A 144,179-nucleotide genomic window follows, 5' to 3' on the forward strand; every position below is an offset into this window, starting at 1 on the left:
ACTACTACTACTACTACTACTAACCACGCCCTCACTAAGGTCGAGCGAGTTTGTCCCTGTACAGTATTGGTGTAGAGCATGGTAATAGTAAATGCTCAATAAGTGCTATTGTTATTATAAGGTCACACTGGAAGTTTCAAGGAAAGCATGCTCATTAATGCACAATGTAACATTAATGAAGTAATGAGTCAATTACTTCTTCCTTCAGTTACTATTAGTGCCCTAAGCTGAAAGGACCAAGCCACCCAGCCACATTTTGGTAGTTACAATTCATTTATTAATATCTGAAAAATTTCCCTATCACCGAGACTATTTTACACATATATTGGAGAAAAAGTACTATTGCAGTCATAACTCTAGTGAGTGTCAAAACAAGTATTTCTTCCATAGGGGGAAAAACCCTTTAGGGAACCTAGTTAATAGAAAAAAAATACAAGAAATTTGCAGAGGCCCATAATTTCCTACGTCATTCTTTTCTACCTAGTTCCACATTTGCTTCCCCTTTGAAAATACTCTTTCCTCAAACCTTGTCAGCTCAAAGTAATATTTCTAGAGAAAACAAATCTTTACAAAGCAAATACAGACTCCTCTTCATATTAGAATTAGTTGTAAATTTTTTTAAGTTTTTTTTCTGGTTGCATAAATATTGTTCACCCCAAACCACAGAGAAAACTCTTAATGAGACCACACGTTTACATATGGTTAAAAATTTTAAATTCCCTGGAAATTCCGAAGTATATATATAACTGTGTTTCTGCTGTAAGTATCTAGATATAACACAACATACTTTGACATGCTTATATATAAGATGTCATTATATATCTAGCAATATTATTGAAATTATTCTTGAATAATAAAAAAGGAAAATAGCTAAACAAAAACAAAAATGACGGTTATGGGTGATTAATACACTCATATGGGGCCAAAGAAAATTGCAGCACAGTAAAATCGTGATCAGGAAAGAAAACACACCCATCCTAGGAGACCCGCTGTAATGCAGAACATCACGGTGGAGATCTTCTTTTAATTACTGGTGGTGCCGTGAGCCAAAAGATTCCAAGTTTGTTTGAACAAAGCCACAGAGGAACTGCTGTTGGGAATTAATTTCAGGCCCTTCAAAAGCCAGGAATTCTGTCTCACGCAGGGTGTGGGATTTTGAAGGCATATTTTGTAGTGTGGGAATGGCTGTACACCGAGAAAGGAAATGGGAATAAGTAAAGTGCTGTTGCCTGTCCCGTGCACGGACGGCAACTCAGCACCCGCTGCTCTTACACATCAGTCACACACAGCATCCTGTTCTTTACATACCTGTCTCTATTAGAAGATTAGCCCTCCTCACCAAATGGATTTGAGTTTTAAAATGCAGTAAGTCTTAAGTCAACTCGGTGGCAGCAACCAGGCTTTTTATGTCATCCCAGCCTTGCAGGCAGCCTTGGTTCCTCATTCATCTTGTTGCAGCCAAGCTCTTCTCATTGTGAAAGACGAGCAATTTGAGAGAGGGACGCGCAAACAGTATTGCTTTTGCTAGATGGTTATCCTTTGAAAAAGTCAGTCTCATTTCCAAGAATAGCCATTTCCCTCTTCCTGCAGGGAAGCCTGAGACCCTCCTGGCGCCCTTTAAGTTTTGGCAGACATCCTGGTTTGCTTTGAATCCCCAGTACACTTAGGAAATAGAGAAAAGAGAGTTGAAAGTGTTTCTGTTAAGGCTTCAGCAGACAAAAGCCATAGACTCCCAAGACCTTGTCCTGCAGCCCTCCGGTGGGTGTGACGTGCAAATCTCAGTGTGAATGATTGATTTGCAACGGTTATAATTTGAAATCCTGAAAATGCATAGCATGTGTATGACAGATAAAAAACTATTTTTAAATGGAGTGAAAACTAATTGAGATATTCTAAATGATCATGCATTAGTATACTAGTGACTTTATTTTTTTCCTCTATAGAAATTCTTAGACATTGCAAGTATCTAGGAGAGAATTCGTGGTGTTTCCCCCAAACCAACGTCCTTTTCATGTGGAGTATCATGAAGGATTAATGCCCAAGGAATATTCTTTGGGAAACACTGTTATCAGAACTCATAACCTTAAACACAAATGAATACCAATGCAGAAATGCACCTCTAAGTTAATCTTTCAAGAAATTAGATATCTCCAGGAGAAGCAGTCAAAGCAAGACGTATAACAGAGCATTGGGTTAACTGTGCAAAAAACTCACTTAAAATATCTCTTTCCCTTATGATTCTCTAGAGAACTCAACCCACATGTCTGCCAATTTTATGTTAAATCCTTCCTCTAAAATCACAAACTTTGTATCTTTTTATCCTGAGTTAAGGTGAAAAGTAAAATATTATTGGATGATGGAAGATTGCGCTTCTCAAGGTGTCTCCACCACACTAAGTCCATTAAAATGCTAAGTAAAATATTTGAAGGCACATCTTCAATGATAACATAAAAGCACAAAATAGAAATATCAACATGAAGAAGCAAAATCAAGAATTCAGAAAACGCCATTGTGAACCAGGCTCCTCTTCCCGTCACCTCGTGTCTATACAGACGTCCTTAAATTTATTCTTGTTATCTCTTGGAGTATTAATTTATAAACTTGAAGTACTAATGATTTTTATTTTGTTTTCCCCACTTTTGTTTTATTTCAGTTGTTTCAATGAGCATGCATTTTGTGTAATTGTATGTAGATTGTATTTCTAAGCAACATCATATAAAATGTATATCATAACAATTTTATATATCTCAGTTAGATACCATGTAATATAACAAAAGGTAAATAGTAGCTCTCTGTGTGGTGGGGATATGATTCCATTAAAAATTTTTTTTGCCATTTTTTTCATATTTTATACATTTGCTTATATTAAATTTTTAACAGGAAAACATATTTTAACTTTTAAATATGTCACAATCATTGTGTGCATGGGCTGTGAAGCCCAGATCACTGGGGTTTGAATCTTGGCTTCTCCACTTCCTTCCTGTGTGATCCTGGGTAAGTTACTTAACCCTTCTGTATCTCAGTTTTAACATCTGTAAAATGAGGGAAAATAATAGAATCTATTTCCATAGGCTAGTGTTTGGGATAGATGAATCAATGTGTTGAAAGTATCCAGAACATGGTATGTAGTATGAAAATGTTAGCTATGACAGAATTATTATTATTATTTTAAAAATTTTATTGAAGTATAGTTGATATACAATATTATATGTTATAGTGATTCACAATTTTTAAAGGTTACACTCCATTTATATTTATTATAAAATATTGGCTATATTCCCTGTGTTGTACAATACATCCTTATTTTATACATAATAGTTTGTACTATATTGCCCCTCTCTGCTTCTTCTCCCCAGTGGTAACCACTAGTTTGTTCTCTGTATCTGTGAGTCTGCTTCTTTTTTGTCATATTCACTAGTTTGTTGTATTTTTCAGATTCCTCATATAAATGATATCATACACTATTTGTCTTTCTCTGTCTGACTTATTTCACTTAGCATAATACCCTCCAAGGTTATCCATGCTGTTGCAAATGGCAACATTTTATTATTTTTTATGGCTGAGTAGTATTCCATTGTATATATATACCACTTCTTCTTTATCCATTCATCTGTTGAAGGACAGTCAGGTTGCTTCCATATCTTGGCAATTATGAATAATGCTGATATGAACATTGGAGGGCATGTATCTTTTTGAGTTAGTGCTTTTGTTTCTTTTGGATATATACCCAGGAGTGGAATTGCTGGGTCATATGGTAGTTCTATTTTTATTTTTTTGAGAAACCACCACACTTTTTTCCACAGTGGCTATACCAATTTACATTCCCACCGATAATGTGCAAGTGTTCCCTTTTCTCCACATTCTTGCCAATATTTGTTATTTGTTGTCTTTTTGCTGATAGCCATTCTGACAGGGGTGAGGGGATATCTCATTGTGGTTTTGATTTCCATTTCCCTGATGATTAGCAATGTTGAGCATCTTTTCATGTGCCAGTTGGCCATATGCATTTCCTCTTTGGAAAAATGTCTATTCAGGTCTTCTACCCATTTTTGGATCAGGTTGTTTGTTTCTTTGATGTTGAGTTGTATGAGATGTTTATATATGTTGGATATTAACCCCTTATCAGAGATGTCATTTGCAAATATTTTCTCCCATTCTGTAGGTTGTCTTTTCATTTCATTGATGGTTTCCTTTGCTGTGCAAAAGTTTTTAGGTTTTATTAGGTCCCATTTGTTTTGTTTCTTTTTCTTAAATCTCCTTTACTTTAAGAGACAGATCCAAAAAAATATTGTCAGAAAGTGTGCTGCCTATGTTTTTCTCTAGGAGGTTTATGGTTTCTGGTCTTACATTTAGGTCTTTAATCCATTTTGAGTTTAGTTTTGTATGTGGTGTTAGAGAATGCTCTAGTTTCATTCTTTTACTAGAATGTAGCTGTCCAGTTTTCCCAGCACCACTTGTTCAAGAGACTGCCTTTTCTCCATTTTATATTCTTGCCTCCTGTGTTGTAGATTAATTGACCATAAGTGTGTGGGTTTATTTCTGGGCTCTCTATTCTGTTTTATTGATCTATGTGTCTGTCTGTCTTTGTGCCATACTATACAGTTTGTTTTATGTGTGGGTGTGGTACGCAGGCCTCTCACTGCTGCGGCCTCTCCCGCTGCAGAGCACAGGCTCTGGACATGCAGGCTCAGTGGCCATGGCCCACGGGCCCAGCCACTCCACGGCATGTGGGATCTTCCCATATGGGGGCACGAGCCCTTGTCCCCTACATCGGCAGGCAGCCTCTCAACCACTGCACCACCAGGGAAGCCCTATACTGTTTTGATTACTGTAGATTTGTAATATAGTCTGAAGCCAGGGAGCATGATTCCTCCAGCTCTGTTCTTCTTTCTCAAGATTGTTTTGGCTATTCAGGATCTTTTGTGTTTCCAAACAAATTTTAATTGTTTTTTTTTTTTTTTTTTTTTGCGGTATGTGGGCCTCTCACTGTTGTGGCCTCTCCCATTGCGGAGCACAGGCTCCGGACGCACAGGCCCAGCGGCCATGGCTCACGGGCCCAGCCGCTCCGCGGCATGTGGGATCCTCCCGGACCGGGGCATGAACCCGTGTCCCCTGCAACGGCAGGCGGACTCTCAACCACTGCACCACCAGGGAAGCCCTCCAAACAAATTTTAAAATTATTTGTTCTAGTTCTAAGAAAAATGCTATTGGTATTTTGATAGGGATTGCATTGAATCTGTAGTTATAAGGAATCTGCAGTTACATATAATATCAAATTTTAGAGTTACCACAATTTCAAGCTCATGAAGCACTTGGAAAATTCCTTGCTTCACCTCCTAATTTAGAAATTACTTCCTGCAGAAAACTGTCCAGACTCCCTGAGTTTGGATCAGGTATCCTCTCTTCCCTGTGGTCCTACAGCTTCCTGATGGGGCACAAATCAATTCATTGCAGTTGCCTACTCGATGGCCTGTGACACTCTGTGACTGTAAGGTCCAAGAGCCCTGGTCATGATTCTTGGTCCCCACTTGGTTGCACCTAGTATTGTGTACATAATAAATATTTGTTAAATAAAGGGATACCTTTAACTTCACCTTTAGAAATGAGTTTTCTGTCTCTGCCTTAGTAGTTCTTAAACACTCCCTCACTGAAGCACCTTTCTGTTAACTGGTGGGTCTAGAGCTGTGGTTTGCCGATGGGGTCCCTGCCTGCAGCCTCAGCAGCACCTGTGAACATGTTAGGAACACAGATGCCCAGACTCTGCCACACATGGACTGAATCAAAGCCTCTGTGGGTGAGACGTGACAAGCTGCATTCTAAGAAGCTCCTCAGGTGACTGTGACCCAGCTGTGGCCCCAAGGACTCTGATTCAGAAGGTCTGCTTGGGTCCTGACTGAGTCAAGCTAACAGGGGTGGATCACTGTGCCACCAGAGGGAAGCAAAGGGCAGCAGAGCAGAGGTGGACCGAGTGGGAAAGGGGAACACCCAGCAGGCTCTGGCCAAGGATGTCCCCGGCCAAGTGCAGATCAGATTCGAGAGGGAGTTGATCCCCAGGGTGGAGCCTGGATTACTCAGATGCCAGGTCAAGCTGGGGACACAGAGTGTGGGTGGATCAGTGGAAGCAGAGGGTGAGGAGTTGAAGAGGAGACCAAATTACACATAGATGTCAGCTAATCAGGCAAAGCACAGTCATGATTGAAGGATGCATTTGGGACCCAAGCCAGACCTGCTACAGCTGTCTCTTCAGGGATCAGCTTATGAGGCTCCTAAGACCAGCTGTAGGACCTGTATTTCTTTCTATCTTTTTTTTTTAAGTTTGAATCATTTCCAACATTTTATTCTTAGAACTTTCTTTTTTTAAATTTAATTAATTAAGGTTTTTTTCCTTATTAGTCATCCATTTTACACACATCAGTGTATACATGTCAATCCCAGTATCCCAGTTCATTACACCAGAACCCCCACCCCTTGCCGCTTTCCCCTCTTGGTGTCCATACATTTTTTCTCTACTTCTGTGTCTCAATTTCTGCTCTGCAAACCAGTTCATCTGTACCATTTTCTAGTTTCCACATACATGTGTTAATATACGATATTTGTTTTTCTCTTTCTGACTTACTTCACTCTGTATGACAGTCTCTAGATGCATCCACGTCTCTACAAAAGACCCAATTTCGGTCCTTTTTATGGCTGAGTAATATTCCATTGTATATATGTACCACATCTTCTTTATCCATTCATCTGTCGATGGACATTTAGGTTGCTTCCATGACCTGGCTATTGTAAATAGTGCTGCAATGAACATTGGGGTGCATGTGTCTTTTTGAATTATGGTTTTCTCTGGGTATATGCCCAGTAGTGGGATTGCTGGGCCATGTGGTACTTCTATTTTTTGTTATTTAAGGAACCTCCATAATGTTCTCCATAGTGGCTGTATCAATTTACATTCCCATCAACAGTGTAAGAGGGTTCCCCTCTCTCCACACCCTCTCCAGCATTTGTTGTTTGTAGATTTTCTGATGATGCCCATTCTAACTGATGTGAGGTGATACCTCATTATAGTTCTGATTTGCATTTCTCAAATAATTAGCGATGTTGAGCAGCTTTTCATGTGCTTCTTGGCCATCTGTATGTCTTTGGAGAATGTCTATTTAGGTCTTCTGCCCATTTTTGGATTGGGTCCCTTGTTTTTTTAATATTGAGCTGCATGAGCTGTTTATATATTTTGGAGATTAATCCTTTGTCCGTTGATTCATTTGCAAATATTTTCTCCCATCCCGAGGGTTGTCTTTTCATCTAGTTTATGATTTCCTTTGCTGTGCAAAAGCTTTTAAGTTTCATTAGGTCCCATTTGTTTATTTTTGTTTTTATTTCCATTACTCTAGGAGGTGGATCAAAAAAGATATTGCTGTGATTTATGTCAAAGAGTGTTCTGCCTCTGTTTTCCTCTAAGAGTTTTATAGAGTCCGGTCTTACATTTCGGTCTCTAATCCATTTTAAGTTTATGTCTGTGTATGGTGTTAGGGAGTGTTCTAATTTCATTCTTTTACATGTAGCTGTCCAGTTTTCCCAGCACCACTTATTGAAGAGACTGTCTTTTCTCCATTGTATATCCTTGCCTCCTTTCTCATAGATTAGTCGACCATTGGTGCATGGGTTTATCTCTGGGCTTTCTATCCTGTTCCACTGATCTATATTTCTGTTTTTGTGCCAGTACCATATAGTCTTGATGACTGTAGCTTTGTAGTATAGTCTGAAGTCAGGGAGTCTGACTCCTCCAGCTCTGTTTTTTTCCCTCAAAACTGCTTTGGCTATTCGGGGTCTTTTGTGTCTCCATACAAATTTTAAGATTTTTTGTTCTAGTTCTGTAAAAAAATGCCATTGGTAATTTGATAGGGATTGCATTGAATCTGCAGATTGCTTTGGGTAGTATAGTCATTTTCACAATATTGATTCTTCCAATCCAAGAACATGGTATATCTCTCCATCTGTTTGTATCATCTTTAATTTCTTTCATCAGTGTCTTATAGGTTTCTGCATACAGGTCTTTTGTCCCCCTAGGTAGGTTTATTCCTAGGTATTTTATTCTTTTTGTTGCAATGGTAAATGGGAGTGTTTCCTTAATTTCTCTTTCAGATTTTTCATCATTAGTTTATAGGAATGCAAGAGATTTCTGTGCATTAATTTTGTATCCTGCTACTTTACCAAATTCATTGATTAGCTCTAGTAGTTTTCTGATAGCATCTTTAGGATTTTCTATGTATAGTATCATGTCATATGTAAACAGTGACAGTTTTACTTCTTCTTTTCCAATTTGTATTCCTTTTCTGTCTTTTTCTTCTCTGATTGCTGTGGCCAGGACTTCCAAAACTATGTTGAATAATAGTGGTGAGAGTGGACATCCTTGTCTTCTTCCTGATCTTAGAGGAAATGCTTTCAGTTTTTCACCATTGAGAAAGATGTTTGCTGTGAGTTTGTCATTTATGGCCTTTATTATGTTGAGGTAGCTTCCCTCTATGCCCACTTTCTGGAGAGTTTTTAACATAAATGGGTGTTGAATTTTGTCAAAAGCTTTTTCTGCATCTATTGAGATGATCATATCATTTTTCTCCCTCAGTTTGTTAATATGGTGTACCATATTGATTGATTTGTGTATACTGAAGAATCCTTTCATTCCTGGGATAAAACCCACTTGATCATGGTGTATGATCCTTTTAATGTGTTGATGGATTCTGTTTGCTAGTATTTTGTTGAGGACTTCTGCATCTATATTCCTCAGTGATATTGGTCTGTAATTTTCTTTTTTTGTAGTATCTTTGTCTGGTTTTGGTATCAGGGTGATGGTTGCCTCATGGAATGAGTTTGGGAGTTTTCCTCCCTCTGCAATTTTTTGGACGAGTTTAAGAAGGATGGGTGTTAGCTCTCCTCTAAATGTTTGATAGAGTTCACCTGTAAAGCCATCTGGTTCTGGAATTTTGTTTGTTGGAAGATTTTTAATCACAGTTTCGATTTCATTACTTGTGATTGGTCTATTCATATTTCCTATTTCTTCTTGGTTCAGTCTTGGAAGGTTATACCTTTCTAAGAATTTGTCCATTTCTTCCAGGTTGTCCATTTTATTGGCATAGAGTTGCTTGTAATAGTCTCTTAGGATGCTTTGTATTCCTGTGGGGTCTGTTATAACTTCACCTTTTTCATTTGTAATTTTATTGATTTGAGTCCTCTCCCTCTTTTTCTTGATGCTTCTGGCGAATGGTTTATCAATTTTGTTTATCTTCTCAAAGAACCCGCTTTTAGTTTTATTGATCTTTGCTATTGTTTTCTTTGTTTCTATTTCATTTATTTCTGCTCTGATCTTTATGATTTCTTTCCTTCTACTAACTTTGGGTTTTGTTTGTTCTTCTTTCTCTAGTTCCTTTATGTGTAACGTTAGATTGTTTATTTGAGATTTTTCTTGTTTCTTGAGGTAGCCTTGTATAGCTATAAACTTCCCTCTTAGAACTGCTTTTGCTGCATCCCATAGGTTTTGGATCATTGCGTTTTCACTGTCATTTGTCTCTAGGTATTTTTTGATTTCCTCTTTGATTTCTTCAGTGATCTCTTGATAACGTATTGTTTAGCCTCTATGTGTTTGTGTTTTTTACATTTTTCCCCTGTAATTGATTTCTAATCTCATAGCGTTGTAGCCAGAAAGATGCTTGATATGATTTCAAGTTTTTAAAATTTAATGAGGTTTGATTTGTGACCCAAGATGTGATCTATCCTGGAGAATGTTCCGTGTGCCCTTGAGAAGAAAGTGTAATCTGCTGGTTTTTGATAGAATGTCCTATAAATATCAATTCAATCTATCTGGTCTATTTTTTTTTTTGCGGTACACGGGCCTCTCATTGTTGTGGCCTCTCCTGTTGTGGAGCACAGACTCTGGACGTGCAGGCTCAGCGGCCATGGCTCACAGGCCCAGCCGCTCCACGGCATGTGGGATCTTCCCAGACCGGGGCACGAACCCACTTCCCCTGCATCGGCAGGTGGACTCTCAACCACTCTGCCACCAGGGAAGCCCCTATCTGGTCTATTGTGCCATTTAAAGCTTGTGTTTCCTTATTAATTTTCTGTTTGGATGATCTGTCCATTGGTGTAAGTGAGGTGTTAAAGTCCTCCACTATTATTGTGTTACTGTCGATTTCCTCTTTTAGAGCTGTTAGCAGTTGCCTTATGTATTGAGGTGCTCCTATTTTGGGTGGATATATATTTATAATTGTTATATTTTCTTCTTGGATTGATCCCTTGATCATAATGTAGTGTCCTTCCTTGTCTCTTGTAACATTATTTTAAAGTCTATTTTATCTGATATGAGTATTGCTACTCCAGCTTTCTTTTGATTTCCATTTGCATGGAATATCTTTTTCCATCCCCTTACTTTCAGTCTGTATGTGTCCCTAGATCTGAAGTGGGTCTCTTGTAGACAGCATATATATGGGTCTTGTTTTTGTATCCATTCAGCGAGCCTGTGTCTTTTGGTTGGAGCATTTAATCCATTCACGTTTAAGGTAATTATCGATATGTATGTTCCTATTACCATTTTCTTAATTGTTTTGGCTTTGTTTTTGTAGGTCCTTTTCTTCTCTTGTGTTTCCCACTTAGAGAAATTCCTTTAGCATTTGTTGTAGAGATGGTTTGGTGGTGCTGAATTCTCATAGCTTTTGCTTGTCTGTAAAGCTTTTGATTTCTCCATCGAATCTGAATGAGATCCTTGCTGGGTAGAGTAATCTTTGTTGTAGGTTCTTCTCTTTCATCACTTTAAGTATATCATGCCACTCCCTTCTGGCTTGTAGAGTTTCTGCTGAAAGAAAAGCTGTTAACCTTATGGGGCTTCCGTTGTATGTTATTTGTTGTTTTCCCCTTGCTGTTTTCAATAATTTTTCTCTGTCTTTAATTTTTGCCAGTTTGATTACTATGTGTCTCAGCGTGTTTCTCCCTGGGTTTATCCTGTATGGGACTCTCTGCACTTCCTGCACTTGGGTGGCTATTTCCTTTCCCATGTTAGGGAAGTTTTCGACTATAACCTCTTCAAATATTTTCTCGGGTCCTTTCTCTCTCTCTTCTCCTTCTGGGACCCCTATAATGCAAATGTTCTTGTGTTTAATGTTGTCCCAGAGGTCTCTTAGGCTGTCTTCATTTCTTTTAATTCTTTTTTCTTTATCCTGTTCTGCAGCAGTGAATTCCACCATTCTGTCTTCCAGGTCACTTATCCATTCTTCTGCCTCAGTTATTCTGCTATTGATTCCTTCTAGTGTAGTTTTATTTCAGTTATTGTATTGTTCATCTCTGTTTGTTTGTTCTTTAATTCTTCTAGGTCTTTGTTAAACATTTCTTGCATCTCCTCTATCTTTGCCTCCATTCTTTTCCTGAGGCCCTGGATCATCTTCACTATCAGTATTCTGAAATCTTTTTCTGGAATATTGCCTATCTCCATTTCATTTAGTTGTTTTTCTGGAGTTTTATCTTGTTCCTTCATCTGGTACATAGCCCTCTGCCTTTTCATCTTGTCTATCTTTCTGTGAATGTGGTTTTTGTTCCACAGGCTGCAGGACTGTAGCTCTTCTTGCTTCTGCTGTCTTCCTTTTGGTGGATGAGGCTTGGGACCTTTACTTCTAATTCTTAAATTTACAGGTTATATTGGGGCAGGGTTTTGCCATAACGTTCTGCCCCTGATCTCTGTCACTGGGTCCTTTATTTGGCCATTAGTTTTTCAGCACTAAGAATTGTAAAGCTTGTGAAGAATAAAGAGTACTGGTAATTTGAAATTCTGCATTCTGTACTTTAACAAGTCACCTCTCAAAGTTAAGGTACTACTGCTTTTATTACTGCTTTGCTTTTTTTAAAAAATAAATTTATTTATTTATTTATTTATGGCTGTGCTGGGTCTTCATTGCTGTGCACAGGCTTTCTCTAGTCGTGGCGAGCGGGGGCTACTCTTCATTGCAGTGCACGGGCTTCTCATTGTGGTGGCTTCTCTTGTTGTGGAGCACGGGCTCTAGGCGTGTGGGCTTCAGTAGTTGGGGTGCACAGCCTTAGTTCCTCCATGGCATTTGAGATCTACCAGGACCAGGGATCAAACCCATGTTCCCTTGGCAGGTGGATTCTTTACCACTGCACCACCAGAGAAGTCCTGCTGTGCTTATAATATGATATAATGGATGTGAAAATCCTTTGCAAACTGTACACTATACAGATGTAGTCTACTATTCTTTACTAGGGCTTCAGTGACTAGATTTTGTGTACCTATGCCCCCACAATCAGATGATCAGTCTTCTAAAAGATCCATCTGTTTTGTGAAAGGCAGTGTGGTTATTAGATTGTGCCTGGCCTTTGGACTATAATAGGCTGGTTTAATCCTAGGCCAGTTAATTACTTTCTACATGACCCTGGGATGGTCATTTACTCTTGTTAGACTCTAGAATAAAACTGAGATAATAAAATCCATCAGTAGGATTAAATGGTATCATGTACTTGGTAGGTCTGGCACATGACAGGCACACAACTATATCACTTTTTCTTTTAAAGACAAGACAGCTTAGACCAAGAAAGGGTTCAAAACAGTGGACAATGTGATAAAGTTAAAATACTGCCAATCCTCTGTTCAGAATCCTCTGGTGACTCCCCATCTTAGAGTAAAAGCCAAATCCTTGAAAAGGCCCTTTAAACCATGTCCTTACAGAATCTGGCCCCTGTTATCCCTGCCCTCCTGCTTCTTTCTCCTCACTTAGATGCTGCAGCTACGCTGGCCTCTCAACCTTACTCAAATGGCACATCAGGGGAAGGCCTTCCCTGTCACCTCACTGAAAATTCCAACCCTCCCCCTGCTGTCTACCCCTCCTTCTTGTTTTAATTTTCTCTTTGAACTTCTAATTATCTAACATGAAATTTATTTTTCTTATTCATTTTCCTTATTTTCCTGCTGCCTCATTAGAAGGTCCAGGAGGTTAGGAATTTTGTCTCTTTTGCTCACTGTTCTATATCAGGGGCCCACAATGCTGCTTGGCATGTGGTAGGCACTTATTTTGTTGAATGAAAGAATGAAATACAGTTCTTATGACTCAAGACTAGAACTCTGCTGATTGTAATAACAACTAAGATGTATGTAGCTCTTTGCATTGACAAGTGTTTTACATGCATTATCTTGCTTTATCCAAGGGCAGATGTTCAATTCTTTTTGTACAATTTTGGACTAATTTGGTCTGCAATTTTCTCCAAGACATTTTCTGGTGATGCATGACATTACACTGGTCTTTTTGATGGGAGAAACATGTTTGAATTTCAGGAATAATTTGCAATGGCTGCTGGTGTCTCACCTTGTACTGTAGAGCAGGGTGGGATGTTGACCAAGGACAGGCCCCCAGAACTGATTTGGGAATTGGCATTCACTTGGGGGCGGGTTCAGTTAGCCCTATTTCAAATCCCTGACTCTGTCGTAACTTCCATGTAACACCCAGGACACACTGAAGTGAGGTAGCTCAGAAGCACCCTCACCTAAGATCCTTCTTATAAGTCATGAAACTCTACTCCATACCAACCATTGAATTGGTGGTTGGAAACTTCAACTCCAGCTTGGCCTGGATGCCTAATCCATTTGTTCAGGATCTGTGACACCCACCACATGCATGGAAGGGAGGGCAGTGCAGGGCGGTTCTGCAGAGAAGCACTGTCTTTGGGAAACAAGGATGGACGAGCATCCTTCAAGTGGTAAAAAATAAGTATATATTGTTTCTATTTTGAAACATAGAGATTTATTTCAGTGGAAAATCCCCACACATTTAGCTGGCTTTAATCTTTAGCATTATAAAAAGGCAAAGAAACAACTAAAGCAAGACAGACCTCATCACTCTGAACCTGCTGGCACATAGATTATTAGAAACTCAAAATTCATCATGTGCCTGAAAAAACTTCCCAACCCAAGGCAGGTTGGGAAGTCAGCGGCCCCTAGTGAACAGGTGTGAGTCTGGGCGTGTCAATGCTGTGAGCCACTGGGGTTTCATCAGTGAACAAAAGAGGTGAAGATCCTTACCCTCACAGAAGCTGGGTTCTATCTGTAGAAATTCTGTGACTTTTAAAAAATATTTTTAGGCAAATGGTCCTGCTTAGTGCTTTGTGCAAGTTTCATTCAACATCTATTTTTGAGGACTTACTTTGTGCCAGACAAGGTGTTAGATGCTGGGTACTGGAGTTGGCCCCTTGGAACTTCTAGTCTAGTAGAAAGGCAACCAAAGAGATCTCACAAGTGCAATGTCAACGTCTGTAACTTCCATCTGTGATAAACGTTATGAAGAATTGCCGCGTGGCATTATGAGACTGTATGATGAAAGGATTTGACTTAGAGAGGGGAGGAGGTGGGAATTGAAATAGGATGTGAAGGTAGAGGCGGTGATGAGGGCAGATGCAGAGGTGTGGATGCAGAGCCTCTGTGTCTGAGGGCAGCATGGCAAGCCTGTGGATGGAGAGAAAGTCCCCTGAGTGGAGCACACAGGGGAGGCAGGAGCCGGGGCAGATGTGGGGCTGAGGGGAGGAGCTCTGAACTTCATCCAAACGTCAGCGTGGGAGCAGGCTGTGTGAAGTGGATTACGAGATTTGGGTTCTGAAATGACTAAAGGGCGTATAGGTAAATCAGTTATGAGACTCTGCCTGCTATTAAAACATTGTCTTTTGCCTCCAAACCCACCTGTCTACACCTTGCTTTTGTGACTTTTGGGGACATGTGCAAACTTTCTCCTTTGCCAGTTGGTCCTCCTAGGTTCTGCCACTGGGGGTCCTAGAAGGGGACCTGGGAAGCAGGAGGGAGCAGAAGGGACTCACTGCTGTGGCTCACAGGTGACACCCTGGTAATGACACGGCACCCAGGAAGCAGTAGTTGGTGTCGAGTTTCATCTGCTTCCAGCCTTCCCTGAAGCAGCCTCACTTCTGTCCCCCAGAAATCCCAGCCCCGCAGGGAGCCAGCCTTGTTAAAGTGGCCTCAACCACAAAGGGCCACACTGGAGAGGCTGACAGGCCATGAGTCTGACCTGGGGTCTCAGCTTTAGCTGCTGCCTGAGTCCTGGGGAGCTTTGGAAAATCCCAGTGCCCGGACCACCTGGGGCCCAGAACCGGACACAGGTGTGAGAACCCCTGCAGCCCCAGGATCCCTCTGCAGCCCAGGCTGAGACGCTCCCCGGGGGTCGCTGGGTCAGGATCCAGGTCAGCCGCCCCTCGGGCCACGGTGAAAGGCACTGTCGGGAGTTTCCCTGGGCGTGTTCTGTGCTGATTCCACCTTGTCTAGACCTGTGGGTGCAGAAACCCAGTTTGAGGAGCCATCAGAGTGAAAGATTTTAGGGCCAGCCAGCATCACCGCAGCAGGAGCTTCCAGAAGCATCCATCACTGCTGCCCTCGTGGCTGGTGATGGTCTCCTCAAAGACGCAAGGGCTGAAGCCAGTGGGCCGCGTGGCGGGGGAAGCTCACTGCCACTGGGGCCAGGCCTCCTGGCAGCCAACTGGCGAGGTCTTAGCCGCGCTGTGCTGGCTCCAAGCGAGATGCACGTTGTTTTTGGAAAAGAAACACACCCCTCACTCATCCAGGCAGGCACCCTGGCACCCCAGCTTCGGCTTGTGTTCAGCTGGGAGCCCCCACCTGCATCCCTGCCCGTGGTCCACCTGCATCACAACAGGGTCCTCCCCACCCCAAGGGTCATGGGAACCACTGGGCACCAGTGGGCTGTGACAGGTCACAGCCGTGATCTCTCTGCTTCACTGTGGATGGTCAGCCCACCTCGCTGCCCTTGATTGTACACCTACAGCCCCGCCAGGTGCCGCGAGAAGGGCCCGGGATGCTCCCTGAGCGCTTCCAAGGGGACAGCTCTAAGGAGCAGCTCCTCGATTGTGTTCCCAGGAAGACACTGGACCAGAAGTGGGGATCTGTGTCTATTTCGTTTGAAATAGCACTACAGCTTTTCCTATTGTAGAAGTAAGACATTCTCATTGCTAGAAACTCAATACATAGAGAGGAAAATAATTTGTCATCTCAAATCCTAAAGATAATTTCTGATAATACTTTGTTGTATGTCCTTTCAGATACACACATACACAGAGAGAGAGAGATTTTTAAAACAATAATGATTTAATCCTTTTTTCATGGCGTTTAATTACTATAAGTGATTCCATCTGCTATAATCTTTTAAATACTGTTTTGCAAAAATACTCATGATAGTTCCTAACATCTTTTTTCCTTTATACCTTCTATTGAATTGAGTCTTTGATGGTTGTGTCCTGTACTTTGACAGATGTGGAGTGTATATATATTTTTAAAAAATAAGTTTTTAATCAAATAGCTTCCAGAAATCATTTACTTGTTTTTCCTCTTGGATTGTTTGCTGGTCAAGTGTTTTCCTTATTTTCTCCTCTTAAATGCATACTGCCTTCCCCATAAATCAATTAAGTTGAGACTATTGAGGAAATCTTTTCTCCAAATTAGTAATGAGTGGTTTCCTTTTTTTCTCCCCCTCTTCCCCCTTTCCTGAGAGCTCATTTAGTTTCCTGAGTTGTCTGTGACTTTTATTCCCCTCTATCAGAAGAACAAAGAGCAAAGAGACTTAGAATTGGCATGAGACATTTCAGCATTTTAAACAGGCTCTAGGCTCCCTCTTCCTCACTTTTTTCATTGTGGCAAAATATACATAACATAAAATTTACCGTCTTAACCATCTTTAAGTGTAGAGTTGAGTGGCATTAAGTACATTCACATTGTTGTGCAACCATCGCCACATCCAGCTCCAGAACTTTTCTCATCCTGCAAAAGTGAAACTCTGCCCCAATTAAACAATAACTCCTGGTTCCCCCTTCCCAGCCCCTGCACCCACCATTCTATTTCTGGTTCTATGAATTTGACTCCCCTAGGGACCTCGTACAAGTGGAGTCATACAGTATCTGTCCTTTTGTGACTGGATAGTTTCATTTAGCATAATGTATCCGAGGTCCATCCACATCGTAGCATGTGTCAGAATATCCTTCCTTTTTAAGGCTGAATAATATTCCATTGCATGGATATACCACATTTTGTTTATCCATTCATCTATCGACGGACACTTGGCTGCTTGCATCTTTTGGCTGTTGTGAATAATGCTGCTGTGAGCATGGGTGTATAAATATCTGTTTGAGTACCTGCTGTCAATTTTTGGGGTATATACTCAGAAATGAAATTGCTGGATCATTTGATATTCCTATGTTTATTTTTTTTGAGGAAACTCCATACTGTTTTCCACAGTGGCCATACCATTTTACATTCCCACCAGTGGTGTACAACTGTGTTCCAATGTCTCCACATCTCACCAACACTCGTTATTTTCTGTTTTGTTTTTGTTTTTTGACAGTTGCCATCCTAATGGGTATGAGGTGGTTATAAGATGTTTTTGAGCTAGACTAGTCTCATCTGTTGAAGTGGGCAGAACATAGATAGCTGTCTAGAGGCTGATGTTAGTTTAAGTCCCCAATCTTGCCGTGTTTTCCTCCTGACCCCTCCAGGTGTCAACTTGGCTCAACAGAAACTGTCTTTGCAGCATCCCCTTCTCTGTTTTACTCCAGGTTAGAATTGGTCAAAAGAGAAATTTGAGTGAAATCCGGAAGGCAAAGTGAGTAGTTTAGCTGTCTGAGAGATGCAGGCAGAGGGGTGGTGGTTCCAGCGTGGCCGCCCTCGCCTTGGCGCTCAGCACCTCCCCTCCTGGCTGTGGTCCCTCTGAGCAGCAGCCACCAGACCCAGCAGCAGGTGCAGCCTGCTCCAGCCTCTGCCCTTCCAGCCTGGCTCTGCAGCCGGGGGTGGGGGGGTGGGGCGGGGGAGGGATGGCTTCCCAGGTGTCCCTGCAACCTCCAACTTGACCACTCACACCAGGGCTTCTGGAGGCTAGTAGTTATTTTCCTCTGACCCCACAACTTTCATTTTTGAACTTCCCCAGCTCCTCCCACAATATGTAAAGTCTAATAGCGAATAATAAATCTCTTTCCTGTAATATGCAGTGGATCTATTTCCCTTTCCTCCAGTGACCTTGACAGAAACAGTATCTCCTTTTTTTAAATTACTTATCTCTCTTCATAAGAGACAAAGGATTAGAGCTAGGCTTTAGGTTGGTGACTCTCAATCCTGTACATGAAAATCACACAGAATGTTTTTAAAAATACTGATGCTGGGCACCATCCCAGACAAACCAAATCAAAATATTTAGGTGTGGGGGGCTCAGGTATAGGTAGATTTTAAATGATCCTTATATGATTTCAATAAGCAGTCAGAATTGAGACCTACATCTTTGAGTTAAATATGTTTAGAACCAAGACACCATGGATTTAAATTCATACAGAAGTAGAAATGATTGACATAAAAATCTTGCTTTGAATGTGGGCTGTGCTGGTAAGTTGGAAGAGTAAAGCATGATTCTAGGGGACTGGGAGGAAGTAGGTTGGGGACCAGGGAATGTAAAGCAAAGGCTTGTCTCTCTTTTTGGAGATGCTGAATATAGCAAGCCCAGAAATGGATGAAAAAGAAACTTCAATTATTTCTTTATTTCAGGTTTGGACTTGGGCAAGTTCTATTCCAGGCATAAGAGATTATGTGAGGGAAAAATAGTAAGTCAGAGGACAAGAAATACATAAAGTAAAATGAAAGGGGAGAGATTCAGTGGAGGCAGTATTCAAAAGGTTTCAGATTGCTGTTTAGCAGTTCATCCAATGGCTAGCTGCTGGCACCAGACACAAGATCTAAGTTCATTCCACAGGTTGATCTCTTTTGTATGACAAACAAGACTTTGCTAAGGACTTCAAGGCATGTCACTTCACCAGCAATGGGACTCTGTCACAAAAAGCTATAATTTGGAAAGAAATTTGGCTTTTGGGGGAGAAAATTTATGATGAGAGAGTAAAATTGTCCTTAGAAGCAGGCCCCAAATATGTCTCACTGGATTTGACTCTCAAAGAGTCTCTTCTCTTTCCCAGAAGCTTAGCATCTAAAATAAGTTCTGGGGCTTCCCTGGTGGCACAGTGGTTAAGAATCTGCCTGCCAATGCAGGGGACATGGGTTTGAGTGCTGGTTCGGGAAGATCCCACATGCCATGGAGCAACTAAGCCCGTGAGCCACAACTACTGAGCCTGCGCTCTAGAGCCCGTGAACTGCAGGTACTGAGCCTGCATGCCACAACTACTGAAGCCCGCATGCCTAGAGCCCATGTTCCACAACAAGAGAAGCCACCGCAATAAGAAGCCCACGCACCTCAATGAAGAGTAGCCCCCACTTGCGGCAACTAGAGAAAGCCTGTGCACAGCAACTAAGACTCAATGCAGCCAAAAATAAATAAATAAAATAAATTAAAAAATAAAATAAATTCTGATCTTTCCCATATTCAGCAGGTTTCAACTAGATTGAAAATGTATTGCTTATGAATATGAGAAGTTCAAACATGTAAAAAATGTAATACTCTCTCAAATGACATATTGAAAGTTACTTTTCTACCTAACATATTACTTCCTAAAATTAATAACTTTCTGACTTACCTAGAAGAATGTAATTTCTTAATTTTTAACTTTATATTTTTCCTTATCTTATCCAATTTTTTACCTTATCCATCAGATTCATGTCTATCATGGCTAATACCTCCCAAACTTTCTTCTGCTTCTCCTCTCGGCTCTGTTTTGTCTGGGTTTTGATCATTATTTGAATCATTTTCTCATTTGTACAACTTTCACAACATAGGGTGCCTACATGCTACAAAACCTTGTCCCTAATTTCATGGAGGAGGGAGAGACTGTGAATAATAAACAATGAAATTAACAAGGTGATTTCAAACCATGGTTGGTATCAGGAGGTGGATAAGCAAGGTGATGTGATGAAGAACAACTTGGCAAGGGATGAAGTTTAGATAGAATGGTCTGGAAAGATCTCTGCAGAGGTGGTATTTGAACCAAGAGCTGAAGATAAGAAAGATTCAACCATTGAAGAGGCTTAAAAGTTTACAGGAATGGAAAGGGGGCCGAGTGGGCTGGAGTGAATGAAGTAAGTGTGTGTGTGTGTGTGTGTGTGTGTGTGTGTGTGTGTGGTGTGTGTGGTGTGTGTGTGTGAGGGAGAGAGAGAGAGAGAGAGAGAGAAGCTGTAGAGACAAGGGCTAGAGAGAGCCTATTATTTTAGGTAAGATAAATGTTTGAAAAGTTTTAAGCTTAAGAATGATAGAACAGAGGGGGTGCCTTCAAGATGGCAGAGGAGTAAGATGTGGAGATCACCTTCCTCCCCACAAATACATCAAAACTACATCTACATGTGGAACAACTCCTACAGAACACCTACTGAACTCTGGCAGAAGACCTCAGGCTTCCCAAAAGGCAAGAAACTCCCCACGTACCTGGGTAGGGCAAAAGAAAAGAGGAAAAACAGAGACAAAAGAATAGGGAAAGGACCTGCACCTCGGGGAGGGAGCCGAGAAGGAGGAAACGTTTCCACACACTAGGAAGCCCCTTCACTGGCAGAGATGGCAGGTGGGTGAGCAGGGAAGCTTTGGAGCCATGGAGGAGAGCACAGCAGCAGGGGTGCAGAGGGCAAAGCGGAGAGATTCCTGCACAGAGGATCGGTGCCGACTGGCACTCACCAGCCCGAGAGGCTTGTCTGCTCCCCCACCGGGGCGGGTGGGGCTGCGAGCTGAGGCTCAGGCTTCGGAGGTCAGATCCCAGGGAGAGGACTGGGGTTGGCGGCATGAACACAGCCTGAAGGGGCTAGTGCGCCACAGCTAGCCAGGAGGGAGTCTGGGGAAAAGTCCGGAACTGCCTAAGAGGCAAGAGACCATTGTTTCAGGGTGTGCGAGGAGAGGGGATTCAGTGCACTGCCTAAATGAGCTCCAGAGACAGGCGCAAGCTGCAGCTATCAGCATGGACACCAGAGATGGTCATGAAATGCTAAGGCTGCTGCTGCCGCCGCTAAGAAACCTGTGTGCAAGTACAGGTCACTATCCACACCTCCCCTCCCGGGAGCCTCTGCAGCCTGCCACTGCCAGGGTCCCGTGATCCAGGGACAACTTCCCCAGGAGAACACACGGTGTGCCTCAGGCTGGTGCAACGTCACACCAGCCTCTGCCAATGCAGGCTCTCCCTGCATTCCATACCCCTCCCTCCCCCCTGCCTGAGTGAGCCAGAGCCCCCTAATCAGCCGTTCCTTTAACCCCATCCTGTCTGGGTGGGGAACAGATGCCCTCAGGCAAACTACATGCAGAGACGGGTCCAAATCCAAAGCTGAACCCCAGCAGCTGTGCAAAGAAAGAAGAGAAAGGGAAATGTCTCCCAGCAGCCTCAGGAGCAGTGGATTAAATCTCCACAATCAACTTGATGTACCCTGCATCTCTGGAATACCTGAATAGACAACGAATCATCCCAAAATTGAGGTGGTGGACTTTGGGAGCAACTATAGACTTGGGGTTTGCTTTCTGCATCTAATTTGTTTCTGGTTTTATGTTTATCTTAGTTTAGTATTTAGAGCTTATTATCATTGGTAGATTTGTTTATTGATTTGGTTCTCTCTTTTTATATATATATATATATTTTTTTCCTTTTTCTCTTTTTGTAAGTGTGTATGTGTATGCTTCTTTGTGTGATTTTGTCTGTATAACTTTGCTTTTGCCATTTGTCCTAGGGTTCAGACTGTCCTTTGGTTTTATTTTCATTTAATAGTTTTTAGCTCTTGATATCATTGGTGGATTTGTTTTTTTGGCTTGCTTGCTCTCTACCTTCTTTCTCTCTTTTTTTTATTACTTTTTTATTTTTAACAAGTTTTTTCCATTTTAATAAGTTTAATTAATTAATTTATTATTATTATTATTTTTCTCCCTTTCCTTCTGAGCCGTGTGGCTGACAGGGTCTTGGTGCTCCGGCCAGGTGTCAGGCCTGAGCCTCTGAGGCGGGAGAGTCAAATTAAGGACATTGGTCCACCAGAGACCTCCTGGCTCCATGTAATATCAAATGGTGAAAGCTCTCCCAGAGATCTCCATCTCAACACTAAGACCCATCTCCACTCAACGACCAGCAAGCTACAGTGCTGGACACCCTATGCCACACAACTAGCAAGACAGGAACACAACCCCACCCATTAGCAGAGAGGCTGCCTAAAATCATAATAAGGTCACAGACACCCCCAAAACATACCACCAGATGCGGTCCTGTCCACTGGAAAGACAAGATCCAGCCTCACCCACCAGAACACAGGCACCAGTCTTCTCCACCAGGAAGCCTACACAACCCACTGAACCAACCTTATCCACCAGGAGCAGACACCAAAAACAACAGGAACTACGAACCTGCAGGCTGAGAAGAGGAGATCCCAAACACAGTAAGTTAAGCAAAATTAGAAGACAGAGAAACACACAGCGGATGAAGGAGCAAGGAAAAAACCCACCAGACCAACAAATGAAGAGGAAATAGGCAGTCTACCTGATAAAGAATTCAGAGTAATGATAGTAAAGATGATCCAAAATCTTGGAAATAGAATGGAGAAAATACAAGAAGCGTTTAACAAGGACCTAGAAGAATGAAAAAGCAATGATGAACAACACAAAAAATGAAATAAAATATTCTCTAGAAGGATTCAATAGCAGAATAACTGAGGCAGAAGAACGGATAAGTGACCTGGAAGATAAAATAGTGGAAATAACTACCACAGAGCAGAATAAAGAAAAAAGAATGAAAAGAATTGAGGACAGTCTCAGAGACCTCTGGGACAACATTAAATGCACAAACATTCGAATTATAGGGGTCCCAGAAGAAGAAGAGAAAAAGAAAGGGACTGAGAAAATATTTGAAGAGATTATAGTTGAAAACTTCCCTAATATGGGAAAGGAAATAGTCAATCAAGTCCAGGAAGCGCAGAGAGTCCCATACAGGATAAATCCAAGGAGAAACACACCAAGACACATATTAATAAAACTATCAAAAATTAAATACAAAGAAAAAATATTAAAAGCAGCAAGGAGAAACAACAATTAACATACAAGGGAATCCCCATAAGGTTAACAGCTGTTCTTTCAGCAGAAACTCTGCAAACCAGAAGGGAGTGGCAGGACATATTTAAAGTGATGAAAGGGAAAAACCTACAACCAAGATTACCCAGCAAAATCTCATTCAGATTCAACGGAGAAATTAAAACATTTACACACAAGCAAAAGCTAAGAGAATTCAGCACACCAAACCCGCTCTACAACAAATGCTAAAGGAATTTCTCTAAGTGGGAAACACAAGAGAAGAAAAGGACCTACAAAAACAAAGCCAAAATAATTAAGAAAATGGTAATAGGAACACACATATCGATAATTACCTTAAATGTGAATGGATTAAATGCTCCAACCAAAAGACACAGGCTTGCTGAATGGATAAAAAAACAAGACCCATGTATATGCTGCCTACAAGAGACCCACTTCAAACCTAGGGACACATACAGACTGAAAGTGAGGGGATGGAAAAAGATATTCCATGCAAATGGAAATCAAAAGAAAGCTGAAGTAGCCATTCTCATATCAGACAAAACAGACTTTAAAATAAAGACTATTACAAGAGACAAAGAAGGACACTACATAATGATCAAGGGATCAATCCAAGAAGAAGATATAACAATTGTAAATATTTATGCACCCAACATAGGAGCACCTCAATACATAAAGGCAAATGCTAACAGATATAAAAGAAGAAATCGACAGTAACACATTCATAGTAGGGGACTTTAACACCTCACTTTCACCAATGCACAGGTCACCCAAAATGAAAATAAATAAGGAAACACAAGCTTTAAATGATACATTAAACAAGATAGACTTAATTGATATTTATAGGACATTCCATCCAAAAACAGCAGATTACACTTTCTTCTCAAGTGCTCATGGAACATTCTCCAGGATAGATCATATCTTGGGTCACAAATCAAGCCTTGGTAAATTTAAGAAAATTGAAATCATATCAAGTATCTTTTCTGACCACAATGCTATGAGACTAGATATCAATTACAGGAAAAAATCTGGAAAAAATACAAACACATGGAGGCTAAGCAATATAGTACTAAATAACCAAGAGATCACTGAAGAAATAAAAAAATACCTAAAAACAAGTGACAATGAAAACAGGACAACACAAAACCTATGGGATTTTGCACAGCAAAGGAAACCATAAACAAGAAGAAAAGACAACCTCAGAATGGGAGAAAATATTTGCAAATGAAGCAACTAACAAAGGATTAATCTCCAAAATATACAAGCAGCTCATGTAGCTCAATATCAAAAAAACAAACAACCCAATTCAAAAATGGGCAGAAGACCTAATTAGACCTTTCTCCAAAGAAGATATACAGATTGCCAACAAACACATGAAAGGATGCTCAACATCACTAATCATTAGAGAAATGCAAGTCAAAACTACAATGAGGTATCACCTCACACCAGTCAGAATGGCCATCATCAAAAAATCTACAAATAGTAAATGCTGGAGAGTGTGTGGAGAAGAGGGAACCTTCTTGCACTGTTGGTGGGAATGTAAATTGATACAGCCACTATGGAGAACAGTATGGAGGTTCCTCAAAAAAGTAAAAATAGAACTACCATATGACCCAGCAATCCCACTACTGGGCATATACCCTGAGAAAACCATAAATCAAAAAGAGTCATGTACCACAATGTTCATTGCAGCTCTATTTACAATAGCCAGGATATGGAAGCAACCTAAGTGTCCATTGACAGATGAATGGATAAAGCAGATGTGACACATATATACAATGGAATATTACTCAGCTGTAAAAAGAAACAAAATCAAGTTTTTTGTAGTGAGGTGGATGGACCTAGAGACTGTCATACAGAGTGAAACAAGTCAGAAAGAGAAAACAAATACCGTATGCCAACAGAAAACTATATATGCACATATATATGGAATCTAAAGAAAAAAAAAAAGGTTCTGAAGAACCTAGGGGCAGGACAGGAATAAAGATGCAGACATAGAGAATGGACTTGAGGACACGGGGAAGGGTAAAGGTAAGCTGTGACAAAGTGAGAGAGTGGCATTGACATATATACACTACCAAACATAAAATAGATAGCTAGCGGGAAGCAGCCGCATAGCACAGGGAGAGCAGCTCGGTGCTTTGTGTCCAACTAGAGGGGTGGGATAGGGAGGGTGGGAGGGAGGGAGACGCAAGAGGGAGGGGATATGTGGGTATATGTATACGTATAGCTGATTCACTTTGTTATACAGCAGAAACTAACACACCATTGTAAAGCAATTATACTCCAATAAAGATGTTAAAAAAGAAAAAAAAAGAATGGTACAACAGGATCATTATATTTGAAAAAATGGTCCTGGCTCTCTTGTGGATTATCATTTGTGTGAAGATTCACGGTTTACCAAGCATTTTCACATCCATTTTTGATGTGGTCCTCACTGATGGTCCTCATCCTTCCCTCTGAGGTGTTGGGAAACTGAGAGTGTGGCTGACTCAGCAAAGCTCACGGGGGTGGACCTGAACCCAGTCTTTTGATCAGAGCGCTACACCTCCAGATGCTCTTGTGTTGATCATTACTTTCTTGCACACACTTACGTTTTTTCTTTCCATTGAAATTTTAGTTGTTGAAGTGAATGGACCGAAAATGCAGATCAAATGTCTGCTGCGTCCGTGTTAAATACTAGATCGGTACTTGGGTGTGAGATGTATTCCTCCTACTCAGTCTCCCAGTTGTCTAGCTGAGGGACCAGATATATTCCCAAACATAATTAACAATGTGGGGCTAAAACAAAGAGATTAAAGAAGTTACTAAAGGTTTTTTTTTTTTTTTACTACTAAAGGTTTTTGAGAGTAACTGTAGGAAGTGAGGGCTTGAGATCAGCTCTGTAAGATGGGCAGACACAGACAGGTGATGACTTGGAACACATTTGGGGAAATACAGATTCAGTAGCCACACCATGGGATGGAGTGGGAGGGACTCTGGCCTCCCCATCCCTGTACTGCATAATCATAACAACCGTATGTTACCCTCTACCATGCCTCGAAGCCCCAACAAGTGAAGCTGCAACCTAAATAAAACCAATGTGCTACCTTTTCAACTGTAGCTTCAGAATAACTCCTCTGAGAGCAGCCCTCAGTTCTTACAATCAGATGGCTGTCCCAGAGTTCCCCCTTTTAGGAAATTTGGAACTGCTATTGAACAAGCGGGAATACTCGAAAACAGAGGCACCGAGGCTGGACTTTGAAACGTGCATTTGGAAGATGGTGAAGCTGACGATGCTCGTAAACTCAGACAAGAGACTTAAACTTTCAGAAGGACGTGAGCAGGGCTGTGCTTTAGAAGGGTTAGGGTTACAGTTGGGAAAGTTTGGGGTGTGATAGAGACTGAAATCGCTTGAAGGTGTAAAAATTTTCTAGAAGAATCTGGGTAGTTACAATATGAACAAGGGTGGGAAAGAAAGTACAGATCAGAGGCCTGTTATGGTCATGTAGGGAAGGCCCAGCAGTGACCTGTGCTACCACGGCACTCCGTTTTTCTTTAAGAAACAGCCATGTTAACTGTAGTCTACGGGTGGCAACAGCATGTACAGACCCATTTTTATAAGGATTTTCTTTTAGACTTTAAAGGATCATTTTGCCCAGTAATGAGATCCTTTAGAACGTCTCTTAAGCAGGATGATGGTAGAAACAATTCAGTTTGCTTCAGGAAAACTGTGAATTCATTGCTTAGATTATAACTGTTCTAAGTTTTGAGCTTCTTGCCAAGATTTAAGACCAAATCCTAACTTTGAATTCAATGATAGACTGCTATTTGTTTTTCAAGGACCAAGACTGACAGAGCCCTCAACCAAACACTATTAGTATTTTTTTTTTAATAAACATACAGTGTGTTTTTCTTTTATTTTAAAACTGTGCATCATCATGCACATCCTGACCTTCATCCTCATATGAAGAGAAATGTGTAGTTTCGGGGGGTGTGATGTGAGGGGAGGGGAGCAGCAGTGGAGACTGTTGGCGGGGTATACCCTAGAGAGAATCTTGAACATGCCGGCTTTTTGGCAACTAGCTGTGCTACCATCACCCAGAGAGTTTAAAAATAGAAATTCAGAGGCCCTGGCTCGGTAGGTCCTGGGTGGATTCTCGGAATCTGTACTCATAAAAGCTTTGTGGGCAGTTCTGGTGGGCAGACCTTCTAGAGGGGGCCTGCCCAGCCACCCAGAGTCCCATGGTGATAATACCCTGCCAAAGAAGCCATCCTAAAGGCTTTTTGAGTTTGTTGATCATTTGAGTTTGTTGATCAAGAAACTCTCCTTTCCTATGTTTCTTTAGGTTTGTTGAAACCATTTATTAGTCTAGAATCAAAGCTGGCTTTCTCCCTAGGCAAAATTCTGCTTTTTATTCGTGTATTTATTCATTCAGCAAATGTTTATTTAGCGAGGTAGATTTTTTTGTTTGTTTGTTTTTGCCGTACGCGGGCCTCTAACTGCTGTGGCCTCTCCCGTTGCAGAGCACAGGCTCCGGACACGCAGCCTTAGCGGCCATGGCTCACGGGCCCAGCCGCTCCACGGCATGTGGGATCTTCGCGTACCGGGGCACGAACCCGTGTCGTCTGCATTGGCAGGAGGATTCTCAACCACTGCGCCACCAGGGAAGCCCCCAGCGAGGTAGTTTTTTAAAGATACAATGGCAAGTAAGACACACTGATCATGTCTTTCATGGAGTTTGTATTCTAGTGGGAGAAGATAATCAGAAAGATAGAGAGAGAAAGATGAGAGAGAAAACAAACGGCCCTAAAGGAGATATATGGCTCAAGGAGAAGTTATTTTCAAAGGAAACGTTCACAGAAGCATGTGTTAGTGCAGTATCCCAGCTGGGGGCAGCCCCGCTCTCACCATATGAACCTATAAGGATGTAGGGAGAGCATGATTACTTGAATCCAGAAAGAAACAGTGTTCTGTACAGTTGGCCATTTTCAAAAGAACAGTGCCCTTAGGTAGAGGGACACATCCAGATACAAACTGGGAGGCATATTCTCAGTGCATACATCTGACAAAGGATGTGTATCTAGAATATATGAAGAATTCATACAACTAAATAAGAGGAAGACAAATAACCTAATGAAAATGGGCAAAATGTGTAGCTAATAAATACAGGAAGAGATGCTCAACATCATTACTCACCATATAAATGCAAGTTAAAATCACTATTTGCCAACTAGAATGGCTAAAATTAAAAGAAAAATCTGACAATGACAACGGACAGTGAGGATGTAGAGCCAAAGGAACCTCCCACCGGGCTGCTGGGAACGCAAAAATGGCACAACTACTTTGGAAAGTCGTTTGTCAGTTTCTTATAAAGTTAAACATATATTTACCAAAAGACTCAGCCAAAGTATTTACCACCCACACCCCCAAAATGAAAACTCTGTCCACATAAAGACTTAACTTGAATGTTCATGGTAACTTTATTTATAATAGCCCCAAACTGAACACAACCCAAATGTCCACCCATAGGTGGATAAATAAATAAATACCAGCAATAAAAATGAAAAAGAAAACCCTATCAATACATGCAATTCCATGGATGAATGTCAGAAATAGTTTGCTGAGTAAAAGAAGTCAGACATAAAAAAAGCCTTTAGTCCACAGGACAGGATCAAGCCTTGAAGGGAGATTACGTGGACAGAGAAGAGAGTGAGCCCGATATTAGGTGCAGAGTCTAGAGTCCCCCAGTGCTTTCAAACCAAGGAGAAAAGGATCCAAAAAAGGAGTCTGAGAGGGAGCAGCCGCTGCCGTGGGAACCTGGGCAGAGGAGGAAGTGGAAACGCCAGTTCTCTTGGATGCGAGCAAGGCGTTTGCTTTGAAGTATTGCAGAAAATGGAGTAGAAGGTGATATGGAATCAAGGGAGGTGAACTTCTTTGTTATTTGCTATGTTTTCTTTGTTTGTTTGTTCATTCTAGGATTGGAGATACCATTCTGTAGATTGGGATGAGGTGGTAAAGAGAGAGAGAAAAAGAAGTAGATTACTCAGGAGAGAGAACAATTGCAGAAGAAAATGGAATGGAATTGCAACAATTTGAGGTTATTGAAAAGTACTTATTTTTCCCTTTGATTTATTGATTGCCAACCATTTACTTGTAAATAAAAGTATCGCACCAAGAATCCCTTCATCGCTCATCTATCAGAAAACTGGAATCCCAGGTCCTCCTGGGGTATTCATTCTATAAACACCACTTTGATTTTACTTGTTGGGACAGTCATAGTTTATATTCTGGCATACTCATTCTGGTATATATGGTATATACATATATTACATATATGACTATCATATGAGTATCAGACACCAAATAACACATCCTCACAAAATTAAAATTACAGTGTCCTCAACTGGAAAGACCATGACATTCTAGGTCACTACAATGTCTTATTATTCTGTAAGAGACTGAATATTGCATGAAGAAACATCAAACTGTCATCAAACTATTTACTTGAGAACAGGTAAGAGAGCAAGAGAGTCAGAAAATTAATTAAATGTGAGGGCTCTTATAGAAGTAACAAGGAACAGAGAAGAATATTACCAGAGAAGTAAGCAGAGAATGCCTTTCTCAAGGCAATGGGGAGATAACCACACAAAGATAAGATGTATTAAAACTAGGAGACAGTCATACTCATGTGTACAACAATATTAGCAATTATCACTTGTATAATATTTTATGCAATGATCAAAATGCAACAAAATTGGAAATTAATAGTTAAACATTTAAAATAGGAAAAGCAAGCAAAAACAAATTTAAATGACAAACTAGAAAAAACATATGGTCCACAAAGGGATAACAAACTTATAAAAGCTATAATAAATAAACAAAAAGAAATGGAACCAACAAGTTTTAATGAATAAAAATGTGAAGTTATTCATTAAAAAAGAAATACAAATAGGTATCAAAGTACAAAAAAAATGGTAGTAGAAACATTATAAAATGAAAAATAAAATGGACAGCTGTTTAAATAATCTTAATTGAGGACATGAATAGAGGGAAAAAGCATTCTTGTCTCTCACTAATGAGAGTATAATTTTGTGTGACTTTTTTGTAGGACTAGTTGCTAATACGAATCAAAAGCTTTAGAATGCCCTTAAAAATTGATCCAATAATTCAACTTACAGAATTTTCCTAGACAAATAATCAGAGAAATCCATAATGATTTTATGTAGAGGAAAAAAGGGAGTAAATACTCCAAACATTCAATAAAATGGTGTCAGTTACATAAATTATCTTGTATTAATACAGTGCAAATCTACAGGTCACTGTGGTAAAATATTCATGTTTATTATGAAGTGGAAGAAGGTATTTCATAAAGCAGTATTTACAATATTACCTTAGTTTAATGTATTCTGCCTATGCTTAGAATAAAAATAAAAAGGATATACAACTAAAGGTTAATAATTGTTATCTCTGAATCGTGGAATAAAGTTATCTTCAGTTAATTGTGCTTTTCATATTTTTCTCTAATGTGTGGCAATCACACAAAATGCTATTTTTAAAATAAATCAATTTGTATATCTATTTTTTAAATCAATCTCTCAAATAACTATTGAGTTAAGGAGGAAAAATAAAAAACAAGAATATACATTTAGAAAATAACAAGAAAATCATACACTTCAGCCTAAATTTTACCATAATCATAATTCCAAATAAAGAGGAGAAAATAAATAAAACAATCAAGAAAAGAGTGGCAACAAAGAAGTTCTCTTAAGAGAACAGGCATAATAAACCTAAACTAGAAATAATTAAAAATATATAATTAAGAAAAAGCTGTTATTTTATTTTTTTAATTTATTTTTATACATTTTTAAAGGTTACGTTCCATTTACTGTCATTACAAAATATTGGCTATATTCCCCATGTTGTACAACACATCCTTGGGCCTGTCTTATACCCAATAGTTTGTACCTCCCCCTCCTCCACCCATATAGTGTCCCTCCTCCCCCTGCTGGTAACCACTAGTTTGTCCTCTGTATCTGTGAGTTTGCTTCTTTTTTATTATATTCACTAGTTTGTTGTATTTTTTAGGTTCCACATATAAGTGATATCATATAGTATTTGTCTTTCTCTGTTTGACTTATTTCACTACACATAATGCCCTCCAAATCCACCCATGTTGCTGCAAATGGCAGATTTTTTTTTTATGGCTGAATAATATTCCATTGTGTGTGTGTGTGTATATATATATATATATATATACACACACACACACATATTTATACCACATCTTCTTTATCTATTCGTCTGTTGATGGACACTTAGGTTGTTTCCATGTCTTGGCTCTTGTAAATAACACTGCTATGAACACTGAGGTGCATGTATCTTTCTGAATTAGCGTTTTTGCTTTTTTCAGATTTATACCCAGGAGTGGAATTGCAGGGTCATATGGTAGTTTTATTTTTAGTTTTTTGAGAAACCTCCAATACTGGTTTCCACAGTGGATGCACCAAGAAAAAAATATTTTAGAAGATAACTGAAATAGATAAATTTGAGACAAATTTATTCAGTGAAAAAGAAAATAAATGAGAATTTTTAAATTTATAAATTATAAAACAATATACATAAAATTGAAATTTGCCTGTGTATGCTTGTGTATACACACGAAGATTTGAAAGGGAAAAAACACCAAAATGTTAAAAGTTGTGTGATGGTTTTTATTGTATTATTTATATTTTAGTATGTTTCCCAAATCCTTTAAAATGAGCAAGTATTAAAATAATAAAAAGAATAACATTATAAAATATTTTAAAATAAAATTATAAGTAAATACTACACAATTATAATGAATTTAAACATTTAAAAGAAATGGAAAATAAAGTTGACTAAAATGTAAAGTATTATATATTAAGAATTATAGATAAATAGACACCAATTTCTTAACAGTATTTTTTCTCTGAGTAGTGAAATTATGGATAATTTGTCTTCCCTTTGCTTGACTTGAATTTTTTAAATCGTACACAAATGGATACATCACTTTTTAACAAAGGGAAATGTATTTTAATATACTGACACAGCAAGAGGGAAGAGTAAATAATTTCACTTCTTCAAAAAACAACCACTGTCAAAAATGTCAAAATTTTTTCCATTTCCACAAAAGCTACATTTGTATGTGTACAGCTAGGATTGATGGTGGAGGCTCTCAAACTTTCAAGAAATAAATGAACCCAAGCCCATATAAAAAGTTCCCCAGCACAGAAAAAGTTACAGTTGCATGCAGTTCAGTTTTAGTAAGTAAATGTTGCAGATATATCAGTTTACAACCTCAGTCATTGCAGAAATGTAAATTTTCTTTGTTTTTGTTTTCCTTTTCCAATTCAGGATGGAAGAATTTTAACCTAAAATTTCACCAGGATTGTGTCTAAATTCTAGGGAGTTTACCAACTGCCACAGTGTCACTCATTCATTCATTCATCTGTGCACCTTCTGCTGCATTCCAGGCATCTGCTGGCGTGTCCATCCCCCCATCTAACCCGTGATACAGGCAGTTGATTGCGTGTGGGGTCGTTTGTCTTCCCCATCTTCATGAACTCTTGGGTTCGGTGGCTGTCTGCCACTCCATGCTGCTCCTACGTGCTTGGGAATTATTCCTTTCTTCTGCGGGTCTCACTGTCTCTCCAGGAACCCCTGAGTGTCTCAGCTCCACAAATCAGGCGGGGATTCTGTCATCCGCCTGGGGCTTGGTCTGGGGAGCAGCATGCCGGCTCACTCTTGCTGAGATCTAATGGTATTTTCATTCTCACAGTTTCCCTTCTAACGTTACCCTTCCCCAAGTCAGGGAATAATCTTGGTAGAGAAGGCTTGCGTTAATAATTTCCTTACCATCTCATAAGAACACTCCTTCTAAAATAATCCAATTTTTCTCTTTTTAGCTATCACATGCCTTTGCTTAGAGTACAGATGTCCTGGATGCACAAATGTGGGAGATGGCCAAGGGAAATGCTGAGAGAACATTTCATATTTCGATAGTTTTGATACAAAAGATGTAACCAAGATAGCCCACATAGGAAACTGGAGTAGACACCACTTAAAGAGGCTGACCTGCTGCAAGTCTGCCTGCTCTGAACACTGTCCAACAGTCATGTCTGTGTTAAGTGACCCTACCCCCATGCCACAGTCAAACTGGGACATCAGATTTCGTGCCAGGAATGTGTAATTTGGGGCTGAGAATCTGGAGACTTACACAGCAGATGTTGCTGTCCCCATGCTGCCTTGGACCCCTGCTGCCAGGACCTCAGTGCTTCCCTGTTCCCTTTCCTCAAGCCTTGGTTATTGAGCTCATTCCTGGGTTCTGCGAGATATTCCAGTATCTTTCCAATAAATTCTCCTTTTCTCAGTCCAGTATCAGTTTCTATTACTTGCCATGTAAACAGTATTAATAAAAAATCATAGAACCATCTCGCATCTGAAGACAGAATAAAACATCTTAAATGGAAATATTTAAGGACATAACTCAACCAGGTATTAATTGAATTGGGAATTTGGAGTTAACTTGTCAATTTATTGGTGCCTGATTTATTCTCTACTAAAGTCCCATGGAGAGATGTATGGCCATGAACACACACAAGAGAAAAATCAGCAACATTATTTAGAAAATGGAGATTATCATATGCTAAAGTTAGAAAAATTTTAATAACTGCATCATCAATGAGGATATATAGAAAAATACATTTTGGAATTATATACTGGACTCTGTGAACCGATATAATGCAGAGAGAGGGTGGCAAAGCTGGTAGGGAAAAATGTTAGTATTTCCCTGCAGGCCCAAATATCCAGGATTCACTGAACAGAAAACTAAGCAGGCACCCCCTACTGCTCAGAGCAGTCCCCAGAGTTGGCCATAACCATGACTTCTTCCACCCATGCCAGCCCCATTGGCTTAGATCTGCCGAAGGGAATACAACTGCCATATTCAAGAAGATGGGTTGGCACAGAATGGGGTGTGGCATATTCCCATCCAAGGATGCCCTTAGGGCCAGCCTTCCGCTTCCAACCCCTGTCAAAGAACTACAGGCTGCCTTGAAATCAGTAGCAGAGTTAGGGACCCTGGCAAAGTGGGGACTGGCCAAGACCCCACTGCACTGCAGCCTACCCAGCCGGGGAGACACACAGCCAGGGAGAGGCACACCGACCTCCTCTTCCCAGTCTCCGTCAGAAGGAAAGAGGCTAAAGCAGCAGTGCAAACGCTGTGCCCACACTGTCTGAGACTCGGGACTGAGACTCCTACAACTTATTTCTAAACCGGGTCACTTTGCAAGTGAAAGGGAGCAGTCGTATTAATTACGGGAACAAGCGGTGTAGCCCGGCACACCAGGACAAGTGGTCAGCCGCTGAGACTGCGCCTGACGGATCCCCCTCAGTTCAAAGTCCGTAACAGAAATAAGCCAGTCTGGACCCATTGAAAAGAAGCCAGGAACCAAAGGAAAGGGAAGGGTTACCAACGACGATCTGATCTAGGAGAATGCATCTCTGAGGAGGAGGGACATTCTGGGACATACCCCCAGAAATGTCATACATCTTACCCCCAGAAAGATGCAGGGAAACGTGCACACAGCGCACACCCGCCCCGCTGAAGGCAGACAGGAGAGCGGAGCTAGACGCTTGGGCCCCTCTGGCAGGAAGAGCTGCTTCCTGCTTGACATCAGAGCTGAAAGTGGATACTGTGTTGTCAGCACCATTTACTTCCTATAAACACTGCTACGCATTCCCTGGCAACGGAGTTTCAGGGTGCGAGCTTTCCAATTTCATATCCATTATTCTGTGGTTTACACACGCGCTGGAACTGGTAAAGTTTAGGGCCGTGGACACATGGACAAAAACCAGAGCAAGGCTGCAAGAAAGCTCTATTCAGCTGCTCCCTGAAGGCTCCGTGCTTAGCAGGGGTCACAGACTGACTTCTGCCTGCTACACAGGAAGAAACAAATCTTCTCCCTACACGAAGTTCTCTGATAAAAATGATCCATAAACAAAAAAGAAAGAGTATGTTCTTAAGATAATTAAGGTGACGATGACATTTCAAAAGTGACTGAATCAAGATATCGCTTAAGAAAGGAATACTGGCTTTGCTTTTTTTCTGTAAGTCATTCTCATTCAAGGAGCTCTGCTTTAGAATCCCACAGCAGATATTCAAGATGGCATATAGTTGGTCAGAACCATAATAGAAATAATTACAATTTTATATATATATATAAAGTAGATACATAGCACTTATTCTGTGACAAATACTGAATTAAGTACTCTACTTTCGGAGCCTCGTCACTCACAATGGTTGTGGTAAGAGTATCTCCATTTTAAAACTGAGTGGACACAAAGCTACCTTCCCTAGTTCACATGGTTAGTGAACGAGAGCTGGCTTGAATCCATGGCCGGCCAATTTGAAGGCCATGGTGTTAATCACCATGGCGAAGTGCCAGAAGAGTTCTCAGCTCAGACAAGCATCGAAACAGAAGCTCTAGCCCGCAATCGGAAGAATTCCCACACACCCCCCACACACTGAATACGCAAGTCTGCAGGGAGAAATCTTGTGATCTGTGCAGTAGGCACTGCAGGGCGCTGTGAAGACGACCACTCATTGGGACAGAACTCCAAAAGCAGTGCGCACTGTAAGTTAATAAATGAGAACTCCACTTACAAGAGTTGACCCAGCACGTGTCCATTGCTAGCTGTCTTCCTGCCGAGAAGGATCATTTCATGAAGTTTTATTTTTTCATAAATACGTGCTTTTTCTAAGAGCCTACATCTAATGTTAAAATATTCTGAAGCAGCTGCCAAGCAGGAGGTTCAATAAATCTCTAATTTAAAGGGAGGGTAGAACTTGCTCTGTATTCAGTGTAAGTAAACAAAATACAATTTTCCAATTCTGCACAGAAAATGACTTTTCCCTGCTTCCATGGACCAAGTAGACAATTGATAAACACACAACTTACAGCCACTTTGTGTCTTAGCAAGAGCCGAGATTTAAACTCCAGTGCACGGAATGCACACGTGCTCTCATTCTGCCCTTGGAAGACAGGAAAGGTACACCGCTCTGAGTGCGCTGTTCATCCCCAGAAACGTGTTTACACAGAGAATGGTACGGAATGACAGGGGTCACTCAGCCGTTTGGCCTCTTCCTTTCTTTGGTAATGGGAGGCAGCAGGAGCCCAGGTTCTCACGAGCAGCTGCAGCAGCAGCGGGGCAATCCTCACTGGGGCTGGACAGACTAGAAGCAGATGTGGCACCAGCCCCCCCACGCAGTCCTGCGAGCTGGTCTCAGCGCATGTGCAGTGGGGGTTTCCTGAGCTAAGACGGCAGTGAGTCAAAACAAATAGGCATCTTTATTTCAACACATTAAACAAGAGTGCAGGACTTGACGGGGTAGCTGAGAGTCACGGTCAGTCACTTGAAAATGTGGCTTTTTGAAGGTGAATTCAAACATCTGGAAATACTTTTAAAAATAAATCACTTCTGCACTGAAGCACTAAACGGCAATTTTTTGGCAAGTGGTGCATCAGGGTTACTGAGAAATGAACTCCTGGCAAACGACGAGCTTAATGCTCCCCTCATGAGATCAGCACATAATTCACTATATTCTTAGAATGATTTTGCTTGAACTGTTTCAAGAGTTCTGCCTGGCAGGAAATGAGTTTAGGGTGAAGTGGAGACACAGGCCCTGCAGCTTCTCAGAGCAGACATGTCAATTGGTACTCATATGTGTATCTGCGTGGAGTCATGAAGCTTTACAGGAAATTGTTTTCACATACGTGGTTACGAATCTTATTCCCACAGACCCCCAGTGTCCAAATCTGTGAAAAACCATATCTGATGAGAGTAGAGAAACTCCACAAAAAGAAACAGGAAAACACTGAAATGGAATTAAACACAAACTTTTTTTATCTGAAAGAAAATAGAATAATTGTGTCAAGACCTCACAGGATGGAAACCTCCTCTTTGCAGTAAAAACAAAAAAAAAACTTCCTGTTTCGAACCTTCATTATGCTTCTTGTACTTCATTACGTTTCTGTATATATAGTCAATTCTGCAGTCATAATAGAAGGCACAATTTCTGCATGTGTATACAAAGAGGAAAAAACAATGAGAAATCATAAACGTAATTATAATTACACTAACAGTGACAAAAGTGAAATATATTAACCTCAGTACACAAGTGAAAAGGTACGAATGAACAAATGAACTAGGGCCCTGTAAGAGGTACTGAAACACATTAAGTTTATTTGTTTGTCTTTCATTTTGTGTATATATATTATTTTATTAATAGCTCTTTAGAAGACCTGAGAGAACCCTTTAGACTAACGTGTATTCTGGGACTTCCTCTGATCAACAAGAATTATAGGCGTTTTCCTGTCTGTGTAGGAGCGTTCCTCCAGGGATTCATGCTGTTGTTTTGGTAGCCTCACTTTGAATTGGTAAGAAAATATTTAAGATGGATAAGAACTCATTTTTTTAGGAAGAAGGAAACATTTCCCCAAACTTGGAAATAGCCATTGGGGATGTGTAAGGAAGTGAAATAATCTTTTACCACATGTGTATACCTGTAAGAGACAAAAATCACAGTCTGTTCTTAGCAAAAGGCAGCAGGTGGGACCCCTCCATCACCTCTGAAGAAAAACCTCACGCTCCAAATCATGTGTCCTCCGTGGTACCATATTCAACAGTAAGAACATTAATTGGTATCAACCATAGACATGGTAATCTAACTTTAGAGAACACTGTATACTAATTTGTGTCCTTAAGAACATCTTTATTCTAAAATTCAGATATTATAGCAAGGATGTGAATAGGTTTGCTCCTCAGAATGGCTGGAATTTGAGATTTCACCCATAAGTTCAGAGAATATTTGTCAAGCGGTGATTTTACTCCATGAAGTTTGCTCATCTACCCCTGGCCTTTCAGCAAAGACCACTAAAACTGAGTCAAAAATCTATTTTAAGACATAAGAGAAAAAATGAGTTTGATATAGTCTCTTTCATTAAAATCTGAGTGTGTTATCTAATTTTATGGCTCTCAAACTTAGGTGTGCATCAGAATTACCTGGAAGGTTTGGTAAAACACAGGGTGCTGGGCCCCCTCAATGAGTAGAAGTTCTGATTCAGTGGCTATGGAGTGGAGCCCAAAAATCTGCATTTCTAACAAATTCCCAGGGCATCCTGAAGGGGCTTATCTGGGAACCAGGCTGTGAGAACCACTGAGCTAACTTAATCCTTTTTTTTAGCCTCTCTGAAAGGTAATGGAATAGTAAGTACATATCAGTGATCACAATGTTGTCTGTTTCATTTGGGTTGACTGAGTTCTTCTCTGTTGAGTTAACAGCTAATTCCTTGAAAATCTTCATCCATAGAAATATTAACTAGCACGTATCGAATGCTGAAACAAAGGATATCAAAGTTACTCGAATTGAGTATTAAATTTAGCCAAGGCAAAAGAGATACCACAATACATTTATAATGCTCATTGCAAGATTAAAAACATCTTGAAGGGAAAAAGCATTTTCCTGGCCATATTCTTTAGAAAACCACTGCCATATGAATTTCGTGTTCAACAAATATTTGAGTGCCTATTTTTTCTTTTTTTTTTTTTTTGAGTGCCTATTTGTACCAAGTGCTGTTGTGGGTGAAGAAGGCCCAGGTCAATGTACAAAACAGGTGAAACTCCAGTCCTCTTGGATTTTTGTAAAGGGCGAGAGATGACAAACAAACAGTAAAATATAAAGAATGTCAGATGAGGGTTAGTGCCATGGAGAAAAGTCACAAGAGAAGCAAAGGCACAGGTGAGGGTATTAGTTTCCAGGATGGTCGACACGTTGTCAGCAGGGAGGTGACATTTGAACAGGATCGTGAGGATTTGAGGGAGTGAAGCAAGTCACATCTAGAGGAACGGCATTTAGGACAGAGGAAGCAGCAACTGCAGGCGCTTAAGGTAAGTACTGCAACACGAGGTATTTTCACTTGATGACCTTCCACACTAGGTACATGGCAAATCCTTACAGGGAGTGAAGAGTAGAACTCCCTATAAGGATTTGAATGGTACCGAGGTCACAGGAGTGAGGTGGCTGGAAAAGCCAGACAGAGAAGGGAGACAAGTGAGCACAGTGAGCGATACTGAGCTAGTCCCTGGGGCTCGGTCCCGCTGGTGACCCATCCGCACAGAGCCTGTCTCCCTAGACCAGGGCTGGGCCTCCGCCCCCTGACCCCTGTCCCCAGGGGTTGGGGACCCTCCATGTCTGGGTTCTGTGAACAGACCTCCTCAGCTTCAGAGAGACACTGGTGTCAACAGGAGGTGGGACCGTGACGCAGGTGTCCACCTCCAAAGGGAAGAGTCATTTGGAATTTCTGGTCCTTGAGATTTTCAACAAACAAACAAACAAATGACAGACAACGTGAATGCATAGTTGACGGTGTATTAGGACAATTCAGGAACATGGACGATCAGCCAATTACAGCTAAGTCAAAGGGTCATAAGGACACTCACAGGCAAGGCCATTTTAACTTTATACAAAGAAATTTGGAGTTTGTTTAAAAACCAAGAATGCTTTCTTGAAGTCAAACTTCTATGTTGCTGAACGTAGAGGAAACAATTTCACTTAAGAAGTTTTCCAAGAATCTCAGTAGGCTGTTCGTGTTGGATAGCATTATATTTTCTCCAACATCTCAGTACAAGACCCTTAAAAAAATATACCTATTGGATTCTGTTTGTTAGTATTTTGTTGAGGATTTTTGCAACTATGTTCGTCAGTGATATTGGCCTGTAGTTTCCTTTCTTTCTGACATCTTTGTCTGGTTTTGGTATCAGGGTGATGGTGGCCTTGTAGAATGAGTCTGGGAGTGTTCCTTCCTCTGCTATATTTTAGAAGAGTTTGAGAAGGATAGGTGTTAGCTCTTCTCTAAATGTTTGATAGAATTCGCCTGTGAAGCCATTTGGTCCTGGGCTTTTGTTTGTTGGAAGATTTTTAATCACAGTTTCAATTTCAGTGCTTGTGATTGGTCTGTTCATATTTTCTATTTCTTCCTGGTTCAGTCTCGGCAGGTTGTGAATTTCTAAGAATTTGTCCATTTCTTCCAGGTTGTCCATTTTATTGGCATAGAGTAGCTTGTAGTAATCTCTCATGATCTTTTGCATTTCTGCAGTGTCAGTTGTTACTTCTTCTTTTTCATTTCTAATTCTATTGATTTGAGTCTTCTCCCTTTTTTTCTTGATGAGTCTGGCTAATGGTTTATCAATTTTGTTTATCTTCTCAAAGAACCAGCTTTTAGTTTTATTGATCTTTGCTATCATTTCCTTCATTTCTTTTTCATTTCTTTCTGATCTGATCTTTACGATTTCTTTCCTTCTGCTAACTTTGGGTTTTTTTTGTTCTTCTTTCCCTAATTGCTTTAGGTGCAAGGTTAGGTTGTTTATTTGAGATGTTTCCTGTTTCTTAAGGTAGGATTGTATTGCTATAAACTTCCCTCTTAGAACTGCTTTTGCTGCATCCCATAGGTTTTGGATTGTCATGTCTCCATTGTCATTTGCTTCTAGGTATTTTTTTATTTCCTCTTTGATTTCTTCAGTGATCACTTCATTATTAAGTAGTGTATTGTTTAACCTCCATGTGTTTGTATTTTTTACAGATCTTTTCCAGTAATTGATATCTAGTCTCATAGCATTAAGATCATACACCATGATCAAGTGGGGTTTATTCCAGGAATGCCAGGATTCTTCAATATATGCAAATCAATCAACGTGATACATCATAATAACAAATTGAAGGAGAAAACCCATATGATCATCTCAATAGATGCAGAGAAAGCTTTCAACAAAATTCAACACCCATTTATGATAAAAACCCTGCAGAAAGTAGGCATAGAGGGAACTTTCCTCAACATAATAAAGGCCATATATGACAGACCCACAGCCAACATCATCCTCAATGGTGAAAAACTGAAAGCATTTCCACTAAGATCAGGAACAAGACAAGGTTGCCCACTCTCACCACTCTTATTCAACATAGTTTTGGAAGTTTTAGCCACAGCAATCATAGAAGAAAAAGAAATAAAAGGAATCCAAATCGGAAAAGAAGAAGTAAAGCTGTCACTGTTTGCAGATGACATGATACTACTATACATAGAGAATCCCAAAGATGCTACCAGAAAACTACTAGATCTAATCAATGAATTTGGTAAAGTAGCAGGATACAAAATTAATGCACAGAAATCTCTGGCATTCCTATACACTAATGATGAAAAATCTGAAAGTGAAATTAAGAAAACACTCCCATTTACCGTTGCAACAAAAAGAATAAAATATCTAGGAATAATCCTACCTAAGGAGAAAAAAGACCTGTATGCAGAAAATTATAAGACACTGATGAAAGAAATTAAAGATGATACAAATAGATGGAGAGATAAACCATGTTCTTGGATTGGAAGAATCAACATTGTGAAAATGACTCTACTACCCAAAGCAATCTACAGGTTCAATGCAATCCCTATCAAACTACCACTGGCATTTTTCACAGAACTAGAACAAAAAATTTCACAATTTGTATGGAAACACAAAAGACCCCGAATAGCCAAAGCAATCTTGAGAACGAGAAACGGAGCTGGAGGAATCAGGCTCCCTGACTTCAGACTATACTACAAAGCTACAGTAATCAAGACAGTATGATACTGGCACAAAAACAGAAATATAGATCAATGGAACAGGATAGAAAGCCCAGAGATAAACCCATGCACAAATGGTCACCTTATCTTTGATAAAGGAGACAAGAATATATAGTGGAGAAAAGACAGCCTCTTCAATAAGTGGTGCTGGGAAAACTGGACAGGTACATGTAAAAGTATGAGTTAGAACACTCCCTAACACCATACACAAAAATAAGCTCAAAATGGATTAAAGACCTAAATGTAAGGCCAGAAACTATCAAACTCTTAGAGGAAAACATAGGCAGAACACTCTGTGACATAAATCACAGCAAGATCCTTTTTGACCCACCTCCTAGAGAAATGGAAATAAAAACAAAAATGAACAAATGGGACCTAATGAAACTTAAAAGCTTTTGCACAGCAAAGGAAACCATAAAAAAGACCAAAAGACAACCCTCAGAATGGGAGAAAATATTTGCAAATGAAGCAACTGACAAAGGATTAATTTCCAAAATTTACAAGCAGCTCATGCATCTCAATAACAAAAAAGCAACCAACCCAATCCAAAGATGGGCAGAAGATCTAAATAGACATTTCTCCAAAGAAGATATACAGATTGCCAACAAACACATGAAAGAATGCTCAACATCATTAATCATTAGATAAATGCAAATCAAAACTACAATGAGGTATCTCCTCACACCGGTCAGAATGGCCATCATCAAAAAATCTAGAAACAATAAATGCTGGAGAGGGTGTGGAGAAAAGGGAACACTCTTGCACTGCTGGTGGGAATATAAATTGATACAGCCACTATGGAGAATAGTATGGAGGTTCCTTAAAAAACTACAAATAGAACTACCATATGACCCAGCAATCCCACTACTGGGCGTATACCCTGAGAAAACCATAATTCAAAAAGAGTCATGTACCAAAATATTCATTGCAGCTCTATTTACAATAGCCAGGAGATGGAAGCAACCTAAGTGTCCAACATTGGATGAATGGATAAAGAAGATGTGGCACATATATACAATGGAATATTACTCAGCCATAAGAAGAAACGAAATTGAGTTATTTGTAGTGAGGTGGATGGACCTAGAGACTGTCATACAGAGTGAAGTGAGTCAGAAACAGAAAAACAAATACCATATGCTAACACATATATATGGAATCTAAGAAAAAAAAAAGACGGGAATAAAGACACAGACCTACTAGAGAATGGACTTGAGGATATGGGGAGACGGAAGGGTAAGCTGTGACAAAGTGAGAGAGAGGCATGGACATATATATACACTACCGAACGTAAAATAGATAGCTAGTGGGAAGCAGCCGCATAGCACAGGGAGAGCAGCTCGGTGCTTTGTGACCACCTAGAGGGGTGGGATGGGGAGGGTGGGAGGGAGGGAGACGCAAGAGGGAGGGGATGTGTGGATATATGTATATGTATAGCTGATTCACTTTGTTATAAAGCAGAAACTAACACACCATTGTAAAGCAGTTATACTCCAATAGAGATGTTAAAAAAAAAACAACAAACCTAAAGTAGTGGTCTGTGCCACCGTGCAGGACGAGTTAGCTGCTGCTTTAGATTAGAAGACCCGACCCTGGGGCTCTGTCCTCACCCCTCTTCTGGTCTCTGTCTATAGTCACACGGTTGGTGACGTCTCTCCTGTGGAGCCACATGACTACCTATTTGACAGCTCCATGTGGGCGTCTAATGATCAGTATCTCCAAAACTGAGACTCTGAACACCCCTCCCCAAGCCCACCCCACCCCCAGCCTTCCCAGTCTCGGATGCTGGCAAGCCCATCCCTTGCATGGTCCGGGGACCCCTCTCGTTCTGTCACAGCCCACATCCAACCCACCAGCAAGGCCTGCTGGCCCTGCTTCCAATAACCCAGAATCTGCTCCCTTCTCAACACCCCTACAACTGCCAGGCCTACCCACAACGTTCAAAGAGAGGCTCACAAACATATTTCTCAATATTTTAAAGGTATAAAGCAAACCATTAAACTTAAGAAGTCTTCTTCCTTGAGAAATACATCTTCCAAAGGATGTGGAGGCCCAGAGTTTATAGAAGTCCGAGACTCCTTGGATGTCTGTGATAGAATGCCATTAGCTGAGGGTGGCAGCGGTAGCCCCAGCCCTGACCAGCTCCCCTCCCCACCCTGGTCCCGTGTGTACATGCATGCACACACGCAGACACAGGTGGACATACACAGGCTCCACCCACACGCGGTCCCAACAGCTGCCCTGGCCACTAGCAGGCTCCCGGCGTGCACGCCGCCTGCATGCGCTTCCTGTGTTATGGTTGCTATGGAAAAGTTTGTTTCTTTCATCTTATTTCACGTGTTCGGTTTGCTACACTTTATTGCTCTTTTCCTCCTCTTTTTAATCTTTGAATAGATCAAAAGTTCTCTGCTATCCCTGAAAGTTATACATTCTTCTCTTATTCTTCTTACATTTACATCTGACTTTTTCAGAGTTTCGCTTATGCTTTTATTACCCTATCACTGTTTCAAGGTTATGATTATGTCTTTTCTCGGGATAACTGAAGAACTTCAGCATTCTCTCATGTGGTGGGTAAGAATCCAGGGATTTGGGTTTGGGGTGATAGATTTGTGCTTCTAGTCTTTGGAATGTGTGCATGTGTGTGTACCAAGTATTCTACACTGGGGGGTGTGAGCACCCCAAGTTCCATGCCAGCCTATAAGCCCACGGAAGATTTTGTCAGTGCATAGGATGGGGTGCTGTCCAGCTTTGCCTGGGCCCCAGCTCTCTGTACCCAGGGAGCAGCTCCTGCAAGAGGCCTGCTGCAGGTGGAGTGAGGGTCTGCAGGGGACACGGAAAAAACTCAAGTCCACTCCCTGCAGGACCTCTGCCTCTTCTACTCAGGGACCCCTTCTCTTCCCAAATTGGGATCCAACCACTTCTAGTTCCCACCTTATTTTATTGGCTTATTTTAGGAAAAGAGCAATGCTCTGAATTTATGAAGTGTTGTCTCTCTCTCCTGGGATCTCCAGAGTTGGGTCGTAGGGAAAGAGGTGGCTATATTACTTTCATATCTCTTCCACATGAACACTTTATAAAACAAATGTATGTGACCCACAGGGTACTGGGGATGAAACCATTAAGTAGCAATACCTTCAAACTACTCTGTCAGTGAGGGAGAATTTAATGTCACTATCCAAGAAGTATTACGACAATCTTGTCCTGAGAAATCTATTCCAAAATCAGACTTACTCAAACGACATTAAAACGTCCACCCCCGCACCCCATCAGTCTGATGGAGAAGATGCAGGAAGGGGCGCCCTGAGATGACAGACTGGACCTCAGCACAGCAAAATACGGATCCACTCGACCAGCAAATGCGTGGACTCATTTTGCGGGAACACAACGCCTTCCTGGAGGTATTATTGATAACGGTACTGATAAGGGCTACCCTAAATGGATCTCTGGGGAAGTATGTAGATATGCAAAGACTAAGGACTTTCTACAGATACTTCCCAAATGTTTCACTTTTCCTCACTAAGTCAAGAGTTAAAACAAGCAAACCTCCCAGGTCATACATCTGGTCTGGATGGGCAAGATCCTCCCACCTCTTGGAATCCTAACTTGGGAGGTCCAAGCAGCCCATCTTCAAGAAGGTTGTCTTCACAAAGCCATTCAGCCCGGGTGTGTCACGCACCCTAATGCAGGGCCCAGCAGCGAGCATTTTGATTAAAGTGCAGAATTCCATGCAGCAGTGAAAGGAATGGTGTTGAGATGAACAAAGTAGTTCTTTACTGTGGACGCTGGAGAAAGGTGTGGACTCGTCTCTGCCAATTATAAGAGTGCAGAAAAATAGTACAGGAAACATAAAGTCTGTTGCATAAATGAGAAAGCCTGTTTCTGTTGTGATTTGCTGTCATATTCAAATCACAGAGAGGAGTTTGTTGGAAGCGCTCCCAGCTGAGACTGGTTTGTCTCAGGAGTGACCGTGTGTGTTGGGAGGCCCTCAGCTGGACACCGTGAGTGGGCATCTCGGGTGGGACACCACGCACAGGGTCATGGAGCCCAGTCACACTGGCTCCCAAGCACCAACTGGTAAATACACAGGAATTCTGTGACTGGATTGTTAAACTGTTTGTAGCTTGACATTGGCCATGATTGGAATATTTACACCACAGAAATCAGCAAATGCTACAAATCAGAGCTTCTTTTTTTTTTTTTTACTCCCGAAAGCCCATGTTTTCACGTGAACCAATATCTTAGCAATAATGCCACGACATTTCTCCCTTAGAAAGAAATGAGCTGCAATGAATTTAAGTGAACAATAAGAAAAGTTTAGATATGGAAAGACAGCTTGCCTTTCGTCCTGCTGCTTCAAGAACTAAAAGTACACAGTTTAATATATTTTGTACTTACTGTACAAGATTAGATTCATTGACATATTGTAGTGAATTCTACTAATTCCACATTACTAAAGTCCATGATGTTTTATTATGAAACAGATCTACCCATTATCATATTTTAAATAGCATATTTTCATTTGATGATTCTCAACCCCTTATTTAAAAAATGTTCATTTATACTACAGCAACAAACTCCAGGAGAAGAAATGTAAAAGTTAGAGAATTATTATGGGATGACCATATTTTTCAGGGGAGGTAAACGAAAGGGAATAAATACATCAAACTCATCACCTTCAGTTTATTCACCACACAATACAATGCCATGAGAATTTTGGAAAGGTGCCTGGTAATGTTTTCAAGTCTACAGATGTGAGGATTCAGATCTTATATTGAACTGAATTATGAAATTGGATTATAATTGGATTATGAAAGATCCTGCATATTTTTATAGATTATTTCAAAATTATGGCAATAATTTTCAGCATAAGTATTAACCAGCCAACGTTTGGTTTCCTACTATTTCAGAAAAACTTTCCACGAAACCTAATGTGTTTTCAAAGTCCATCCAGTGGAGAAGGAGCAGAAAGGCAGCAGACCCGAAAGCTGCTGATCTGAGTTAGCAGAGAAAGTTAGAAAGGCCTCCAGCAGCCTTGCAGGAAGTGCTCGTCAGCCTCCTAGCAGCTCAGACTCAGCGAGGGGCAGGAGGCACCAACCCAATAGAGCATAAGGACAGGCTAGTAATTAGGGAAAGAACAAGGGATAGGGAAAGAACAAGGGAGTAACTCCCCAGTTAGCAGTTTCCCAGCTGAGATGTGAGTCAGTGAAAGACAGAAACCCGCTCCTCTGACTCATCTACAGCATTTTAAGGCCACAGCACTCACTCTACTGAATGCAAGTTGGATTTAGCATGGAGAGTAAATTGGGACACAAAAGCACATATAGGAGTTTTTCCCACTTATCCTTTCACAAATTATCCTGGTCAGATAGACCTGGGCATCAAAAAGCCTACACTCAGAAGAAAGGTGCAGTCAAAATCACAAGGGAGTGAATAAAATAGATTTACTGACTTCGTAACATCAGGAATGGTCCTAGACCCAGATAAAGATGTAGAATAATTATCTGAGCAAGAGAGCTGCACACCTTAGACTGAGTGAAGGGCATCAGGACTCCAGTTACAATCCCATGGCAGCTGCAAGAATTAGGTTAAGTGTTCAAGTAATTTTATTCCTGGCATAAATCTTTACATACCGAGTAATGTCTGAAAGAACATTCCAAATTTATTCTAGAAAAATAAGGAGTTTTGTTTAGGTGCAAGGAAAGTTGCAGTAAGGGACTGGAGAAAAAAGAGCAAACACAAATGTAAAAGAGATGTTCAGAAAAGCCTTCACGCTTGCACCTTATCCTGTGTGGACTGTCTGTCTGCTGATGAGGAAACTTAGTCTGATCTCAACAGGTTTCTAATTCATATAAACTATTCCCAGTGTGCTAAGGCCACAGCACCCTATGATGGAGGCAAGTGATAGAGTTTATATTTAGTGCCAGACCTGCTGTGGGTTTTCTCTCTCTGCTTTTTACATTTTCTGGGATATTTTAAAGGTAAGTTAGAAAGAACAAATAACATGCTGTTTCCTGCTCCAGATTACTCCCATGAAGTCCACTACAAATTTTATTTCTTAAGAAATAATACCTGATTCAAAAGGGCTTGGAAGTGTATTTATATTCTGCACAGTGTGACAGAGCAAGCAACACTGAAGTTGAGTCACAGTTTCAAGTGAGAAACTCTTAAGTCACACCACCCTAAGCTTCAAATGGTGTTAGGTTTACATACAGGAAGTTGAAGGGAGAATGGGGTTTTGCAGACGTTTTTTGATCATTTCTGTTCCAAGAGGAAACATATTTTTCTATGTCCTGATTGCAAACAACTGGGCTGAAAACTCAAAATGTACCATCCTCGTCTGTCCTAGAGATAAGATATCACCTGAGATGACGAGAAAGTGTTAATATTTCATCAACTCAACAAAATACTGTGGAGCATCTGTTTTGTGACTGTCACCCTGCCAGGTGCTAGAGTTACATAAAGAAAAGAAACATATTTACTCCTCCCAGGGACTTAGAGACTGCTGAAGAGACATCTGAAAGAATTATTACAATATAGTCTGTGTTATTCCAGTACAGCCTGGAGAGTGCAATGCTCAAGGTGTGCACATAATGATGAGGTGTGTGTGTACTTACTTGACGTACCTTTTGCTCAACTGCAGAGAAGTCTAGGAGCCAAGGAATTAGACAAGAATAAAATCAATGATTTGATTACTCTTAATTGTGTCAATCTGGAGGGAAAATAATAGGAGAGGTTTTTAAAATTTCATAAGTCCGTATACAAAAAGCATCCTGGGAATATAGAGGGAACCCCATGTGGTCTACAGAAGTTCTGGGGAGAATGTTCTGGAGAAATGATATTTCCATTAAGACCTAAAGTGGGAGTTTGCCAGAGAACTGAGGGGGAAAATGGTCATGGGGCAAGATAAAAAAAATGTAAAGTTGTCTGAAATGGTCTGGCAAGTTGGGGATGACAAGCAGTTCTGCTGCTAGATCACAAAATGCAAGGCCTTGCCCAACAGCAGATGGCAGCCTCTGAATGAGACAGGACCTGGAAGCCAACCAGGCCAGGGACCAATCCCATCTATGAGTCCATCCACAGTAGTCAGCCCAGCCACAACAGAAGGGCCAACCCAACCCACATAGGGTTGCACCTGTAGAGCAAATAGCGCTGGTGACCAGGGGGGAGTGTGCTGCTGGGCCCCACAGGACATCTCCTATATAAGGCCACTTCTCCAAGGTCAGAAAACATAACTGACCTATACAATGTAAACTAATAAACACAGAGAATTAATCAAAATGAGGCTACAAAGGAATATGTTCCAAATGAAGGAACAAGACAAAACCCCAGAAGAGCTAAGTGAAATGGAGATAAACAATCTACCCCCCAAAAAGTTCAAGGTAATGACCATGAAGATGTTCAATGAACTTGGGAGAAGAATGGATAAACACAGTGAGAAGTTTACCAATGAGTTAGAAAATATAAAGAAGAGCCAAACTGAGTGAAAGATACAATTACTGAAATAGAAAATAGGCTAGAAGGAATTAACAGTAGATTTGATGATGCAGAGGAACAGATGAGCAAACTGGAAGACAGAGTAGTGGAAATCACACAAGCCAAACAGGAAAAAGAAAAAAGGATTAAAAAAAAACTAAGGACAGTTTAAGAGACTTCTGGGACAACATCCAGCATACTGACATTCACATTATAGGGGTCCCAGAAGGAGAAGAGAGAGAGAAAGGGGCAGAGAGCATATTTTAAGACCTAATAGCTGAAAATGTCCTTAAACTGGGAAAGGAAACAGACATCCAGGTTCAGAAAGCACAGAGAGTCCCAAACAGGATCAGTCCAAAGAGCACCACCCAAGACATATTGTAATTTAAATGACAAAAATTAAAGATAGAGAGAAAATATTAAAAGCAACAAAGGAAAAGTGGCTAGTTACATGCAAGGGAACTCCCATAAGACTGTCAGCTGGCTTTTCAGCAGAAATTTTGTAGGTCAGAAAGGAGTAGCATGATATATTTAAGTGATGAAAGGAAAAAACTTACAACTGAGAATACTCTACCCAGCAAGGTTATCATTCAGATTTGAAGGAGAGATAAAGAGTTTTACAGACAAGCAAAAGGTAAAAGAGTTCAGCACCACGAAACTGGCTTTATAAGAAATGTTAAAGGAACTTCTCTATGAGAAAAAGACAAGACCACAACTAAAATATGAACATTATAAGGGGAAAAATCTCATTGGTAAAGGCAAATATATGGTAAAGGTAGTAGATCAAACACTTATAAAGCTAGTAGGAAGGTTAAAAAAAAAGTAGTAAAATCATCTATATCCACAATACAAAACAAAATAACACAACACAAAACAGAATAACACAAAACAAAAATATGTAAATATGATGTCCAAAACATTATTTTGGGTGGGGAATAAAGATGTAGGGTAGTTAAAATGCATTTGAAATTAAGAGATCAGCACTTAAAATAACTATATATATATATATATATTTACAGATTGTTATACATAAACCTCCTGGCAACTACAAACCAAAAATCTGTAATAGATACACACACAAAAAAGAGAAAAGGATCCAAACATAACACTAAAGATAGTTATCAAATCACAAGGGAAGAGAGCAAAAGAAGAAAGGAGCAGTGACCAAAAAAGGCTATAAAAACAACCCCAAAATAACTTTAAAAAATGGCAATTGGGCTTCCCTGGTGGTGCAGTGGTTGAGAGTCCGCCTGCCGATGCAGGGGACACGGGTTCGTGCCCTAGTCTGGCAAGATCCCACATGCCACAGAGCAGCTGGGCCCGTGAGCCATGGCTGCTGAGCCTGCGCATCCGGAGCCTGTGCTCCACAGCAGGAGAGGCCACAGAAGTGAGAGGTCCACATACCACACACACACACAAAAATGGCAATAAGTACATACCCATTAATAATTACTTTAAATGTAGACAAACTAAATGCTTCTATCAAAAGACACAGACTGGCTGAATGGATACAAAAACAAGATCCATATATATGCTGCCTACAAGGGATTCACTTCACATCTAAAGACACACACAGACTGAAAGTGAGGGGATGGAAAAAGTTATTTCATGCAAATGGAAATGAAAAAAAAGCTGTAGTGGCAATACTTATATCAGACAAAATAGACTTTAAAATAAAGACTGTTACAGGAGACAAAGAAAGACATTACATAATGATTGAGGGATCAATCCAAGAAGAATATAAAACGATTTTGTATATATATATATATATATATATATATATATACACACACACACCCAACATAAAAGCACCTAAATACTAACACAAAGAAAGAAATTGACAGTAACCCAATAATAGTAAGGGGACTTTAACACCTCAATTACATCAATGGACAGATGGTCCAGATAGAATATCAGTAAGGAAACAGTGGCTTAAAAGGACACATTAGATCAGATGGACTTCATAAATACATATAGAACATTACATCCCAAAGCAGCAGAATACACATTCTTTTCAAGTGCACATGGAATATTCTCCAGGACAGATCACATACTAGGATGCAAAACAAGTCTCAAATTTAAGAAGACTGAACTCATATCAAGCATCTTTTCTGACCACAATGCTATGAGACTGGAAATCAACTATAAGAAAAAACCTGCAAAAAAAAAACCCCCAAACAAACAAAAAACTCATGGAGCATAAACGAGATGCTACTAAATAGTCAATACATCACTGAAGATCAAAGAGGAAATTAAAAAACACCTATAGACAAATAAAAATGAAAACACAACTATCCAAAATCTATGGTATGCAGTAAAATTCTTTCTAAAATGAACATTTATAGTGACACAGGACTACCTCAGGAAACAAGAAAAATGTCAAATAAACAACTTAGCCTTACACCTAAAGGAACTAGAAAGAGAAGAACAAACAAAAAACAAAAGTTAGTAGAAGAAGAAACAAAGATCAGAGCAGAAATAAATGAAATACAGACTAAAGCAAAATAGAAAAGATCAATGAAATTAAGAGCTAGTTCTTTGAAAAGATAAACGAAATTGATAACCCTTAGTTAGACTCGTCAAGAAAAAAAGAGAGAGGTCCCAAATCAATAAAATCAGAAATGAATAGGGAGAAGGTACAACAAACACCACAGAAATACAAAAGGATCAGAGAAGATTACTATGAACAACTGTATGCCAATAAAATGGACAATCTAGAAGAACTGAACAAATTCCTAGAAATATACAATATCCCAAGACTGAATCAGAAATTAATAAAAAATATGACCAGCAAAGAAATTGAATCAGCAATTAAAAACTCCCAAGAAACAAAAGTCCAGGACCAGACAGCTTCACAGATGAATTCTACCAAATATTTAAAGAATTAATGCCTATCCTTCTCAAACTATCCCACCAAATTGAAGACGTCTGTACTCATTCTAGGAGGTCAGCATCACCCTGATACCATAACCAGACAAAGACACTACAATAAAAGAAAATTACAGTCCAGTATCACTGATGAACATAGATACAAAAATCCTCAACAAAATATTAGCAAACCGAATTCAACAATACTGTAAAAGGGTCATACACCATGATTAAGTGTGATTTATCCTATGGATGCAAGGAAGTTTCAATATTCACAAATCAGTGTGATACACCATAGTAACAAATGAAAGAATAAAAATCATATGATCATCTCAACAGATGAAGAAAAAGCTTTTGACAAAATTCAACATGCATTTATGATAAAAGCTCTCAACAAAGTGGGTATAGAAGGAACATACCTCAACATAATAAAGGCCAAATATGACAAACCTACAGCCAACACCATACTCAATGGTGGAAAGCTGAAAGCATTTCCTCTAAGGTCAGGAACAAAACAAGGATGCCTCCTCTTGCCACCTTTATTCAACACAGTATTGGTAGTCCTAGACACAGCAGTCAGACAAGAAAAAGAAATAAAAGGAATCCAAATTGGAAAGGAAGAAGTCAAACTGTCACTATTTGCAGATGACATGATAATATACATAGAAAATCCTAAAGACGTCACCCCAGAACTATTAGAAATACAATTGCATCTAAAAGAATAAAATACCTAGGAATACATCTAATTAAGTAGGTAAGAAACCCATATTCAGAAAACCATAAGATGCTGATGAAAGAAACTAAAGACAACACAAACAAGTAGCTTTCTACTTGTCATGGATTGGAAGAATTAATATTGTTAAAATGACCATACTACCTAAGGCAAACTATAGATTCAATGCTATCCCTATCAAAACACCAATGGTATTTTTCACAGAACTAGAACAAATAATTTTAAAATTTGTATGAAAACACAGAAGACTTTGAATAGCTAAAAAAATCTTTTTTTTTTTTTTTCTTTTTGCGGTACGTGGGTCTCTCACTGTTGTGGCCTCTCCCATTGTGGAGCACAGGCTCCGGACGTGCAGGCTTAGCGGCCATGGCTCACGGGCCCAGCCACTCTGTGGCATGTGGGATCTTCCCAGACTGGGGCATGAACCCATGTCCCCTGCATCGGCAGGCAGACTCTCAACCACTGTGCCACCAGGGGAGCCCCAAAACAATCTTGAGAAAGAAGAACAAAGCTGGAAGTGCCATGCTTCCTGATTTCAAACTATACTACAAAGCTATAGTAATCAAAACAGTATGATTCTGGCACAAAGGAAACAGACAAATAGATCAGTGGAACAGAACAGAGAAAGAAGAACAAAGCTGGAAGTGCCATGCTTCCTGATTTCAAACTATACTACAAAGCTATAGTAATCAAAACAGTATGATTCTGGCACAAAAAAACCAGACAAATAGATCAGTGGAACAGAATCAGAGAACAGAACAGAATGAACCCACACTTTTATGGCCAATTAATCTATGACAAAGGAGGCATGAATACACAACGCAGAAAAGAAAGTCTCTTTGATAAATGATGTTGGAAAAACTGGACAGCTACATGCAAAAGAATCAAACTGGACTGCTTACTCACACTGCACACAAAAATAAACTCAAAATATATTAAAGACTTAAATGGAAGGCCTGAAACCATAAAACTCCCAGAAGAAAGCATAGGCAGTATACTTTTTGATATCAGTCTTAACAATATGTTTTTGGAATATCTCCCCTCAGGCAAACAAAAACAAAAAGAAACAAGACTACATCAAACTAAAAAGCTTTTTCACAGAGAAGGAAACTATCAACAAAAGGAGGCCATTACTGAATGGCAGGATGACATATCTGTTAAGGGATTAACATCAAAAATATGCAAAGAACTCATACAACTCACCTTCAGAAAGAAAAAAAAATCTGATTAATAAATGGGCAGAGGACCTGAATGGACATTCGTCCAAACAAGATAAACAGATGGCCAATAGACACAAAGAAAGATGTACAACATCACTAATCATTAGGGAAATGAAAATCAAAACCACAATGAGGTATTACCTCATACCTCAGAATGGCTATTATCAAAAAGACAACAAATAAAAAGTGTTAGCAAGGATGGGGAAAAAAGGGAACTCTCATGCACTGTTGGTGGGAATGTAAATTGGTGCAGCCACTATGGAGAACAGTATGGAGCTTCCTCAAAAAATTAAAAATAAAACTACCATACAATCTACCAATTCCACTTCTGGGTATTTTTCCAAAGAAAAGGAAACACTAACTGGAAAATATATATGCACCCCTATGTTCATTGCAGCATTACTCACAAAGTACAGAAGTAACCTAAGTGCCCATCAATAGATGAATGAATAAAGAAGATGTGATATATATATATATATATATATATATGTATATATATATATACATATATATAGGTATATATATAATGGACTATTATTCAGCCATAAAAAAGAATGAAATCTTGCCATTTACAACAACATGGATGAACCTACAGGGTATTATACTAAGTGAAATAATAAGTCAGAGAAAGACAAATACATATGGTTGCACTTATATGTGGAATCTAAAAAACAAAACAAATGAACAAACATAAAACAGAAAGTCATCAATACAAAAAAAAACAGGTGGTTTCTAGAGGGGAGGGAAGTAGCTAAGGGCAGAGCCTTTATTGTAGGGACTTTATTATCTGATCTTAAGGAAAATGTGAAAATATGCACAGATGTAGATATACAAAGTTAGGGGACAGACATTTGAAAGTAATCATGCCTCTTGTTCTCAACTTCCTTTAAGAGGTAGGATGGAAAGTAACCTGCTAAAGTTGATAAGGGCTGTTGAGAAGGAGACTTAAGGAGAATAAATGCAAAGGAAAAGTTCCTGAAGGAAATTAAGTCCAGTGAACACGTGACTCATAAGAAAGCAAAACAGCCTTACTGCTGATATGGAGAAAATTTTAGTGGTCTGGATATAAGAAAAAAACCAGCCACAACATTCCCTTAATCCAAAGGCTAATCCAGAGCGAGGCCCCAACTCTCTCTTTGATTCTATGAAGGCTGAGAGAGGTGAGGAAGCTGCAGAAGAAAAGAAGAAAAGTCAGAAGCTAGCAGAGTTTTGTTCATGAAGTTTAAGGAGAGAAGCCAACTCCATAACATGAAAGTGCAAGATGAAGCAGCGAGTGCTGATGTAGAAGCTGCAGCAGGTAATCCAGAAGATCTAGCTCAGATAATTCATGAAGGTGGCTACACTAAACAACAGATTTCCACTGTAGACAAACAGCCTCATATTGAAAGAAGATGCCATCTAGGACGTTCATAGCTAGAGAGGAAAAGTCAATGCCTGGCTTCAAAGGACAGGCCAACCATCTTGTTAGGGGCTAATGCAGTTGGTGACTTTAAGTTGAAGCCAATGATCCTTTACCATTCCTAAAATCCTAGGGCCCTTAAGGATTATGTACTCTGCCTGTGCTCTATAAATGGAACAACAAAGCCTGGATGACAGCACACCTGTTTACAACAAGGTTTACTGAATATTTTAAACCCACTGTTGAGACCTACTGCTCAGAAAAAAAGATTCTTTTCAAAATATTGCTGCATTGACAATGCACCTGGTCACCCAAGAGCTCTGATGGAGATGTATAATGAGATTAATTTTGTTTTCATGCCTGCTAACACAACATCCATTCTGTAGCCTATGGATCAAGGATGAATTTTGACCTTCAAGTCTTATTAGTTAAGAAATGCACTTTATTAGGCTATAGCTGCCATAGACAGTGAATCTTCTGATGGACCTGGACAAAGTCAACTGAAAACGTCTGGAAAGGATTTACCATTCTAGAGGCCATGAAGAATATTAGTGATTCATGAGAAGAGGTCAAATTATCAACATTAACAGGAGTTTGGAATAAGTTGATTCCAACCCTCATGGATGATTTTGAGGGGCTCAAGACCTCAGCGGAGGAAGTAACTGCAGATGTGGTGGCAACAGCAAGAGGAATAGAATTAGAAGTGGAGCCTGAAGGAATGGTGACTGAATTGCTGCCATCTCATGATAAAACATTAATGGATGAGGAGTTGCTTCTTATGTACGAACAAAGAGAGTGGTTTCTTGAGATGGAATCTACTCCTGGTGAAATGCTGTGAAGATTGTTGAAATGACAACAAAGGATTTAGAATATTGCATAAACTTAGTTGATAAATCAGTGGCAGGGTTTGAGAGAATTGGCTCCAATTTTGAAAGAAGTTCTACTGTCAAGAAAATGCTCTCAAACAGCATTGAATGCTACAGAGAAATTATTCATGAAAGGAAGAGTCAATCGACGCAACAAACTTCATTGTTGTCTCGTTTTAAGAAATGGCCACGGCCACCCCAGCCTTCAGCACCCACCATCCTGATCAGTCAGCAGCCACCAACACCAAGGCAAGACCCTCCACCAGCACAAAGATTATGCCTCGCTGAAGGCTCAGATGATGGTTAGCATTTTTAAGCAATAAAGTATTTTTCAAGATATGTTCGTTGTTTTTTTTTAAGCATAATGCTATTTCACACTTAATAGACTTCAGTATAGCATAAAAATAACTTTAATATACACTAGGACTTGCCTTATTGCAATACTCACTCTACTGCAGTGGTCTGGAACCGAACTCACAATATCTCTGAGGTATGTCTGTACTCAGTCACTCAGATTTGGAATAGAGAGGACAGATTTGAGCATGGATACATGACTAAATTCTACCAGGCAGGTGTTGAGCGAAGACAGGAGTGGGAACCAAGAGTGCTGTTGATCTAGTGTGAATGAATGAGGAGGGGGCAGGCCAGGCCTATGAGCCTTGGGAAACAGAGATTTAAGATATCTCTAGGAAGCTGAAGCCCTGGAAACTGAAGGAATAAAACCTAGTATTTCAGAGGTTGACTAGTTCATAGTGATAAGTTACAGTGTGTGGCCATGAAAGTAAAGAAAAAAGGGGATAGTGGTTATTGGAGTTGAGAATTATTCAAAAGAAAACGCTTATTTTCTTCCCTCTCCTGCTCACATGAGAAGGGACAGAACCCCTCCTTCACCCTCTGGTAGTGAACAGGAGTAGGGTGAACATTTTGGTCCCTTTTCCTTTTCCTTACTCACTGCTCTCTTTGGGAGGAGGAATCTTATTTGATCACTGAGCTCAGTGGAAGCTAGGTTCACTGGTCCATATTTCCAGGGGCAGAGGGTATGAATTTTTATTGTATTCCCACCGCTGAATAGAGTACCAGACATACAGTAGGCACTAGTGACTATTTGCAGGATGAATGAATGAATGAGTGAGCCTATGAATGAAGAGCGATAAGGCGATCAGACTACAAATAGAGGAGGTGACTACAGGTTTACACTAAGAAAGGAGACCTAAGCCATGTGACACTAAAGACACCAAGAAATGTGAGGCACGGTCGGGATTAATTTGGCTCAGTGTATTAAGCACAGTTGAATTAGAACTGTCTTGGTGTGAGTAAGGAGAGGCCCGTGGAAAGTGACTTTCTCTGCAGGTGCTGAGCACAGGCTCAGCTCTGGGGTGGCTGAAGGTTCCAAGCTCCCTTGAAAGTAAGAGGAATCCCAGGGCTCCAGCCTCTGTTCTAGGAGTCACACTGGGGAAGGGCTGGCCAGTAAATAAAGGCCTAAAGCAAAGGTGAATCAGAGACCATATCCCAGACAAAGGGAGGCTGTGTATGTAGCAATGTAGAGCATCAAGCCCAAAGAAGTTGAAACAGGAATTTTAAGTAAAGGAAGGCAAAACTGGAATCAGTGGTTTGAGGAGCCAGGAGAGTTTCCCTTGACCAGCACCCCTTTTTTACAGGTCAAGAGGAAGTGGGACTGCTGGTCTTCAGATCACTGCTTTCCCAGTAGACTGAGTCCTGGTCAGGCATTTCACTGTTAGGGTCCACACCCCCCAGAATACAATACAGTACTCCCCACTCCACTGACACTACAGTAAGGATGTGTTGCAGGAAAGGAGGAGGGTTACTAAAGTTAGACAAGCCCCCAGATGTGAGAGTCTCATTACCTGAAGAGCCCCCAGGAGTTGCCCAGCTGATGTAAGAGGTGGTATGTCAATGCCTGGAGAAGAGCCAGAAGGCATGTCTAGGTCCAGAGGCCGGTCAGCACGATGCCTGTGCTGTTCCTTTCCAGGTGGGTCGTACGAGGGAAGCCATACTCAGTGGACTGGTGTGAGTGGTGCTAGAGCTTGGGGCTTTTGTTTGAGCAGGAGAGCGGGAGCCAGAGCTGGAAGGGATGGAGCGTTCCAGGTAGAAGGATTGGAGAGCTGTGTTTGAGTTATGATGTGGTAAGAGAGATGGAGAAATGGCAGCACAGGGGCTCTTTAGGTGACCGAGTGGTAAATCCCACTGGATTTGGGGCAAGAGACACTAAGAGGCCTTGAAGAGAAGGAAAACGAATGTACGATTAGGAAATAGGTATCCAGGGGCAGAAGGTCTTGTTGGCACATGGTTCAGAAAAGACTGAAGAAGTGGATAAGAAGTAGGTGAAATAGCTCAGTAAGCCAAGCACTCGCCTTGGGAAAGGATTCTACCACTGTTGCTATCAGAAAGAGGCGTGGTTATACAAGGTGAGTGGACTGAAGATAAAACGAGAGTAGCTATTTCACAGGAAGTTGTAGAAAATCCAGGGCAAAAGCTGGTCCCTTGAAATTAATCAAGGGGTTCTAAATTAAAATTTTGCCTTGGAATAATGGAAAACAACATACGGAAGCAAAATTGTTTGAAAAAAATGGGTGTAAAAACAGAAAATAAGACTGAACGTTATGATCCATCTTCAACCACTTGAATGTTTTTGGTCAATGGTGTTTATGTATGAGGTGGAACCAGGCAGAGGCATGACAGAATGTGTTAGGATTAGAATCCTCTTGCCTCCATAGCGGTATACTTTTTAATGGGCTGAGTTCATTGAAAATATTTCCTTCCTTCTTATTTGAATTCCACCTCTCAACTTAGGCAGTTTTTCCATAGTTGATTCATAGCTAAAAACTTTTTTTTTTTCATTTTCACCAAGAACTTTATTGAACAAGTTATTTTACCCTTTTGTTCCACTACCTTCTGCCATTTTTCAGGCAACTTCATAATTCCATCTTCCCAAAACTTTTTACCTTTTTTGAGCAAAGAACTGGTCTAGGTCATAGCTAAAAACTTTTATCTATGATTGTTTCTTCTTTTATTTGGGGTTATCTTCCAAGCACTAAGTTGCCTGATACACAAACAACAATTCCATTCTCTTTGGCCACCAAAAATGTTCTGAAAAAGTGGTGAATGTGCGCAACCAGACAGAACCTAATTAAGAATATAAAATGTCTTCTAGCCACTTATCCTATAATATTGTGATGTAATTCAAGCCATTTCTTGTTTTATGAGCTATGGTTATACAACATGTAACAGTCTACCCCTCCTACGAGAGAAATTCAAGATCACTTCTTTGAGGTCAGTGACTCCTCTTGCTTTTTGGTTCTTAAATTGAAGGCTGAGTAAAGTTCAGAGCTGCCGTCATAAGGGAAGAAAGTAAACCAAGTTCAGAGTTCAGTGACTGAGGAAATAGTCCAGATTCTACCGAGTTCAGATTCCTTTCCACAGCCTTCCAACCTAAAGTGCTGACTTTTGCCCTTGTATGTGAGAAAAAGGCCTGGGCTTGGGAAACCTTCTCCTCTGGAAACATCCCCCCAACACCTTGTGCTAAGTCAGGAATTCATCGAAGGGTAGACATTTCATAAATGCGAATGCCTTGCCAGTAAGTCTAAACCTGCAGTTACCACCTCAACGTGAACAAATCAATTAGAAGTATGAGCGTTCTTTCTCCCTAACAACTGCTTGAGATCCACGGGCTCAGGGAGAGGAGACCCAAGCAGAGCAGTAACCATCCTGCGTGGCTGAGAGGAGGCTTCCGTCATGGAGGGCAGCACCCACCCCTGGGGCGGGGGGCGAAGACGATGTGATGGGGAAGCAGGACAGGGGCGCAGGATGCTGGGGAGGAGGTGCCGCACAAATGCTTTCCTGTAATTTGCAATCCTGCTCCGAGGGCCCCGTTGGCCACATGTCATAGTACAGGTGTGACTTAATATGGGAATTTGTCATTTTTCTATTGGTGTAGTCCTACAATCCATTGTTTTTAAAAAAGTGATTTTGGACCTATGTGAGAACAAAGCTGAATTATCGGGAGCTAAAATCGCATTGAACACTTTGGTGTGCAGTGGCCTCAGAGGCCTGCGTGCCTGCCTTGCAAAGTGTTCTCGAGCCCCCCCCCCCCCATGAACCCCTGACTTTACACGGGACAAGGCACGCTGCACATCCACCTTCCTCCCGCTGGCAAGAGGACTCTGGGCAAAAATTCAAAATACTGGAATATTTTCTCAGTACTTCTATACTCCTCATGCTTCCCTCCCTTGCCACTCAGGCAAGCTAGGCAGCTTTTGGTCTGGTAGCTTCTTGCGTCTTGACCCGATTTCAGTGGTTAGCATCTACCTGGGTCGGGGCAGAAACATACCTTGCCTTGGTACCATGATGTCCACCCACCCAGAGCTCCGTTCCTTCCATTAGCGGCTTTCTAATTGGCTATTCCCTGAAGTCTGGTGCTTGCTGTTGCCACTCGTGGTAAGGACATGTGGGCTGGATGAGGTAAACTCTCCACTGTAGGTAAGCTACATTTGCAGAGCCTTTTCTGTCAAATATCTCCCTCATTCTTTCATTCGCTCATTTTGAAAACTTTAATTGAACACCAGCTTTGTGTCAAGCCTGGGGGATAGAAAGATACACAGACAGTGGCCTCCGCCTCAGAAGGCATCGCAGTCTTTTAGGGGCAAAGGTTGTAGTGACAATACTCCCCATTTGTGTTTGTGAGTGCAGTCTGATGATTCTGGAAGAGGCAGCTGGTATCTCTCCTGATGCTCCAGCACAGATGTTTGGTGGGGACGGGTGCTGGTGCACTGACTGGGGCAAGGAAGTTAGTAGATATTCCGACAGTGTCTTAAACCCCACTTCCAGGCAGAAACGGTAAGAGGCAGGCGTCTGCCTCTGTTGAGGAATGGGGAGTAAACTTGCAGCTTTTAAAAATAATCAGTGGTGATAGAAAATGGAAAAACAGAGGCGCTGGAATGCCATTCTGGCTTGCACAATTCTGGAAAAACAAAATGGAAAGTTTCTAGAACTGTGTTCCGGCATGTTTCCTTAATAACACGGTCTTGTTTATGAAGAAGGAGTGAATAACCATAATTACCTGCATGTCTACTAAAACTAGTTTGTGTGATGCCGTTGGCCAAATACGTACCCTAACATTACACCACTGTGTCTATGGGAAGATTTAAGTGTACCTCTATCAATTCAAATACAGGACTTTTTACAGACCTACAAACGTAAGGTGATATACTCAAGCCCAGCGTAGCCTCACTGAGACAGAACTCTGCAAAGGACACAGCTTCCTAGGTTCCCGCCCCTCCAGACACTGAGAGCCTCACCCCGATGCCACTGACAGTGAAAAAACTTAAAGTGGGTGCTCAGCACAGCTCTCCTATTGGTGTCCCTGAAATGGGTGTTGGCTTTGTCCAGCACTTTTCTAGAGGAGAAGGCTAAGCGCGGCTTGGGAAGGAACAGAGAAGAGTGGAGGCCCAGACCTACCTCCCCAGAGGCCGATGGCAGGCCAGTGTTGTTACCTGAGCCCCCCTTGGGTCTCACCCCATGGCCTATCAAAGGATCTCTTCCAACAACATAAGACTGTCCTGAAAGGCTTTTTGCCAGTTTTCCAGTGATGCATTATTGCTCACTAATGATTTAATGACCCAAAGGAAGGGCACCACAAGCTACTTACTCCAACACTGATGTGAAAAGTAATTTTCTGTTTGGAGACAAAGCTGGAAGCAGACCCTCTGCTTTCTCAGTGCCTTGGTGAGTCTCACGTTACACCACTAAACAACATTCTGTCTCTAGTAAAGAGGCACAGAAGTAGCTCTGGGAATTATTCTTTAGTCATGTCATATCCAGATTATCTAAACATTGAATTAAACAGTGAATTTTATGGTGCACTTAACATTTTTCAATATTTTCTCATTTCAAGAAAATGATGCCTTTCCCAGAGCAGAATCTCCAAGCACATTTGTGGGTTGATTATTGAATCAAACTCTTCATTCACATTTTGAAAAGAAACATCCAAGAATTAGGTTTGCTACTGCTTTAAAAGATGTAAATCAATGTTTCCATGACTATGGAAAATTATAATAAAGGTACTAGAAAATACACTCTCACCTTTGTGAGATGTACGAGGAAATGCACTTTACACTCAAAATCTCAGAGATCTCCGTGCAAGGTGGGGATGGCAGGAGTGAACAGAGCTAAAGAAGGAAAAGCACGGGGGCTATAGGGTCAGCCACACGGGGCCCTGCTCTTGGAGATATGTGGTCTTTAACCACCAAGTGCACATCAGAGTCTGCTGACAAATGAGTTTTTCAGGGAAGTCCTAGTCAGCATGTTTAAGTGCTTACAGAGAACTGAGGAAGAACAAATGGCTTCAAATACAAGAGAAAAGATTTCATTCAAAAAAAGTGATTTGAGAAAAATGCTGGAGCGTGGCCTTCTGGGTTTAGGGTACGTTTGAGAAGAAAATGCACATCCATCTGTGATGGTTTGAAAAAGCTGTCTGCTTGAGGAGAAAATAGGCTGAAGGAGCCCATCTCCTCAGGTTCCTCTGGTATTAAGGTGAGCTTAATCCTTGTTAACTGGCGTTTTATTTCTGCAGCTTTCGGTGGTAACAAACACCTTCCCGAGCTGTGAACAGCACTGACGTGGAAAATATCTTAACCTGCGAAGCGCCAGCCCCGGTTCCCCGAGAGCAGGGACGGTGCATCAGCAGGTGCCCAAGGGGTGGGCTGTGCATACAAACTTAGAGGCTTAGGACGTGGACTTTTCAGAGACCTTGAAACCTGGAAATTGTTTACAAAACGCAGTGCCTTCGTATCCCATTTTCAGAGGAGAGGATCAGTCTCAAAGGTAACTCTGTAGCCACTGCCTTGGGGAATTCTGGCACAAACCCTATGTTCTAACTATCTCATGGCTCCTAGGACGTCACAGCCTCTACATCTTTGCTGAGGTTGGGAGGGTCTCCCAGGGCCCCCGGTGCGGCTTTCCCAGGACGTGTGCTCCAGCCTGCCGAGCAAACGAGGGACTGTCCCATTCAGGACAAACTCTGGAATCCCCTCTGTCAGGCTCCCTAGTCTACCACTTTGGGGAATTTCCAAAAAAACACAGGCGTGGTGTGGGGTTAAATGGCCACTACTTTCAGAGTCACACCGAGGCCAGCCTTGTGTTTTCTGTCTGCTTCTCTCTCTCGATTATGTTGGCACAACTGACTGAACAAATAAAGGGTTTGGGGGTTTGTGTGAAATGATGCAATAAAGTTCTAACGTGAAGCTAGAGGGTAACACTGTGATGCATTCACGTTGACAGGTGTAAGTCAGAAAATGTGACGCTGCCAACGTTTGCTATTTTATTAGAATGTAGAAACCCATTAAACTGATTGCACTGTAAGCATGGCTTGCTGCGTCTATGTACTTTACTCTGACAGAGAGGGTGTAAATATAAAGTCTGATTCTAAATGGAGGCTTGCGATGACATTTACTTTCCTGACCTGCACAGCCAAGTTAAAGTTTATGTAGTCCTCCCTTAAAGCCCAGAGAAATATAGGTTTGAGTCAAAACGGCCTTTATGACTCTCATATGAGGAGCTCTGGCTGAGTTCATAAAGTCGAGGCATGTCCCGGGGGCACTGTTCTTAAATATGGAAAACTATTTCCTAACCCAGAGCCAGGCTTCAGCCACAATGAGATTACACTGGCATCAGAAAAAGAATGGGGCTCAGATCTTCAGACCAGGACATCCATCCACAAGAACATCATGGAAGAACGGCAGTTTTCTCAGTGCCTGATGTCTGCTTCTATAAAAATAATAGAGAAGCAAAGAGGGGGCAATAAGGTAAATCGAGTTTAAGAATATCAGGAAGAATAGCAGAACATTGGGGTCTTGGTAAATGAAGTGAGATTCAGGCATGAAACTAAGGCCCTGAGCAACTTAGTTTCAGAGGAGAGCCAGGAATGTTTCTCAGGAGTTGTAGGCACCGGGCCCTGGCTGGGAGTCAACTGAAGAAGAGGCTCACTGGACGCGAAGGACCTCGGCATCAGACAGCGTGTGCACGGCAGGGGCCTCTGGGCTGCAACGGAAAGAGCCGCACACAGGTCCGCAGAGCGCTTAGTGAAAAGCACCGGGGTCCGCCTGAAGGCTTCGCTTCAGATGAAAACTGCAGGAGGAATTCTGAACTGAAGTTAGGAGGACACAGATAATGCTCTGGATACCAAAACATGTGGGCCCAGAGAGAAGCAAGGGCCGCCTTCTCACAGGTGAGACCATACTCCCCAGTATAGTGAATGTTCTCTTTTACAGGTTTTAAGAATCAACTTAAAAAATCAACTTAAATCAGCTTCAAGGGTATCTCGTGACATTTGAGATACAGGTAAATACATGGGTTATTGGCTTCAATTTCAATATTGTTTTAGAATGTTTCTATTCAGAAGATTTCTTTTTTTTTTTTTTTTCGGTACGCAGGCCTCTCACTGTTGTGGCCTCTCCCGTTGAGGAGCACAGGCTCCGGATGCGCAGGCTCAGCGGCCATGGCTCACGGGCCCAGCCGCTCCGCGGCATGTGGGATCTTCCTGGACCGGGGTATGAACCCGTGTCCCCTGCATCGGCAGGCGGACTCTCAACCACTGCGCCACCAGGGAAGCCCCAGAAGATTTCTTGATTGACAAACTTTGGAATAAAGTTTATGTGGGGTGTATTTAGGGATTCAGCGGGAATGGGATATTTTGAGACTAGATTGTCAGATGGCTACTCACTCGTGCTCCTTGACGAGAGATGGGGAAATATTTACAACAGCATGGGTGGGGATCCCTGCACCCTCTCAAAACCTGAACCCATCATGCTTTTACACATGCTCCTAGTCTGCTTCTCATGGTCCCACAGAACAAGGGACAGCCCCCTTCCCTATGATGTCTTGGCAGTGTTGAAGATGCTTGGCAGGGTCTCTGAGTTCTCCTGCTTCAGTCAAAACATCCTTAGTACCCTCCGTATTTCCTCAAAGGATCTTTTAATTGTCTTGGCTGCTTTTATCCTGAATGTGCTAGCTTATGAAGAAATATTAGGCTCAGAATTTAAGGTCTATTTATTCCTCGATACATAATCATGAAAAGCGTCAAAGAGCTAATCTGAAATCTGCAGAGAAGAGTAGAACCACCGTGTGCAGATGACTCTAGTACTAGTCTGTGCTGGGCGAGCAGTTAGAGAGCTGTATTAGCAGAGTCACATGCTTTCTACTAACTTAAAACCTAATTCATAATTGCCCCAAATTGGAAGCAACCAAATGTCCTCCAATAGGTGAATGGATAAACAAGCTACGATACATTCATACCACGGAGTATTATTTAGCGATAAAAGAAAGAGCCATCAAGCCACAAAAAGACATGGAGAAATCTCAAGTGCTGGTTACTAAGTAAAGGAAGCCAATCTGGGTGGTTTCCGGAGGCAGGGGGTGGAGGTGGGCAAATGGTAGTCACTTCTAGTTATAAAATAAATAAGTCCTGGAGACATCACATACAGCACGGTGACTGTAGGAAACAATACCGTATTGTATATTTGAAAGTTGCTAAGAGATTATCTTAAAAGTTCTCATTACACAAACACACAGAATTTGTAACTATGTGCAGTGATGAATGCTAACTTTATTGAGGTAATCATTTTACGATATATACCTACATCAAATCATTATGTTGTACATGTATAACTAATTCAATGTTATGCATCAATGAACTCTCAAAAAAATTAAAAAGAGGTGCAGCCAAGCCAATCTGAAAAGACTCCACACTATATGATTCCAACTATACGACATTCTGGAAAAGGCAAAACTACAGAAACAGTGAAAAGACCAATGGCTGCCGGTGTTTGGGAGCTGGGGGAAGAGGACCGAACAGGTGAAGCACAGGGAATTTTTAGGGAAGTGCAACTATTGTGTATGATACTATGGTGGTGGATAAATGACATTATGCATCTGTCAGAACTACAGGGGGGGCTGAGTCAAGAAGGCAGAGTAGCAGGCCGTGGAGTTCACCTCTTCCCACAGGCACATGAAGAGTATGTTGACAGATGGAAATTCTCACAGAGCACCTGTTGAGCACAAGCAGAGGGCCTGGGAAACCTAAAAGGACAAGGAAAGATCCATGTGTAACTGGGCAGAACGAAAGAGAGAAAAGGAAAAAAAAAGAAAAGAGGAAGTAGGGCAGGACCTGTGCCCCTGTCGGGAAGCTGAAGGAGCGGAGAGCTTCCCGCACCCGGGGAAGCCCCTCACTGCGGAAGAGGTCAGCTGAGACAGAAGGGGAGCTTTGGGGGCCCTGAGGAGAGCAGAGCACCCAGTTTGTGGCAGGCAGGACAGAGTGAGACCTACACAGATGGTCATGCCACAGCGCTGCACGATCCAGCCTGAGAGGTATGGACAGGGGCTGGGTGCTGCAACATGGGGTTTGGAGAGCAAACCTTGGGACAGGACTGCTGTTGGCTGTGCAGAGACAGCCTGAGGGGAAAGGAGAGAGGAGCTCTGCAACAAGGAAAGCTCCCGGAGGAAGCCTGGTCCGCCGTACAAGCAAAGGGCCATTGTTGAGTGACGCGCGAAGGGCGGGGTCGCCATTCCGGCCTCTCTCCCAAGGGGCCGGCCCCTGCCTCTGCAGGCACTAGGAGGGGCTCCCACCAGAGCAGGTTCGTGTGCCTCATTCCGTAGCCGCCTCCTCTCCCTCCCACCTGAGTGGGCACATGAGCCCCAGTCGGTCGCCACTTCCACCCCTCTTGCCTGTGCAGGGAGCAGACACCTGAGGGTAGTCCACACGCAGAGGTGTGGCGGAAACCAAAGCTGAGCCCCAGGGGCTGTGTGACTAAGGAAGAAGAGCCGAAATCTCTCCTCGCAGCCACTAACCTTGGATTAAACCCCACCACAACTGGCTTGGTAAACTCAGTGCCTGCGGAACATCTGAACGGACAACAAGTGCTCCTGCAACTGAGACCGGTCTTGCTTTCACAGCTATGGACTTTGTGGGCACATACATGCCGGGGTTGGGCCAGGCCGGATTCTGAGCTGCATCATAACTCCCACAGTGGGTCCAGATCCATGATTACTGCAATTCTGGAACCTGACTTCAGTGGATCTATGCTGGTGGACTGGTGTAAACAATGCTCGAGAGACACCAGGGCCAATTGCTGGCACACCCACAGACAAGGTGGAGCAGACAGCAGTGCCAACAACAGTGTAATCTGAGAGCTCACACAACAGGTGAAAGGCGACACAACAGAGCACACCCACAGGTGAACAACTCCAAAGGAGGAATACTCAGTGGCTTCTCTCGCAGTGGGAGTGCTCCAATCGCACATACCTCACACCGCAGATCAGAAACACAGCTAGGAAACAGATCTGGGGGCCTCTACTGCAACAACTAGGGAGCAGACTACACCTCTGACAGGGCAGTGACAACCACAGAGCAAACGGGAGGCCCTGCTCAATACCCAGTGTAGGCTCTGGTCACCACACCACCAATCAAAACCCCTGTCAAGGGGATAAAGGCCAGCATACACTGAAGAAAGTGAGGGCAGACATCCATACTAAAAACAGCCCTTGCACCAAAAAAAAAAAGAAAAAGAAAAAGAAAAAAATTAAACCCATGCAGGCTACACAGCATCGTTGCCACTTAAAAATAGTCCTCCAAGACAGTCTGAGGGTCTGGCATCAGGAAGAAGAACGCCCAGAGCATTTAGCCTTGAAGGCCAACGGGGCTTGAGTGCAGGAGCTCCTCAGGTCTGGGAGAGACAGAGACTCCACTCTGGGAGGTGCACACAAGGTCTCACGTGCACTGGGACCCAGCACAAGGCAGTGCCTCCACAGGAACCTGGGCTAGACCTACCTTCGGGCCTTGCAGGGCCTCCTGGGGGAAGTGTGGGTGGGCTGCAGCTCACAGCGGGGGCAAGGACACTGGGAGCAGAGGCCCCAGGGAATAGTAATTGACATGAGCGCTCCCGGAGGACCCCGTTTCAGCACCAAGACCTGACCCCACCCAACAGCTTCAGGCTGCAGTGCTGGAACTCCTCAGGCCCAACAACCAGCAAGACAGGAACACAGCCCCACCCATCAGCAGATAGGCTGCCTAAAGTATTATGCTCACAGCCACCCCAAAGCACATACCCTGGGCTTCCCTGGTGGCGCAGTGGTTGAGAGTCCATCTGCCGATGCAGGGGACACGGGTTCATGCCCCAGTCCAGGAGGATCCCACATGCCATGGAGCAGCTGGGCCCATGAGCCATGGCTGCTGAGCCTGTGCATCCGGAGCCTGTGCTCCGCAACTGGAGAGGCCACAATAGTGAGAGGCCCGCGTACCTCAAAAAAAAAAAAAAAAAAACCACATACCCTGATAGGGAACTGCGCAACAGAGGGACAAGACCCAGCTCCACCCACCAGAGGGCAGGCACCAGTTCCTCCCACTAGAAGCCTGCACAAGCCCCTGGACTAACCTCACCCACCAGGGGGCAGACACCAGAAGCAAGAGGAACTACGATCCTGCAGCCTGCAGAAAGGAGACCATAAACACAGTAAGTTAGACAAAATGAGATGATAAGGAAATATGTTGCAGATAAAGGAGAAAGATAAAAACCTACAAGAACAACTAAATGAAGAGAAGATAGGCAAGCTACCTGAAAAAGAATTCAGAATGATGATAGTAAAGATGATCCAAAATCTTGAAAAAAGAATGGAAGCACAGACTGAGAAGATAAAAGAAATGTTTAACAAAGAGATAGAAGATTTAAAGAACAAACAGAGATGAACAACACAATAACTGAAAAGAAAAATACACTAGAAGGAATCAATAGCAGAATAACTGAGGCAGAAGAACGAATAAGTGAGCTGGAAGACAGAATGGTGGAAATCACTGACACAAAACAAAGAAAAAAGAATGAAAAGAAATGAGGACATTCTTAGAGACCTCTGGGACAACATTAAATGGACCAACATTCGTATTATTGGGGTCCCAGAAGAAGAAGAGAAAGAGAAAGGGCATGAGAAAACATTTGAAGAAATTATAGTCGAAAACTTCCCTAACATGGGAAAGAAATTGTCACCCAAGTCGAGGAAGCTCAGAGAGTCACATACAGGGTAAATTCAAGGAGGAACATGCCAAGACACATATTAATCAAACTGACAAAAATTAAAGACAAAGAAAACATATTAAAAGCAACAAGGGTAAAACAACAAATAACATACAAGGGAATCCCCAAAGGTTATCAGCTGATTTTTCAGCAGAAACTCTGCAGGTCAGAAGGGAATGGCGTGATATATTTAAAGTGATGAAAGGGAAAAACCTGCAACAAAGAATACTCTACCTAGCAAGGCTCTCATTCAGATTCGAGGAAGAAATCAAAAGCTTTCCAGACGAGTAAAAGCTAAGCAAATGCAGCATCACCAAAATAGCTTTACAACAAATGCTAAAGGATCTTCCCTAGGCAGGGGAAAAAAAGAGGCCAAAACTAGAAACAAGAAAATCACAAATAGGAAAGCTCAATGGTAAAGGCAAACATACAGTAAAAGGAGGAAATTATCCACACACAAATATGATATCAAAACCAGCTACCCTGAGAAGAGGGGAATACAAATTCAGGAAATGGGAACTGCATTTGAAATTGAGACCAGCAACTTAAAACAACCTTGATATATATATAGACTGTTATATCAAAACCTCATGGGAAATGCAAACCAAAAAACTACAGTAGATACACACACGAAAAAGGAAGAGCAACCCAAACACAACACTAAAGATGGTCATCAAACCATCAGAGAAGACAGCAAAAGAGGAAGGGAAGAAAAAAGACCTACAAAAACAAATCCAAAACATTTAAGAAAATGGTAATAGGAACATACATATCAATAATTACCTTAAATGTAAGTGGATTAAATGCTCTAGCCAAAAGACATAGACTGGCTGAATGGATACAAAAACAAGACCCATATATATGCTGTGTACAAGAGAACCACTTCAGACCTAGGGACACATATAGACTGAAAGTAAGGGGATGGAAAAAGATATTCCATGCAAATGTAAATCAAAAGAAAGCTGGAGTAGCAATACATATCAGAAAAAACAGACTTTAAAATAAAGACTGTTACAAGAGACAAGGAAGGACACTACATAATGATCAAGGGATCAGTCCAAGAAGAAGATGTAACAATTGTAAATATATATGCACCCACCATAGAAGCACCTCAATATAAAAGGCAAACACTAACAGCCATAAAAGAGGAAATCAACAGTAACACAATAATAGTGGGGGATTTCAACACCCCACTTACACCAATGGACAGATCATCCAGACAGAAAATTAATAAGGAAACACAAGGTTTAAATGACACATTAGAACAGAAAGACTTAATTGATATATATAGAACATTCCATCTGAAAGCAGCAGAATACACTTTATTCTCGAGTGCACAAGGAACGTTTTCCAGGGTAGATCACATCTTGGGCCACAAATCAAGCCTCGGTAAATTTAAGAAAACTGACATCATATCAAGCATCTTTTCCAACCACAACGCTATGAGATTAGAAATCAATTACAGGAAAGAAATTGTAAAAAACACAAACACATGGAGGCTAAACAATATGTTCCCAAACAGGCAATGGATCACTGAAGAAATCAAAGAGGAGATCAAAAAATACCTAGAGACAAATGACAACAAAAACACAGTGATCCAAAACCTATGGGATGCAGCAAAAGCACTTCTAAGAGGAGAAGGTTATAGCAATACAATCTTACCTCAGGAAACAAGAAACAACTCAAATGAACAACCCAACCTTACACCTAAAGCAACTAGAGAAAGAGGAACAAACAAAACCCAAAGTTAGTAGAAGGAAAGAAATCATGAAGATCAGAGCAGAAATAAATGAAATAGAAACGAAGAAAACAATAGCAAAGATCAATGAAACTACAACCTGGTTCTTTTAGAAGATAAACAAAATTGATAAATCTTTAGCCAGACTCATCAAGAAAAAAAGGGAGAGGACTCAAATCAATAAGACTAGAAATGAAAAAGGAGAAGTTACAACTGACACCACAGAAATACAAAGGATTGTAAGACACTACTACAAGCAACTATACGCCAATAAAAGGGAAAACCTAGAAGAATTGCACAAATTCTTAGAAAGGTACAACCTTCCAAGCCTAAACCAGGAAGAAATAGAAAATATGAACAGACCAGTCACAAGTACTGAAAATGAAACTGTGATCAAGAAACTTCCAACAAACAAAAGTCCAGGACCAGATGGCTTCAAGGTGAATTCTATCAAACATTTAGAGACGAGTTAACACCTATCCTTCTGAAACTCTTACAAACAAATGCAGAGGAAGGCACACTCTCAAGTTCATTCTACGAGGCCACCATCACCCTGATACCAAAAACCAGACAAAGTTATCACAAAAAAAGAAAGTTACAGGTCAATATCACTGATGAACATAGATGAAAAATCTTTAACAAAAAACTAGTAAACCAGGGCTTCCTGGTGGCGCAGTGGTCGAGAGCCCACCTGCCGATGCAGGGGACACGGGTTCATGCCCCGGTCTGGGAGGATCCCACATGCCGCGGAGCAGCTGGGCCCGTGGGCCATGGCCGCTGAGCCTGTGCGTCCGGAGCCTGTGCTCCGCAATGGGAGAGACCACAACAGTGAGAGGCCCGTGTACCGCAAAAAAAACCCAAAAAACTAGTAAACCAAATCCAACAGTACATTAAAAGGATCGTACACCATGATCAAGTGGGATTTATCTCAGGGATGTAAGGTTTCTTCAATATTCACAAATCAATCAGTGTGATACACCACATTAACAAACTGAAGAATAAAAACCACATGATCATCTCAACAGATGCAGAAAAATCTTTTGACCAAATTCAACACCCATTTATGATAAAAACTCTCCAGAAAGTGGACAAAGGGGGAACCTACCTCAACATAATAAAGGCCATATATGACAAACCCACAGCAAACAGCATTCTGAATGGTGAAAAACTGAAAGCATTTCCTCTAAGATTAGAAACAAGACAAGGATGTCCATTCTCGCCACTTTTATTCAACATAGTTTTGGAAGTCCTAGCCACGGCAATCAGAGAAGAAAAAGAAATAAAAGGAATCCAAATTGGAAAAGAAGAAGTAAAATTGTCACTGTTTGCAGATGACATGATACTATACATAGAAAATCCTAAAGATGCTACCAGAAAACTGCAAGAGCTCAACAATGAATTTGGTAAAGTTGCAGGACACCAAACTAATACACAGAAATCCTTGCAGTCCTATACACTAAAGATGAAAGATCAGAAAGAGAAATTAAGGGAACAATTCCATTTACCATCACATCAAAAAGAATAAAATCCCTAGGAATAAACCTGCCCAAGGAGGCAAAAGACCTGTACTCAGAAAACTATAAGATACTGATGAAAGAAATCACAGATGGAGAAATATACCATGTTCTTGGATTGAAAGACTCAATATTGTGAAATGACTATACTACCCAAAGCAATCTACAGATTCAATGCAATCCCTATCAAATTACCAATGGCTTTTTTTTTACAGAACTAGAACAAAAAAATCTTAAAATTTGTATGGAGACACAAAAGACCCCGAATAGCCAAAGCGGTCTTGAGGGAAAAAAATGGAGCTGGAGGAATCAGACTCCCTGACTTCAGACTATACTACAGATCTACAGTAATCAAGACAGTATGGTACTGCCACAAAAACAGAAATACAGATCATTGGAACAGGATAGAAAGTCTAGAGATAAATCCAAGCACCTATGGTCAATTAATCTATGACAAAGGGGGCAAGAATATAAAATGGAGAAAAGACAGTCTCTTCAATAAGGGGTGCTGAGAAAACTGGACAGCTACATGTAAAAGAATGAAATTAGAACACTCCCTAACAGTCTACAGAAAAATAAACTCAAAATGGATTAAAGACTGAAATGTAAGGCTGGATACTATAAAACTCTTAGAGGAAAACATAGGCAGAATACTCTCTGACATAAATTGCAGCAAGATCTATTTTGATCCACCTCCTAGAATAATGAAAATAAAAATAAACAAATGGGGCCTAATTAAACATAAAAGCTTTTGCATGGCAAAGGACACCATAAACGAAATGAAAAGACAGCCCACAGAATGGGAGAAAGTATTTGCAAATGAAGTGACTGATGAGGGATTAATCTCCAAAATACACAAACAGCTCTTGTAGCTCAATATCAAAAAAACAAAAAACCCAATCAAAATATGGGCAGAAGATTTAAATAGACTTTTCTCCAAAGAAGACATACAGATGGCCAAAAAGCACATGAAAAGATGCTCAATATTGCTAATTATTAGAGAAATGCAAATCAAAGCTACAATGAGATATCACCTCATACCAGTCAGAATGGCTATCATCAAAAAAATCTACAAACAATAAGTGCTGGAGAGGGTGTAGAGAAAAGGGAACCCTCCTACACCTTTGGCAGGAATGTAAACTAGTACAGCCACTATGGAGAACAGTATGGAGGTTCCTTAAAGAACTAAAAATAGAATTACCATACGACCCAGCAATCCCACTACTGGGCATATACCCAGAGAAAACCATAATTCAAAAAAACACATGCACCCTAATGTTCACTGCAGCACTATTTACAATAGCCAGGTCATGGACGCAACCTAAATGTCCATCAACAGAGGAATGGATAAAGAAGATGTGGTACATATATACAATGGAATATTACTCAGCCATAATAAAGAATGAAATAGTGTCATTTGTAGCAACATGGATGGACCTAGAGATTGTCATACTGAGTGAAGTAAGTCAAACAGAGAAAAACAAATATCGTATGATATTGCTCATATGTGGAATCTAAAAAATGAACTTATTTACAAAACAGAAATAGAGTTACAGCTGTAGACACAAACTTATGGTTCCTGGGGGCGGGGAATGGCAGGGAGAGGGATAAATCGGGAGATTGGGACTGACCTATACACACTACTATATACTACTATATAAAAAGTAGATAACTAATAAGGACCTACTGTATAGCACAGGGAACTCTTCTCAATACTCTGTAATGACCTATTTGGGAAAAGAATCTAAAAAAGAGTGGATATATGTATATGTATAACTAATTCACTTTGTTGTACAGCAGAAACTAACACAACAACTATACTCCAATTATACTCAACTATAATCCAATAAAAATTTGAAAAAAAAAATTATAAAGCTACACAACACAAAGAGGAACCCTAATGTAAACTATAGATGTTAGTTAATAATAATATATCAATATTGGTTCATTGATTATAACAAATGTACCACACCAATGCTAGATGTTAATAGAAAAAAAGAAAAAGAACCCCAACTCTTAAATAAAACCTAAAGTGGTTTTCACAATCCCTCTAAGCATGTCATTTCATCCCATTATCCTGTTTTTCTATTACCTTCTGGACCCAAAGGCAGGCTTCTTATTTAGTCCCTATTAAACTGCACTGTGCATTTATTAGTCTGATCGTGTTTGACCATGATTCTACCACCCAGCACGTGCCCTATTCTTTTGTAGGTAGGTACTACCCAGTAGTTCGGTGAGTATGTTCTTTGTTCATGTATACGTCATAAATTAAAATGAATGAAACAATTTCTTCATCAACTATTTGTTAAGTAACTGGTGTGTACCAGGCATTGCTCTGGTACCAGTGAGCAAAATATAAGTTCTGGTGGAACTTATATTCTTGAGCAGGAAGACAGACAATAACCAATAACATCACAAATGAGTTCTCAAATAGGTTAGAAAGATCTAAGCATCATGGGAAAGACAGATGGGGTGGAGGGGATCATTAATTACTCAAATGCCCTGGATCTGAGCTTGGAAGGAACATGGCGGGTTTGAGGTAGTGTGGAAAGGACAGTCTGTGATGGCCACGTGGAGAGCAGGAGACAGTGGTCCAGATGAGGCCACAGGGTGCTGCGAGGCCAGAGCACGCTGGGCTGCATGGGCTGAGGGGAGGGTTTGGAACTCTATGCCCTCCTTCCCCCCACAATAGAAAGCCATTCCACGGTTTTAAACAACAGGGATGATGAAACGAGCCTTTCGAAGAGAGAACTGACAGGAGGGAGGTGAGAGGCGCCGTGGGGAGGAGAGCAGCAGCAGTCCAGAGGGGTTGCGGGGCTTGGAGCAGGACAGCGGGGAGACGGGAAAGCAGGGGGCGCTGAGAGGAAGAGCTGACTCCCCGGCCTCCGTGAACAGTCAGGGGGGAAGGGGGAGCGCTCACCGAGACCGGAAGTCCTGGAGCCGGGGGAGCGGTCCGGGTAGCCTGATGGGGTGTGAGGAGCCTGTGACCTGCACAGGCAGGCAGGAGAAGCGGCAGGCAGGTGCATCTGTGGGGCTGGGGATCAGACCCATGCGTTCATTCAACAAGACATAGCTTTCCCTGGCTAGGGTAGTATCATAGTCACTGTCCCTGCATGTTGCAGAAGTGTCGCAAAGGCATGGTACGGGAGGCGAGAACAGGGCTTCACGCCACACGGACGTGAGTGCAGTTTCCTTGAGCTCACTGAACTTCTCTGAGTCTCAGCTCTCCCTCTTTTGCAAGTTCTGGTCATCACTTCAGTGAAGGATTTTTGTCAGGCTTGAAAAAGATAACGTGTTAAAAAACTCTAAAAGATCTTTTCTATTTGAGATGAGAATCCTCAAGTCCCCCCTGTCTCTGTCCCTGTCTTTATCACCCCTCCTCTATATTTTCTTCTAGAGTTTCCTATTTTACTTTCAAAAGAGGAATTCTGTTCTCACATGTCTTGTCCCCAGCGTATCTACTCAGTCTCCTCCTCAGTGACGGACATGCCTCTAATAATCTGCTCTAGGATTTTTTAACGTGGACCATAAGAAGGTTGTGGACTTAAGAACGCATCTTATTTTCTTTTGTCAAGGCTTTACCTACATCTGAGACTCCCGTCTCTTACCAGCCTTGCACAGATCCTAAATGCTCACGAACAGCATTTGTCATAATGTCAATCCGCCATCACTTGATTTTAATCCGGCTGCACCAGGCAGTGAAGGAGAAACTGAGAATGTGGGCAGATGGGTTCCTTTGGAGTTGCGATTTGACGACACAGCTTTGGTGGAAAGATAAGAAAGCAAGAAAAGTGCAATGCTGATGTACTATTGTAAAATGGTCAATCATTCTGTTCAGCCTTGCTGATAGAGTGAACTGGGAAACTAGGATGATATATACATCCCAGTGATACAAAGAGCAGTGTTACTCGGAATAAAAGAAAAGGCAAAGAGAAAGAACGGCAGGCTCGGTGACATCTGAGTTCATTATTTCAGAGGTGGGATAATCACAGTGTGACCAAGAAAAGAAATTGCTTAAGTGAAATAGAAGTGAAGATTGCCAGGGTTCAGGAGAAGAATATTTTGAGAAAAATTATAACACGAGATAAGAGTCTCTAACCAGATATAGAAACGTACTATAACATATCATGTTTAAAGCAAAGAAATATGGCTGAAAAACAGAAAAACATATGAGTGGTAAAGTATAGACAGCCCAGAAATTGACCTAGATCAGTGTGGGATTATTGAAATATTGCTGGATAATGAGTGGGAAACAGCAGAAACTTAATAAATTATATTGGGTAAAAATTAGACAGTATTTTGGAAAAAGTAAATATATAACCATATTCGGAAATCTCTGAATATATCAAAGAACTAAATATTAGGGAAATCACAGACGAGCTTGCATAAAGGCAGAATTTGTTATAACTTTAAACTGTTGATATCATTTGAAGAATTGAAGCAATATAAAAGTATGAGAGAAAAACAACAGATTCTATTACATAGAAATGTAAAATTTTTGTAAGCAAAGAAGGGTTAAAATAAAAATGCAACAGAAGACTGGGTAGCACATACAAATAGAGTGCATACATATAATAAAGCAAGTGGTATAAATTGCTACAACCCTAACAGAACATTAATTGACTATGGAAATATTCATATAATTTGGACCAGTACTCTAACCTCTAAAAATTTATCCTAAGGAAATAGTAAAAAGGAGAAAAAGTTAGGTCCATGAAAGTATTAATTGCAGGATTATCTGTAACTGTAAAATAATAAAAACAAACCAAATATCTAACAATAAGGGAATGGTTAAGGAAATTAGGACATAGTGGCTCAATGACATATTTAGCTATTAAAATGGTAATTTGGAAAACGATGTAATAACACGAAAAATATTTGAGATAATATTTAAAGGGTATGGTAACATTTATATGGTTATGGAAAAACACTAAAATAGCACACTGGAGAGTTAACACAATTCTTTTAGTGTGTTAGGATTATGGGTGATTTTATTTTGTAAGTTTCATTTAAGAGTTTAAAATAGTATGTGGAAAATTCAAACAGAAGACATGCACAAGGTAGGAAGGACTACAGGTGTTGCTGAAACCAGACTGGTAAGTCACCCAGGCTAATGGCACAGGCTACAGGAGTTCTGGGTTGTGTCTGAAGCCCCCACAGGGTTTCCTTATCACCCCGATTCCCTCACCAATACTAGAATTAATTTGTGTTACTCACAGGAAGTGGTTTGCTTAGATGACTGATTTAATGTCCTCAGATGAGTCTCCTCCCTGAGGCACTGCCCCTCCTAGTAACTATGCACCACCATCATTTTCTAGGCAATAAAAATTTAGGACGGTCAAGCCTAAGCTTCTGAAATGCATAAAAACTGACGTTTTCAAAGTTTGGGCTTTTTCAAAACTTCCTGAATCTTCTGAAAGCAAAATGGACCCATAAGAACCAATTCCATTGGTCCTTCACTTCCTCTGTGCCCAGACAGAGGAAGATTTCTTCATTTTACTCTACGTCCTCTGCCAGGTAATTTGTGGACCTTTTGGATTAGGGATCTTTAAAACATGGAGAAAAGAGGAGAAATGAGACCTGAGACAAGGAGGAACAGAGGAGGGCCAGGAGAGGCTATCAGTCTACAAAGTAAGGCAAGGGGATGTGAGAGGAGAGGGGCTTGGGGGGGACGGGTCTGCCACCAGAGGGCAGATCCAGGGTGCAAAGGAAGGGGGTGAAGGAAGGGGCTTTGGAGAAGGGCTGCTCTGGGTTCCGAGTCTCTCTCGATGTCCCTGCAAGATGCCAGTGATGCCTTTTTAATTAGTTTGTGGCTGAACCGTACTTTTATACGTGAGCCATTGATTTCAGGGAAGGAGCCACACTGGGCCTGAGAACTTATAAGTGCCTCCCTCCCCTCCCTATGGATACGTCCTGGGACATCCTGGTGCCACTCCAGACAAGAAGCCGGGTGGTTCGTGCCTCTCCTCCTTCCTAAGGAGCAGGCCCTGTCGAATGGCTCACAGGAGCCAGAGCTGAAAGTTTTCTCTGCTGGATGTTTCTGCCAAGGAAGGAAAGTAAAAGCAGAATCTTCAGCATCAGAGTTAAATGATGAAAGATACCAACTGGAACAGTATTTCTATGTATTTCCATTTTCCATGAGAGGCTGTACCTCATGGAAATTCCTCTCTGGAGTAAAATAATTAAAGGTAGATACAAGTGTGTCCTTTTGCCACATTTTCAGTATTAGTTCTCTTAAGGGCTAATATTTAACATATTTATCCACTGCCTAGGACACAGGCACCAGTCATTAAAATGAAACAGACATTAGCCTTGACTGGCTGGAGTGACAGGGCATTGTGAAGGCTTGGAGCAGGGACCATTTACCAGCCACTTGGAAATACTGCAGTATTTTAACAAAAGTATGGCCATGTTGGCATCTACTTATTATCAGCCTTGGTTCTTCCTCTTCTCTTCTTCCCCTTGGTAGCTGCAGCCTCTTTTTTGTCCCGCCCGACCACCGCCAGGGCTGGGTGTGATTCCCTTTCACTCTGATCATGAATTACTTCATGTGCCTGGTGGTGACCGGGATCCTACAGGTAGACTTACTCCTCAGGCGCGAATGGGGGCAAGTGGGTGGGTAGTGGTGCGACAGCCAGGGTGATGACCCCAATTGTCATGGAAGCGGAGGACGGTTTCCGTCTTGGGCAGGAAGTCAGAGAGTGCCCGCGGTGGCAGAATGGAGCCCGTGGGGACATTCCAGGCGGGGAAACTTTTCCCAGTGGTGTAACACTGGGTGGCCCCTAACATCCCCAACCTTCTCAGAGCTGCAGACGTTGCTCGCTTTTGTGAGACCGCGCAGACCCCTCACTGAGCGCAGCTGCAGCACTGTCTCGTAGCAACGAATTCCCTCAACGAATCCCCTGGATGAATTCCCAAAGGAGGGGTGGGAGCGGGGACGGGCAAGAGCTTCCTGTGAGCTACACTGATTTCATTAATTTCATCCTCAGTACTTGTATCATCCACTAGAACAAGTAAATCAAGTTATAAGGACGGCTGTCTCGATTCAAGCTGTAAGGAAAAAAAGAAGCAAGTGTTCCACGTTACAAATAGAAACAAAGGGGCAAGAATGACGCTTTAGAAGAGGTTGATGATTTTAACACCTCCAGGTCTATACTCATTTACTCAGTACAGCAAACCCTACTCCGTAAAGTAAGACAAAAGAATGTCCTGTTAAAGAAGCACACAAAACATTTGCATTTGAATGAGTACAATCCCCAAACCTCAATGCTGAAAAGCAGCAGCTGGGGTGCAGTGGAAGGAACTTCTGGACCAGGAGCTGAGAGAACTGGGCTCCAGGCCGGCTCTGCCATTCAGCAGCTGCCTGACTGTGCCCAGCTCAGCCGGCCTGAGCTTGGGTTTCCTCTTCGGTAAATGAAATGCTGGACTAAAGGATCTCTACAATCCCGTCGAGTGGCAATCTCTCTTACTGTTGTCTGCAGTAGACACAAATAACTGGCAACTCCTGACCACCTCTGCCCTCCCCACCCAGCTCACAGCCAGGTGAGTCTGGTGGTCCAGGGATTGGCAATGTACGATGGTTTATTTATCTATATTTCCCCCAGTACTTCTCTTAAATAATTGATAATGGCTGGAAAATGCTTTCAAACTTAGAAGTCAGTCACTGGGCAGAGATGAGAGGTTGACCCTTAGACTGATTTTATTTAAAGACCACCCAAATCTGCAAACCTTCTATACTTTCCTTGCTGTGTGTGGCAAACTTGTTTTGCAGAAGCTGAAGTGTCAAACAACATTTTGTCCGTGGTCCTGCCCTGTCTAAGGTAAGGGTGACCTGCCTATAATTTCTCTCCATTACAGACACTCCAGGCTCCTTTAGGAATGGCTATCAGCACTCTTCCTTGACAGATAATGTGCATTTCTATAATTATTTCCTTAAGCCATTAGTTAAAGCTATTATTGATATTTTACTTTTCAAGTGCAGAAGTGCTGTGCCTATTAATAGCTATGATTTGATGAGAACCTACCACATGCAAGTTTCCAGGATGGAAACATTATATACAATATTATTTAACTGTCAAAATACCCCTTTGAGTGGAGGTATTCCTATCTCCAGTTAACAGATCAGGAAAAGCTAAAATCACGTAAGTATCTCGCCCAGCGTCAAACTGATCTTGGGGCAGAAATCTGACCCCAGGCCACTCCAGCTGCGGTTTCCCACTCATCCCCTCCCCCTTCTGGATGCCAGGCTCACAGCTTTCATTCCCATGGTTTTTATTCCCCAATTCTTATAAATTCTTTATATTAAGAAATATCTGCTAGCATCATTTGCGTTCATCCCAATATATTCCCTATAATTTTAGCATAATCAACTTAGAGCCTTATTTATAGTGAAGAGGTCATGCTTCATAGAAGAGGGCTTGAGTGGACCTCAGGCAAATCCTCAAGAGACCTAAGGATTCAGCACTGCTGCCTCCCAGTGGCTGTGAACCTTGAGTGACTACCGAGCTTTAGAGAGACCTGCGATTATGGTGATTTTGGGTAGAATGAAGATGTAGAGGAAGGAAAAGATAGGAAAGGTTCTAAGGAAATATATACTACGAGGCTTGATGACTGGGTATGGAAAGTGGTGGAAAGTGAGAGAGGTTGGAAAGTACATGATGTTTATCACAATATTGAAATGAAATTACAAAGGGTTTGGTGGGGGACAGAGGGACTTGGAGGCCAGTGAGAAGACCAGTGGGTTGAATGTGGAGTTTCACTAACGCTTAGGAGGTGATCACAGCAAGAAAACAATCAGTCAATAGTCCGAGAAGGAACAGGAAGAGAGTAGAATAGAAATGGGGAAAGATGATGTTGAGGAGAATTTTAAGGACTAGGCAGCCAAGGGTGTAAAATGTCAGAGTTTATGATTGTATTAAGCTAATTGTTAGTTTAAGAGAATTGCTTTAAAATTACTGCAGCAGATTACTTGACTTGTAGAAATACACAGCGAAATAACTTGTGTAATTTCTCCATTATGTGTCATTCTTTAGTCCCTAAGAGCCCTGAAAACAGATATTACACTGGTAGAGGAAAATGACCCCAGAAATGGGTCACGGTAGAGCCTGCAAAAGATTTGTTTTGCCTACTTTATAGATTTTTATCAACATTATGAAAGTAAATCTTATTAATTTTATGAGTCAATAATATCTACCCCAAGGATTGATATTTATGAAATAAGTAAAACTAGAATGCTGACTTAAACCCCAGGGAACTTTGTTATAATGAGAAATCCTCAAGACCTGAATTTAATCAAGAACTTGATGAGGATTTTACATTGTGCTCTTAGTCATACTCCTCAGGATTTAGCTCATCGTATACTCTTCCTTCATTTAATAATTTTTTTCTAACTTTGCTGATTTAGAAGCATTCCAGAAACTGATCACGACGCAATAAGCATTACCAACAATGACCCTATTGTAGTGGAAATGACCTCATTATCACTCTTGTTGCCAAAAGCAATCCAGGGCAGATGTGGTCTTGGTTTGAGATGAAGAAAACAGTCTTAGGATGAAACAGAGACACTGGGAAGATGTCTCCCCCCAAATCCCGATCTGTTCCTCTTACAAAAATGATCATGAAACTTTGGTTCCAATACCAATGAATGCACCACTGATTTAAGAGACAGTGCACGTCAAGCTGACGATTAGAGTTCTATAAATGAGGTATGGACAGCATGACGTGAGCTTGGCTGTGTGTTTAAGAGCAATAGCTGGAATCACAGCAGTGACTGCCCTGCACCTGTGGCTTCTGCTCCCAGTTACAGCACTGCCGTAAATTCAGACATCTCCCCAGCAGGCCTCTGTCACTACCGAGACAGAACTTCAAGTAAATATGGCCTTTCCTTCTAACTTTCAGTTCCTTTTTGGTCATTTACTTCATCATTTCTCACGCTATTATTCTTTTATTTATTCAACAAATTATTTTTTGTTCACCTTTCTATGTGCCTTTCCATGTACTATTCTAGTGGCAAACAAGACAGACAGCATCCCTGGCTCTATGGGGAGACAGAGCCGATGGGCCCTGCTGCTCAGGCCCTCCCCACTTCTGGTGGCTGAGCAGAGAGCTTGGGAAGGAGACCTGAGCCAGTTTAACAGAAGGATGGGCTAATTACTAGTTTCCATGACCTGGAGCATCCTCCTTTCGATCAAAGCCACTTTCCCAGCCAGGGAACTTACGTGATCTCAGGGGTGTTCTCTGACCCTGTCCCTCATCCACAAAGTACTCAACACAAATGTATGGAACATTGTGGGGGACTGTCCTTCTTCATTGGTACCTTGGCCATGGGACATATCTACACCCGGCCTAAGATCTGACAAGTAACAAGGGTCAAGGAGATTCCATCTGCTTCTACTACTTCTCTGAAGGTTTTTCTCAATAAACTCTATATCTGAACTGGATGGTGTTGCAACAAATAAATAGACAGAGATACAATTTCCGATAGTGATAAGTGCTGTGAAGGAAGCAGAACAGTGCAATTGGATCGAGGCTGGGTCAGGACCAACCTAGGCAGGACAGTCAGGAAGGGCTTCTTGGAAGAGATGGTAACAGAGTCAAAGCAGGAGCGATAAAGGGCAGGCAGCCCAGCAGAGAAAGAACATTCAAGCACAGGGAACAGCAAGAACAGTGGCTTGGATGAAAGGATGAGATTGAAATGTCTGTGGGACAGAAAGAAATCGAGCACCACAGTGAATGAGGGAAAGAGGATTAGGGGTGACTTCAGAGAAGCAATCAGGGGACTGGTAAGGAAATGAGGTTTTGTTCTAACCGGAATAAGTTACGGGAAAAAAGAAAAAAAAAGAAGAAGCTATGGGAGAAGTTAAAGTGAAGGATTAATAAAAATTGATAAGCATATTTAATAGTTTAACTCTTGGATCTGGAGGAGAATGGCATGCAGGTGACGTGGAGGGAAGCAGGGAACCAGTTAGGAGGCTACCACCGTGGTCCAGGGGAGTGGGGAAAGGTAGAGGGGCAAAGGCTACTTAGTCTAATTACGGGACCTGCAGTGAGTGTTGGTGGGATGGGAGAGGTGGGAACAAGGCGAATCACAGATAATTCCAGAGTAGAGAGGGGCTGTAGCCCTTTTAAAAGCTGGTGCACACGATCACTCAAAATTCTGTAAAATTAACCACCAAGAAGAAAGTAGGAGGCCACAGGAAATAAAGATGAACAAAGACTGGAGGGTGCGGGGTGACAGGAAGCTGGAGACAGGCAGTGGTTCTGAAACATTCCCGGGAAGTGCTAACTCCTGCAGTTCCTTACAGGCAGCTGTCATCTGAGGGCTTCTTTTAGGGGGTCCCGCAAGCTAGCACTCACTGCAAAAATGTGGCAGATTATTCTTCAAACCTGCATTTTAAAAGGGGGATGAGAAGATAGACTAAGCTTGTGAGAAGCTTTTTTCTTTTCTCACGGCCCTTTATAAAAAAAAAGTTCAGGACCAGGGTCTCAAGCTGACTGCGAGGTTGGCCACCAGACTTTACCTCAGAAATTGAGAATTAGTCACAAGATTCCACGTAAGCCACAAAAGAGAAGTGGGAAGCAGACAGCACTCACCGAACTGCGATGTGCCAGGCCCCGTACACATTATCCGTTAATCCTCAAAAAGAACCCGTGAGAAAGGCGTGCTTTCCATCAGGATCTGCAAGAACAAACTGAAGCTCAGGGAGGTTTATGAACAGCTCAAGGTGTCCCCGATGGTGGCAGGGATGAGCAGCAGGGATGAGCCCCGGGCTTCGCCTCCTGGGCCAGGTGTGGGGCTGCTACAGGTGAGGGCACCTCCCCTCACACCATCACCGTGCCCGCCCTGAACTCTGGCCTCTGCTTTCACTATCACGAGGTTCACCCCTGGGACTGGGGTCTGCCCTCAGGGGAAGAGTCATAAAAATGGGAAATTTACCAAGTGACCTCTCTCCTTCCACGTCCACCCCCCTGCAGAATCTGCCTGCTTTTCCTCTCTCTCCTACGTCTTCATGTAGTGTTTAAAATATATTATGTCGAGATTACAGTTATCTTCAGGAGAGTTCCTCGACACTCTATTACTGAGAAATCATGTTTTAAACAAAAAAATTCTGAATCAAATAAATGGTTTCTAGAAATGTATTCATTTTCTTTTCACCCTTTACTCTGATAGAATGAATGCTTTTTGGTGCTCACTAATCATCTCATTTTAGTCTCCTTTTGTAGACGATCTAGTTGGTTCCTACGCTAAACCCGGTGCCCATAGAGTAATAACCACACAATTCCACTGGCGTTTTCCACATTGCATTTTGGTATCTTATTTATGTTTCTGTACTGCCCTCTAGTGGCTGACTGTCTGAAATACAAATCAAAGTACAGCAGGCCCTTTGTATCCATGGGGTCTGCGTCCAGGGATTCGACCAACCACGATCCAAAATGTTCAAAAAAACAAATTCCAGAAAGTTCCAAAGAGCAAAACTTGAGTTTTCTGCAAGCTGGCAACTATTTACAAAGCATTTATATTATATTTATAAACAACTATTTACATAACGATAGCATTTACATGGTGTTAGGTACTATAGGTAATCCAGAGATGATTTAAAGTATAGGGGAGTTTGTGTGTAGGTTATATGCAAATACTCTGCCATTTTATATAAGGGGCCTGAGCATCCCTAGATTTTGGAGTTTGGTATCCACAGGGGTCCTGGACCCAATCCCCTCAGATACCGAGGGATGACTGTATTATTTTCGAGATGCAGGCACTTTTTCTAGAGGTAAGACAAATCTCAGACAGTTTAATTGGTTAGTAACAACTTCTAGTAGACATAAATCTTCCTAACAACAATCTTATTGATTGTGAACTATTTCAATTTTGACTTTGACAACAATAGAAAAATTTTTAATGCTTAGAAGAACTTTAAAAGTTCTGGAGATATTTAAAGAATCTGTTGGCATAGTTGGAACGTAGACAATAATTAAGTATATTGGAAAAGACTCCTGAAAACCCCTGGAGAAGAGAGTGCTGGGCCTAGAACCTGATTTGAGAGGAGGCCGGGGGAGGATATGCTTTCTTGGAGTAACATCGCCATCTTGCGTCTTTCTTAGATACTGCTGATAAAAATAAGCAAACCCTTACTTCTTTTAGCACTCCTAAATGTTCTCTAATTAAAGAAATTTGACCATTTGTTTCAAGGTTCAAACAGAAGTTTATTTATTTATTTATTTAAAGAAGAGTTTTTTAAAAGACTGTATTGAGGTACGATTTACACTCAATAAAATGCACCCTTTAAAGTGCATCAGTTTTCAATGAGTTTCAAAAATGTAAACTCCCAGGCAGCCACCAGAACAATCAAGTTGCATAACATTTCCATCATCTCCCAGAGGTACCCTAGTGCCTATTTACAGATAACCCCATGCCCAGCTGTTGCCCCGGGCAGCCACTCATCTGCTCTCTATCATTAGAGATCAGTTTTGATGTTTAGAATTTCATATAAACGAAATCACACAGTATGTACTCTTTTGTGCCTGTATTTAAGTATGTGCTTTTTTTCTTCATCATAACATTGTTAAAATCTGTTCATGCTTTTGCATCTATCAGTGGCTCATTCATTTTTGCTCCTGAGTACTATTCTTTTGTGTGACTACTCCTCTATTTACCATTCTCCTGTTGATGGCCACAGCTTGTTTCCAGTTTTTAATTATTTTGAGTAAGACTGCTCCGAAAGTATGTGTATAATAAGTGTGTACAAATGTTCTCATTTCTCTTGGTAAATACTTAGAAGTAGATGGCTGGGTTTCAGGGTAAATAGACGTTTAACTTTATATAAAACAGACAAAGTATTTTCTAGAATGGCCTTACCATTTTATTTTCCCAGAGCAATCAATGAGAGTTCCAGCTGAGTCATATCTTTCATATTTGGTGCTGTCATTCATGTTATCCATTGTGATGGATATATAGTAGTAGCTCATGACGATTTTAATTTGCATTTTCCTGTTCACTAATACTGTTAAGCATCTTTTCATATGCTTATTGGTCATTCATATATATTGTTAAATGTTTAATTAATTTGCTTCCCTCTTTTTATAAAGTTGGGTTGTCTTCAATTATTGAGTTATAAAGTTCTTTGTATACGCTCTGTATGTCTTTTGCCAAATACATGCATTGTTAGTATATTTTCTGAGTCTGTGACTTGCCTTTTTGTATTCTTAAGTGTCCTTTGAAGAGCAAACATTTAAAATTTTGATGAAGTCTAATTCATCAATAATTTTTTATAGGTATAGCTTTTTGTTACCTATCTAAAATTTCTGCCTATACTGAGATCACAAAAATCTTCCCCTATGTTTTTTTCTAGAAACCTTATAGTTTTAATAGTTATATTTTGGCCTATGATCCTTTTCATGTTAATTTTTGTATATGATAAGAGGGAAGTACAGAGGTTTCTTTTTTCCTAGATAGATATCTAAATGCACCAGCATCTTTTCTTAAAAAGACGATCCGTTCCCCTTGGCCCCTTTCTTGAACATCAATTGACCATATTTGTGTGGGCATATTTCTGGACCCCTTATTTTATTCCTTTTATCTGTTTATCAAAACTTAGACTTGTCCTGATTACTCTCATTCTATAAGTCTTGAGATCCTCCAAATGTGTCCTTGTTTTAAAATTATTTTGGCTACAGTATGTCCTCTGCATTTCCTTATATTGGGTTGGCCGAAAAGTTTGTTTGGTTTTTTTGCCCTTAGTTGTCTTTAACTTCATTTGAAACAATTTTGTTAGATTGTATTGTGATAGCTGTCATATAAACGTGCATTTAAAAAAAAAATCAAAATTGGTGAATTTTTGTGTAGCCATTTTAATATCGAATATGGAAAAAAAGCAGCATTTTCCGCATATTATGCTTTATTTATTTCAAGAAAGATAAGAACACAACTGAAACGCAAAAGAAAAAAGATTTGTGCCACGTACGGAGAATGTGCTGTGACTGACTGAACGTGTCAAAAGTGGTTTGCGAAGTTTTGTGCTGGAGATTTCTCACTGGACAGTGCTCCACGGTCGGGTAGACCAGTTGAAGTTGATAGTGATCAAATAGAGTAATTGAGAGCAATCAACGTTCTACCACACGGGAGATAGTCGACATATTCAAAGTATCCAAACCAAGCGTTGGAAATCATTCGCACTAGCTTGGTCATGTTTATCACTTTGATGTTTGGGTTCCACGTAAGTTAAGCGAAAAAAAACCTGCTTGACCGTATTTCCGCATGTTATTCTCTACTTCAACGTAATGAAAACGTTCCATTTTTAAAACAAATTGTGACAGGCGATGAAAAGTGGATACTGTACAATAACGTGGAACGGAAGAGATCGTGGGGGAAGTTGAACTACCACCAACCACACCAAAGGCCAGTCTTCATCCAAAGAAGATGATGTTGTGTACGTGGTGGGATTGGAAGGGAGTCCTCTATTATGAGCTCCTTCCAGAAAACCAAACGATGAATTCCAACAGCTACTGCTCCCAATTAGACCAAGTGAAAGCAGCACTCGACCAAAAGCATCCAGGATTAGTCAACAGAAAACGTAATCTTCCATCAGGATAACACAAGACTGCATGTTTCTTTGATGACCAGGCAAAAACTGTTCCAGCTTGGCTGGGAAGCTCTGATTCATCCACCGTATTCACCAGACATTGCACCTTTGGATTTCCTTTTATTTTGTATTTACAAAATTCTCTTAATGGAAAAAATTTCAATTCCCTGGAAAAGGCACCTGGAACGGTTCTTTGCTCAAAAAGATGAAAAGTTTGGGGAAGATGGAATTATGAAGTTGCCTGAAAAATGGCAGAAGGTAGTGGAACAAAATGGTGACTACGTGGTTCAATAAAGTTCTTGGTGAAAATGAAAAATGTGTCTTTTATTTTACTTAAAAACCAAAAGAACTTTTTGGCCAGCCCAATACATTTTAGGATCTGCGTGGCAAGTTCTACAAAATAGCAGGCTGGGATTTTGATTGGGATTGGCATTGCATCTATTAATTTGGGGAGAAGTAAAAACTTAACAATATTGAGTCTTTCAATCCATGAACACGATATTTTTCTTTACATCTTTAATTTCTCTCACCAATTTTTTATAGTATTCAGTGAATAGGTTTTGCAAATATTTTGTTAAATTTATCCTTAAATATTTCATGATTTCGATGACAGTATATGAATATAATGGTATTTAAAATTTTCATTTTCTAATTTTTCAGTATGTAGGAATACAAGTGGTGTTGTATACTGACCTTGCATCCTGTGGCCTTCTTAATTCACTCATTAGCTCTAACGTAAGTTCTGGAGATTCCTTAGGAATTTCTACACACAATCATGTCATCTGCAAATAAAACAAATGAACATTTTTGTTTCCAAGACAAAAAATGCCTTTTATTGCTGTCTTGCTTTTTTTGTACTGGCTAGCCTGGCAAGGACTTTTTGTGCAAGGCTGAATAAAAGTGATGGGGATGGAGCCTGATCTTAGGGAATATGGATTCAATCTTTTCTGTTGACTGTGATGTTAGCTGTACCTATTTTGTAGAAAAATGTCTTTTATCAGTTGCCTTTTATTCCTATTTTGGTGCAAGTTTTTGTAATAATTGCAGACTAAATTTTGTCAAATGCACCTTTTCTTCTCCTCCTGAAGCAGGAAAACTTATTTTCCCCTTCTTTATTCCGTTAAGGTTGAGTTACATTAATTTTTCATATGTTAAGTCAACCTGGCACTCCCAAGAAAAATTCCACTTGGTCATAATATATTATGCTTATTACACATAGTTAGATTCAGTTTGTTAATAGTTTATTAATGATTTTTGCATCTAGGTTCCTGAGAGATATTGGTGTGCAGGTTTTTTTTCTTTGATGTATTTGTCTGGTTTTGGTATAAGAGTGATGTTAGCTTCAAAAATTGAGTTGGAAAGGGTTCCTTCTTCTTTATTTTCTGAAAGAGTTTGTGAATATTATTATTTTTTTCTTCTTAAAATGTTTGGTAGGGCTTCCCTGGTGGCGCAGTGGTTAAGAATCCGCCTACCGATGCAGGGGGGTTCAGGGAGATCCCACATGCCGTGGAGCAACTAAGTCTGTGTGCCAGAACTACTGGGCCTGCGCTCTAGAGCCCATGAGCCCCAACTACTGAAGCCCGCGCGCCTAGAGATCGTGCTCAGCAACAAGAGAAGCCACTGCAATGAGAAGCCCGTGCACTGCAATGAAGAGTAGCCCCCAATCACCACAACTAGAGAAAGCCCGCACGCAGCAACAAAGACCCAATGCAGCCAAAAATAAATGAATAAAATAAATAAATTTAAAAAAATGTTTGGTAAAATCCACCAGTGAAGACATTTGGGCTGGGAGTTTTCCTTGTAGAAAGATTTTTAATTATGAATTCAGTTTACTATATACATGGCTATTCAGATTTTCTATCAATTTTTATATTACAAAGAATTTGTCCATTGCTTCTACAGCATAAATTTATTTGTACTATTCTCTTTTTATCCTTTTAATGTCTGTAGGATTGATAGTGATGTCTTCTCTTTCATTCTTGGTATTAGAAATTTGTATTTTTTTCTTTTTTTAATCACCTTAGGTATAGATTTACCAATTTTATTGATTTTCCAAAGAATCCTTTGGTTTCATTGATTTATCTCTATTTTCTACTTAAAAAGGTGGTAAATGTTTTCTGTTCGTGGCCAAATAAATATTTTAGGTTTTTCAGCCATATGATCTCTAAGGCAGCACTAGACAACAAGTAAATGAATGAGTGGAACTATGTTCAAATAAAACTTTATTTACAAAAACAAGTGGTGAGCCAGATTTTGCCTGCGAGCTGTGGTTTGCCGACCCTTGGTTTATTAATTTCAACTCATCTTTATTTTTTCTTCCTTGTACTTTGGAGTTGATATTCTCTCATTTTCTAGCTTTGTAAGGTAGAAACCTTAATCCTTCAGTTCTGAAGGACATTTCCAATGCGTTTAGAATTCTAGGTTCACTCCCCCAACCAGCACCAGTAGTTTAAAGATGTGATCGGTTTTAGATGAAATGCTTGCTCTTGGTCTTTGTTTCTGTGTATTGCTTCCTTTGGCTACTTTTAAGATGATCTTTTTAATCACGATCTTCAAAAATTTGATTATGATAATGATACACTTTGCTGTGTTTTTCTGTTTCCTCAGCTTGGTTATTTGTTTGTTTCTTTGTTTAGCTTATTGGATGTGTGTGTTGGTTTATAACTAATCAAATTTGGAAAATTTTGTGTTCAGTGATGTCACATTGGTACCTTGAAATCAACAATAGTGTGAGTATTTACATCATAAAAATTGGCCTATGCTATAAATCAAGTCTTTTTTCCCCCATGGAGCTAGTTGTTAAAATTTACTGCCTACAGGTCACTAAAATTTGGTTCTTTTGAATATTTTTTCTTTATGTTTTTCTATTATGGTAGTTCCTGTTGCTATGTGCTCACATTTACTGATATTCTTAAGTTTTCATTGGATGCTATCCTTATACTGTAAATTTATTATTTAAGATACTGTATTTTTCAGCTGTAAAGTTCTGTTTGGATCTTGTTATAATACTTTCCACTGATCTTTTCATGATGTTTTTCTTTGAATCCTTGACTATATATATATATATATATATATATATATATATATATATATATATGCTGCGCTGTGCCTTTGTTGCTGTGTGCGGGCTTTCTCTAGTTGCAGCGAGTGAGGGCTACTCTTCATTGCAGTGTGCTACCTTCTCATTGCAGTGGCTTCTCTTGTTGCAGAGCATAGGCTCTAGGTGCACGGGTTTCAGTAGTTGCTGCACGTGGGCTCAGTAGTCATGGCTCGAAGGCTTCAGTAGTTGTGGCACGAGGGCTCAGTAGTTGTGACTCGCGGGCTCCAGAGCGCAGGCTCAGTAGTTGTGGCTCACTGGCTTAGTTGCTCGCGGCATGTGGGATCTTTCCAGAACAGGGATCAAACCCAAGTCCCCTGCACCAGCAGGTGGAATTCGTAACCACTGCACCACCAGGGAAGTCCCTTGACCATATTTTTAATAATTGTTGCAAAGTAACTCATTGTTAACTCCCTGTTATTGCTGACAGGAACACTGTCAACTCCTGTTTGGCTTCGACTGCTTCTTCCTTCCCTCTCTTCCTCTCTGTGTTTACTCTATGGCTAATTTAGTACTATTACTAAGATATCACCCTTCTGAGGTTTCTATTAAATGTTCCATATAGTTGACAAAGATTCCCCATTTGGCTGGTCAGAACTTGCATGTTTCCTAGATCTTGTGTCCTCTGGGAATGATTCATCTGAGGGCACCTGGTCATTGTTAGCCCAGCCTGGTGGAGTTTTACCTTATGTTAGCATAGCTTAGTTTTTATCAACAGACTCACAGAGAACCCTGAAGATTTCTACAGCTCTTTCTCCATCTAGCTCCCTCCTCTATGCTGCTCTGCCCCAGAAATTCCAGCATCTCAGACTTCTTGATCCCTAATAATTATCTCCTGAACTCAAGACCACTGCAAGGGATCCTCCCCTCAACCCTGAAGCTTTGCTTTAGACAGTGCCCTTCAGGCAGAAGGCTGGAGTGATTTTAAGACTCAGTGTTTGAAAGTGGTTATTTCATATATTTTGTCCAGTTTCATTTTTTTTAAACAACGGGAGGACATGTCTTTTTCCAGTCTCTCCATCATGGCTGGAAGCTGAAGTTCTTATACATGCTTGACCAAACCAGTAATCTTTCTTCATCTGGTATATTCAACCCCTTTGACAGAGCTCTTAATAGCACTATCAGTCTTAAGTGGTATGCATTATGAATAATAGAAAGGGAGGAGATATTATAATCCACTGAGTCAACACCAGCTGTAATGGAGGGAGCTGGATGTTGTGGGTAAATAGATGGTCCTCTTGTGCAGTGAATAAATTATGTCCTTCCGTGGTACTTAATCCTTAGGTTGGGTTGAACTAACCTGAGGGCTAAGTGTTAAATTTCTCATTTCTTAAAACAGCTAGAAAGTAACAATCTGAGGATTCACTATGGGGTAGTAGAGAGAGATAAAATGCAAAAATAATTCTTTCCTGGGAGTTAGGAAGCTTGGCTCAAAGGCCAGGACTCTGCATTTATAATCCTCCACACTTCCTTCCATTTCTATCTGTAAAAATGGGCAATTGAACTCTTTGTCCTTTAACAATCCTTCTGGCTTGGCGATTTTTACTACTGTTCTGTTTTCTCACCATTATTCCTAGTATTATCCCATGTTAATTGGTGTAATATCATAGGCTAGAACAGTTACCTTCTTAAGGGTTAAATTATTCCTATTGCATCAATTAGTAGAGGTAACAATAATTATTAGCACAGCGAAAATTTCAAGAGCAAGAACCAAACAAGGAAAAGCATACAACTTCATGCCATAGACTTCAATAAGCAGTGAAAAAAGAAAAAAATATATTCTGGCATGGCTTGGCATAGCTTCCTAGCCTTAACCCTAAGCTCCAGAAAGAGAGGGAATGAAATGTTGAGAATTTCCACAATTATTTCTTACTTTGGAGGAAAGTAGTTGGAGGGTTGAATAGGAAGCTCAGGTAAAATTCAAAAAGAAATTGTAATAGGGAAGAACAAATCTGACTCCATATTAGATGTATTTCTTTTACTTTAACCTTTGTTAAACATGCATAACAGCCCATCTCCGGGAACGCCACCTCCTATGCCTGAACATTAAGCTAAAATCCCTTTTTTCAGCTCACAGGAAGCATCCTGACCAGTCCCACCTGTGAATGGTTGCAGGAAAGAAGAAATTGACTCACCCCCTTGGAGCCTGGCGGAAACCAGGAAATATTTGCAACAACTTATCTTTTTAATTTTACCTCCTCACCTCCCACCTCTCTGTTCCATAAAAGAAACTAGCACCCAAACCTGGGCAAGATGGGTCTTTTGGACACTAGTCCACCATCTTCTTAGTCTGCTGGCCTTCTGAATAAAGTCATTATTTCTTATCCCAACAACTCATCTCTCAATTTATTGGCCTGTCATGTGGTGAGCAGTGTGAGCTTGGGCTCGGTAACAAAATCTTCAGGAGTAAAAGCATCTACAGCAAGACGCTCTGGAGGGGCAGAAGAGCTATAAGACCTGTGTGGGTTGGAAGAACAGTCTGAGAGCAAGGGATCACCCACACAATAACTGGGTGCACTTTGGGCCAAGCGAATATTAAGATAGGGCGCTGGGTCAGAGGAGAAAACAGAATCCATATCCTTAAGCAAAGGAAACATAGCTGGAGCCAGGCCTATGCCATTTCCCTGCATCCTCAGGCTACAGAGAAGGCAACAGGAGCAATCCTCATCTTCCGAGCTGCAGTTCTAAGGAAACAATCAGGACTCTGAGTATGAAGGACACTGAGGAAAACTCGGCCACACTATAGAGAACAAAGGGGAAGTCAAGCAGAGTAGCCTATGTTCTGCATACGCAAGATGAAAAGAAAGGACATAATTATACCATTCCCTGTATTTTTGTGGCTTTAAATTTTTTATAGTAAATGTTTTTAAAGGATTGTTTAAATTTAAATTATACAAGCATACTACTGAAAGGTAAATACAAGGAGATATGAAGATAGCATAAGAAGACATCTTAAGATGTCTCAAAGAAACAGAAGGAAACTCTCTACAACTTTTTGTGACAAAAGAACCTTAATAAGGACATGAACTCCAGAAAATAATTACTTGTCAGTAAAATTTTAAAAACAGAATAAAAAAGACAAAACTGTACTACTAAAGAAAAAAATTGAGAACAAAATAATATCAGGGAATGAATTAGAAACAGCAAGAAACAGAATAGAGAGTTAAAAACTGAAATAATAAAGTACAAAAAGGCTTGAGCTAATCACAGTGAACAGAGGAACAAGCAAGGTAAAACAATTAAGAAAATATAATATATAAAGAAAGAAGAAAAGCTAACAAAAGGTCATTTCCTTAAACAGATACCCCAGCAGACCAAGCAGAAAACTTACTACAAAATTTCCCTGAAGAATCAAATAGTCTATGTAAAAAATTATACAGAATATCAGTTTTTATTGAGAGTTGTTTGCCATTGAATTTCAGGAATAGAGAAATAATTCTTTAATCGCACAGAGGGGACAAAGTAAGATGGAAATATTTCAAGCCAGTGTCAAATTTCTCCTTAGTAACACTTAGTGCTAGGATATAATGGAGTAATTAATTTCAGCCAAATTTTTAAAAATAATAAAGTGACAATTTTATACCCACCCATTTCACTAAAATATAAAGACAGATATATTCAAACATGTGTGAACTCAGGAAATGTACTGTCTATAAGAACCTTTAAAAAAAATAAAACTACTTGACAAGGAAATTTAACTGATCAAGAAATAATTTTGAAAACATAGTTTAAAATCTGCAATCTTTCTCAATATAAATTTTCACAAAGCTCTATAAACATCTTCCTAAAAGGTTAATTCTACAGTGCAACAATAGAAAACATTTCATGATTTTTATATTCTTGCGATGTTACTGTGTCCAAAAATTATACTTGCTTGTATATTTCTTTTAGAAAACAGGAAGAAAAAAAGGCAATAGAAACTTGCCCCAATTTGCTAGAGCTGCCATAACAAAGCACCACAGACTGGATGGCTTAAACAGAAATTTATTTTCTCACAATTCTGGAGGCCGGAATTCTGAGATCAAGATGTCAGCAGGGAAGGGTTGTTGTGAGACCGCTCTCTTTAACTTCAGATGGCTGTCTTCTCACTGTATCTTCATACCACCTTCCCTCTGCACCTGGGTCCAAACTTCCTTTTCTTACAAGAACATCAGGCACACTGGAATAGGGCCCACAATAATGACCTCATTTTAACTTAATTACCTCTTTAAAGGCCCCATCCCCAAATACAATCACATTCTAAGTCCTGGGGCTTAAGACTTCTACATGTAAGTTTTGGGGAGACACAATTCAGCCCCTAACACCCTCCATGGCTCGATGTAAAGAAAGTGCAATTGAATGTCATCATGCTCCATTATTTAAGCCCCAGGGAATGCAATGAAAAGGTCAGAACCCCTTGCCTTCTTGAAATAAGTCAACTGGTTATAGCTAGGTTTGGGATCAAAGTCATCTCATCCACTTTGTCTTGGGAGAGGTGCTGGACTTCTTATCATCTTGGGGGAAGAAAAGACTGACCGGTAGTAGAGGGAAAGAGCACAGGACACTCAGTGTTGTTTAACAGTGGTTTTGATAAAGCATAAAGAAAACAGCAGAATGACTAGTTTCTTCCCATTTCCTAGTCTTATTTTTTATTTTCACTCACTTTACTGTTTAAGGTTTACAGAAAACATTGAATATAAAGTACAGAAAACGACTACACCCTCCCCCTCCCACTCCCTCTGCAGTTTCCCCTATTGTTCACAACTTGTACATCTGTTACTATTGATGAATACATTATTAACCAAAGTCCATCACTTACACTAGGTATCACTCTTTGTGTTGTACAGTGCTATGAGTCTTGACAAATGTATACCATCATGTAGCCACCATTGTGGTTCATTCACAATCGTTTCCAGGCACTCAAAATCCCATGCTACACCTAGACATTCCTTCTTCCCTGTCCCCATACCCCAGGTAACTACTAACTTTTTCCTGTCTTTACAGTCTTGCCTTTTCCAGAATGTCATAGCTGGAAGCATACAGTGTGCAGCCTTTTCAGATTGTCTTTTTTCACCGAGAAATACGCATTTAAGTTTCCTTCACGTCTTTTCACGGCTTGATAGCTCTTTTTTTTTTTAAAACACTGGATAACATTCTATTCTATGGATGTATCACAGATTGTTTATCCATTCATCTACTGAAAGGCACCTTGGTTGCCTCCACATCTCACAATGATAAATAAAGCTGTTATAAAAATCCCTGTGTACGTTTTCAACTCATTTGGGTTAAACACCAGGGAGCGTGACTGCTGGATAGTATAGTCAGATTATGTTTAGCTTTGTAAAAAATGCCCAAGTGTCTTCCAAAGTGACTGCACCATTTTGCACACCGACCAGCAATGCATGAGAGCTCCTGTGGCTCCACATCCTCATTAGCACTTGCTGTTGTCAGTATTTTGGATTTTAGCGATTCTAATAGGCACATCTCATTGTTTTAATTTGCAATTGCCTGACGACGTGATATTGAGCACTTTTTCGTATTTGCCATCTGTATATCTTTTTTGGTGAGGTATCTTGTGCAGATCTTTTGCCTCTTTTTGAATTTTTTTGGTTGCTGACTTTCAAGAGTTCTTTGTATATTCTGAATACAAGTCTTTTATCAGACATGCGTTTTGCACATATTTTCTCCCAGTGACTTGTCTTTTCATTCTCTCAACAGTGTCTTTATGTAGAGCAGAAGTTTTCGATCTTGATGAAGTCACACTTATCTTTTTCTTTCATGGATCATGCCTTTGGTGTTGTATCTAAATACATCACCAAACCTAAGGTCACCTCTGTTTCTCTTATGTTATCTTCTAGATATTTTAGAGTTCTGCATTTTACATTTAGGTCTATGATCCATCTTAATTTTTGTAAAAGGTCTAAGTTCTGTGACTGGATATCCAGTTATTCCAGTACCTTTTGCTGAAAAGGTTATCTATGCTCTTTTGAATTGCCTTTGCTCATTTGTCAAAGATCAGTTGTCTCATTTGTGTGGGTCTATTTCTGGATTTTCTACTGTTCAATTGATCTATTTATCTCTTCTTTCACCAATACCATATTGTCTTGATTACTACAGATATACAGTAAGTCTTGAAGCCTAGCAGTGACAGTTCTCCAACTTTATTCTTCAATATTGTGTTGGCTACTCTTTTGTCTTTCTATAAACTTTAGAACCAGTTTGTTGATACCCAAAATAATTTGCTGGGATTTTGATAGGAATTGTGTTGAATACCAAATTGGGAAATACTGACATCTTTAAAATATTGAGTCTTCCAATATGTGAACATGGAATATCTCTCCATTTATTTACATTTGTATTTCTTTCAACAATTTTGTAGTTTTCTTAGTATAGATCTTGCACATATTTTGTTAAATTTATACCTATGTCTGCCTGCCTCCTTCCTCTCTTTTTTTTTTTTGGTGCTAATAAAAATGATGTATTTTTTATTTCAAATTTATACCTATGTCTGCCTGCCTCCTTCCTCTCTTTTTTTTTTGGTGCTAATAAAAATGATGTATTTTTTATTTCAAATTTATACCTATGTCTGCCTGCCTCCTTCCTCTCTTTTTTTTTTTTTTTGGTGCTAATAAAAATGATGTATTTTTTATTTCAAATTCCAATTTGAAAGCAATTGACTTTTGTATATTAACTTGGTATCCTGTAATCCTGTAATCTGGCTATAATTGTTTATTAGTTCCAGGATATTTTTTTGTTGAGTTTTTGGGATTTTCTACATAGACTATCATGTCATCTGTGAAAAAAGACAAGTTTTTTTTATTCTCCATCTATATGCCTTCCCCCCCCCACTTTTCTATGTCATGAGTAAGGACATCTAGTATGATGGTTAATAGGAGTGTGAGGGTCTTACAATTTTTACTTTTCTTATAATTTTTACTTTATTGTTTTAAAAGAATTAAAGTGGGCTTCACCAAGAGATTAATTCCTTGTGTAGGGACTATTCCAATACACTAACAGAAGTTGGAGGGGAGAGGAATAAGGAGGGAGGAAGTGTGTTAAATTTCTCATCATAGCATGGCACCAATTTTACTAAAATTAAAACATTTCAAGAATATATACCTTATAATAACTCCAACCTAATGTTTTCTCTTAATCTAAGAGTTATAATTAAGGAGCAATATAGCATGTGGTAAAGAAATGTTTATCATCTTACATTCAGAAAATTGGAAATTACTTCATTTTCATTTCAGTTCATTTTTCTTCTGTTAAACTCAGATAAAGTAAACTTAATATTTTAAATATAATTTTAATATGATCATATTTTTATTATATATCTGTATACTTTTTCTAGCTATTTACCTAGATATCTTTCAACCTGTATGTTTGCAGAGAGAGAACTGGAGTGGGGTTCATCTGTTAACAAAGCATTTTACTGGATAAAGGATAGTGGTTGATTTTTAACATTTTCTTTGTACTTGTCTGTACTGTCTGAATTTTAAAAATAATTAGCATGTATTATTTTTGATAAAAATGTTATTACAGGGGCTTCCCTAGTGGCGCAGTGGTTGGGAGTCCGCCTGCCAATGCAGGGAACACGGGTTCGTGCCCCGGTTCAGGAGGATCGTGCATGCCGCAGAGCAGCTGGGCCCGTGAGCCGTGGCCGCTGGGCCTGCGCGTCCAGAGCCTGTGCTCCGCAACGGGAGAGGCCACAGCAGTGGGAGGCCCACGTACCGCAAAAAAAAAAAAAAATGTTATTTCAAAAATATAATCACAACTGCTTAAAAAAGATGTACTCAACAACCAAAAAAATTAAGATAACAGCTATATGTCCAAATATGGATGGAATTTGCTCTAAATACATACTATAGTGTTAGATTTTGACATCATGTTTACACAGGTTCTACCCTCTGAAGCAGTACCACATAACTTAGGGGGTTAGGTAGCAATCACTGTCTTAACCTTTCCCATCTGCCTCTACATGAGGGATTAAAATGCTACATCAACCAAAAACTGCACAACCACAGACTTAATTATTATGCAGAATCTACTTTATGAAACAACTAAATTGGTGGACTATCCTCTCCACTCCCCAATTAGCAAGTCTTATTTCACATACCTTAAAGCTTAGGACAATAACAGTATCATTCCTAAATTGTTAACAATAATTTTTAATATTATAATTAGTGTATGTATAAAATAGCAGCTTGTTTATTGAATCAAGATAAATATAAGCTGTCATAAGTTAATATGCTTTTTAGATATATTTGACTCATAGATTCTTTTTCTCTTGCAATTATTTTAGAAAACTAAGTCATCTGTGGAGTTTTACTATCTCTTGTTTTATCAAATATCTTATTACCTTAAAAAAACAGGACTTAAAAATTTTTTTAAAATTTAAACTAGTAAAAATTGTCAATGGAAAAAAATTTAAACAGTATCAAATCTAAAGTAGCAAACGTCATCAAATCTATATCAGATCTATATCTTTAAAGGCTTTCCCTTAGACATATATAAATACATAGATGTTGTGATATTTACTATAATGTAACCCAATGTGGTACATATTTACTATTTTGTGGTATGATATTTACTATTTTGTAACCCAATATAGAACTAGCTCAATTACTGCAACGAGAATATAATTATTACAGAATTACGTTTTAAAGCAGGCATACCTCATTTTATTGCACTTCACTTTACTGTGCTTCGCAGATACCGCACTTCTACAAATTGAAGATTTGTGGCACCCATGTGTTGGGCAAGTCTACTGGCACCATTTTTCCAACAGCATTTGCTCACTTCCTGTCTCTGTAACACAGTTTGATAATTCTCATGATAGTTCAAACTTTTTCATTATTTTTATATTTGTTATGAGGATCTGTGACCAGTGATCTTTGATGTTACTATTGTAATTGTTTTGGGGCACCACAAACCACACTCATGTAAGACAGAGAACTTTATAAATGTTGTGTGTGTCCTGACTGCTCCACTGACCAGCTGTTCCCCCATCTCTCTCCCTCTCCTCAGGCCTCTCTATTCCCTGAGACACAACAATATTGAAATTGGGCTAATTAACAGCCTCTAAGTGTTCAGGTGAAAGGAAGAGTCAACTCATGTGCCAAACTTAATTGCTGTCTTTACGGAGAAATGGCCACGGCCACCCCAGCTTTCAGCATCCACCACCCTGATCAGCCAGCAGCCACCAACATCCAGGCAAGACCCTCCACCAGCACAAACATGACCACTCACTGAAAGCTCAATGATTAGCGCTTTTTAGCAATAAAACATTTTTTAAGTAATGTACACTTTTTAGGCATAATGTTACTGCACACAACAGACTATACTATAGTATGAACATAACTTTTATATGCACTGGGAAGCCAAAAAATTCATGTGACTTGCTTTATTGTGATATTTGCTTTATAGCACTGGTCTGGAATTGAACCCACAATATCTCCGAGGTACACCTGTACCCATTTTGAAAACCTATAGAAAGAAGATATAGAGGTACAATTTTTTTTTTTTTTTTTGCGGTACGCGGGCCTCTCACTGTTGTGGCCTCTCCTGTTGCGGAGCACAGGCTCTGGACGCGCAGGCTCAGCGGCCATGGCTCACGGACACAGCCGCTCCGCGGCATGTGGGATCCTCCCGGACCGGGGCACGAACCCGTGTCCCCCACATCATCAGGCGGAGCGCCACCAGGGAAGCCCTAGAGGTACAATTTTTAACTCTCTTTCAGAGAAGCACAGAGATCTTGCTTGTTAGTAAAATAAATGTAAAAAAAAATCATATATCCCATTTTCAATTAAAGATTATATTTTTCTACTTTAAGGAACAAAAGATGAGAACTCTGGGTAAAATATTACTTAACCTACTTGGAGGGTGTATTATTTAAACTTGGCGTTTTTAAAAAAAATCCTATATCTATACAAGGGTTTTTAAACTTTCTTACTTCAAGCAGAGATTCAGGAATCTAAATGGAGTATTAATTCAGCTTATCTCAAATAACACTATCAATATTTCACTGATATTTTTAAATTGAGGGGCAATTTAAAATTTCCACTATGTATACTTACAATTTATAGTCGACATTATTTATGTCAAAACAAAATTTTAAAAACTTGATTTAGTGATGTGCGTATAGATCTTTTCCACATTATGAAAAAATTCAAACATACATAAAAGTTGAATTGTTCAGTGAATAGCCATACTACTACACCTAAGAATCTTTCCATGACTGTATACTTGTACCTGTACACTTCACTCCTGTCAGCGGTTATATCATTTAACTAGAGCGAGAGTTCAGTGTTTGTGTACGGTGTTTTATTTTTTGAGGTAAACTTTACATGAAGTAGAATACAAACCTTATGAGTACCATTTGATGTCGTGTGAGAAATGCACACACCTGCTGCCATGACTGAATGTCTGTACGCCCCACATTCATTTGCTGAAGTGCTAATGTGATGGTGCTTGGAGGTGGGGACTTTGGGAAGTAATCAGGTGATGAGGGTGGAGCCCCCATGGTGGGATTAGCATCCATGTGCAGATGCCATGAAGACAGCCGTCTGTAAACTGGGACCACACTCTCTACTAAGAACCCAACCACGCTGGCACCCTGATCTGGAAGTTCTATCTTCCAGAACTGTGAGAAATAATTGTTTACTGTTTAAGCCATCCAGTTGATGGTATTTTATTACAGCAGTCTGAACTAAGACTCCTGTGTAACCCTAATCCTTGTCAAGTTACATTATTTTCACGCCTGAGTTCTCTCATCCTCCGTCTTAATCCCTATGCCCAAACACTGTTTTCAACATATATTAATTTTGCCTTGTCTGGAACTTCTTACAAATATTATTTACAGTGTGCGGTCTTTTGCATAGACTTCTTTCACTCACCACAATGTTTCTGATATTAATCAATGGTGTTACATAAATATATATATATATTTTTTTCTCTTAATTGTGGAATAGTATTTCATTGTGGAAATACATCTTTTTGTTCATCCATTCTTTGTTGATGGACCCGACTCACTTTTAGTTTTTTGGCTATATCTTTGTACAAGTCTTTTGGTGAATATATTTTCATCTCTTCAGTAAATACCTAAAATTGAAATTGAGGGATTATAGAGTGGTATACACCTAATTTTATAAAACTGCTGGGTACCATTTTACACTCCTGTTGACAATGATAACAGTTCTGATTGATCTAATATTTATACCCAGATTTGATGCTGTCAACCTTTTTAAGCATTCTCAGGGTGTGTAGTGATATATTGCAGTTTGATATACTACATTCTCATTATCATTCGGTTCAAATAATTTTCCAATTTCCCTCTTGATTTCTGCTTTAACCCTTTGAATTATTTATTTAGAAGCATGTTATTTAATTTCCAAATACCTGGAGATTTTTCTAAGTATCTGGTTGTTATAGATTTCTAATTTAATTCCACAATGGTCAGAAAAAAATGTATGATTTGAAACTTTTTTAATATAAGACTTGTTTTATGACCCAGTATATGTTCTATCTTGGTAAAGTTACCATGTGCACTTGAAAACGATGTGTATTTGCAGTTCTGGGGGGTAGTGCTCCACTTGTAGACTAATCAGGTCAGGGTAGTTGACAATGTTGTTCAGATCTTCTATTTCTTTGTTGATTTACTTTTTTGTCTAATGCTGTAAGTTGCGGAACGAAGACATAAAATCCCCTACTTGTTTGTACAGTGGTCTTTTTGTTAATTTTTGTTTCCTGTATTTTTAATCTCAGTTACTAGGTGCACACAAATTTGATTGATATACCTTCCTGATGAAGATATTATGATTGATATACCTTTTATCATTATGAAAATGCTTCCTTTTTATCTCCAGTAATTCCTATGTTAAAGTCTACATTATCTAATATTATCTGATATAAACAAACCCCAGTACCAAATTCTGACGTCTTCTTATTGTTTGCATTTCCATCTATTTACTTGCAACCTATATGTCTTTATACTTAAAGTGTACTTATATAATCAGCATATAGCTAAATCTTTGTTTTTTTTCAATCACTTTGACATCTGCTTTTTAAGGGGAGTTTTTAAACATAAAAATTACATTTGGATGTAATGAAATTACAGATGTGGTTATATTTAGTTCTCCTGTTTGTTTTTCTCCCTTCCTCCTTTTGGGTTTTGGGTTAATTGCGTATTTCTCTGAATGCCATTTTAATACGTGATTGTTTTTTCAGCTATATAGCTTTGCAGTTTTTAATTTTTTTCTTTAGTGGTTGCATTCTTAACATAGTCTTAATACTATACCACTTCATGAAAAATATAAGAATGTTGCAATAGTATAGTTCCATGCACCCCTTCCATGGTAAAAGGCTGTACTCTGCTTGTATGACATTTGGCATTTCCATATCTATGTCCATAAGTTCAGAACTCAAGGAGAAACTCTATAATTACTCAAGTGTGGATATACAAATATAGTCTCACCTAAATATCAAGGACATAATGGTTCAATGTGGCGTCCACAGAGCTCAGCGGTCTGCTGTAATATATATATTGTCAGGGTGATGGACATCACTTGTTTTCTGGGTAAGAACCTAGGTTTTCCAAATATGTGATGATATGATTATGGGTTTTTGTCCCATGTCAAGGCAAAATACTGGAGCCTGTTAATAGTAATTGCACAGAATATTTGACTACAGGATGTGTTGGGAATGAAGCAGAGTAAAAACTTTTCCAAAGCCCAGAGGTCTGTAAAACATACTTCTTCTCTCTGCCTAACAATGGAGCATGACAAGGGTACCAGAGGAATAAATGTAACTCAGGAGCAGCTGATAGAGCTGAGTTCAGAGAGAGGTTAGAACCCTCAGTGTTGTGATCTTCAGTACCTAAACGCTCCTGCTAAGTTTAAAAAAAATGTAGGTTTCTAATCCCTAAATGACTAAATATTCTGATTCAGTGGGTTAGAGGTCAGGAATTTACGTTTTTAACAGTTTTCATACACTGTACTGCAGGTGGTCCAAACGTATTGTAAAGTTCACATGGGTACTTGGCCTTAGTTTTAAGAATTTTAAAATTCTGGACAGATTGGGGTGTTTAAATAAGTCTTCACCCTTAGGCCTTTAGCTCAGGTGACGTGGCCTTAGAGTCCTACAGTGATCACCCAAAGGAATGCTGTCTTTATCCCACCGTCCTTTATTTTTTTCTCTCTTCACAACACACTTTTTATTTGCCATATAGTATTTTTACTAACGTATATTTTGCTTTCTTGTCTGTTCCCTTTCCTACCCTGTAAATTCCCTTACTAGACCGTAATAAGAGGGTATGACATATCTGGCTCATTCATAGCACCTAGTAAAGCGTTATACACCTTAGGTGCTTGATAAATAATCGAGGACACACTGATTCATTCCGAAAACGTAACATCACAGCACCATTTAGCACCAAATGTCTGGGTTCATAATAGTCTCAGCAAAACCCATAGTCGGATAAAACGTATACACTGTATCATGTCCCCACGGCAAACCCAGATCATGGCCTCAATTCCTGGGGAATTCCAAATATGGACACAGAGGAAGGCCAGGTTTTGCGGGTGGGAGACCGTTTCGAGGGATGTCGGTAACAAAACACTATGTTGCGTATAAGATTCATTGTTGACGACTACAATTAAATACGTACAAAGGCACGGGCAGTCAAGAGGTCACCGCCCAAGACGAAGCCTATCAGAGCCTGTCGTCCGGACCGGTCCAGAAGAGTTGACCCAGCTAGGGAGCTCGGGTGAGGAGCGCGGCGGGGAGCACGCCCCGCCCACGCCGCGGAGGGGCCCACGCCGCGCAGCCCCGCCCACGCCGCGCAGGGGCCCACGCCACTCCCCACGCTCTCCACGGAACTACCCAAGCCGTCGCCGACACCATAGACTCGCACTCCGCGAGCCCGTTCCGGAAGCGGGGCCGAGACGCACGTCGGACTGCGCCTGCGCGCTGACGTCTTCCCGAAGGACCAATGAACGGAGGGGTGGGCGGGCAGTAGGCGGTTTCCGGTTCCGGTCGGCGCCTGTGTGTCGGCTGTTGTGCTACGTGTCTTGGACTTGGCCAGCGGACGGCGGGCAGGTGAGGCTGCGTCTGGTGGGGGCTCCGGGCTACCGTTTGGTCACTCGCGGAGGTGGCGGACGTGGGCGAGTCCGCCGGCCGTCCGCCGGCAGCCCGCACGGCGTCGGGGGAAGCAGACCCGGGCCGCGGCCCGCGTACCCAATGGAGAAGGGCTTCCAGGGCCTCTGTCCTTCGGGGCCGGCTTTGCGGCCGCGCGGGCTCGGCCACCTTGCTGGGAACGCTTCCGCCGTCTCGGTGCTGTGGTCACGGAGGGTCTCTTCGGCGTTGGCTTTGGGGCCGTGTGTGTGGAGCGTGTCTCGGGGAGCTCCTCTCTGTGCTGTGAGGGTGAAAGGGTTGATCTAGAGTCTGGATCAGGAGAGTCTGGATCAGGAGGCCATAGTGGGTTATTGGATCCCCTCCCCTGACGTTCAGTGTGCAGTGTTTCGGGTGTTGCACGGGTTTTTTTGTGTATTTTTTTTTTTTTCCTGAAAGGACCCTTCTCATTTATCACGACATCTGTAAAGTTTAGGTTCAGTGGATTTGCAGAACAGAGTTAAGTGCAAGACTAAGGAAACAGGCGTTACTACCTGTGTGTTGCAGGGGCCCAGCACACCTGGCCCGGGACGTTTATAGAATTCCGGACGTCCTTTCAGTGTTCCTGGGTGAGGAACCCGGGGCTGCATTTCATACAAAGGGATTTGCACCACCACCTCTTGCGGGGGGCATTAGCTCAACAAAAGCTTATCGAGTATCTGGGTGCCTGGCCACGGTTGTAAGCACCTGAAATACAGTAAAGTCCAAGTAGCGAATCGGATTCATTGGCTGTTGTACCAGTGACTGTCAGAGCCAAGGTTGGATGACATTTCTACTGTGTGACGGGTTCCACAAGAGAGCCCATCGGTAACATACATATAGCCCTTTTCCTTAAAAGGTGTGTCCAGACCTAAAGGTTCAGACTTCAGCGGATAGCTTCTGAGAGTCTGGGTCTTGGTTTAGCCAGTTTTTGTGGTTTTGAAAATTGTACAGATGATCTGCCCCATGCAGAGAAACTCTTTTCTTAAAATGTTGTGTGGCCTTGGTTTGGAACAGTCAGATGGAAGTCCACATTTACCTCTACTCTAGGCCCTTGAAGCATCACAGTTGGCATTCACTGCACGGGACACTGGGGTCTGGGGAGTTTAAAATAAAATATAGCAAATATTTGTTGGGTCCCAACCCTGTTGATTCCTCAGCAGGAGCAACGGGAGGACTGCAGGGTGGGTGAGGAGCGGATCTGTTGTCAAGTGCTTATTAGACTTTTTGTAGTGAGAGCCCTTTTATATTAAGAGCTTGCGTCCTTTGTCAGTGATAAGAACACGGGAAAACCTGCGGTTTTCTTATTGCCTTTGTTTTGATGATTGGCTGGAGATTGCAAAAAATAATGTCAATTTACTCTTGGAGTCTGTGTTGTTTTTTTTGTGAGATGATATCGACCCACCCATATCAGGCTGGTCTCATTCACATTTTGATATAACTCAACAAGTCCTTGCTCTATAATAAATAACATCAGTGAGTATCTTTTTTGTTTTTTAAATAGGCATCATGGATCAGGTAATGCAGTTCGTTGAGCCAAGTCGGCAGTTTGTGAAGGACTCAATTCGGCTGGTTAAAAGATGCACCAAACCGGATAGAAAAGGTAATAAATAGCTTTGGAATGAGAGAAAAAAATTAAATCTTTGCATTCTCTAAGCCCTTTATTTGATTAATGTCTTCCTGTTTAATAATTGCTGCAGTTCTTTCATCAACATTTTTATTGATTTATTTTGCTTTATTGCTTTTTAACATTGTTATTTTTTCTAAATTTTGTATACTTTTTACACACCTCGTAAATTTTTCTCTTATATGTATTTTCACATCATATAAGGTTATTCGTTACAGCCTTATTTTCCATGTTGCTTTTGCCTTAGTCGTATTTAATGACTTTAGAGTTTTTAGTATCTTTCACATTTCTACTCTGGAAAATCTTTTGGAGCTCTTCCTGCGGTGCCACTCCCTCCCCAAGCCTCCCCCAAGCAAAAAAGGCCTTAACGTGAAATCAACAGCATAGTTGGTGCCAACCTAGGAAGTTTAACTTCTTATTTATCACAATTCATGTGTTAAAAGGTGTACCACAATTTGTCTGCTTCTGTTCATTTATTGACTGCTGCCTGAGTTAGGAGGTGGGAATATAATAGAGACTATAATATGATGCATTATAATACATCTATAGCATAATATATAAAAATATACAATAGGGAGCAGTCCTTGCTTTTATGGACCTTAGATTCTTTGAGAGAAGATAGTCATAAATAATGACACTTACAATTTTTAATTACTGTTATGGTAAGTATTATGGAAGGTAAATAGAGGAATATTTGACAACATGTAATAGGAGGACTGACCAAGTCAGGAGGTCAGGGAGAGCTTCCCTGAGGAAATAACATTAAATGGAAATATTACCAGGGTCTGGGACCTTTACATAAAACTGTGCTCAACCCAGTTCGGTTTTTCAAGCCTTATTTTTGGCTTCATTATAATATCAAAGACAGTTGACCTATTATAAAAAGTTATGTTCTGTGCTTTTATAATTAATACTTTTAGCAATGTTACAAAGTTTTTAAGACAGATACTGTGTATTCTGTCCATGTTTCATTTCTTTTTGGTATTCTGGTCATTTGCTAGGAAGATAAATATGTCACTGTTGGTTGATGGAATCACTAGCCTGAACATGCAATTTATTTTTATCATTAAATATCGATAAAATATGAAAGTTAAAAAATCTGTCAAATACCTTATTTACTATTAATACTGTCATGTTTTATGTAAAATTATATACTTATTATCAGGAGAAATGTACATCAGTAAGTTTATGTCAGTGCTAATTTTTTTCCCCCTATACTTGCAGTGACAATGCAAAAAATAATGTAAATTTTGTGTTTTTAAATCCAGAATTCCAGAAGATTGCCATGGCAACTGCAATAGGATTTGCTATAATGGGATTCATTGGCTTTTTTGTGAAATTGATCCATATTCCTATTAATAACATCATTGTGTAAGTAAACTTTATGAAATCGACAATATCTAGGATAGAATGAAAATGCAAACCATTTGAGTTAACAGCCTGCTATTTCGTTAATACACAGGTATGTTTCTTGACTTTTTAATGTTGGTACAGTCTATTGCTGTTTACTGAGTACCAGATAATTCAAAGTGACTTTAAATCTTATATAATTTTTATAGCTACTCTGTGAGATAGGCACTAATTTTTTAATAAGTAAAATTTTAAAGGATCAAGGAAGTGAGTTAAAGGCACTCAGTATGAGACAAAACAAGTATTCAGTGACAGGACCAATATTCAAATCCAAGTCCTCTTTCTGCAATATATTAACTTGTCCACAAGATTTTTAAGGTGCAGAGAAAATGCTCCCCATCTGAAAATCACTACAGCCATAGAGTTCAAACCCTGGACCAGGTTGCTTAGGTTTAGATTCTCTTTCTTGTTACTTAATAGTTGTCATGACCTTGGACAGCTTGCTTAGCTCCTCTGTGCCCCGTTTATTCAATAAGGATAATAGTTCTTAACTAGGGCTATGGAAAGATTAATGACTTAGGTCATGTAAAACCCTAAAAAATAATTTGGGTAAGAACCTAAATGGAAGTTGTGGTTATTGTAATGAGCCATTGATACTAATATACTTTTAGGTATATTAGGAGGAGAAAAGACAGAGGAACACTGGGATTACTTTATTCTATTTTAAATGCTTTTGCTTTTTAGATTCATTACAAGATTCATTACAAGTTGTTGGGAACACCTTATGGCAGTGTGCAATTAGAGCAGTCAGTTTTAGGCCATTTTGTTTGGTGTAAAGAGTTAGTATGAGTTGCATTACTTATTTGCTCTGTGATTTTGTAGTCACCTAATCTCTGAGCCTTACCTGCCAGTGAGCTAATCATGAGAGAAGCCTTTTAGACTTATTTTATGGGGTGGGGATGCTTTGTAAACTATAAGTCTCTTTAAGTACTAGATATTTTATTATGGATGCTGGTGGAAGTTGTCTTTTAAATGACGAGACTGGATGAGTATTGTCAGGTGGCTTTCTTAAGTAGGTTTTCATAGCTATTATGCAGACATGCCACAAAGGGGTATTTTAGGATCACAGAAAGTTAGACCTGGAAAGGACCAAGTCTCTCAAACCTCCTCCATCAGTTCAGAAATCTCTATTATATTCCTAGTGAGGAATGCCATTTCTGGAATAGTGGAATCACGGAGCGAATCCTGAAGTAGAATTAGGAAACCTGAGCTCAGTGTCTCTGGGCTACAGCCCCTACCTAGTCAGTAAACAGAGGAGGTAGGGTGGAGTCTGTGACATAAGCTCAGTGCTTCTGCTCTCCTGCTCCCCAGTCCATTGTCAGACAGGTATAACTGACAGTTATTTCTTTAAATTGTTATGAAGTTTAATTAATTGGTAAGGTAATATTAATACGTAACTGTATATATATATATATATATATATATATATATATTCTGTAGTTTGTGTGTGTGTATACACTACAGAACCTAGTCCAGTGTATTCTTGTACACATTGAAAACACTTGAGTACATGTTGAATTAAGTGAACAATGGCAGGTTCTTAACCTTTTTCTAAGGATCATGATGGTAATAATAATTGCTAACATTTATTGAGCACTTGCTGTGTGCCAAGGACACACAGCTTAATGTGAGCTGACTCTTTTAACCCTCATGACAATTGTGTGAGGTAGCAGTGTTATTATTTCCATTTTATAGATGAAGAAACTGAGGCATGGAGAGTAAGGAAGTACGTCGCATGCCTATAAGTGGTAAAGCAGCATGTGAAACCCAGGCTTGGGAGCCTGTGTTCTTAACCATTGTATAGGCCATCTCTCATTCCGGCTCAGTTTCAGACCACTACTCATCCTGAGTCAGGCGCCCGCACTTCAGGCTCCAGTTTGCATTTTATTAAGCCCTCTTAAAATCCAGTGTTTAGAATCCAGTGCTTACTGTGGATGTTTTCTTGCTAAAGGCTAAAATCTTCTGTTTCTCACAGATAACGGCTACAATAAACTTCCTTTATCCTGGGTTTACATAGTTGGTGTGCTTTGTTTTTAGCCTAAGAATGGAACATTACCCCTTGTTAAATTCCTTTTTGCTAGATTCCGTTGTGGAAGACTTTTGCATTTTTAATCTGTTCATCATTGTTATTTATCCTAGTTTTGTGTTCAAACATCTTTTATTTCATTATCTGAGTTGTGACCTAAAGTACCTTTTAGGACAGTGCACTCTTAGCACACCCTTTCGGGATTGAGATTCATTAGTCCAGTTGTTCCCAACAGGTCTTTGAAACAAGTGTTAAAGATTTGTTTTCTCCCTTCCCACTAGCTATCTATTTTAGGGAGATCAGCTTGGTGCTTTGTGACCACCTGGATGGGTGGGATAGGGAGGGTGGGAGGGAGGGAGATGCAAGAGGGAGGGGATATGGGAACACATGTATATGTATAACTGATTCACTTCGTTTTAAAGTGGAAACTAACACACCATTGTAAGGCAATTATACGCCAATAAAGATGTTAAAAAAAAAAAAGGCAAGGGAGTTAACAAACGTTCAGTAATAATTTGAATTGTTGAGAAAAAAGGATCCATTTATTCACCGGCCAAGGCTATTTCTGTTAGGTTGATTCTGTCCAGTAAAATGTAAATATTATTTGTCACTGGATAATTAATCAGCATGTGGTATTAGTGTGCTTAGATCCAAGGATTAATTATCTTTATTTAGTATAAAAAATCCATTGAATGAAGTTGTCTTTTACATGGAAAATGCACATTATCAGTGGTCTTTTGCCTTGGTCTCACTAGACTATACAGGTGCTATGCTGTGTGTGTTTCCTGACTGAGATGAATTTTAATTTTTGCCAGAATGAAGGGCACAGGGAAACTTACAGATAGCAAGTCAGAGAAGAAAAACAATATGTCCTTACTTTTATGCTTGCTCTTTGCTTTTTTTTTCCTCTTAGAAACCTTGGCTTGCATTCAAACTCTGACCAACTAATAAAAAAAAGAAAATTAAAAAAAATTTGCTTTCTCTTAATTCTTATTTCTGCAGCAGGCACAATATATCTTTTGCCAACCTTGCTAGTCAGAGATTGTTGAACTATGACCTTTTGGAAGCTAGTTGCTTAGAAAACTTCTTCTAGTAACACAATTGTTTTCAGTGTTTAAAGAGTTAAAAAAATATATCTCTAGATAGTTTTTACATTAAAATGAAGGCCAAATAAAACATTTTGTGAGAAAAGCTATCAGAAAACTTTAAGTTTCTTCATGATACGCCATGACAGCTGTAAAACTAAAAGAAATCTTTTTTTCCTACTTGAAAGAGCATAAATCACTGTTTAAATCATTTTGAGGCAGTAGCAAGTGAAGTATAAACACAAGCTTCTCTTTCACTAGGCTGAATTATCACATGTTTTTCCTTATGATGAAATTTTTTCTTCTATACAATTACAGCAGTCAAAATTAATATCCACAGGGTTATAATTTAAAGGAGTTTTATAGTTGTGGGTATTTTAGTTGCAGCAATACAGTTTAATGATATAAGCACTTAAAGCACTTCACGTTAAAGTATAGATGCAGGAGTGTTTCTTTTAGGAGTATAACTTTCATCTAGTACTGGAATTATTCTCTTTCTTTAACATCACAGTTTTAAAATGTATATCTCAGTATACAGTTTTAATGTTTATGCTTTTGAAACTTGGAAGTTCTTCTGTAGAAAAGGTGATTTTTATTTTCATTATGAATCCAGGTTTTTGAGTGATTATGGGAAGATATAGTGGTTGAGAACCAGCATACTGCTCTGCACTCTTGATTTTCAAATGGCTGATTGTACATCAAATTGAAAAAGTTCTCAACTAACCGCCCTGTTACATAATTCATATTTTTCGTCTTGTTGAGAAAGATGTTATGCTAGACTGTTAAGCATGTTTTCCAAATGAGGATTCTGAGGTTTAACAGATTAAGCCTGTTCCAGTAGCCACGTCCTCTGTAAGGACCTTTTCAGTTCCAAGATTTTAAAGTTGAGTTTCTTCCCTTTTGTGCTATTTTGGAGTAACGTAGGCGTGGTTCTCAAATAACTGGTTTTGGTTCCGTAAAATTACAGCATATTGCATTTCAAATTTTTCTTCTTATTAAAATCTTATGTACACTCAAAATTGACCATCTTTTTTTCTTTTACAGTGGTGGCTGAATACCTTTTTAGAAAAGTGTTTTTCATCTTGGGGATTGGTGAACAAGTGAGGATTTGAGACGCTCATGGACTAAAAATTTGCCTATATGTTTTGTGTTTTTCTTTCATTTTTTTCTTCCAAGATGTTTTCTAATTGTAAATTAAAATAATTTCAAAATAGACAAATTTCTCTTTTTTCCATCACAGATATTTGTCAGATTTTAGTGGTAAAAAATAATGGGTTCTTTTCCCTTCTTCCCTTCCTTCAATCCTTTATATTTTGGTTTACAGGAGAAATTAAAGGGCACAGTGGAATATTGCACTTTCTGAGTACTCCTCTATCAGATCAGTGTTTTGCCATCATGGAGGAAGAAACAGCAAGTAAAGGATGGTAGAGATAGTGAGAGAGAGCTTGAAGTTGGGGTAGGAGTTTTGGCCCTAAACACTGAAGGTGTAAGTAGGTAATTAGACCTATATACAAGTTTATGTGCTACTTGAAATAGCTTCCTGAAAATCATGGTTAAAAACTTTAAAGTGAGAGCTCCTCTTCAGGTAAACTATAATTTGTTATACTGTCATAAACATTGGAGTTCTAAATATTTTAAAGAATTTTTTTGATAATTAAATGTGAGATGAAAAGGTGCCTTGTCTTCTTTCCCTTTTAAAAAAAATACTGGTATAAAATTGAGACAGTCTATTCTCAGTTTTATTTATAAAACTGTTAATCTGTTCATTCAGTGTTTAGTTATTGAACTTTATTTCTCAAGTTCTAATATTTAAAAAAAAAATAGTATAGCAGCACACATTTGGTAGGTGTCCTCTGATTCTTAGCAAGTAAGGTAGACAGGTGTCTAACTGGTATTGTTTGGCAGTATTCCTCAGTTTTGGGATCCATGGTTCAGAGAGCAAAGTCTGTGGTTCAGAGAGCAAAGTCTGTTTTCATAGTGATGATAACAGATTTTCTGCCTATTTTTGAAATACTGATAACTGTTTTCAGTCTTGAATGAATTGATGTCTTCAAGGAAATAAAGCCTTGGCCATCTCTGCTCTTAAGAAGACCATATAGCTACGTTTGATAGTTATGTAGCTCCTTAAAGGCCAGAAGTGTGTGTGTTTACGTGCATGTGTGCATATGTATGTTTGTCTCTATGTTTACACAAGCACTCATATATAGTGTGCCTATACACATATACACACATTTACATATATACACATGTATTGAGTACTTATGGTAGAAATCTAAAATGTACACTTGCTAAAATGTCAGACTTGCTTCTGGCAAATGTGTGTATTTTCTTGTAGGATAAAATCTGTACATAAATATTGACTTGATGTAAGATAATTATGAATCTCTATAGCCTACATTTGTGCAGCTCATTTTTTATTTTTCTGACTTACTGGTTCCTGACATAGGTACGTAAGGCAAGACATAAATATTTTGTATTTATAAATGTGAAGTGAGGGCTGACCAAGGATTGTGGTGATAAAACAGAATAACCTTCACACTCAACAATTGAATTCTTAAATAGGAAAGAATAAATAACTAGATTTTTCTTACTAACCATACCCCTAATATATCTAAGATATGCTCGTGTGTTTGTTTTGTAAAACAGTACTTCTTAAACTTCAGCAAGTTTAAGAATCACCTGAGGGAGTTTCTTCCCAGCCTGAAGAGTGTTGAGTGAGCAGGTCTGGGTGGGCCTGAGAGTCTGCATTTCTGTCTCCCTGCTGATGCTTCTGGTACACAGAACATACTTTCAGTGGCAAGGTTTTAAAGCTCTTGATAATTTTCTGGTGTCTTAATACCTGCAGCAAAACATACTAATGCCCTTGTGGCAGTTCTGGCATTTCCATGAACCCCTACACCTTACAACCAAGTGCTTGGCCACCTAGACTAAAACCTGCTGTTAACAACAGAAACACACGTTGAAGAGGGAGGCAGTTAATGGTCCAGACAGGATGGCAGAGTCTTGATAGGAGAGGGTAGGAAGTAAAGCCCTGTTTCTATTTCAGTGTCTTTGTTACTGCTGGAAAGCAGTGCTTTGCTCCAGACTCTGTCCCTCTTAGGGCATCTGTCTCCCATTTATCTGCCTGGAAGGAAGGGTACTTAGTTTCACTTGAGTGCGGGAGGCACCATGGTGCTTCATGTTTAAAGGGTGCACCTCACATTGGAAAGCTCCTGCTTAACAGCAGCTGCGATCTACTGCAAGTTACGCATGTCATAGTGTGCTCTAGAAGTCTTGTGGCAGATTTTCTAGATTCTGTGGATGCAGTTTTGTAAGGCTTATTCTACCTGTAGCATCTCTCACTCCCTAACCACTATTACAGTAATGTATATGCCTATCTCATGATCTTGAGGTCCTAATAGAGCTTGCTATTTTTTTTTTTTTTTTCGGTACGCGGGCCTCTCACTGTTGGGGCCCCTCCCGTTGCGGAGCACAGGCTCCGGACGCGCAGGCTCAGCGGCCATGGCCCACGGGCCCAGCCGCTCTGCGGCATGTGGGATCTTCCCGGACCGGGTCACGAACCCGTGTCCCTGCATTGGCAGGCGGACTCTCAACCACTGCGCCACCAGGGAAGCCCAGGTATGCCTTCTTAAGAAGCGAGAAGAACGTGTGTAACCTCCCAAGTGTGGCTGTATAAAGAGGGTGCAGAAAGTCCTATTGGTAGCAGTTTATTCTGACCACTTCCCTAATCAGCCTGGGGTAGAAAGAATTACATCCACTGTAGGCAATAGAAAACGCATGATTAGTCGTTTTAGGAAGCTGCAAAATAGTCACCTCAAGACATCTAAAAATTGTGCACGACTCACTACCTGTTTAGTCTCTGTGAAGAAATTAGAGGCGATTTCTCAGGTGTCTCTTAGTGTTGCTTTTCTGTGACCTGGCGTATTCAGAGGAGACTCTAGGTTATCTGAAAGTGTCCCCACCCCACCAAAGCTGGCCTTCAGTTCAGGGGCACTCCCTGGATCTATAATGGTTTTCTTTTAACACCAAGTATGTGTCACTTTTCCACCCCAGTTCTCCAGTTCTCCGACCAACTGAGTGTCCAGCAGTTGAACTCAATCCTAACACTGTCTCGAGTAGCCTCAGATCCCACCTGGTAAAGGCCTCAGTCCCATGTGACTGCCCCACTTCAGACGCCAACTGCAAGAGGGGTCCCCAGACGACCCCTACTTATGATAGTTGGCTACAAATCGGGGGGTTTCTGCAACTGTCCTCAGGTTCAATAACTCACTAGAATGAATTACAACCCAGGTCAGTCATCTACTTAACGATTACAGTTATATATGTGTGTGTGTCTCTCTCTCTCTCTCTCTGTATATATATACATAAATAATATGTGTGTATTTATATGCTATATGTTTAAAGAAATACATGTTGACTATTTTCAATATTTATTACATATTGGTCCCCATTCCATTGTTGTTCAGTAATAACATGTTTCATTTAAAAGATTTTACAGATAACCTTAAAAGCACATAAAGTTAGAAGGAAAAATGGTAGAGGTTGAAAAGCACAGGAGATCCTCAAGTCCTTCTCCTTTTATAGAAGTGGACACTCCCCTACTCCTGGCCATTAGAATTCTACTCTGAGCAAGAGTCCTGCCTTATTCAATTTTCTATTTACTTGCTTTACTTGGACTCATTGATTCATATTTTTCAATGGTTTATGATTCATTATTGTCTTTAAATTTGCCATTATTAAAAATTGTACTAAAAGCAAAAGTAATAAATCCTGAAAACTCATCTCTTGCTAAATATTTCTTTTTTGGCCTTCTGCACGTGTTGCCTTTACCTGACCTGGATTGTCCTGATTAGTTTCAGCACAGTTAGGGTACCTAGGAGGCTTGGGTTCTTTCTCTCATCTATGTTTTATCTGTCGATATTATAGGTCTTAATGTTGAGGTGACCTGAACTAGATTAAGCCTTTGTTGGAACCAGCAGTCGCAAAACTACGCTTGTAAGCTAGGCCGTTATCTGAATGCTCTGTAACGAGACAAGATATTTAGAAAAAGAAGTCAGTAAGGAGCATTGTTCAGGGTCAATAAAACACACACACACAGGAGTCCATGAACACACACGAGAAAGGAAAGGGTTAGGTAACAGTACTTATCCTTTCACTGTGCATTCTTATATTTTCTATTAAATGTATTCCGTTTCATTTTTTAAAAAACAAAGGCTTGCACTCTATGAGGTAGAAGTGCACAGGGTTACTGCTTTCTGCCTCTAGAGGGCCGAGGGGTTAGATGATGAACTTACTGACAGCCAGCTGGATGGACCTAACGCCAGGGAGACTGTGACTGCTGAAGGCTTCGTGTGCCCTTAGGGCCTGTGCAACATCGGGCCTGGGGGGGAGGGTCTTTGCAAACCACTGAGGCTGAATTCCTGACCACCTGTAGGATGGGATCTTGGAACAGATTAACTTTTATTAGAGGAGAAAATGTGAATTTCTTGCATCCTAGTCTATGGTGTAAAATTCATACCTGGGTGTTCTGTAGCTTAAACCTTTGCAACTCTCACACATGTACATTTTATCAAACTAATAAGAAGCAAGACTTTCAAGTGTTACAGAGGCTTATAAATAACATCGACCTTTTCTGTTCCTTCAACTTGGCAGTCCCACTCTCTAGAAGCATACTCTTTTATTTTAGCTGTTTCTTCTGATAATCTCAAAATCATAGAAATTATTTCTAGATTCATCTATTTAGATATACTCTTGATATTCTGTTATGATAGGTGATACTTTAGCTCACATACCTGCCACTTTTTCTTTTCCATCTTCCTAACATAGCTAAACCACTATTTTTAATTGCTCTGACTACCTTTGTATCTTTAAATAATGTATTCACACCTCTATTTCTTGTTCTAACAAGTGTAGAAGGTATCTTTTCAACTCCCCGCCGTGAGGATGAGGATTTTGTGGACTTGCTTTTCTCTTCAGTTGGCCCCTCTCCATCACCTCTCATCTCTTGTCATCTCAGCTTTTAATTTTACATTTTCAGACTTGATGCTATGTCCTTTTTATACAGGTAGATTCTAAAAGTTAAAAATTAATAGCTGGGGTTTACATTACTATAACAAGTAAATATTGCTAATTTTCTGGCCAAGTATTATACCACGATTACATTCCTTTTTTGACCAGTTGTATGTATTTTGTGTGTTGATGTTTTTATTTCTGTTTTCCTTAACATGGCCTGCCTTGTCACCATCTCTCAAGGAATATCGAATGTATGGCATTTTCCCTTTTCTGCATCCCTCCCACCTCCCTCTAAAGCCTGTCCTCCCATTCCAATTCAGACTGATCATTTTCTTGTCCTGATGTACAGCTGTCACCCTGGGATCTTTCTTCTCTTGATTCTCTTCCACTTTCTTGCTTTGTTCTCTTATTTTACTGTAGTATATCACCAAATAACTTCCTAAATAAAATGTATGAGGTTAAAATATCTTTAGTCTTATATCGTATTTGATTGATAGTTTAACTGCATATAAAAAACTAGGTTCTAAATAACTTAAATATTTTTCCCTCAGAACTTTGAAGATATTGATAATTGCCTCTGATAATACACTGCTTTTGATATATTTTCAGTGTGATTCTCATTTTTTGTTGCTTACTTTTGTTATTATAGTTGTAATTATTACTATTACTGTTGATATTATGAAAGCTTTTACGGGCTTTCCTTTACCTTGATAAATTTCACAAAGAATTGCCTAGGTGTGATTTATCTCTCGTGCTGGGCACTTACTAGACCTTTTAAATCTGACGACCTGTGTCTTTCAGTTCTAGGAAATTATTTCTGAAAATGTTCTTTCCTCTGTTTTCCCTGTTTTCTTTCTTTTTCTTTTCCAGAACTCTAGTTAGTCAAATTCCTTGTCCTGGAATTCTATTTCCTGGGAGAGTTTAATCTTCCAAATTTAAATTTTTAAATTTCAGCAATGATTTAGCATTTTTTAAGCTTTCTTTTTTGTTTTAATTTTTTAATAGCATCATCTTATTGTTCCATGGATGCGATAACATCTCAAGTCTTTTTGAGAAGAGAATTGTTTTCTGTTTCTCATTTTAAGAACGTTTGTTTTCCCATTCTTTGCGTTATCTTTCCTGCTGGGTCATTTTTTTTTTTTTTTTAGCTCATATTTAAGGATAGGGCATAAAAATATCATTGAGAGTTCTTTGGGCCAATCATTTACCTGTTTGCTCTAAGATTCATCCTAGTGGCTGACTCTGCAAACTAGATTTCCAGACTGTCTTAGTGACTGGTTTCAGCCATAGAGAGGCACTGGCTGGAGGAGTGAAGAACCTAGACTGTTTTTCTTTTCTCTTTCAGCTCCAGGTAAAGTTTGCCACAGTGCTGCATTTCCCTTCTGGTTTAGGCTCCCGGACATTGCTCCGACTGGTGGCCTTGGCACCAAGCCTCAGGGAACACCCCTTCTCCCATTATTCCTTCAGACCTACACATGGTAGTGGCTTCCTTTTACTAATTTGGGTGTTTTCTCACCATTCCCGCTTTCCTTTTTAACTTTACAACTTTGAAACTAGCTCCTTGTATTAAATTTTCTGTCTGTGCTACATGGAGTATCTTTTCTTGACTGGATTCTTACTGACAAATCTTTGGAGCTTATAGACCAACAAAATTTACCTATGGTGGCAGGTAGCTGGCCATTATGTTTGGAGACTCCTAATCACCAGGATGGGAAGTATTCTTCTGGGACCAATCCATCTTTGGAATAAAGTTATTTTATTATTATTTTGTCTGGGGAAAAACACTTGTCTGCAATTTTTCCTGCCTATAGTGAGAAAGGGGAACAGGACTCTTTATTTTCAGCATCATTCTTCAATCCAGGGTGCATATTAAATTTGTTTTCCTCATATATTATCCAGTATTTCTTTGCATTTATAGTGTGAGGTGTCTGCATTAGGTCAGTCCATCTTGTTGCTGGGACTAGCTAGAATTTCATTTTAGAAAGACCATAGTAGGAGTAGTGCAGAGGATATACTGATTGGGGTAATAACAGTGAGTAAAACTGAAAGCAGAAGGTAGTTTGCAGTCTAAGGTTCTAAGAGGTGATGAGATTATCCTGAGTGAAGAGCACTAGTCAGAAGGAAAGGAGAGGATGGGAAATGGATTACAGAGAGATTGAGGAGGTTAGAGTTGGAAGGCACTAGAGTGTAAAGGGAGGCAACTTCAGTACTTGCCAGTTGTGTCATCTTGGATAAATCATATTGTCTCTGTGTGCCTGATGCGCTCATCTTCCAAACCGGGTGCTTGTGAAGGTTGCATGTAAAGTGCTTGGAAGTGTTCCCAGCACAATAATAACGAACATTATGAGAAAGGGGATATCAGAATACTTCAGGGTCAGAAGACTTCAGGGTCAGACTGGTTCAAATCCTGCCCTGGGCTTTCAGTAACCATAAGGACAAGTCTGTGTTGTTCACTAATCTGTAAAACGGAGGAAATACCTGCCATGCAAGGTTGTGGTAAATATTCAATCTATTATGTCGAGGAGTTTATTTCACAGTGGGTGGAAGAAAGTAGGTGTTCAATAAATGGTCATTATTATTTAAACATTGATGTTAATCTTATATTCAGACATAATATACCAAGTGATTCAACAGTTTAAAGAATAATAACACACATACCCATGTTCTCTACCCAGTTTAAGAAATCAAATCCAAGCAGAAGCATCCTATATGCTCCCTAGTTGTATTTCTCTCCTTCCACCCACACAGAGGTTATAACTATCCTCAGTTTTCTTTAGGCTGTACACGACATACATGAGTGCATAAACAATATATTGTTTAGTTTGCCTGTTTTTGAGCTTCATGTAAATGGAAATGTGCTGTTTGTATTCTTCTATGACTTGCCTTCTTTGCCCAAAATAGTGTTTTTGATATTCATGTATATTGATACTTAGCTGTAGTAGCTGTAGTCCATTTATTCTCAGGGCTGTGTAACAAACAGTCCCTTGTAAAATTATTACACAACTTATTTACTCATTTTACTGTTGATGGACGTTTGGATTGTTTCTTTTCTTTCTTTCGTTCTTTCTTTTTTTTGGTGCTATTAAGAAGAACTCTGCTAAGAGTTTGCTTATACATGTACCTGTACAAGCGTTTCTTTTGGGTCATACTTAAGAGTTAAATTACATGCTCAAAAGTATGTCCACACTCCACCTTGGTACTGGCCATCATTTTCTGAAGCGCTCCGCGGCATGTGGGATCTTCCTGGACCGGGGCCCGAACCCGTGTCCCCTGCATCGGCAGGCGGACTCTCAACCACTGCACCACCAGGGAAGCCCCCAACTTAAATATTTTATATTTCAATTCCAAGGGACCTGAAGACCACATAGACATCAAAATAGTTCTCCTTTTTGAACAATTATATACAAATCCTGGAGAATCACTCCCATACAAATATAGGCCTGATGAGGTTGCAGTTAATAAAATGGGAATGATTAGGATAGGAGTGGATTTGGAGGATAATTGGGAGTTTGGTTTTGGGCATGGTACTTCGAGATGCCCATTGGGCAGTCAAATGGAGATGTTGAGTAGGCAGTTGGATATACTAGTCTGGTGTTTCTGGGAGATGTTCTGCTAGAGATATAAATTTGGGAATCATCAGGGTAGAAATTTTTTTAAACCTTGAGATGGAATAAGATCATCAAAGGAATGAAGGTAGCAAGAGAAGAAAAGAAGTCCTGGGGTAGCGTCTTGGGAACGGCAATGTTGAGGACTCAGAGGGAAAAGGAGCAGCCAGTGAGGTAGGAAACAGCCCTGGGGGTCATGGCGCTATGGAAACCAAGTGAAGAAAGAGCTTCAGAAAGCAAGTGACCACTGAGTCAGTGCTGCTGAGAGGTTATGTAAGATGAAGGTTGAGATATGACAAATCTGGCAATGTACAGAGTATTTGTGACCTTGATAAGAGCAGTTTTAGTGTTGGGACAAAGGCCTGACTGGAGTGGGTTAGGGGCTAGAGATACAAGAAATGAATTATGGATGAGTCTTTAGAGATTTCTGTAAAAGGTGGCCATTGAAAGGAGTAGTGGGGTCAAGAGAGGGTTTATTTTTAACATGAGAGAAATGGTAATGTGTTTTTATAGTGGTAGGAATGGTCCAGGAGAGAAGGGAAAAATTTTAATGCTGGGGTGAGAAGAGAGGGGATCTACTGCCCAAGCAGTGGGACTGCCTCATCCTTGCTAACAGAAAGAAAGAGCATATGCATATAGAATTGATTTTTTTCCAAGTGAGGAAATAAATAGGCAGGTGGATTGAGGGTACGTGTCAGACAGGGATATAATGATGTGCCATGGGATTTAAGCCAGGTAAGAAATAGAGGACAAGTGTTGGATGAGGGACAATGGATTATGGGTCCCAGTGAGTTGAAGCTTTGTTGAAATTAAGGTCTTGGAGGGAGTGAACTAGAAAGATAGGAGTTTGTGATTGAAAAGTAGAATGCTTGAATTTAAATTATGGAGGTTGTGTTGTTATTGATAATGACCAGTCCTAACACTGGTCACCGTGGGAAACAGCAACTAAGGTAGGGTGAAAATCCAGATCCTTGGAAGTGAGGAAGAAAACAAAAAGCAAAAGTATTGGAAAGATTATTTTTGTGGATATTAAGATCACCAAGAGTTACATTAGAAGTAGGGGGGTGGAGAGAGCAAGCCAGGAATAAAGTCTTCCAGGAATAAGGTGGGAGGGAGGAATGACTCAAGAGTATACCAACAGTGTATGCAAGGGTTCCCTTTTCACCGCATCCTCACGAACACCTGTTGTCTCTTGTCTTCTTGATGATAGTCATCCTAACAGGTATGAGGTGGTATCTTATTGTGGTTTTGATGATTAGTGATGTGAGCATCTTTTCATGTGTATGTTGGCCATTTGGATGTTCTCTTTGCAAAAATGTTTATTAGTTCTTCTGCCCATATTTTAATCAGATTGTTTCTTTTTTTGTTGTTTTTAAGTTAACTGAGTTCTTTATATATTTTGGATATTACCTCATTATTTGATATATGATTTACAGAATTTTTCTCCCATTCTGTAGGTTGTCTTTTCATTTGATTTTTTTTTCTTGTGTGCAAAAGCTTTTCAGTTTGATGTAGTCCCATTTATTAATTTTTCCTTTTGTTGTTTGGGCTTTTGGTGTCATGTTAAAAAAAGATCATTGCCAAGATTAATATAGATGAGCTTCTTCCCTACCTTTCCTTTTAGAAGTTTTATGGTATTAGGTCTTATGTTTAAGTCTTTCATCCATTTCAAATTAATTTTTGTGAGTGGTATAAGATAGAAGTCTGATTTTATTTTTCTTCAAACATTTCTCTAGTTTTCCCAGCACCATTTGTTGAAGAGACTATCCTGTCTCCATTGGATATTCTTGGTTCACTTGTGAAATATTAATTGATCATATATACTGGGGTTTAATTCTGGGCTTTCTATTCTGTTCCATTGGTCAGTATGTCTATTTTTGTGCCAGTACAAAACTTTTTATTACTATGACTTTGTAGTATAGTTTGAAATCCAGAGGCATGATATGTTCAGCTTTATTCTTTTTTCTCAGGATTGTTGTGACTATTTAGAGTCTTCTGTGGTTCCACACAAATTTTAGGGTTGTTTCTTCTATTTATGTAAAGAATGTTTTTGATATTTTGATGGGAATGGTGTTGAGTCTGTAGGTGGCTTTGAGTAGTATAGCCATTTTAACAATGTTAATTCTTTCCATCCATGAACATGAATGTCTTCCCATTTGTCTTTGTCTTCAATTTCTTTCAGCAAAGTCTTGTAGTTTTCATTGTATAGCTCTTTCACTTCCTTGGTTAAGTTTACTCCTAAGTATTTTAGTTTTTTGATGCTATTGTGAATGGGAAGGTTTCCTTATTTCTTTTTCAGATGCTTCATCATTAGTATAAAGGAATGGAACTGATTTCTGTATGTTGATTTTTTATCCTGCCACTTTTTTTTAGATTGATGATTAATTCCAACAGTTTTTTTGACTGACTCTTCGGGTAAATTAAAAAATTGTATGTATAAGATCATATCATCAGCAAATACTGATGACTTTACTTCTTTCTTTCTAATCTGGATGCCTTTTATTTCTTTGTCTTGCCTAATTGCTCTAGCTATGATTTTCAGTATTATGCTAATAGGGGTGGTGAGAATGGGCTTCCTTGCCATGTTCCTGACTTTAGAGGAAACACTTTCAGTTCTTCTCCATTGAGTATAATGTTATTGTTGGGTTCATTATACATGACCCTTATTATGTTGGGGTATGTTCCTTATATACACAATATGTTAAGGGTTTTTATCATGAAAGATGTTGTATTTTGTCACATGCTTTTTCTGCATCTGTTGAGATGATCATGTGATTTTTAACTTTCATTTTATTGACGTGATGTATTACATTTACTGATTTACATATGTTGAACCATTCTGGCAACCTAGGGATAAATCCTACTTGGTCACGTGCAGAATCCTTTTGATGTGTTCCTGAATTTGATTTGCTAACATTTTATGGAGAATTTTTACATCTATATTTATCAGGGATATTGGTCTACAGCTTTCTTTTTTCTGGTATTTTGATATGGTATTGGTATCAATGTAATGCTGGCTTCATAGAATGAGTTTAGAAGTGTTCCCTCCTCCTTGATATTTTGGAAGAGTTTGAGGAGGATTAGTGTTAAGTTTTCATTAAATGTTTGGTAGAGTTCACCAGTAAAGCCATCTGGTCCTGGAGTTTTCTGTGTTGAGTGTTTTAAAATTACTGATTCAATCTCTTTATTCATTACTCGTCTCTTCAGATTTTCTATTTCTTTCTAATTCAGTCTTGGTAGGTTGTGCATTTCTAGATATGTATCCATTTCTTCTAAGTTATGTAATTTGTTGTCATAAAATTGTTTACAGTAGCCTCTTACAATTCTATGTATTTTGGTAGTATCAACTGTGTCTCCTCTCTCATTTCTAATTTTATTTATTTGACTCTTATCTCTTTTTTTTCTTAGTTAGTCTAACTAAAGATTTGTCAATTTTGTTTATCTTTTCAAAGAACCAGCTCTTAGTTTTGTTGATTCTTTCAGTTGTTTTTCAGGACTATATTTTATTTTCACTATGATCTTTCTTATTTTCCTCCTTCTGCTGACTTTGGATTTAATTTGTTCTACTTTTTCTATTTCCTTGATGTGTAAAGTTAGGTTGTTTATTTGAGATCTAACTTCTTAATATATGCATTTATTGCTATAACCTTTCTTCTCAGAACTGCTTTTGCTGCATCCCACTATACTTAATATGTTATATTTCCATTTTCATTTGTTTCAAGGTAATTTTTTATTCTCTTTGGATTTCTTTCTTGACCCAAATGCTGTTTACAAGTGTGTTGTTTAGTTTCTACATATTTGCTGATCTCCTTACTTTCTTCTTGTAATTGATTCTAGTTTCATACCACTGTGGTCAGAGAAGAGATTTGGTATAATTTCAATCTTTGTAAATTTGCTAAGATTTGTTTTGTGGCCTATCATATGATCTATCCTGGATGAATGTTCCCTATGCACTTGGGAAGAATGTATTCTGATGCTATTAGATGGAATATTCTATATACGTCTATTAAGACAGTTTGTTATAAAGTGTGGTTCAATCCCAGTGTTTCCTTGTTGACTTTCTGTCTGGACAATCTCTCCATTGCTGATAGTGGGATATTGAAGTCCCCTATAATTACTGTTTTGTTATCTATTTCTGCCTTAAGATTTGTTATTATTTGCTTACTATATTTTGGTGCTTGGGTGTTGTGACCATATATAAGATTGTTATATCTTCTTGACGTACTGACCCCTTTATCATTATATAATGACCTCTTTGTCTCTTGTTACCCTTTTTTGGCTTGAAGTCTATTTGTCTGATATAAATATGGCTACACCTGCCTTCTTTTGGATTCCATTTGCTTGTAATATCATCTTATATCCTTTCACTTTGAGCCTATGTGTGTCTTTAGAGCTGAAATGAGCCTCTTGTAGGCAGCATATAGTTGGGTCTTGTTTTGTTAATCCATCCAGCCACTCTGTCCATTTGATTGGTGAGTTCAGTCCATTTACAGTTGAGTGATTATTAATATGTAAGGATTTACTACTGCTATTTTATCTTTTGCCTTCTGGTTATTTTGTCTTTCCATTGTTTCTTTTTCCTTTTGTTTCTCTCTACCTTTAAGTTGGTGGTTTCCCATGGTGATTTGCTCAGTTTCCCCTTTTTAATGTTTTGTGTCTCTTCTCTATCTTTATGCTTTGTAATTACCATCAGGTTTACATAAAACATTTTATAGATAAAATAGTCCTTTTTCTGCTGATAGTAATTTATCTTCATTTGCCTATAAAAGTTTCATCCTTTTACTCTTTCCCTTTTGTATTTTTGATGTCACAGATTATCTCTTTTTATGTTATGATTTTGTTATTGAATTGCAGTAGCTATACATATTTTAATGCTCTTTTCCTTTAACCTTTGTGCTGTAGTTAAGAGTTTAATATACTATTCTAAAAAAGAGTTACAGTTTTCTAATTCTGACTATCTACTTATCACCTTGATCAGAGTTTTGTGTACTTTTTGTTTCAGATTGAAGATCTCCTTTCAACATTTCTTGTTAGGCAGGTCTAATAGTGGTGAACTCTCTCACTTTTGTTTGATGGGAAAGTCTTTATTTCTCCTTCACATCTGAATAATAACTCTGCTGGATTGAGTATTCTTGGCTGATAGTTTTTATCTTTCAATACTTTGAATATGTCCTTCCACTCTCTCCTGGCTTGTAGAGTTTCTGCTGGAAGTCTGCTGATAGCCTAATGGGGGTCCCTTGTAGGTTACTGTCTTTTTTCTCCAGGCTGCCGTTAAAATTCTCTCTTTATCATTGCCTTTTGACAGTTTTAATATAATGTGTCTTGGAGAAGGTCTTTTGCATTGAGATAAAAAGGTTTTCTATTGGCTTCATGGGCTCGTATATTCAGTTCCTTCCCCAGGTTTGGGAAGTTCTCAGCTATTATTTCTTTAAATACACTCTCTGCTGCTTTCTCCCTCTCCCGCCTTCTGGAATACCCGTTATTCTTATTTTGGATTTTCTAATGGAATCAGATAGTTCTTGTAGAATTTCTTCACTTTTTAAAAATCTTAGCTCACTCTCCTCTTCCATCTGAATCATTTCTAGACTCTATCGTCCAGCTCGCTAACTCTCTCTTCCATCTGATCTGATTATTTCCAATGTGTTCTAATGCATTCTTCATCTATCTCATCTGTTGAGTCCTTCAGCTCCAGAATTTCCGTTTGGTTCTTTTTTAGAGTTTCAATCTCTTTGGTAAAGTACTCCTTTTCTTCATTAATTTTATTCCTGAGATCACTGTATTAGCTTTATGAGTTTTCCCATAGCTCACGGAATTTTGTCGTAACAGCTCTTTTGAGTTCTTTATCAGTTATATCGTGATAGTCTGTCTTTGGGTTTGGTTGCTGGAAAATTGTCATTTTTTGTGTGTGGAACCAATTACTATGCTGCTTGATGAGGTTTTCCTTTGCTGCTACATTTGAAGTAGTGAAAGCCTTTCTTATTCAGGTAAAGCTTTATTTTGATTTTAACAGTTCAACAGGCTGCTGGCAGTTAGGAGCCTTCCTTTTGTTTTCCAGAAGGTGGCGCTGTCCACAAGTTTTTGGTTTCTCTTAGAGGAGCTGATGAAGCTAAGGTCAGAACATGGTAAAAAGAAAGTCTGGGGGCAGAGTGAGGGGAGGTGTGTACTTAGCATTTGGAGCTTTGGTGGGGGAGGGGGGTCCATGTCTGGTAAGGGATCCTCAGGTGGGGGCGTGTCCCAGAGGTCTGGGCCAGCACCCGGGGAGACAGCAGGAGAGCTTCCCTTCAGATCTCTTTGCCTACTTCCCTTTCCTTTCCCTCACCCATCACCAAGTCTCTCCTCAGGGAGAGCAGGTCCCTCCAGCTGCAGGACACACGGCAGGACAGAGCCCCACTCACTGCCTTTACCCTCACCTCCTCTGCCAGAAAGGTCCTGCTGTCCCACTCCGTGCCTGACCCAGCACCACATCTGCTGCCATTCCCCTTACTTTGCAGCCTCTGAGGTCCAGTCTGCCCGCTTTTGGGGGCACAGATGGATGGATCTCTCAGGTGACCTGGTATTGACAACAGATTTTTGGGTCTTAATTTTAAAATTCTGAGCTAATTTTAATCCCTCTGCAGCTCTGAATAACAAGCTTAAACCTACTTTTATCTTATAATGGGTCAGAATCTTAAATGAAGCCCTCAAAATCAGTGGAAAGAGCTCCTTCCCTACTGCATATCAAGTAAATTTGGATTAGCTTCTTGATTTATTCAATACATATTGAAAGGCAGGCTGCCCCTAAGAGTAGAAGGAAAACCTGTTCAGAGCAGCTGCTTGAGGGCCTGAGTGTTTCTGTAGGGCCTTTGGCTGTTGTCAGCATTGAGATAAGGGTCCTGCCAGGTGGGAGAATCTTAATTGTATAAGATGCCACACACATTTGTATAATTGGGGCATGTGTAATTATATATGATGGAGATCACTAGTTTGTGGCCTAAATAGAAAATACTTACAGACATCTAGATGTGTTTGGTTCTTTTTAAAAATTTAATTCATTTATTTATTTAGTTTTGACTGCGTGGGGTCTTTGTTGCTGTGCGCGGGCTTTTCTCTACTTGCAGCGAGCGGGGGCTACCCTTCGTTGTGGTGCGCGTGCCCCTCGTTGCAGTGGTTCTCTTGCTGTAGAGCACAGGCTCTAGGCGTGCGGGCTCAGTAGTTGTGGCTCGTGGGCTCTAGAGCACAGGCTCAGTAGTTGTGGTGCACGGGCTTCGTTGCTCCACGGCATGTGGGATTTTCCCGGACCAGGGCTCAAACCTGTGTCCCCTGCATTGGCAGGCAGATTCTTAACCACTGCACCACCAGTGTTTGGTTCTTGAGTCAAATTCATTAAGAGCACATTGTCACTTGAGGAAGAAGTGGTTTCAGCACTCAGGTGTTCCAGCCCTGACTCCCTGGTGTCCTGTAAAGTCAGTCTGTCAACATTAGCACTGCAAATTTAACATAGTCTTTACATGGAAGTCCTGCTTCTCCTGTCATTTGTAGTACAAACAGGTCTTCTGTCTTTCAGCCTTCTCATTCTGGCAAAATAGAAACCCGTGATCCCTCTTCTAATTTAATCTGTTTGTCACAAACACATCTTACGTTAATCAGTCTCTTTCATTACTGCAATGTTTCATCTTGATCCTGTCTTGTAGCATTCCCAATGTCACTTTAGTGTGTAAAATATATGCTGAAGTTCTAAGATTTGCATACATGATGAGACACTTGTGAATGTTTAGTGAAAAGTACTGTTATCTTGATGCCATCATCTCTGTATCAGGAAATTCGAATAATCACCTTTGATTTAAGTCCTTGAAAAATTGCTTAAAGGACTGTTTTGATGCTTGAAACTTATGCTAGTTTAAAATTTAGGTTCACTTCTATTTACTCAATATAGTTTTGTTTTAAAAGGAAGATATTTTACTTCTTTTCATGAGTTGGTAGAAAGTGTAACTATCAATATTTGAGTTTGAGCTTCAAGAATTTGTGTGTGTGGTGTGTGTGTGTGTGTGTGTGTGTGGTGTGTGTGTGTGTGTGCATTGTATAGCTGCCAGATTCTTGGTTAATAATTAAGTCCAGATAAAATTTCTAATATGTACTATGGATAAAGAAAATAAAATTTGTATAATCCTTCATTATTCTTCTAGTTATTTAGTATTATATAGATATAGCTTACATATCTGCTTTTCAAACCAGGAGAAAAGTGTGAGTGTCCTACTGGACTAGCAGTAAAGTTTTCTATAGTAATGAAAAATTGTCCACACTTTGAAATCCATTGCTTATGAGCCATCCGACTTTCATTTATGCAGTATTTTCTCAAGATACTACAATATTTTATATTTATCTAAACTCATTTAAAATCTATATTTACAGTATTTTTCTTCCTCTCTGTAGTGTATACAGATGAAGACATTTATTACAGCCTTCAATTTATTTGCTGTTTACTTAATAGCCAGGTTCACTTAATGTGACCCTTATTAGATAAAAAGGAAATAGAGTATCAGTAGATTTCTTTCATCAATAGGATGCAATTACCTGAGTGATTATTTAATGAAAGGATAATGTCAGAAGAACTGTATTGGAGGAGCTATTTTAAGACCAAAGGACAGTTTTATGCAAAAAGTTCACACAGAAGGTAGGGTTATCATTAACATGGGCTTAACAGTGAGTAGCAGCCAATTTTCTTCTCTTTTCTCTTATTTTATGCTTTAGCAATCAACACAAATGATACGGATGATAAATGTACTTTATCAAACAAGGAATGTTAAGTTTAGAGAATGCTTCAGTTTGTTACTTTTTAGGAACTTTGCAGAAATACAGCAGTCACCCAGAATAAAGCTGAGACCCACTTTCTGTTCAGTATGAGCCCTGCCCAAGGTGAGAACATCCACACACCTGACACATCGTTTGGACAGTTCTATTGAGATGCATGGAAATGGTTCTATTTCCTTGATCTAGACGTTCATAAAATAAAAACTATTGTGCTATAATATAAAATGTGTTTTTTATATTTGTAATAAAATAGGTTAATTTAGAATTTTTTCCATTTTCTCTAAAACTTAGAGTGAGAATTTATGAACTGCCAAAAGCAAGAACAATTACAGTCTTCGTGGTGATTATTGCTGAAGCCTTTGTTTGGCATTGGTTCTGGAGGGGTGTTATTTCTTTTATTTCAAAATGCCAGATTTAAGACACATCAGTAAAGAACTGTATTTACTTGAATGTGAAAAGAAAGCCCTTGGTGGGTTTCCTCAGCTGGAAATCTGTACGTTATATTCTTCTTCTTCTTAAGAAATTCTGAGAAGTGATGCACATATAATAAAACCAACCTCAAATTCAACAAATCTTTTCAGAAACCAGTTGGCAAAGTCAAAATGATTAACTGCTTACCTTTCAACCCAAGAAAAGACCAATGCCTCTGAGTTTTAGAAGTTTTTAAAACTTCCAAATTGTTTAATTAAATTCAGATTTTTTCTTTTAGTCATGTTACCTTAAAGACAGTCATTCTACTTTCTAGAAATTTTCCCTTAAAAATTAAAAAATGTAATTTTTAAGTAAGTGTCCAATTCTCCCCCGCTGTCTCCTTCAGTGGCACATCCAGACACCGTTTGTTAGCCAAGTGTCTCAGTTATTTATTGTTAGGTAATAAACCATTTCCGAATTTGGTGGCCTAAACAACACAATTTATTATTTCTCACAGTTTCATGGGCCAGGGCTCAGCTGGGTGGTTCTCTGCATAAGGTCTATTATACATATGCATTTAGCTGAAAGCTTGGTCGGGGGGGATATCTAAGGTGCCCTCTCCTTCTACAGGGCCAAGCTCCATTTAGGGTTCTGGTCTGGGCTTCCTTACATCCAAATGGCTGAGCCTTAGGAGAAGAGTGTGGAAGTTGAAATCCCCTTCAGGCCTGGGCTTGGAAGCCCCAGAACATCACTTCCACTGTTTTCTATTGGACAAGTCAAGTCACAGGACCACTCCAGATTCAAGGGAGGGAAGACAGATTTCCTTTGTTGATGAGATGAGAGGCATACATGTACACGAACAGAAGGAGTTAATGGCTGCTTTCATTAACACTATCTATTACCCTAGAGTGGTAATATTTGTTTATTTCTCAGATAGCAAACATTTATTGAGCCCTGGGAAACAAAATGGAGATGGAGTCCATAAATTGACATGGTTCCTATCTTTGTGATAATTATAGTGTTGTAGAAAAGATCGACAATTAAACAAGTATACAGCACCTGTGTTTTTGGCAACATGGCAGATTAAATAACACAGACAAAACATAAAATATGCAGAATAAACTTTGACAAATTTTCGAATGCATAGCCAGGAAATTTCCAGTGACACAAATAAAGAGGATAAAATTTAAAGCACGTTAAGTGTGTAAAGTGTTGCTACAGTGGTTTATAAAGACATCCAACAGGATATAAGCTTTAAAGGCTAGAGGCCAGGGTTTGAAGGTGTCCAGGGAGAGGAAGGGTGGAGAATGGAAACAGACTGCTGCATCTTTCATGTAAAGGGTCTAAAATTTCTACCTGAACAACCTAGTGAAATATTGAAACACTAAACCTGGGCAACCAATGGGCATGGAGCCAATAATTTGTAAGAAAACCAAAGCTGAAAAATGAACACAAAACTGTTATATCTGTAAAATCCTTGGGATATCAGGCAGAAATTAACACAAATCTTCTCCGTACGGGCACCTCACATTTATAGGGCACAGAGTGCCCACAGAAAAAAAGTAACCCCAAAAGTTGAGCTAACAATAAAACATTAGTCACCATAGATGGTAGTTTCCTAAGGCTGCTCACCAACATTTCTGGGGTTTTCCCGTTATGTATTCAGTATTAATGCATTTCCCCATTCCCTTGAATGCCATGTGAATGGCACGACTGGCTAACAAATTGTGAGTGGAGATTACATGTGTCATTTCTTGCTGGGAGCATTTCAGAGTGTGTGTGCTATTATTTGTAATACTCTCATTCTACCTTGGTGATTGATTGTGAAAGCATATATGTTGATGCCACTCTGAGCCCTCATACTGAGGACACTGTCTTAGAGAGTAACTTGAACCTGAGGCCTGATAGATATGCATCTTAAAATCATTTAAATTTGGAGATTATATGCTTCCATGGCATAACTGAGCATATCATAATTAATAAAGTGTACAAGGAAATTAACAAACAATTCAAAATATAGCACTTAAAGAACTTTAAATAAAGAATAATCTGAAAGTCAAATAAGTATAATGTTGATTACTTTATTTTAAAACTCTATTTTTAAATAATTATAAATGTAAAAGAAGGAAAAGACATTATAACCAAAGAAAAAGACAATGCAAAAAACAGAGATTTAAAAAGTAGCCAGTGGGATTTCTAGAAATGCAGAAATGTAGTTATTTAAATAGAAAATTCAGGCATTCAAACAAAATCACCAGGCATGTTGGGAAACAAGATCAAGTGAGTGATAACTAAAAGTAATGTCAGACAGTAAAAATAAAACCATAAGTGATTGAGACATTGAACTTATTAGGTAAAGATTTTACAATAACCATGGTTAATTTCCTGTCACTGTGGAGGGATGGCCATTTCTCAAGACAGCTGCAAGTTCTCCAGACAGGAGCAGAGATAGCCCTACCACAAGAAGCAGAAATGTGACTTGGAGTGACCATCAACCAGCACAAAGACCAGCCTGCATGGCATACTGACAGTGTGGAAGCAGGCAGCAAGAAGTAGCATCCTCTAAGGCATGTACCCACCAACTTAGAGTCACCAATGCGGTCTGTAGGGGTTCCAGTAGTGAGCTATGTTAAGATACTGGGGAAGAGTGCTATGCTCAGTTGGTACGGCAATACCCAACAAAGAGTCTTCTTCTTAAGCTCAATTAAACATTCAGACTCACAGAATTACCAAAGGCTACTCTTAGAACATAATTACTTAGAAAAATATAGGACAAGAAGCACAGCTTGCCTGGGAAGGCAATCTGCTTTACTCAGACTACTAATTCAAGTGTTAACCTCGTCTGGAAACACCTTCACAAATACCCTGCAAAACAATGTTTAACTGGGCACCCCATGTCCCAGTCGAGTTGACACATAAAATTAACCATCACATCATCCTTGAACAGAGAGAGAGTAAGTGATAAAATTTGGGAGCTGACCACATGACGAACCCTATGTCTGGTTCTATCCAGGGGAACCTCTTAAGCTAATTATGGAGCAGAGTGGGGTGAGAATGGGGCATGCACACCTAATGTCAGACCACAGACAATGCTGTCGAGGAATTAATAAAGGCAAGTCATGTGAGAAGGTTGGGGGAAATCTGGTTGGGAGCTACTGGAGGATGTAACTTTTCCGGCTATAACCCAAGCCCCTTAGATATACTAAAAATATCAGATTTTGAATAGAGGGACAAACCACATGGTATAATTTTGGCCATGTTGTTAAAACAATGCCAGAAGCATAGAAATGAAATGACTGAATCATGATTTTGGAAACAGAATACTGTATGATCAACCTAAAGTTGGAAAGATTTTTCTAAGATGAATATCATGTATCCCTTGTTTAAGCCATAGTACCTTAGATTCCTTATAGTTTTTGTGGACCACGTTGTATTATTAGAACTCCATATTTATAGTTACTTCACAGAATCTCTTATAAATTTTTCTTACTTTGAATGCAGCTGCACACATCTTTAAACAAAAAGCTCATATTTATATATTTTTTCATCTTAACTGAATTGCTTCAGCACTGTAGAGAAATATTGATTTTCAGGTCCTATTAAATGTCTATTATTGCTTATTAGGAAATGCTCCCTCATCCTTGCCTTGGTTGATGAATATCTGCTCTCTTGCTTTTGCTCCTTGTGATTTACTTCTCTCTCAGTGCAGCAGGAGGTACATAATTAACACTTCATATGATAAAGAACTTTGCTCCCCCAGAGTTCAGGAGAATCTTCCTTGGTGCCAGTGAAGTTCTGAGTTATTTTCTGCTCCTGTTTTCTGAGGGAACGGGGAACTTGAAGAGATTGTAAATCTTAAATCCAGTGTCCTTTGAGTGACCTTGCAGGTCTCTCCTGTTCCCAAGCCCATTGGTGGTACAGTGTGTCCAGCAGAAAGGCGCCAGCTGGGGCGTCCACTGGTCAGAGCTGGGGGCCTTGGCACCAAGCAGGATCATCCAGGAGGAAGGGGACACTTCTAATCCATCCACCCAGGAAGGCCACCCTGTGTGCTTTCAAGAGTCTTGTACATTCTGGCCCCGCCGTTTAAAGTTAATATATATTTTTTCAACTAGCTAGTTAAATGTCATAGTAATAAAACCATGGACTTTAGAGGGAAAACCATACATGTTTGAATTTTGGTTTTACCATTAATCACCAATTTGATTTTTGTTAAGTTAGGGTAGCTGCATGAGCCCCTGTTTTCACATCAGTTTTTTCTTTTTAAATTACGAAAGTTATTCATACTCATGGAAAATGAATAAACACACCAAAAAAAAGGGGTGATATCTCAGAATTCCGCTGCAGAGGGGACTTGGTGTGACTACCTTCAAAGTTTTTTCTCTGCCTACACATGAAAATTAAAATTAGAATCAGAGTTTACATGAAAATTAAAATTAGAATCAGAGTTTATATGTATTTACTTGCTTAAATTACAAATATTTTAATTCAACTTTATTTTCTTGACTGCATCTTAGGAATGTACCGGAATTTATTTCACTAATCAGCTATTGCTTTACATAGATGCATATTTATGCACATTCATGACTTTTTCCTGCTAAAGATAGTTTTCCAAATGCCTTTTTCAAATTTATGTCTACAACTGTCATATATGAATAGTATATAAGAAATGTCTATTGCTATATATTATCATCCTTTCAAGAATGTATGCCTTTTTGATAGATAAAAATTATATATTTTTTGGTTGCTATAATTTGCTTTTCATTGAATAACGTAGGATTGAGCTTGTTTTTTATTTGTTTACTTGCATTTGTATTTATTACTTTGTGAATTTCATGATTCTGACTTTTCCCTACGTTTCTATTCTTAAAAAATATTTTTCTTCTTGGTTTGTAAGAGCTCTTTATATATTTTTTACAAAGTTAAACTTTTCTATGTCCTGTCTGTGTTTCAGGGGACTCCACACCAAAGATTAGAGGAGACTGCCTTCTCAGTTTATTCATTGAGTCTCTGTAACAGCCAGAGAGAATTCAAGAGGGTGACATTAGTCAGAAGAGGTTTTTTTTATTATTATTATTTTTAGTTTTTAAGTTCCCTTTACTTTCTGGACAAATAGTATTTATGATTGAGTACAATCTGCAGTGGTTCTACAGCTTTCTGTTGGCAAGGTGTATTTCTTTGATCTGTTTCCTAGATCCATTGTATCTTAGGAGATGAGGACAAAGATGAGGCTGGTCAGTTGTTAAACCTTTGTCGACACAATCTAGTCACTGCATTTTCCCTGGATGAAGGACGCACCTCCCTCTTTAGTTTGTGGGATGATTGCCAGCGATGGCATCCAATTACAGCTTTTCCGTTCTTGACTGGGTAGAAAGTTGCACTTACTTTACACTCCAGCAGAAACAGCAGAGCCAGCATGAGAACATTTTCTGATACAGAGCAAGCTATAATTATTTTTACCTCATACTTCTGTTTTTTCTGTTGATTATAACTTCTATATGAGTCTGTTGGTACAGCAGTCCTCTGATGTCAGTTTCCAAGTTTTTTCCTGGAGGAAGGAAGGACAAATTTTTCTTATGGTAAATGGCCAAAACTTTTCATGCTAAGGCAAGATTTCTTTTGGTTCTCTGGCACAGTAAGTTGCAAATAAAATTTTTCAGTGTATAATTTGCTTTTAATTTTGTTTACAGTGTATTTTTCCAAAACTCTACTGTTAATATTTTCAAACATCCAGAAGCACTGAACTAACACAATGAATACTTGTATAGTCTCTACCTGTCTTCACAACTGTGAACAATTTTCCCTATTTATTTGGTGTGTTCTCTCTATATTTCCCTAAACCATTGGCAAATGAATTTCAGAAATCATAATACATCACCCCTAAATACTTCCAAATGTATCTGTAAAAATATTGAATTATATAAATAAAACGTATATATATATATAACCATATACCATTTGCTATACTTAATAAAATTAACAACAATTTTATATCACCTAATATCCAGTTCAAATATGATGTATTTTTGACATTCAAATTTTTAAATCATCAAAACTATCAGTCTTTTCCTTTGAGCTTTTTTCTTTGATAATATGCTTTAAAATAAGTTCTGTATTTCAAAAATTAAAAATATTTTATTATACTTATCTGTATTCTTGCCCTTGTATGTTTTTTTTCCATTTGAATTTCTAATCTATTTAGGATTCATTTAGATGAATTTGGTTCTAAGGGAAAAAATCAAATTTAATTTTTCCACACTGTTAGATGATTATCTCAGCATGATTGATCAATCATATTTCCCCCACTGATTAAAAATGACACCTTTATACTCTACAGGAATCCACTGTGTATTTGGTCATTTCACTGCTCTGTTTATTCCTGTGCCAGTGATGCCTACTTACAATTATTATAGCTTTTCCTGAGTTTTAATATTAGATATCCATATGCTCATTCCAGAAATCCTCAGTTACTTCTATCTACACCCCCTCATGGCCTCCAATCTGGTTTTGTCATCCTTGTACTTAGTGACTAGACTTCCTTGAATATAAAATGTCAGTAAGAAACCACACTGCACAAAATGTTAGAGGCACCCCATTTATTGTGACAACTACAATTACCCATGTAGTTTTCAAAAATGCCACCTAGGGGTCCATTTGTGATAAGTTAGTTTAAGCATCATTTCATTAAGAAATGTCTTGAGATTAGGTAAGCACTCCTGTTATACATGCCAGAGCACATCTGAACTCTCTTCAAAAAATACTTGTCTTGTTCATCAGCACCTATTACATACAGTGCCTGCCACTTGGTCCATGATTAATAAACATTTGTTAAACGGCTTAATGAATAGAATGGCCAGATATAAAGTGTACTGGAAAAATAACAATGGCAGCACAAGCCCATACTATCCAAGAATAAGAAATGTGTGAGTAAAAATTATTACTAAAAAGAATAAGACAAAGTGAAATAAATAGTTTATGGCTGAAAATATGAAATATTATAAATTAGACACCACTATCATTGGATCTAAATGATTTGTTGGTTTAATGCAATTTGAATCTAATTTTAACCATGATTCAATATTTCTAAAGGCCTTTGGAAAATAAACAGATGAGACTAGCTAAGGCAATATTAAAAATTAAAACAATAAGATGGTAGTACAAGAACCAGCAGACAAGCTACTGTAACGAAGCAGACCTAAAAGAATCCTGGTTTATATAAGTACTGTGCATAAAACAAAAGATGAAGAGAGAGGCTGTTCAGTACAGGGATTTGGAAAAACTGGCCAAGTATTTGGACTAAAAAAAGACAGATACTCACTTCTACCATACACTGAAATAATTTTGATATGGAATAAAGAACTAAGTGTAAAAAGAATAAATAAATATTTTATTTACAATCTACCTCTTGCCTTCTGATGAAGTGGATGCAAAAGAGAGATAGTTGGGTGATGGCTGAATTTGATGGTGAAATTACAGCATTCAACAGGAAATAAAATCGCCATATGTATGAAGAGAGGCAATGAGAGTGTGTGTGTGTGAGAGAGAGAGAGACAGAGAGACACACAGAGACAGAGCGACAGAGAGAGAGAGAGACAGAGGGAGCAAAGGAGATACCAGGGCAAATAGAACTATGAAGCTGAGGATGAGAAATCACTAAGTCACTGAAATATTAAAGAGAATTTATTTTCAGGGAAGTTTTTTTGTTTATCTGAATATGTGAACTGATTTATTTCTCTCTTCCTCTATATCTGCGTGCTCCCACCCCGGCACGCACACACTCTCGTCCAATCTCATTGTCACTCACCTGAACACCATCACCTCCTGCCAGGTCCCCCACATCGTCTCAAGCGTGAGGGATCCAGACATCCCGTGTCCTCACGTAACTGCTGCGGAAGGAACTGGACCAGCTTCTCATTGCTCTTAAATGGCCTCCAAAGTCCCCCCAAGGTCTCCAAACTTAGCTTGTGCCACTCTCCTCCTTACTCTATGTGCTCCGCCATATCTGAAGAGTTCTCTGTCCCTCAAAAGTGCATCCTTTCCCCTACTTTAGTGCCTTCACCACATACTCTCTTCCATGTGGAACACTCTCCCCCAGCCAACGCCTCCTCTTCAGCCTCATATTTAACTCCGAGTTTTCCCTGGACTTTCAGCAGCATCATGTCCCTACACTTCATGCTCCCCGGACCTGCTGTCTTTTCAAGTGAAGGGGAATTGGGTTTCTTTACAAGTGTTCTGAATAAGCTGATGTAAGCCCTCAAATTTGCCCAAAGAGATCAGAGTCGGTTGCTTTACTCTGCACCTATTTGGAGTTATTTTATGTGCCCATAAGTTTTGTGACTCAGTGACTCATTCAGCCACTTCGTAATTCACTCACATCTGCTCAAAAGTTTCAACAGCATCGTCACTCCAGGTGTCCCACCTAGCAATCGTTAGTCAATGCTTGATTAAAATATGACCTTTTTCATTTTTTAAAATAGTGGTATTTCAAAAAAAAACCCTATAGCCCACAGCTTCACATGGCCTTTCATTGTTTTTGGTTCACAATCTATAAACCGTTATACGAATTTCTGGAAATACACTTCCAAAGCACATGAGTATCTTGAATTATTTAAAAATTATTATCGAAGTAATATTTTAATTGACTTAACGAGGTGCCAAGATAACAAAGAGTATCTTATAAATGTTATACTTTCCTTAGAAAATCAGAACTTACTTGGCTGTAGGGTGACAAAACATCTTGGTTTTCCTGGGACTAAGATTTTGCTAGGATCTTGGATTTAAATTCTACAGTCAGGGTAGTTGTCCCATGTCCTCCACTATTGTTTCATTTTTCCACCTGCCAGGCATTGTCTTGATGGAACCAGTTTAAGTCAGCGCAGACCAAAGCAGAGACGAAATCCACCCGTCCTGTGGGACCTGGACTCTGTTTACGTGCTGGGGATTCGCTCCAGACATCTGTGTAGCATGTGTCACAGCAATGTTCATTTCTCCCCTGCCCTATTTATCTAATGATTGTATTAGATTCTAATTTGATTCTAACCTTTATGACCAGACTCAAATTTTGGTTTAAGTGCTTAACAATCCAGTTCCATGTTGGGAGTAGATTAAAACTGTTAATATCACTTAGCTTGTCTGGGCCCTCAAATCCTATGTAATTCCTGCCAATAATTCTGACAATCAAAAGTCTATACCTCCTCTCTGGATCTCTCCACTACCAGCTGTGAACTATGGTCTTGCTATGACTACATCAATCCTAGGAGCCATGTAAGTATTTATATGTGTTTCCTCAATTAATAGGGACAATTATTTTTCCTTGAATTTCTTCTTCTACCCAATTTGCCTAATTGAATCTCTTCCTCCACTTCAGTGGTTCTCAAACACAAGAATCTTATGCTTTACTCTACTTATGCAAAGCTTTAGTGCAGAAGAATCTCCAGGAGAGCTTTTAACACACAGTGCTCTGGGCTCTATCCCCAGAGATTCTGATTCAATAGGTCATGGAAGGGTCCACGTATTTGTGTTTCTAAGAAGCTCACAGGTAAAACTGATGCTCTTGAATCAAGTACTGTCCAGAGGGGGCACCTCTCCGGTACCCAGTTGCTTTTCTTCCAAACCTCTATCAAACTCAGTTCTAACTTTCTCTCCTTCTTATCAGTTCATTTTGGCCACCGAGGTGCTTGCACACCAAATGACTCAGACAAAGCTGCTGGCAGACAGGCTGGAGTGACCGGCATCCCTGCTGACAGCGCCTTTAGCATATCCTTTTACCTCACAAATCAGAGTCTATTTCAACTTTTACTTCACTGTCTAAAGAGGGGTGCACGTTTATCAGATTAAGTCAGCAGCTGAAATAAGATTTAAATTCATTTAATGTTCCTGTTTCCTCAATGTATATTTACTGGATCTAACAATGTGAAGTAGGATCAAAATATAAAAATTTGCCCCAAGTAGGTTCTGGCTCTGAGGCACAGTCTAGAATGCCTTAGTGGATTGAGTGTGAATTTAATAAAATGGATATTAAATAAGTCTCCTGAAGTATTTTCATTTCCCCTCTCAATTTGAATTGTCAGAGTATGTATAAGATAAAGAAAAAACAGCATAAAGCTAACATTATGCAATGGAGGCATGTATTATTTAAAAATATCATATTATTTTATTGGTTATATTGTCAGCTCTGGGGAATTTTAGCCAGGGTCTTGTTAGCAGTGAAAGATAGGAAACAGCTATGAAGCTTGCTGAGGTAGGATTTCTCGTGTTTTTCTTCCTGAGAACAGATTAATAGGGACTTTGATGACTTGGGACTTTTCTTTCATGGTTCACAGAGTGAGAAATGCATATATAGAATAGCTGAAAAAAAGATTTAAGATTAGAAAAAGAGGTGATTTATTCACTGGTTCATATTTATGATGGAAAAGAAGCAAAAATTCCTAAATAGCTCTTTGGTCAAAGAGGAAATAAAAAAATATAATCATAACTTACTGAGAAAATGAAGTTAATGAAAAGACTGTATAAAAATTTATCTGATTTGGTCTGATAAATCACGTATGGTCCGAACCCTAAAATAATTGTTTTTGTTTTTTTTTGTATTTTAAGACTTTTTTTTACAGAGTTGTTTTAGATTCACAGAAGCATTGAGAAGATAGATTTCCCATATACCCTCTTCCCACACACAGTCTTCCCCATTAACATCCCCACCACAGAGGTACATTTGTCACAATTGGTATCGACATGTCATTATTACCCCAAGTCCATAGTTTACGTTAGGGTTCACTCTTGGTATTGTATATCCTATGGGTTTGGACAACTGTGTACTGACACATCCACCATTATAGTATCATACAGAGTGTTTCATTATTCTAAAAATCCTCTGTGCTTCATATTTATCTCTCCTTCCCACCAACCCATAGCAACCAGTGATCTATTGTCTCCATAGTTTTACCTTTTCCGGAATGTCATAGAGTTGGAGTCATACAGTATGTCACCTTTTCATACTGGCTTCTTTCACTTAGTAATATGCATTGAAGATTCATCCATGTCTTTTTGTGGCTTGATAGCAAATTTCTCTTTAGCACTGAATGATATTCCATTGTCTGGATATATTACAGTTTATTTATCCATTTTCCTACTGAAGAACATCTTGGTTGCCTCCGAGTTTTGGCAATTATTAATAAAGCTGCTATAAGTATCTTTGTACAGTTTGTGTGTGTGTGTATGTAGACATAAGTTTTCAGCTCCTTGGTTAAATACCCAGGAGTGCTATTACTGGATCATACTGTAAGACTATGTTTACTTTTGTAAGGAACTGCCAAATTGTCTTCCAAAGCAGCCAAACCACTTTGCATTCCCATCAGCAATGAATGTTCCTGTTACTCCACATCCTCACCAGCACTTGATGTTGTCAGTGGTCTGGATTTTAGCCATTCTAATAGGTGTATAGTGGTATTCCATTGTTTTAATTTTCACTTCCCTGATATAATGTAGAGAACATTTTCATATGCTAATTTGCCATCTGCGTATCTTCTTTGGTGAAGTGTCTGTTAATGACTTTGTCTCATTTTTTTAATGAGATTTTTTTCTTGTTGAATTTAAGAGTTCTTGGCATATTTAAAATAACAGTACTAGGCTTCTCTGGTGGCACAGTGGTGAAGAGTATGACTGCCAATGCAGGGGACACGGGTTTGAGCCCTGGTCCAGGAAGATCCCACATGCCACGGAGCAACTAAGCCCATGTGCCACAACTACTGAGCCTGCACTCTAGAGTACATGAGCCATAACTACTGAAGCCTTCGTGCCACAACTACTGAAGCCCATGCACCTAGAGCCCATGCTCCGCAACAAGAGAAGCCACTACAATGAGAAGACTGTGCACCGCAACGAAGAGTAGCCCTGCTCGCTGCAACCAGAGAAAGCCCACATGCAGCAATGAAGACCCAACACAACCAAAAATAAATTAAAAATAAATAAATAAATAAAATTTAGTAAAAAAATAAATAAAATAAAATAACAGTACTTTATCAGATGTGTCTTTGCAAATAGTTTCTTCCAGTCTTTGGCTTGTCTTTTTATTCTCTTGACAGTGTCTTTTGCAGAACAAAAAATTTTAATTTTAATGAAGTCCAACTTATCAATTGTTTCTTTCATAGACTGTGCCTTTGGCATTGTGTCTAAAGAAAAAAGCAATCACCAAACTCAAGGCCCTCTGTACTTTTTCCTATGTTATATCCTAGGAGTTTTATAATTTTGCATTTTACAAATATGTTTGTGGTCCATTTTGAGTTAACTTTTAAGAAGGTTGTAAAGTCTGTGTCTAGATTTATTTGTTTGTTTTTTACATGTGGGCATCCAGCTCTTCCATCACCATTTGTTGAAAAGAACATCTTTGCTTCATTGTGTTGCCTCTGATCCTTTGTCAAAGATAAGTTGACTATATTTATGAGGGTCTATTTGTGGGCTCTCTATCTTGTTTCATTGATTTACCTGTCTATTCTTTTGACAATACTACACAATCTTGATTACTGTAGCTTATACTAGGACTTGAAGTTGAGTAGTGTCAGTTCTTCAACTTTGCTCTTCTACTTCCATCTTGTGTTGGTTATTTTGGGTCTTTTGCCTCTCCACATAAGCTTTAGAATAAGTATATCTATATTCACAAAAGAACTTGCTGGGATTTTGACTGGAATTTCATTGACTCTATAGATCAAGTTGGGAAGAACTGACATCTTGACAATAGAGTCTTCCTTTCCATGAACATGGACTATTTCTCCATTTATTTAGTTTTTTGATTTCATTTGTCAGAGATTTGTAGTTTTCCTCAAATAGATTTTGTACATATTTGGTTAGATTTATACCTAAGTATTTCATTTTGGGGGTGCTAAGGTAAGTGGTATTGTGTTTTTAATTTCAAATTCCATTTGTTCATTTACTGGTATATAGGAAAGTGATTGACTTTTGTATGTTAACCTTGTATCCTAGAAGCTTACTATAATTACTTATTCATTCCAGGAGATTTTTGTTGATTCTTTTGGATTTTCTACATAGACGATCATATTATTTATGAAAAAAAAGTTTATTTCTTCCTTCCCAGTTAGTATACTCTTTAGTTCCTTTTCTTGTCATATTACATTACCTGGGACTGCTTTTGTTTTTAAACAAAGAGATGAAATCAATAAACCAAGTGTTTATTCAATAAGTTAGAATAGATAAGGAGATTCTGGTCAAAGTGGAATATTTGGTGCACTGCATATCCTCAACCCAAAACAATAATAGATAAAATGTAAAAAGACAAAATAGAGCAATGTTGATGGCAAAGGTTATTGGACTGTGGCTATGAGTATAACAATAGTGGGGGTTTAGCACCTATTGGGTAAAAATTCCGGAACCAGGCTCACAGTTTGAAGCCAGATGAGGGGTGAACCCTCTTCCTCTTGAAAGAAGATAGAGAAATACAAATAAAGTTTCATTATAGAAGATCTTGGCCTGGGAAGGCAGCTGAACAAAGACACAGTTTCACGTCTACACCTGAGCCAAGGTACCTCCTGGGTTAATAGCATTGACAAAATAGCATTGTCCCCAATATGAATATGGACTAAGAGTCCTAAAACTACCTTTCTCTAAACTGGTATCTGGAAGACAACGTAAAAATCTCTACATAGGAAGAAGTATACAGGAAAAACAACAAAGAGAAAATGAAAGCCAATTAAAAAAAAGAAACTGAAAAATTCCCCAAACACAAGCTTACAAAAATTTATAAAATGCATAAAATATTTAAGGATAAAAAGAGAAGAAAAAAATCAAGAAGTGAAATATTAAATTACTTCAGATAAAATTATATGGAGTTGTTTGCTAAATA

The 144,179-nt window shown here is 39.7% G+C and overlaps 1 protein-coding gene and 1 long non-coding RNA gene across 4 annotated transcripts; one reads left to right on the forward strand and one right to left on the reverse strand.

The window, feature by feature from the left end:
* Nucleotides 1-23,913: 23,913 nt before the first annotated feature.
* Nucleotides 23,914-105,223, reverse strand: LOC111184550 (uncharacterized). Of its 2 annotated transcripts, XR_016394434.1 has the most exons (6): nucleotides 104,889-105,223; nucleotides 99,901-100,033; nucleotides 95,243-95,405; nucleotides 88,843-88,931; nucleotides 84,164-84,248; nucleotides 23,914-38,412 (listed from the first exon to the last, which is right to left on the reverse strand). It is a non-coding gene; the product is annotated as an uncharacterized LOC111184550 (long non-coding RNA). The 2 variants fall into 2 exon arrangements; XR_016394433.1 differs by having other exon boundaries at nucleotides 95,243-100,033; nucleotides 104,889-104,991.
* On the forward strand, nucleotides 105,038-112,737 carry SEC61G (SEC61 translocon subunit gamma). 2 transcript variants are annotated; one of them, XM_022593174.3, is made up of 4 exons: nucleotides 105,038-105,319; nucleotides 106,875-106,973; nucleotides 108,266-108,368; nucleotides 112,563-112,737. In XM_022593174.3, exons 2-4 carry the CDS (start codon nucleotides 106,880-106,882, stop codon nucleotides 112,570-112,572), a joined length of 207 nt encoding a protein of 68 aa, XP_022448882.1. In that variant the 5' UTR covers nucleotides 105,038-105,319; nucleotides 106,875-106,879; the 3' UTR covers nucleotides 112,573-112,737. The 2 variants fall into 2 exon arrangements, with proteins under 2 accessions (XP_022448882.1, XP_089774040.1); XM_089917914.1 differs by lacking the exon at nucleotides 112,563-112,737 and having other exon boundaries at nucleotides 108,266-108,372.
* Nucleotides 112,738-144,179: the final 31,442 nt, after the last annotated feature.

Source organism: Delphinapterus leucas, chromosome 9 (assembly GCF_059928025.1).
Source record: "Delphinapterus leucas isolate spDelLeu-1000000601 "Yukka" chromosome 9, BTC_Dleu_Yukka2, whole genome shotgun sequence".
NCBI lineage: Eukaryota > Metazoa > Chordata > Mammalia > Artiodactyla > Monodontidae > Delphinapterus > Delphinapterus leucas.

Bases quoted from the DNA above. Each gene is read 5' to 3' on its own strand.
- SEC61G (XM_022593174.3), top strand. From the start codon at position 106,880: ATGGATCAGGTAATGCAGTTCGTTGAGCCAAGTCGGCAGTTTGTGAAG. The intron at 106,974-108,265 runs GTAATAAATAGC...TTTTAAATCCAG, and splicing joins CACCAAACCGGATAGAAAAG to AATTCCAGAAGATTGCCATG.